Raw genomic sequence first — 144,179 nt, forward strand, 5'->3', positions numbered from 1 at the left:
TAGCACACAGATTTTTGTACTTATCATGTTGCATGTCCAGAAAAACACTGTCACAAATCAAAAACAAAATTTTAAGCAAGGAGAAAAAAATAATTTATTAATTTTGTAAAAACAAGTAGTTATATTGTCGTCAATAATAGGTCAGATACCGTATTTTCCTGCGTACAATCCGCGGATTATCTGCGGATATTATGAGGTGCGGATTATACGCAGCCGCGGATTATCTGTGATTTTTTTTTTCGCTTAACACCAACGCATTGAACCTCAATATGTTTACAGTAGGATTCACCGATGATCGAGATCGTATGCCCGAGATAGTACGCCGACTGAATGTTGTTTATTTTACTAAGCATGCATGTTCTTCATCGCTGCCTGCCTGTATGTTGGTTATTTTACGTTGTTTGAATGTTCCTCTTTGCCATTCAGGTCATGTAAAATAAGCAACATTACAGTGAAATAGGCAGCCATTTGCACAAAATTAGACCGTTTGCTCCTTTGACTTGATTCTTTGTTTTTCACGCAATTAGCGAACTATAATCAAGATTTCAAAAAGAAATCATTATATTTTAGATTATCTTTCAGATTAATTTTGATTATGCCTTCAAAGTAATTACTTTTTCACGTTTTTAGTTTAGTTGCTCAAATGGTATGTTAAATTCAAACTTTATTTTTTTACATTGTATTATCTGCGGATTATACGCCGCCGCGGATTATACGAAGCTTTCTTTTCTTCAGGCCGATTTTAGGACCTGCGGATTATAGGCCGCCCGCGGATAATACGCAGGAAAATACGGTATGAAAATTTCAGCTCACTTGTATTCATTATTTTCCGAAAATGAACGTTCCTTTTTGATTTGTAAATCATAGGGTCCTTTGCAACTCACAATTGTGGAGATTTTTGGACTCATGGAAATTGTTTATTCCTGCTACACAGTGCTGAGATAAGTAAAAAAGAAAAAAAAACTGGTTACAATCGGTCCACCTTTGGACACACCCTGTATCTATGTGTCTTAATATGGTACACTGAAGTTAATTTATGTGCACAAGTAATCTTATAAAATATTTATATATTGTTTTTGTTTCAGATTATGATTTTTATCATTTGACTGCATCAGTGCAATAAAAAAGCTGCAATCATGATTCTGGAGGATTTTATTTACTTGTTTTTGCTGTTATTCAGCACTGTTTGTGGTTTCTTCCTTCGAAACATAGAGGATAGTGCAAAGAGGAAATATGCTTGTACATTGTTAGGTTTTGCAATACTTCTTCCAGTATCTGGATATCATATTTTTCACTTATTATTACTAACTATTGTAAATGCTGGAATAGTTTTAAAGATTAATAAAAGGTAATTTCTTTACTTTATTTCACTTTAAAAAAAATGCAGTAAACTCAAAAAAAAAAAAAAAAAAAGAAGGGTAAGGGAAAAGGGGGCACATGTGAACATTTCATTTCTTAATTTCCCAGAAAATATTTTCAATTTCTCACAGAAAAAGAGTCCCCATGATTGAATAGTCTTTTCTTGTGCCAAAAAATTTTTTCAGATTTAAAAAAGAAATTATTTCGATACAAATACAAAAGTGACGACCAGCAACAGACTCTGGGCCCAGCTATGCTGGTCCTAGTCAATTTACAATCCCCAGTGAAGATCAATGGCCCTCTTAAAACTATCTACTCCCTTGCCCATTACCACCTCTTCCGGTAAGCTGTTCCAAGGTTCCACTATCCTGCTAAAATAATTTTTCCTAATATCCATTTTAGCTTGAGATTTAAATAGTTTAAAACACAATGACCCCTTGTCCTGTTTTCAGTGCTAAACTTTAGCCCCGCAATTTATGGAATTTTTAAAAAATGTCCTCTGGTTCACATGTGCCCCTATAGGGGGCAGATGTGAACAAGCTTGGGGTACATGTGAGCACGATTGAAAAATGCAGGACGATCATTGTATTTCAACAAAAAACTCGTTATAATGAAGCATATATGTATATACTAATTGCATTCAAGAGTTTATAACCTATACTGTGTCAATTTGAATTATACAGTAGCTGTCATCCTGTTTTTTCCAAACTATAGAACTCTGCTCAAAGTCGAATTTTAAAGTTTCATAGCATGTTCTAATCAAGGGCTCTACAAGAAAAAAACTTATAAGACTAAACAATACAAAGAATATTTTATTATGAAAAGTATATTCTTGTTATCTAGTGCGTTTAAGCTTCATACAGAATATGATGATAAATTTAAAATTTTTTCTAAAATTCAGTTTTTAGTTAAAGGAAAATATTTTGTCTTTATTTTCCTTACAAATAATATATACCACTAAATTGTTAGCCAACTATTTAGAATTACTGAATTAAATAATAATAATAGTAATAAAATAATTAGTAATTATGTAATAATAATTAACAATAAATTTAGAAACTTATTCAGCAAAATAATAATTATAAATCTCTTCATCTATTTTAACACTTATCATACGCCTACACTAATATTTATACTTGCGGAAAGGTAGTGGCCCAGCTACACTTTCTGCCGCCCTTTTTGATGGGAAATATAGTTGACACATTAAACAGTCGAAATTATTACAGTAAGATTTTAATATTGAGGTAATAAGCAAGTTAATATAAAGATTGCTTGTAGAAAAGATGTTTGGAACTCCCTTCATTTTTTTCTCCAAAATTAAGCTTGTTTTTTGGTGACGTTATGGGGTCGGGACTTCTCATGGAAGTTTTCCTAAACTTAAGTGTTAAAAAAGCAATTTTAGACTATCTTTGGATAGTGAAGATATTGGGGAAGGTTCGGGGGCGCTGTCTGGAAAGCTTTTCAACAAAATTGAAAAACATGTAAATGTAAGCTGCATCTTGTGGTGTGCAAAGCCTGGATTTTCCTCCCGAAATATTTTCAAACTTGAAATCAATTTTAGTCTATCTTTGAAGACGTTAAAGAGAATAGAGAACGTTCAGGAGCTCTCTGTAAATTTTTCGATGCCAAAGTTTCAAAAACGCAATTTTTCCAAATGTTGGAAGTCAGGTGTTTTTTACGTCTTTCCTTAAAACTTTTTGAAAATGACGTCCTAAAAACGCGACTTCAGCAGTTGTTTCGACGGACAACGTTACGAGAGAGTTCGGAGATTTGTTTCCCACCCGTAATCTTTTTTAAAACTTTTGCTCATTTTAAGCTCTTCTCCACTGAGAAAAAAAGGATTTGTGGTCTTCCCTCAGAAATTTCTAAAAACGAAATTTGGAGCCAACTGTGATGACATTTGTAATTTCGTGCACATCTGGGTTCCCTACCTTAGAATTTTTCTTAAGTTTAAGTTTCAAATACCCAACTTTAAGCTATTTTTGGAGACATTGAATGAGATGGGGATTTTAAAGTTTGAAGTTGATGTCCTAAATATACACTTTAGACTTTCTTTAATCATTATACAGAAAGGATCAGGGATTGACCGCATACAGGAATTTGTTGATATTGAAATTATAAAAACTCAATAATCAGGATTAGGCTAAAAGATGAGATGTGAAGGGATGGGCTGGACGTTATCCCTTGGAAATATATCGAGATCAAATTTGGATGATTCTCTTTTTCACTAATAGAGGTCGAAACGTGAGAGATTTTGCCCAAAAATCATTTTACTAATTAAAAACCTTTCCATAAAATGAATGACTAAATGTAAAACTCATTGTATAAAGGAATTAGTTAATATAATGCAGTAGTAAAAGCAATTATTATTCAAGTTATGTTTTTTTTTTTTTAAGGAACATAAAATTCATTCTGTCTTAGTGAAAATTTTATAGTCAATGATCAATCAAAGCAGTTGTTTAAACAGATAATGCTATCCTGAAAATGAGCAAGAAATTGCCCACCATTTGAGACCTCTCTCCTTTTACTCTTGTTTTCACTTTCCTTTATTTTTTATTTATTTATTTATTTTAATACGGTGGTTTCCTCAGAACTTCCTTAAAATCAAATGGTAGCTTCATAGTTTAACGAAAGGTTATGAAATTTGTTTGCTCCGTAATAGTTAAAATTAACAGCAAAAAAAAAACATGGTTCCTTGACTTTACACTACCACCTCTCTCAGTTTAAAGGTTCAGATGAAGGAAGAGAAAAGACAAATGTTTCGTATTAGAGTAATTGTATTTCCATAGTCGTACTAAAACCTTACAATTCAAAGTCTTTTTTTTTCTTTTTTGCTCCCAGTAGTAGATCAAAAGCATGATTTCCTTATTGGAAAAAAAGCGTAAAATTTTTTCGCATCAAAAGTGTGAAATTGCCGCCCCCCAAAAAGTGCTGCCCGGGGCGGACTGCTCCCTCCACCCCTCCCTAGCTACGCCAGTGCGGAGAGGATATGAGAGCTGTTCACAAGTGCCCTGGCATCTACCTTTCAACTAATTTTCAAAAATAAAGAATTTTTATTTTAATTACAAAATTTAAGTACTTACATAAATGTACGTAAATGTTCATAAAACGATTTGCAATAATTAAATTCAGCTTATCTGTTAGTTTAAAATATGTTTTTACACGAAGAAGATAGTGATAAAAGTACATCAGCCATCTGCTAAAATAAAGAACAGGAACATAAACTGGCTCCTTGCTCTGATAGTTTGGTAAAAAGTAGGGCTGGCACTGTTATTACTTGAGAATTTTTTAAAGATTTTTTTTCTTGATGTTATCCTAGTAAAACATACCATGTTCACATGAGCCCCATGCTCACACTTGCCTACTTTTCCCCTACCTATTGTTTACTTCAGAAAATTATTTAAACTTTTCATGTTCTTAATTTGAGGCAATAAAGTCATTTTGTTGAACTTTTGAATGATATTGTTTTGAAGATAATTGAAATGTCCTTATCAAATTATTTAGGTTGTTTATTTTAAAACTGTATATAAGTAACTTTTAAAATGTTCTAGTAATTTTATAAATTAAATTTAACAAGACATAATAGAAGTATTTCATTATAAAAATATTGATAATGGTATTTGTCTTGTTTTTTGTTTTTACTTTAGAAATATTGCTCTTTCTTTTTTTTTCTTTTCCTTCCTCCTTTAGGTGAAAAAAGTATTTAAATTACTGGTATTATAAATATTTTTTACTGGAGGATTCTTTGGTGCATTAAATTATTGCTGGCTGTGTCAATCAAGTCGCTTGCACACATAATTTTTGTTTGTTTGCAACTGAAATTCTAATTGCCTTTGGCATTGTTGTTAATATTTTTGCACTATAATAATGGTTATGGGATGTTTTCTCCTTCTTTATGCAAAATTGCTTTATGCTAAAATTATGCAAATGTTGCTCCTTTTTTATGCTAATCTAAGAAGGTTCTTCTGCCTTGATATAGGAGTTTAGTAAGACCTCATTTGGAGTATGCTGTTCAGTTTTGGTCTCCTTATCTAAGGAAAGATATTTCTGTATTGCAAAGGATTCAAAGAAGTGTTACTAGACTTGTAAGATTTAGAATATGATAACAGACTTAATAGGCTTAACATACAAACCTGGAGCAAAGGAGAGTCAGAGGGGACATGATTCAGTTGTTTAAATTTATCACAATGAAAGATGTTAACGGGTTAAATTTTTGCATGGAAAGCAGGATGAGCTGTCGTTTTAAGCTATTCAAATCTCTGGCTAACCTGGAAATTAGGAAAAATTACTTCTTTAGTAAGGTCGTGGGCACTTGGAACTGCTTACCCGAAGAGGCGGTAATGAGCAAAGGGGGTGGATAGCTTTAAGAGGGTGATCAATCTTCATTGGGTACTTATAAACTGACTAAGACCAGCCTAGCTGGGCCCAGAACCTGTTGCTGGTCACCATATTTGCATTTGTATTATTTGCATATTTCTTTCACCCTTGTATCACCATCACCCAAAGTGGATGTGTTTAAATTATTTGAATTTAAAAAATAAGAGCTGTTAATTGGGAGTTAAATTTTTCAAAGAAATACCACAAGCTATTGTTTTAAGCAATTAAATCCCAGAATCTTAAAATCACAAAGAGAGCTACTGCTTTAACAATGTTGTAACATTGTAAGCATTTGGAAGTAATCTGTATTCTCGAAATGGTTTGTCTACTTTAAGAGGTCGTTTGGTTTTGTGTCTGAAACTGACAGTTAATAAATTGACTCCCAACATATGTATCATTATGACTAAAGTCTACTGTTCTCTAGTCATTTCTTTAATATTTGTATGAAAAGAAATAACTTGGTTGATAAATATCAAATAAGTTTCATGTACAAATAAAAGGGGGGCAAAGGAAGCACTCTTACAACAGATTTTTTTTTCAGCGTGCGACGCAGAGTAAAAGACCAAAAAAAAAATTGCAAGGTAAAACATTGTTTAATTAATCGTAACATTTAATATAAATTACCACTAAAGAATGCCTGAAAATAAAATGTGAAATCTAAAAGCTAAGAGTAAAAAATTGACCAAAAAGCTGCAAAATAAAATGGTAAACTGAGGCGCAGGTAGTTATTGGAGCACATGCTTTTGACCTCTCTGCCGTCAAAGACTTCTGCATAGATTAAGGCGCCTTTTTTGTGTTCATTTTTTTGTTAGTTTCATACTGAACTATTTTTCAATGTTTTTTTTACTCAGACTAGTACAGAAATAGTCTGCAGACCTCCTCAAAAATATCAGCGTCACAGTGCCACACTGTTTCTGCTACTGAGGGAAACACTACAAGTTATTTACATGTTCAAAATTTATATGCATGCTAGGGAGTCAGCCCCCACATGCCAACACCTGTATTGGCTGTGCTCAAAAACGGAGCCCACAACATGGGTATCAACTCTGCCGATACATTCGGGAAACTCCCAAGTTTTGATACCTTCTCCGGAACCCCCCGATGAAGTAAATATCTCCCGAATTTTCTGCAAAAAACAAAAATCCCTTAAGAAGGGATTTTTCAGGAATTAGAAATTAAAAAAATCTCTACAGTAAAACTATTGTTATCTCAAAAATGAAACCTTTTTGTACCCGAGTATGAAAATCTCATTTTCGATATTCTCATTATTTCATTTATTTTCTTTTTGAATTTACATTTGTTGTACCATGTGGTAAAGCGTAACTGATTTTTTTCCTGTGTTTCCTTTGCAGGGAATGTTCAATATCACCAGTTAGAGGGAACAAACGTGTACTTCTTTTAAAATATTGTTTAAGCTTAATAGCTGTAATTGTTTCAACTTCAAAGAGGCGCCAAATTTCGGGTCCTACACAGGCATAAATTAAGGAGTCCCTTCTAATATTTTAAAAAATCCCTCTTACACTCAAAATTTTTCTGTATTTATATTTTTGTGATTAATTTTGTGATGTTTTCATTTTATTTATTTTTTACTTTGTTTATGTTTTTTTAACCTCCTGGTTTTGAAAGATAGATCCCTGTTTCTTTGCTTAGATTCCTAAAATCAAAATTATAAAATTGTTTCATTACATTTGTATTTAGTATCAGTTACTTTTGAAGCATTCAAAAATGAATACATTTTTTTTGCTCTACGGAGAACAAAACATTTAAACTTGAGCGAAATTTTAAAATGCACTCAAACTTACTTATTTGGAATCTTGACTTAGTTTCTATTTTTGTGCTAAATGATTTATCATTTAAATATTAATGTGTAATTATTATTGTTCCTTTTATTTTAAACATTATATTTTTATTTGTAGGTATTGTCATGTTGTTAGTTTTGTGTTTTGTTTCTCATATATATTGTTTACAAGAACTTCCGAGTATTTTGGCTTACCTTCTCCTCCCGAAATCACGAATACTGCATTAATGATAATGGTTTTAAAAGTAAGTTCTTTTGATTGATTATTAAACTTTATTACAGTGAAACTTCTCTGGAGCGACCACTCTTGGTTCCCAGAAAAAGTGGTCGTTATTGAAGGTTGGTCGCTCTTAGAGGTCATTTTCGAACATGCAAATACAGCACCAATAGCTGTTTTTTCTTCTTTCTGCAGTGTATTAATCAAGAACATTATGATAAGAATGTATTTGAATAAAGAAATCTTTTTTTATTCTTTTTTTTATATGAAACATACTTTTACATTAATTTCCTTTCTGATCTTCCTTTCTTGTGTAAGTCGATAACTTCTACACGTTTCTCGAAAGTGAGATAACTCGCTTTCTCAGAATTTTGACTGCGATGTATGGTGATGAAATGCAGAATGCAACTTCACTTCAATTCTTAAATGCACTTCAAGAACTGATTACTAGCTCAAATCTTGAGCTATTTAAATGTGCTAAAAATAGATTTTGTCCACTGTAATGGACTAGGAATACTCCGTTCTACCCCCCACCCCCCCTCCTGTAAGCAACCAAGAAATTCCAAGAAACAACCTTTTAAAGAAGTTTCTATTTCAAAGAAATCTAAAAAAGTTCTTCTGCCCTTATATTGAAGTTTGGTAAGACCTCATTAAGAGTATACTGTTCAGCTTTGGTCTCCTTATCTTAAGAACAACATTAATGTAGACTATGATTCCAGGCTTTGAATGCTAAAAATGTAGTCTTGAGCAAAGAAGAGACAGAGGGGACATGGTTCAGTTGTTTAAATTTATTAAAATGAAAGATATTATGGGGCTAAACTTTAGAGCTGAAAACAGGACAAGAGGTCATTGTTTTAAACTATTTAAATCTCAGGCTAACATGGATATTAGGAAAAATTATTATTATAGCAGGGTAGTGGAACCTTGGAAATCTTACCGGAAGAGGTGGTAAAGAGCAGGGGAGTAGGTAGTTTTAAGAGGACCCTTGATCTTCACTGGGGATTGTAAATTGACTAGGACCAGCCTAGCTGGGCCCAGAGCCTGTTGCTGGTCGTCACTTTTGTATTTGTATAAGTTCTATTCTTATCAACCGCCCTCAATGACAGGCACCCGCTTGACTTTGCCTCGAGATGTGCATGTGCCACTTTAGTTTTACAAGGGTCCAAAAAACAACGCCCTCCTTTTTGTGAAGTTTTTAAGGTTCCAAACAGAGAGGGCAAGAAAAGAACACGTTTGGACCCACAGGAGAATAAATTTTAATCCCTTATTCTGGTTTCGTTCCACCTTTGTTAACATGAGAAAACTAACCTGTGTACAAACTAAATGTTCTATTGCTTTTCTTTTGTTGCCACTTTCTTTTTGAGTTTTCTCTAACAAAAATTCCTATGTTTGTTAATGCTGAGGTTCACAATTTTCTGGTCGTTATGAGAGGTTTCAATGGACTTTCCCAGGGGTATTTTAGTTTTAGTCATATACGAGGAAAAATCGGTGCCACAGAAAAGTGGTCGTTAATGGAGGTGGTCGCTATATATAGGTGGTCACTCATAGAAGTTTCACTGTATAAGTGTTCACATGGGTAATTTTTCGGTGACTGCTTTTAGTGAATTTGCTGTTATGTGCATTAGCCTGAGCTATGTAAAAATTTCTTTAACTGATTTATCATTTACCTAATATTGCAATATAGTAGTAATGTATTTTTATTGCTATGCAGTAATTAATAAATTGAGCAATGAATCATTCACATTTAGAATACAGAATCTATTTCTTGATTATTATTAAAAAAAACTTTTTGCCCAACTCTTCTATTCAATCAATATCTTTACTATTTAACATACCAAATAATTCAGTGTTATGCCGAAGCAAGCTTTGAAGTATACAGTATGATTTGAAATGTTAATGGATCCTAATTCATGTTAGAAAACAGTTGAAAAAAGTTATGTTTTTTTTTTCATATGGAATAATACCTTTACATAATTTAACTGTTCTTTATTTAAATATTTATTACGAAGTTTTGCGTTGTAAGCCTTCTAAAGAAAACATCAAGTGTGAACATTGATAAAGAAATGTGAAAATAAAATCAAGCAATTTTTTATCATTTGTTTGTTTTTCTTTCTAATGGTTCTGTGTTGGACACCTTAGCCTTTTGCACACATAGTGCAGTCCCGTGTTGGGAAAAATAAGGCTATGATTGAAAAAATGCATGCAAAAAGTTTTTAAAATTTTCATTTTTATAAATATGTATTTTTAAATAATATGTAACATTACTCAACAATTAACAAAACATTTTCTCAAGCTTAGATGGTGGGCTTAGCATATGAAGTGAATCTCCATCATTTGAAGTCAATTTCTTCAGACAAGGCTGATTCTATAAAAGAAATTTACACAAGGATCAAGCCCAATTTTTTGGATATAATTCAGTACTCGTTTTGTTATGCCGGTATTTTAGTAGGTATGCATGTTTTTTAGAAGTTTTTCTTGATAAATGTCTTAAGTAAAAGATTAATTTTCATGTGTCATTTATAAAACAAGATGTTTTGTAAGGAACAAATTAAAAGTCTCTTTAAAAATGCGGCCCTAGCAAGTGTATAGAGTAAACAGTCCCTTTTTGTAGGCTAGTTTTAGATATTGTTTAAAGAAATAAAATAACATTTCAGAACTTTGATAGAAAATTGATTTTTTTTTCTTTCTGTTTTGTGTATTGAAGTTCAAGGTGACTTCAGCTATATCAAATTTTATCATAAAGAAATCCCAATATTTTTATTAATTTATTTTTTCTCTTAACTTTTTGTTTAATCAGATTGAGCCCCCCCCCCCCCTCCTGTATTTTGCTAGAACCACTTTTTGCATGATGGAACAAGTTTGACATTGCATAAAATAAATACAGCTTCTAAAGTAAAGACCAGCCTAATATATCTCAGGTCTGCTAGAAAAGTATCAGACTTTTTTTTTTTGTGTGTGTGAAAATCTAATGGACATGAATCAAGCACACTTGCATGAGCCAACTTTGTGCAAACTCACACATTTTTCTGTCTACAGCATCAGTTGGGTTAAACAACATTTGACTGAGGTAGTATGCAGTACTCTTATCATTTTAATTTCAAAGAAATTTACAGAACAATGGGAGTAGCACTACTTCATCCAGTTTTGCTAGAAACTGGACAACAGCCAAGTGGAAACAGTGGAAGATGCAGCTAGCTTTCAGTGACGATTTTCCAGCACTATTCTCGCACTTAATTCAAATCTTTTTGATGAAAAACCAGACTCCTCTACCTTAATAGTCTTTTATTCTTCTGATATGACCCCATGCGACTTCTTGCTGTTCCACAAGCTTAAGAGGAGATTGAAAGGAACAATGATTGAGATAAGAGGAGATTATGGCTGCAAGAACAGCCCTGCTAAACTCTGTTCCAAAAAAAAACCTTCTTGGAATGTTTCCAACAATTTGAGCACCACTGGGAGAATTGTGTAGGGTGCCAAGGAGACTACTTTGAGTGTGCTTAGGTTTCAAATGTATGTGTGCTCCAGGTTTGACTTTTTTTTCCTTTGACCGCAGGCTGGATATTTTTCTAACAGCCCTTTTATATTAACATTTGATGAGTGAATTTGGAAGTTGATTTGTAACAACATACTTTTCAAAGTTAAATCACAGTTTTTATTTCTAGGTCCATATTATAAATATCGTACATATGATGATTTATTTGAAAAACCATATAGCACCTGTGTTCCACACCAGATGTTTTTAAAGAAAAGACTCATCGTTATACCCTTCTACATATGTTTATACCTTCTTTCTGACTATTTCTTTCCTCTCTCTGTAAGTATTCTATGATGATAGCAAAATCTCAATAAATCCTGCTAGATATTTTTTTGTAATGTAAAACAAATTTCTTTATATTTAGCTCGCTGCATCTGAAGAAATTTGGGAATTTTCTTTCTTGTCTAGAATATTTTACATGTGGCCATGGTTCTTCAGCTTTCGTATGAGAATTTATGTAGCATTTGTTCTGGGAGAATGCATATGTATGAATTTAGGTTTGGGAGCCTATCCAGAAAAAACTTCACCTGCTCCTGGTGCTGGCCCGACAGACTTCCATGAGTTGCAAAATATGTAAGAAAGTTTTCATTATATATGTATATCAGAAATATTATTTTATTGTATGTGTGGTAGCCTGCACATTGTTTAGAGTTTTTTTTTTTTTTTAATTCAGAAATGCAATATGCCTCTATAAAAGTGAAAACGCTTCATTCATTTGAATGATTACATTTTAAGTAAATATTTACTTAAGAAAGGCAGTTTCTACATTCAGCATTCATTTAGCAAGATAAAGTCCCTTAATACAAACTCATATTCAAGGCAAATGATATATTTGGCCAAGATGTGCCCAATGTCATTAATAGGTTGTCACTTTCTGAGCAGCTGTGTGTCCATTTGTAACACAGCGACTTATCTTGCATGACATTTAAAATTTTTGTATTTGAAATGTAAAGAAAGAAAAACCTTTCAACAAACTTTACTTATAGTTGGACCTCTATATCCAAGTAGTAAATTGCCAGGAAAAAATTCAATATGTAGAAATTTCAATATATACAGTATACTATCGATTTCTTGAAAACCTTGACATGAGGAAAAATTATTTTCCCCTTGATTTTGCGTAATGTTATTTTCCCATTTGTTTGTCAAAGTGTTTTTAATAAAAACCTTCTTGTTTTGAATATTTTTCGAAGTCAAATGTAATTTTTCTGGAAAAAACTGCAGTTTTTCCAGTTTTAAAGCAACTCGAGAAATGTTTCCAAAGATTTCTCAGACCCTTCATAATTTAACTCAGGGGTTAGGAAGGATTCAGGGAAGCTTATCTACTGTCACTTACGTTCTAGAGCCGGGGATGTCAGAAAATTTAGGTCCTGAGAAGCTCAAAAAAACCTACCTAAAACTTTTTGCCCCCTTCTCATGCCATTTCCTTGGACCTTTTGACTCTATTTCCACCTCCATAAAAAGAGGAGATGAACGGGAAACCTTTTAGAGACACAGGGAATGGTGCAATCTTTTGTCCAACTTCTTTTGTTCTGAGGCGCTTGAAACTCATTTGAAACCGTTCTGCAACTTTGGTAATCCAAATCTTTGATACGTTTAGTCGTGGTAAATCACTTCATTTTGCTATTTCACTAGAGCATTCTTTTTTCTCTATTATTTTTAGCTCATTTTAAAAGTTAAATTTTTTGTTATTGTATTAAGACTTTTTTTTCAACTTTCATTACATGTTTCTTCTAATTTTTAACTATCCTTACTAACTTTTAGAATATCATTTTATTATGAATATGACCTTTTTATCTCGAAAACTCAATATCTCGAATTTTTTTTACCGTCCCTTGGACTTCGTGATATCGAAAGTATACTGCATATGTTATCTTAGTTTATCATTAATTGCTCCTAAAACATTAAAGTGAAAGCTAATTTTTGTGCATGAAATTTAATTTCTAATTTATGTGAGAATCTGATTAAATGAAAGTTAATAGTTAAGAAATGAATGTGAAACATTTACTGAGCACTACATGGTTTTGAAGAAACCTACTATATTGCAGTTTCATGGTTTTGAGTGGAAGTTTTTTGTAAGTTTCAATACTCTCATTTTATGACTACCGAATTCTTATAATAACACACACTATGCTTGCGAAAGTACTAAATTTACCAGAAATGACATATTTGCACCTAAAGTGAAAGCTAATTTTTGTGCATGAAATTTAATTTTTAATTTATGTGAGAATCTGATTAAATGAAAGTTAATAGTTAAGAAATGAATGTGAAACATTTACTGAGCACTACATGGTTTTGAAGAAACCTACTATATTGCAGTTTCGTGGTTTTGAGTGGAAGTTTTTTGTAAGTTTCAATACTCTCATTTTATGACTACCGAATTCTTATAATAACACACACTCTGCTTGCGAAAGTACTAAATTTACCAGAAATGACATATTTGCACCTTCAAATACCTTCATTCCTTGGCAATTCAACTTTATAGGCAACATTAAGGGATTTTCGTTTTGACAATGTAATTAAGAAAAAAATAATTTATAAAATACCAAGGTTCGCCGATATATTTCAGTCGATATATGTTGTGATATATATCACAATATATATCCGATATTTATTTTGAAAATATCATGATATTTTGATGTTTTTGATATTTATCTTTTCAATTACCATATTTTCAATCTAAATATAAAATTAATAATAGTATCATTGTTTATTTATTATTAAAAATAACCAAAAAGTTATGTACTATATTTTTATGATGTATTAATACATGATTAATGTAGGTAACAAAGTAATATAATATTCCCTTTTTATTTTATGTTCATAAAATTATCAGTGATGAAACAGTTTTAATTCATATAAAAAGTGCTTAATTAAATATTGAACATTGGTCAGAAAAAAAGAAAACGTCTTATGACTCTGCACCGACTACTGCATATTTTTTTATTTCTGAATCATATAACGGGGTAAAAGCAGCTAACAGAAGAAAAATGAGTAAAACAGCTAATGCTAAATTAACACCACTGAAATTGATAAATATTAAATGAAACGCTTGATATAAATAATAAAAGAAACCTTAATTTTAAGTCTACATATTGTAATAACAATATAAGAAAATAAAGAGTGATTTGAGGATGTATTTACTATTTTGAAGACTTTAGTTTGTTTCGGTTGAAAATATCGGATGTATATCAAAATATCCGATATACAACAATATATTGGATATTTTCAATATTTTCGAAAATATCATATTTTCGAACCCTGTAAAACATATTTAATTTGAATAATTTTCACTGAAGCTAAGGAGAATAGAAATGGTATTCAACAGAAAAAAGGGAAACTGATTTTACTGTATTATTGGTTGCAAACCAAGGTTTAATATAAAACTTGAGGGAATTTACGAACTTCAGAACTTAACAACGACTCATCTGCACACCCTTCAATATCAGCTTCTTTGAGTTTCGAAGCAAACTTTATTGAACTTCATTTTCCACCGTATCCTTCATTTTTCATGAGACAAGCTGTCTAAAGTAGAAAAGAAATCTCTGAATGTTTCGAGTTTTTTTTTTTTTTTCGATATATAAATATTTTTTCAATGTATAGAAACAATTTTTCTATGTAATGGACATGGGAATCATAGAACTATGTTCTTTTTTCAGAGATAAAAATGTTTCTGACTACAAATATGTTGCATACAATTTTGAAACTATTCGATGCATGAATGAATTTGCCAGTGAATTTCGTCCAACTATGAGGGAGGGTATAAGGTACTGGAACATGACTGTGCAGTACTGGTTGGCTATTTACATCTATCGCAAAACAGCAGCATCTAAACCTGTGAAGTAAGTTTTAGTACACTTATCAATTAATTAATTGTTTTCAATAATTAATACAGTATGTATGTACTGTACTTTAAATAAATGTCATTGCTTGTTGAATATCTCGGTCTAAGAGTAAATTGTCTGACTAGCTGTGCCGATGGGCTTCGCGGGGGGGGGGGGGGGGGTTCAAGGGGTCCGCCCCCCCCAATATTTGAGGATCGGACCCCCCAATATTTGAAAATCGGACCCCCTCGATAAATTTCAAGATGAAATTCATTATTTTGGGGAAATTATTTTTGCTTTGAAGACTTTAAACAGTTGCATAATACAAAATTTACCATGTTTAATTCATATCAAATAAAACCAAATGAACATCGAAAAAAAAAGAACTAAAAAAAACAAAATAGGTGATGTGTATAGTGAACGGAAAGTCGGAAAGTGAACTCCAATGACAAACCTGCTCTCTGCGCACACTAGCTTCAGTGGAGGATGCTAGAAAGGGGACACCTTCTCCCGAGTGCAATGTCAACCATCCATAGTTGTGTTGCCGGCCTCTGCAGCTTGAAAGTCATTCCAGCATATTTGTTGCTATTTAGGGGGAAACAACAGGACAACTTTGAGATACTGAAACTAGATGGACAATTCCTCCCCCCCCCCACCCTTTTTTTACGACTCTCGTGCTAATAAGTCAACAGAAGTCTTAGACCATAAGACAGAAGTCAGACGGGGATCCGAGTTTCTGCCCCTTTCTTTCTTATCTCGTTTCTTGGCGCTTCCAGGTTTCTGTTTCGAGTTTTGCAGTGTTTGTTTCTCCGATTCAATTCAGTTTATAGCGATCCCTATGTTATCCAAACAAAATGAGACACCAGACTTCTTTGGCGGTTTTTTGCAGCTGGCAACAACACCTTGGCCAAAGGATGCACAAAAATTTAGAAGACTACTTAGCTGGTCAAAAGTTAAGTTTGGGGTAGAAAGGGAAAGGAGACGTGTCATGTGTTTGACATTATTCAACGCCTGGCTTCAAAGTACCTTACCGAAGCTCGGTTTCTCAAATGTGTTTGCGGCATCTCAAATTTGACCAAAAAAGCGTAACATTACAGAAAAAAAAGAGGAGGAGTCTAAAAATTAGTGTGGAATTTCAAAAGTAAATCGTAAGCCAGCATAACAATGGATACTGTGATGTCACTTCCGATAGACCAACGAAAAAGAAGCGCAAGATGACCAGAAAAAAAAGAGACATAAATAAAAGGAGCTTCCCTTTTGGGAAATGTTCCGACAAAAATAAAGATAATTTCATGTGGTCTTTTGGTCTCCTTGAGAGTAGGTGACCTGACAGTGGTGGCGCTAGGAAGTCCCCGACAGGGTGGCAAACTTGCCCGACAGGGGGGCATAGACAAATTTTAGTTTGCAAGATTCCCCCCCCCCCCCCCCCCAGAGCCTGATCATCCTGACACTAGACATGGGGCACATTTCTATTTCAGGAAATTCATTTTGTGCCGCCCCTCCCTCCCCCATTCCAGCTTTTTTTTTATATGTTGAAACAATAAAATATTTCGATACTTGCGTTTTTACACAACCGTACTAAATTTGGTGGTACCTCATATCACTGTAATATATACATTTAAAAAGTAGAAGAGATTTAGTAGTTTACGATAAGTATGTAAATGTGGTTAAACTTTGCCCGTTGCAGTAAACCGTAAATACCAAAATGATCTATCATATAACTTTGAATAGTAAGTACAGACTAAATTTGGAGTGGTTTTCTGATTTGCAAAGAGATCACACTTTTAAGGCGAATTTTTATAAACAAATAGATTTTTTCCTTGTTTTGGCATTTGCAAAACTATCAATGATATCATTGTACTCTAGATTCTGAGTGAAATCATCATTTATTTTTAATTAACATGATAAATTAAGGGGATTTTAGGCCCCCCTGAAATCTAAGAGGAGGGGCCTGTGCCCCACATGCACCAGCGGTAATCAGGCTCTGCCCCCTCTAATTCAAATGACAAAGAATTTAATCATTCTTTGCGTCTAAGAACACGAATTCCCTATAAAAATTAAAAGCAAAAAATAAAAATTTTAAAATAGATAAAATGAAATATGTAGGGAAAAAAATTAAATTTAAAATGAAAAACATGAAACTAGGCTTTTAAGCAGGGTCATCGCGAGATCAATAAACTAAAACTGTCTGAGAATTAGAATTTGACGAAAAATATGAATATGATGTAAAAACATTATAAATGTGTGTTCAACAGAGTTTTATGCACGGAAAGAAACTTAACAACAGGAATTTAGTTGTGCGTGTAGAAATGAGGGGGGTCCGAGGGTTCTCCCCCGGGAAATTTTCGAAATTGTAGCTCTGAAAACGCAATTTTAGATGATCTTCGGTAATTTCATGGAGAGAAGGGTTTGGGTGCTCACCCCCAAAGAATTTTAAGAAATTGAAGTCCAATAAACGAAATTTTCGTCGATCTGTAATGGTATTTTATAGGGAGTGAGAGTCGAGGTGCACCCCCGAAAAAGTTTTAAAATTGATGCATCGAAAACGCAATTGTAGGTCATGTTTGGTAACGTTAGGGTGATGGGGTTAGTGATCGATTAAGATACTGACGGTTCCTCTCCCCCCCCCCCCCCGTCTTCCGTAATCAAACCTTATAAACACACAAATTTTACGGAGGGAAACTCCAGGGCTCAAGGTTATAGCGGTGCTCATCCACTAGCTCAAAATATTTATTGGGGAGCAGAGAAATCACATCTTAAGTAAACAAAAGAAGAGTAACTAATATTAAGTTAAAAAATTCAGAAGAAACTTGAGTCCGATGCCTAGCTTTATATTTAGATGAACCTCGCGAATCAGAACAGGTATAAAATTAAATTTATTTATATTTTCTTTCATTATATTATTTTTCCGGGATAACTTGGGAAAGCATGGAAAAGGGAAAACGATTACAACTACTAAGTTTTGCTAGCGCAAAAGCAGAATCAAGAGAAAAAATTGAAAATCTTTTGAAGAGCCTAGTTTGCTAAAACTCATTACAAGTATTTTATTTGATAACAAATAGAAATTGGAAACGGGTAAAAATTTTGCGCTAAAAAAATTAGAAAAGGTGCAAATTTTTACGATTTTTAATTAATTTGTATGGTAATAAAAGTTCTACATCGATTAGGCCTAGCTGGTGGTGGATGGAGCCGGCGGGCAACCGGGGTAATCAGATGAATAATCATGATAGTTTCATAGGGGACGCAAACATATTTCATTCCTAGATTTTTAAAAATATCATCGTACAAATCACAGCTATTTGGAGGAAAATGTGTGGGCCGCCGAAGCGTGTTTGAAATAGAAAATAAAAGTTAAAATGTAGTGAGCGAGAATTATTGAAATGAATAGTCACACCAGCAGTTCTAAGCAGGACTGCGGAGTCGGAAGAAAAATGACCGACTCCGCAGGGAATTTTAGAGCCTTCGACTCTGATTCCACCCAAACTGGCAGAGTTACAGATTTTAAGGGAAAATGATCGACTCCGACTGTTGAATTTTTAAACCTTTGACTCCTGACTCCGACTTCTTTGCCTCAAAATCAGTCCGACTTCAACTGCTCACCGTTGGTTCTAAGTTTTTGAATGTACTAAACGAAAGTAATGTGTGTGTGTGTGTGTTTTGTGTAATCCAAAAAAAAAAAAAAAACGAAACTTGATAATATGATCTGCACTATGCTAAACTCGGTACAAACGAAGGTGAAAAATCGCGAATCTCGTTTTTCAAATTCAATGGTTTGCCGTAGTATTCAGAAAGGGCTATTACTACTGTACACTCCCCATTATCCGCGGAATTAGGGGCCCAGATACCGCGGATAACGAAAGTCGCGGATAATGCGAAAAAGGTTTAAAACCAGAGGTAAAGAAGACAGAAATTATCTTTTGCTTGAGAATGATTGCATTGTAAATAAAACGTGAAACGTTTAAAAGAGATGCGGCATTAAAAAATATTTGTATTTCAAGCTCTACAGAACTAGAATAAATTAAAATTTAAATCATGAGTAGAAACTTTCCGTCAACCTAAAACATTCAACAGCCCAGAAGTGAAAGCAGTGACCACAACAAAAAAGACCACCCCCATCAGAGAATTCCCAGAAGACCTGCAGGCGTTTTCCTAACCTTTCTCAATCGGAACAGATGATAAGGATAATGTCATACGCTCCTTCGGGGATAAACTACGGGTCTTCAGTAAACACATGTGTTTTACCGAAATCAGCTGAACGCTTTCCCTTGAGGCACGTGTCAAAGAGAAGTTGATGAAAATGCATAACGACTTTCACGTTTTTTGAGAAGGAGCACTTGTCATGGGAAAGGGAAAAAAAAATCTGGGACGAATTGATTTCAGATCCGTGTTTTTGAAGAACAAAAATTTTCTCCACAAGGATTAAGTTAACTATTTTTTTTTCTTTTTCTGAGACTTTCGCGGATAATCCGCTCGTGGATAATCGAGAGTTTACTGTACTTCAAATAATAAGATTTACACTTATTTACTGTTATTTATAAAAATCAAAACATTGAAAATAACTAAAGCGTCTGGTGGACAAAAATATTGTTTCGGCTCTCCTGAAAAGAGCCAATTTTCACATTCGGTAGTTCAGCATAGTGCCGACGATATTACGCCATAAACAAACCTATTAAGTATCAAAGTAATTAACATTAATTGCACAAGTTTCTCTTTTGTAAGGTTTTTCTTTTTTTTAAATTAACTATATACCTAACTTTTTTATTTTTCAAATTTTTTGAAGCATTCATAATTCGAAAATGCATAACTATTAGTTTCAAACTTTTTATTGAACATGCCAGTTGAAATCTGTCATACTTTCAAATTTCAAGTTTTAATTCACTTTCCAGACTAAGGGGGGGGATGCAAATTCAAAGTCTTACCTCAAAACCTATCTACATGGACCATTTTTGCAGATCTACGGAGTCGGAGGGAAAATGGCCGACTCAAACTCAGGGCTGGATTTAACGGGGCCCTAAGCTATTTTAGGTATGGGACCCCTTTTGTAGTTTTAACAACGTTTCTCTCGGTGGTGTAAGAGAGAGAGAGGCTTTTTTTTTAATTTTTTTTTCTCCTTTACTATGTCTGTCTCTTTCATCTGATACATACAGCAATACTTTAATTTTTGTTGATCGTGTTTTAATGTGTTTTTCCTGATGTCCTGTGTTAGATTGACCTTAAGAGGGGAAATGTTATCAAGAAAGTGACACATGACTCCCCTTTAAGTGGAGTACAAAATATTCCCAATTGTAGGGGGCCCGGGGATTTCTTCCCCGGAGGAAATTTTGAAAAATAAATATAAAATTCTGCATTTTGAAGCCTTATAAGATGTAGTTGGAACTACAAAAATATCAGGACAGAAATAGGCAAACAAAACTTTTTTTAAGTTATAAACTCTTTCAAAAATTAAGATAATACACAGTAAAAATTGTTTTTGATTCGAAAAACCAATGACAGCAGTCGACAGAGAGATACAGCGCGGGAAACGAAAAGACAACTCATTGCTTCTTGCTCACATTGGCTTTCGATACAATTAGTTTTTAATCACCCCTTCAACTCACCGACAAACAATTCAACTCCGACTCCTTTACCTTAAAATCAGTTCGACTCCAACTCTCACTCCGACCCCGCTATCACTGGCAGTGTTACAGGCATTGAGGGAAAATGACTCCGACTCTTGGAATTTTTAACCTACAAATGCCGACTCAGACTCTTTGTCTCCAAAATCTGTCAGACTCTGACTGCGCAGCACTGCTTTTTTACACTATTTTAGTACTTGGAAAAAAAAAGCGTAATAAAAAAAATAGAATATAGCTTGAAAAAAAAAAAAAAAACTTAAACAAGATTGAGTCTTTTATCAGTCTGTAAGATGGTTTGATCGATCTCGAAGGAGCAATGTTGACTTTTGAATTGGACTTGGTCCGATCAAATGATTACAGCGGTCTGGGCTAAGCGCAGCTTTTACTTTAAAGTTAGAAACATGAGTTTCGACTACATGATAACATCTGAAGAAAATAAATTTGGAAGCAAAATGTATGTTTTCAATTGCTTTAACACATGATTTATTTATTTCTTTAATTTTGCCTTTTCCAAAAGGTTCGCCCCTCCCCCAGACATTTTTCTCAAAAAGAACCCAAACCCGATGTTACCAACCCGACGCCCGATGCCACCAACCCGACGTTTAATAATCCAATGATTGTTTAGTGTGTTGATTCGCCAAGCCCAATGTTTAGTAAATCATTCTCATTTCTTCTTCATTCCCAACAAAACTATTATGCAGTCTACAAACAAGATCAATATAAGTTTTTGAGAAAAATGTATTTAAAATGTTAAACATCTATTTGCTTTTATTATATTAGTCCAAAGAATTTTTTTCCTGCATTTAGCATTTGCCGACAAGACATCATTTCACTAAAAAATTAAAACATTAAATCTACTTTAGTACACTTCCTTGTATGAGGTAAAAGGATAGTTTACTCATCGATATGTTTTGTTGCAGAATAATCCAACAATAATCAGAAAAGTTGTAAATAACTATAGTAATAACTTACTTGTAAATAACTATAGTAATAACTTACTTGTAACTTCTGAGTGAAAATAAAGTACTTTAAAACGCACCAATGAGTGCGTCTGCGTCTGCACACTTGACATGCTGATGAAGAGCTGTTTAGCGAATGTAATAGAAAAGCAAAAATCTCCGAAGCATGTTTTTTCTCCCATGACACCCCCCCCCCTCTCCTCTCGTCTCGGCTATTGTCATTCGGTACGTATTTATCTCGTAACCCGATGACGACGCCTTAGGTCTGACTGGTAATCACCACTACATTCTGCAGGGACGGGGAGGGTACTCTTTTAGTCTAAGTGGACACCCTGAGGTCAAAACCAGCTCATCGACACTCTGCATCGACAAACAGAAATGTGAAGGATCAAAACACACCATTTCCCCCGAAGCAATAGCTATATTTTGTCACCATCTGGACGACGTTATACGGACTCGGGCTAACCTTGCCTCAAAGGGGATTTATTTTTTGTTTCCTTTATATATATGTATGTATGTATGTATATATATATATATATAAAAGATACTTCTACTTTTTTCTACTAATTTTTTTTTCGAGTTCATATATGAGAAAATTTTTATCATTTACGATAAACGCCAAAGCAAACAGATTCCCCGACGAAATACTAAATTTTCCCCGACGGGGGGGCAAGACGTTTCCGACAGGGGGGCAATTGCCCCCCCTGCCCCTCCCTTGGAGCCACGTCTGTGACCTGAAGAGCGCTTCTATTTTGGTAAAAAGACCTTTTTTTACATATTCGAATGTGTATATATATACAGTCTGAGTAAAAACTTTAAGTCCAGTGCACTTTTTTGAGAAATTGGACACACCTTAATCTTAGGATCAAAAAGTCATATGGGTGATAATTATTAACCCTAAATACATGTAAAAAAACAAAAAAAAATTAATTGTAAGTGTTTCATTATCAGAAAATATTACTGATCAATATTTGAACCTGAGTAAAATCTTTAAGGCCAACATAGAAAAAGGCATATGAGGACAAAAATTCAAATATTTATAAGCTTGTGGTGGGAGTCATTCCTTCAAATTACTTCAAATATTCTTGTTTTCATGAATAAAACTAGTTTTTGACAAAATTCGGGGTGTATTTTTTACCATTCATCTTCGATGGTAGATTTCAGTTCCATTAATGAAGTAAAATGTCTCTCCTTTGCATAAACTCTTCTTGCTAAGTCACCCAATAAGTTCTCTATTATGTTAAGATCTGGAGACTTAGTTGGTCATTTCAAAGTTTCCACATTGTTTACTTGGAGCCTATTTGTGGCACTGTTACTCGTATGGATAGATGCATTGTTTTGCTGATATTTTCAATTTTCCACAGCAAAAAATTCAGCATTTGGTAAAAGATGACTTGGGAAGAAATTTTGATATGTTTATGAGTTCATCTTACATGAAACAAACGCAACTGAGCACACACCATTGTAAGCAAAATACTCTCAAGTTCTGACAGAGCCTCCATCTAATTGGCGCTTGTAAGATATTTCTTTTTCTTTCCGTAAATCATGCCAATAGTACTTCCGTCCGTTTGGTCCATCCAAACTTCACTTCTTTTCCTTAGAAAAATTTATTTGTATTCATTGGTTATCCCAGGTCATGATTTCCTAGCTAAAGTTGAAACGCTCTATATTGTGCATTTTCAAAAAATGAGGTTTTAGCAATTTTGCAGCATTAATAAAATTTCCACACCTTCTAATTGTGTTATATATCGTTTTTGACAAACATTTAAACCTATCGTCTGAATAAGTTTCCTGGTTGAGTACTTTTCAGATAATGTAATAATTTCGAAACTCTTCTTCCATGACAAGAGGACAAAGCTTTAAGTTTTCCCGGGTTTTCTTTTTACCCTAATTGTGTTTAAATCAAACAAAAATGTTGACTTCAGCTTCGATCTTCCTATTTTTTCGCAATAGTACGCATACTTATCCTTGTTGAAGAAAAAGCTTCAATCTGCCCTCTTTCTTGAACAGTTAACTTTTTACCTTACGATATCGTCACAAGTAGGACAAAAACTTTGAAGAAATTAATCACAAAACTGCAAGTTGAAGGGTTTCCACAATCTTGTTAACTGAGGTGACATTTATTACAGTATAAGTACTTGCAGTTTTTTAAAAATGCTAGTGGCCTTAAAGTTTTTACTCAAGCTGAAATGCTAACTTTGAATAAACCATTGCTTTTCTGGTTATTGCATGCTTTACAAATCCTGTCTGTTGCGTTATTTCTTACCAATGGACATTAATAATTAATAATACAATAATATTAAAATCCTTTTAATTTCATTTTTCTTTCTTCAAAGAAAATTATACTGGCCTTAAAGTTTTTACTCAGACTGCATATATATATATATACATGAATTTTTTTAATGCAACTTGAAAATGACAGAGTCAGAATGGTCCCCCCCCCCCCAATAGATTTCAGCTGACGACGCCAATGGCTGTGCGGAGGGAATATTGCATAGACATTACCATTATTTTTGGAAATGCAGTATGTCTCTCTCTTATTATCACTCTTTTTTTTCCGAAAGCGATTCAGATAATCGGCAATTTGAATAGTTGGAGTTCTACTGTACTTGAAAAGTATGTACTCACAATATGAGTTAATGTTTTGTAGCTAAGTTAAGTTTTAGTTTTATCTATAAATAACTGAATTAAAAAAAAAAAAAAAACTAGGGGGGCTCTTCCCCCTGCTCGCTAACGCTCAGCAACCCCGAAGATTACTTCGCAATCTTATTTGATTCGCAAAGATTTAAAACATCAGTTAGAAAGAAACAGATTAAAAACGCATTATGAGCTCCCTTTAGATCAAAAAGCACCCCTTCCCCAGGTTTAAAAATAATTTGTACCAACTTGCAGAGCCGTAAGGGCTAAGGGGCTCCTGAGCATTGCAAAACTGCAGTTTTGTATATTCATGGTCTTAGTAATATATTATGCTCTTTAGTTCGGGGCTTGAATTGAGTTGAGCCCGAGATTTTCCCGTTAAAATCGAAACCTTTAAAGTTTGTGAATAAGGGAAAGAGGAAACATGCAAATCAAAAAGACGTAACTATGGCAATGCCAAATAAAACATCAATAATTTAAATGGAGATGAGGATTATTCAAACTTTAATTTTAACGTCTGGTAACTTTTTTCCTTTGGAGATAGAAGCTCAGTTTTTCGACCTTAGGTCGAGTTAGATCTGGAGTACAAAAAAGCTGCTCTATTCAGTGGTATCAAAAAGAAAACTAGGACAATTCCTTTTCTTTTTACTGATAGATTTAATGAAGAAAGTAGTACCTAAATTTTAGCTAAGCCTGAAAAAGTTTGAGCTAAAAATGCAAATAACTCCCGCCGTATTTAAGTTAGAGCATTTAAGCAAATTGTGTAGAACACGCAAATTGTGTTCTACACAATTCTGCACAATTGTGTAGCAATTGTGTAGAATTGTGTGTAGTAATTCTACCCTTGATATATAATTTTAATTTGTGCAAGTAATTTTTCACCCCTTTAATGGAATCATTGGCAATTTACACGAAATTTGAACTTAAAAAATTAATTACAAAAAAACTAATTCAAATTTTAAAAAATAAAACCCCAGGTGCATACCCCTGGGGCTCGAATTAGCTTTGTACAAAATTTCAAGGCTGTAGTTGCTAGGGGTCTCCTGGACGCACGTCCGCCACAGTCTTCCTTCCAGAATTTCTTTGAAACCTTACTTTTATCTACTGTAAAGAGATACTAAGCATTTTTCATAATGCAAAATAACTTTTCTGGGTCAGAAAGGACAATTTAAGTATTCCTGTAGTTTTCAATTATTCCAAGAAAAAGACTTCACAGATGAAGAAAAGTGCGACTCAAGTCATGTAGAGAATGTTTTATCATTATCTAGCTTTCAATCATAAATTTGAGTGTTGAAACATGCATATTTTTCTTAATGGGAAAGTTTGGTTTGAAATGACTTTAGCGCACTTTTCTTCGTTTGTGGTGTCTTTTTCTTGGAATAATTGAAAACTACAGGAATACACTTAAATTGTCCTTTCTGACCCAGAAAAGTTATTTTGTCATTTTGAGTGCATTATGAACAAGTGCTTAGTATTTTTTAAAAAATTCTGTTATTTCAAAGTTTGTTGTTTTCAAACAAAATTTTTTATGTTCAGAGAAGCCTTGATTTAAGATTTTCATTATGATTGGTATTAACATTACTGTTGCAAGGCAACAAAATTTGTAACAATGGATTTTTTATTTAAACATTTAATGGAGAAATTAAATGAATTTTCTATCCGACCAAAATAATTTTGTTTTAGAATTTCAATTTTGCAGTGTTAAATTGTACCTTATGATTAAGCAAATACTTTAGTGAAATCCCAAAGACTAAGTGGTCTCAGGGGTCTGTCCAGGATTTTTCACAGGGTCCGTTTTTTGTGAAAAATTAAATAATTTTGTGAAAAATGAATAAATTTTGTGAAAAATAATTAATTTCGCAAAAAAAAAAAAAAAAAAGAATTTTTTTTTTGTTAAAACGAAATTTTATAATTTAGAGATGGCACAAACTGCATCAATTAAACTTAAAGTTGAGTGTTTTCCTCTTCTATGTCGAGAATATCATTCTGGAGTGTTTTTCTGATATTTGGCGGGGGGGGGGGGGGGGCATCGCTCTCTCAAGTATCAATATTTATCTACCATTCTACATTTTGTTAAATTATACTACAAGTATTTCTGTCCAGTATTTAAAATAATTGTAACAAAAAAAAAATAATAATAAATAAAATTCAGAATAGGGTTTAGCATTTAACTTTGTGACCCAAGACACTCTTAAAAAGCACAGAATTTCGTTTAAAATGTATAAATTCCGTGATTTTAACAAAAATAAAAAGTTATTTTAATTGTTTACCTCTTAACAAAGCGTAATAAACATCAAAAAGTCGAAAAATCGGATTCCGATAGCGGATGCAAAGAGATCGTAATTCTCAAAGTGAAGGCATCAAAAGTATAAAAACGACTTGTAAAAGAAATATTTTTGATAAAACTATTTTAAAATTGCATTTTAGAGTCCTATAATAAACATTTCATTAACATCTGTGGACACAGTTGAAGCAAAAAAAAAAAAAAAAAATTAAATAAACCAGCTATTCAGCATTTTAATTTTTGACTCATAACAGAAAATGGAATTTTGCTTTAAGAACTTGAAATGAGAGTTCTAACAGAAATAAAGAGACTTTTCATTTATTTGCATCCTAATAAAGCGAAGTTAGCTCGAAAAAAGAACAAAATATGACTCTCATATCAGATTTAAAGGATTGCATTTTTCAAAATGTAGACATCTAAAGAAAAAAAACGGTAATTAAAAGAGTTTATTTAAAGTTAATCATCCTTGTTAGCATCGAAAAATCAAAACCCATATAATTTTCTCCCAAAATAACAATTAAACATCGCACCACACTGTAAAAACGCAAATATTGACAAGCTAGTAAAATGAGAATATTTTCTAATCAAGTCATTATAAAGGTTCAACGCCAGATGCTAAGTGGTGAAGTTGGTAACCCTATCTGAAGCGATCATATTTTTTCCCCACCCTTACTATCCTTTTGCAGTTCTAAGTTCATTTCGCAGATATATATTATTATTGTTTATTAAATCATGAAAGGGGAGAAAAGTGCTTACAAATGCCTTTTCAGAAAAGTTTAAAACAACACCGCTGCTAATTAGCTGTGATAAAACAAACAAACAACCATTATATTTATTTGGCAGTAGCAATTATTTATCACTTGCAGGAGCATCGCAAGAGTGCCGATTTTTTTCTTTCAAAATTAGCCGATTTTGTATAAGCTGATCCCTCTAATTCGACTTCAAAAAACTTTCCAAAAATTATCGGTTTATACACAGAAATATGCATTGTTCAGATTTGCTCTTTCAATTAACAATTTTTGAAAGATCCAATCTTGTTTATCAGAATTTTGTGAAGGGTCCGTTTTGTTTGATCGGGATTTTGTGAAGGGTCCGTTTTGTTTGTTCGGAATTTTGTGATAGGTCCGTTTTGTTTGTTCGGGATTTTGTGAAAGGTCCGTTTTGGTTGATCGGATTTTTGTGAAGGGTCCGTTAACGGACCCAAATATCCTCTGGCCAGACCCTGGGTCTAGTTGCTGAGATATAAGCAAAACCAGGCCTCAGATTTCTTCGTGACAATCAGGCCAAGTATAATAAAAGTGCTTAAATTTTTTTTTAATTTGAACTGGCATTTTTTTTTTTTTTTTTTTGGATACATGTTTTATTACTATCTTTAAAAATATTTGCCATAATCAACTCTTATATTTTTAAATATGATTAAAGAGCATTGGCAAGATTTAAATTTAAGAGTTCAGTTATGTGATATTGATAAATTAATTTGCGTTCATTAGGATTGGTTTTGAGATTGTTTTACTTCAGAAACTATTTGTGGTATATGTTTATTGGAAATTTTTAATGCAACATAGTCTTTTAATTTAGTTTTTTTAGTTATTGGTAATATTCTCAATATTTTCACATTGTGAAATAGAAAGTTGTGTAACAATCGTTTCTCAAAAAGTAATTAGAAAAAGGTAATATACCTTTTTTAAAGTTAAAATTTTTTTCTTGTCTTGTTTCTTAAATGTTAATTTTTAAATCTTTTGTTCTAGAATGGTTGTCACAATGTTTGTTAGTGCAATATGGCACGGAGTACGAGCTGGATACTACTTATCCTTGTTGGGCACACCACTGCTGCTCATTGCTGAAATTGAAGTCGAAAAGGCTTTTAGGAAGAATCTCTCCGGAAATAAGCTGAAAATATATGATACAATATGGTATTTTGTGAAAATGCAATGCATTTCATATATGGGAGTCGCTTTTGTTATTCTTGATTTTAAAGTTATACTTAATTATTGGAATTCAATATACTATTTTGGTCACTTTTTTACTTTATTCATGTTTTCTGTTGCCTTTTTAAAAAATACATTTGTAAAGAAATTTCAAAGAAATGAAAAATTATTGCAAACAGAACTTAAAGTACTAAAATCATCGTGATACTGCTGAACGAAATTTTAGAATATTTTCAGTAAATGTGCATTTTAGAGCATAAATATAACTATGAAGCATTTCATGATAGCATTGAAAATACAAAAATTTACTCTTTTATAGCTTTTGCTTCATCAACTGTCAGTGTTTGCCTTACTTCAAGTACAAACTTTTGGATATTTAAGGGCTAATCTTGGCATTTTTGTATGCATATGGATATTTTAATTTAAATGGTATTTTAATAACATACATTGTTTATTGTCATCGTGAAATCTAAAAAATATTAAAGCATGAAAATGATTAATGACATTAAATTCAATTTTGTGAATTAGTGCTTTGTGCCTGTTATGCAAAGTTGAACTTCATCTTCATTCATCTTATTCTTTAATTTATAAATTCAATTATTGTTTGTTTGTGCAAGATTTCAGAAACTACTTTTCTGTAATTTTTACAGTATTTTTTAAAAGTGTGATACATTATGCCTATATGTAACAGTTATGGTTTTTTGTTTTTTTAATCAGTAAGTTGTGAGAGAACTTTACAGTTCAGCATTTTGCTGTGATTTGATACATTTTCATCGATTACTTTATACAGAAAGAAAAAAATGTTAGTAATATATTTTATACAGTGCTTTTCTAATTCATTACATTTGGTGAATTCAGTTTTTGATGCTGAAGTATAAAATCATTTGATTTGGATATTTTACTAATATATATATAAATCAAATACATACCTGCCAACTTTTACCCATTATGCATAAAAATTATGCATTTTGACAGGTTTTTTAATGCACAAGACAATTTTTAAAGTGATTTTCAGTATTACGTAATCAAGAGCATATTACTGACTGATTTTACATCTTTTATTGATGCTTTCAGAAAAATAACGTAATAAAATCAACACCTTCACAGAAATAATGCAATGAAACAGGCACACCAGAAAAAAATATTGTTCAAAGTTACCATTTTCACAAAAATCCACTTTTTAAAATGAGTGCTTATTGTTCGGCTTAAAACAAAGTGTCCTTATGAAACAGAACTTTGAACTTATAAATACATGCATCTTAAGAACACAACTGTTTCTAAGCATGTTTACTCATTCTTAATAGTGTTTCGTATGCATGTAGAATTAAGCAATTATAGCACAATGCATGTTATTCGGTAGTAATCTTTGAGCATGTGGCTTTCATTTGTCCTGATAATTTCCAAAATTACACATGTTACAAAGTACAAGGGCCTTTTAGCCCCTCACTGGAAAAAAATTGTATGTAAAATAGAAATTACTGTTCTATTGGAAGCTTATTGATGTAGGGTAGTTTAGATGACAGTGTCTTACTGCTAGTGCTACTAATGTAAATGCTATTACTGTAGTACTGTATATTGTACTAAGTACAGTAATAGTACTGTATATTGTACTATTACAATAAATGTTTGGTAGAGTGGTATTTGGTATTTTGTCAGTTGGCATGCTATTCATTTGTGTATAATTTTACACATCTTGTTTTTCTCAGGTTGGCAGGTATGTAGGTTGTAATTACTAAACAGGGATGAAGCTTTTCCCAAATACTCCAAAACTCAGTTTTTTTTCATTCCCAAATTTCAGTAAGAAGAACTTTACATTCATTTGCCCTACTTTGTTAACAATCATCCTAAGTGGCCACTTTTAAAGACAGAATTGAATCCTTATAATAATACAGCATGGTTGTGTTATTTATTGACCATTCTTGTCCAGTAGCTGTTTAGAATGTATCTTTGAAACATTGTGAGAATTATTGCTTTTCTTTTTAGCTTGCAAAATTCTACAAAACACCTCAATTTTAAAAAGAGGAGGAAAACACAGTTTTCTTATACTTTTAACTATGTACCTGTTTTTACCTTATTCTACATGTATGTTGCACTTTTTAGGGTTTTGGGACCTTGACCTGTTTTGCCCTTGTTCAAATGTGTGAAATGTATTTTATTAATACTAAAAAATCAGGTCAAAAACTGCTGTCCAAATAAAAAAAGAACTTATCTATGAAAAACAACTCAATCTGTGGAGAGTTTTTTTTTTTTTTTTTGTCTTCTGTAAAATTTTAAAAAGTGGAATGAACTAGTTTTGATACTAAATGCCTTAGTTTGTGCTATGTATGCATTTCTGTCCTTTTATGACCCTTCCATAACTCCATACTAAATAAAATATAGTTTGACTCTTTTGATTCAGTTTTTTAAAAAAATGATGAAAGGGGGGGGGGGGGTAATTTTCTTATCAATTTGCTTAACCAACCTCATTATTGGTTAAATTACTTGCAATTTAATAAATACTTAAAACTGAAGTAATGTTGAAAAGAGTTGATTGTGCCATAAAAGCAGTATCAATTATATAGTGAATCGGTGCTTCATTGAAATCTGCTCTATCAACTGTGTCACTGCACAGCTTGCACTATTAATATTCTTACCCAACTTTAAAAGAAAAGGTTATCAATTCATATAATTACATCTCAGAGTCCTTAGTGCCTACCACAGCCATGATTTTACCGGTTGAATGGTTCCTGAAGACAGCTCTGTTATTTTGACTAGACAGGAGCTGAGCAAGCCCTGAACCAGTGCCTTCAGATATGTTGATTTGGAATTGGAACTTAGATTTTTGTAACTATGACTGGTGTAATGTGCCTGAACCACCATTAGCATACACTTTGATTCTTTGACTGGCCAGTATCAAACTCACAACTATTCAGCCATAAAACCAGCACATCAGACTGGCACGGCCCTATCAATTCATACTGTGTATAGCTTTTTTTGTTTAGTTCTTCAGTTTGGTGAGTTTTTTAATTGCTAGGGAATGATCCCATGAAGACCTTGTGCCATAACTCCTGTTTATGTCTTTTTAAATATATTTTTACGTTCAGAAGAATACATGGAACATTTTTGAAAAAATGAATGAAAAAAATCAATTTTTTCCCCTCTTTCTCTAATTTTGAGTTTAAATTTTTTTTGATATTTTTTAAAAATTTATAATTTTTTTTTGAAGTGAGGAATCATGACTAACCAAAGCAGATTTTCACTAAAACCTTTCAAACAAATTTTAACCAATTTCATCTTCTAATCACACTGTTTGTAAACCTTTTGTATAATGATACTCTTGTATTTCATGATTCCCCCCCCCCTTTTGATGTTAACTGCCATTTAGCTTGTATGTAACTTTTTATTATTATTATTATTATTCCACACAAGAAATTGTAATTTGTAAATTTTTATTGATATGGGATTGCTTTTAGTCATGATTCCCCCCCCCCCCCTTTTGATGTTAACTGCCATTTAGCTTGTATGTAACTTTTTATTATTATTATTATTATTCCACACAAGAAATTGTAATTTGTAAATTTTTATTGATATGGGATTGCTTTTAGTCATGTGTCCAGTACCTAAGCAATGACAGGGGATAATTATTTATGGAATATAAAAACAGATTTGTGCATTGATGGTTTCTTTTCTTTTTTGTAAAAAAAGAAAAGAAAAAGTGTGACCCCAAAAGAATTGCAGCTAAAAATTTTAAAATGAAGTCCATTTTCTTAACAACTTTTGAAATTTATGTTATTAAACACTCTACTTTAAGTCTATGTAATCAGTAGCACTATATGAGTTTTGTTTATGGAATAATTTTATACTTTTGTTATTCTTTTTTACAGTTTCATGTTATGATATCTTTATTATACAAGAATGTATGCCTGAAAATTTATTTATTTCTCATATTAATTTGTGTGGAGAAATTTCACTGGGTGTATTTTGTTTAGCACCATTCTTGAAGATTTTTTTTCTTTTAGTTTATTTCATTATTTATTATTATTTTATGAAGGCAAGCTATTAAGTTTTAAATTTTTTATAGTTTCTTTGAATTTATATTCCCAACAAAACAATTTTTCTAAACCAAAGTGATTCATGCATCCATGAAAGATTTGGAGATTATTTTCTAAGCAAAGACAAAAGATTATTCAAGTGCATTAAGTCTTTTCGTATTTATCCATAAAATTAAAATTTTGCACAATTTCATTTCAATCAATACTTTATCATGTCAATCACATATTGTCTTTTTATGTTTGCATCTTAAAATGTTTATGATCAAGTAAATGGTTTGATTACAGTAGTATAGCACAGTTTCCAAGTCTCCTGATCCGTTCGGGAGATTCCAGAATTTGGATGCCTTCTCCTGAATTCCCTGAAATATTGAAAGAATTTTCATCAAAACAGCAAAATTCCCCAACAAAGAGATTTTCCAGTAATTTGGATTTGGGGAAAGGATTGCCATCGCAAAAATGAAACCTTTTCATACACACGTGTATGAAAGTTTTGTATATCCAAGTCCATTTTCACATTGCTGTCTTTTTAAAACTTTTATTTCCTATAAAATGCAGAAAATGTTCCCAATTTTTCTCCCAACTTCCTATGTTTTTGCCTAGTGCTGAAAGGAATTTTTATTACCACTTGTAAGCATAAAAAAACCTATGCCTCTTTTAAGATATTTTTTTAAACCTAAAAGTTATAGATTTTTTTTTTTTTTTGTTAAGCTTTAAAAAAGTAAAACTTTGGAACTGTTGGATTTCTGAACGCTGAATTTCGGGTCCTATGAAGTCTCAGTTTAGGAAATTCCTGCTTATGTTTTAAAAATCTCTTTAACACTCTTAACTTTCATTGTTAAATTTATTCATGCTAAGTCTCCCTATTTTTTTCCTCATAAGTCTTCCTAATTTTCATCTTTCAATCTTGGCAGCTGTGGTATGGATTTCAATTGTACACAAAAAGAAAAGAAGAGGAAAGAAAGCTGAGTGCTCATAATTTTTGTTATTATATAATGTTTTAAGATTAATTAAATGTGTTTAATTATATGCTTGTTTTGTTTTTATTCTGTATGTGATTATTTTACGAAGCTTTGGTTTGAAAAATAATAAATTCTGTGTACTAAAGTAAAAATAAAATGAATTATCCATGCAATTGAAACATAAGGCATCAAAAACTTAAAGCAAATTGCTACTTCAATGCTATGTTGGAGTCTTTTTATCAGTGAAAAATTTCTCATTCGTAACAACAAAGTTGTAAAATTGTAGAGAATGATAAAAACAAAAGAACACAGCATTTATACCTGAAGTGTTGGATTCGAGTCAGTCAAAAGGAACATTGAACAGTTTACAAAAACAACCAATGAGAAACTAAAGAATTGAAAAAAAAAAAAAAAAAAAGATTGTGGCATAAGCGCAAAAATTACTTTTAGATATAAAATGGAACACTGGAAAAAATCATTTTCTAGGGAATGAGAAATTTCCAATTATGAAAGTTTTACAAAGATCATGGTCATGGACCACAAAGTGTTTTGTTAATAGTTCTAATAGAAGAAAAGTCAAAACAAATGTTTTGGTGCTCAACAATCCTATGCATTCAAAAGCATGTTAAGTCGGATCTGTTTAAAAAATTAAAAAATTGTCATGATTACAAAAAGAAAAACTGTTAAAGCATTTGTTGTTGTAGCAATCAATGGAATGTTTTAAATTAGTAAAACTTGATCCTGTGTCACGGCCACTCTTTTTGTAATTGACAATTTTTCAAAGAAGTTACTTAGTATCTGGTATTGAAATAATCTGGCATTCAGACATGTGCTTTGACACTTGTGAAATATTTTAACCCAGTGGGAGTAAGGAAGCAGGGCTATACCCCGGGTGGTAACTTAGAGGGGGCAGCAAATTCGTCCAATTTCTGTTCTTTTTTCATTGAAACTGGACATAAAAACTTGAGAGAAGATGGGTAAAGGCGGCAGCTTCCAGATCTGCCTCGGCTCTGAAAAATCCAAAATCTGGCACTGGGAAGTGGAATGTAGAAAAAAAAAATCAAATTCCAACCATATTACTATTTTCTGGCGAGTCGGTATATTCTATCTGTTCGGGTGTTCCAAACTGTGGGGCAGTAAGGGGGAGGGGGGTTAAAACATTCCCAGAGGTATAGGTTTCAGCATAAATGTAAATTCTAATACAGTAGTTTATGCTTATGAAAAGGCTGTTTTGATCAAAAAATCCCCTACAGAAAGTATTTTTGATAAACAAAAAACCCCTTCAGAAAGTTTCTGGCTGCGCTAGTGATTCCAGTAACTAGTTGGTCAAAAGATATTTTCTTCGTTACAGCTTATTCATAAAATGTCGACCATATATGAAGAGGATGCTGGCCCCATTTCTATGTGGTCTGTCGCATTTGTTGTCCCTCAACACTGAAACTGCTCTTTTCTCAGAGTGGCTAAAGCAGGACCGGCTCCAGTAGGTTTGCACCCCAGTCGATGTTGACAAGTGCCACACCTGATCTTAATTTTATATAAAATTTTTTTTCTCAAATCATCGAGCATGCTCACGTATTGTAGCAGTTTGAGCTGCAAAAAGAAAAAAAAAATAAGGAACAAATTTGAGTTTTCTTCCCCTGCCCTGTTTTTTTTGCCTTCTTGCATTTTGCTATGAAATTTGCCACCACCCTAGGAATGGCACAGGTCGTATGATACATGTTAAGTATCTGACCTCAATTCAAATTATAGGAATTTTTGAATCATTCATTACTTGCTGAATGATTATTACTTGCATTACAAAAATTCGATACTTTTCTGTTCCTTGTTACTTTGCTAGTCTTTTATAAATAAAATCTGATCTTCATATTCCATATGTCTTTCCACCTTGCTCGCATATTAAATTATCATCTTTTAAAAAAGTAAAATTCAGTCCATTCTTAACAATAACAATGTGCAAGTTATAAAGGTTATAACAGCACCAAGAATGTTTTGTGCTTGCAATTTTTTTTTAACGGCGCACAAAAGTAGTAAAAAGGTAAGTTAGCCTGTTAACGCACTGTTGCATTTATTCCAATGAAAATTTTTATGAACCTTCTACTTTTTGGCGATTATTGAGATTTTCGGGGACTATTGTACTTATTTTAATGAAAATTTTAAGGATCGGTTCCCTTTGTATCAAAGAGTTCTATAATATTGAACTATTATAGAACTCTTTGCTTTGTATAGTGATAATGTTTTTTGACTGCTATATATGCGTCATTTCGTATTTTTTTTTCAGGCGAAGGGGGAGGGATATACTCGATGCAAATTTAAAAAGGAAAACAAAAGAAAAAATAATAATAATAATTTGAATTTTGACATCTTGAATTCAAATTATGTTTTTCGCAATCACGACAGTGTGTATGTAGGTGTGTGTGTGTGTTTGTGTGTGTGGGCGGGTTTGTGGGTAGGGGGCATGTGTATGTGTGTAGGCATGTGTGTTTGTGTGTATGAATGTGTGTGTAGGCATATGTGTTTGTGTCTGTGTGCAGGCATGAATGTGTGGGTAGTTGTGTGTTTATGTTTTTGTGTATGTGTAGGTATCTGTGTGTGTGTTTTTTGTGTATCTGTAGGTGTCTGTGTGTGTGCGTGTGTAGTTGTGTATGTATGCGCGTGTGTGTAGGACATGGATGCAACCTGGAGACTGCTTAGAAGCAGCATCGTGAAGTCGGTCGACGGTGATGGTGCGGAGGGTGGCGGTGAGAAAATAAAATGATAGGACGTCAAAAACAGTCAAATGAAAGCAATAAGGAATCGTGATTGCTCAAAAATCCATTTTTCAATGTTGAGAGGGGGGGAGATTACGAACTTCATTTGTGCACAATCAAGCGCCAGATTCACCAGAACTGTTTTATTTTTGTTTCTCACGCAAGTTGCGATCAGTAGCTACCGGTTAAAATAATGACCAAATACAGCTGATACCTAACTAGCTATCACGTGACCAATCAACCGGTAGCTACCAGTCGAGCTCGTCGAACGTAAGCTCAATGGGAATGAATGTTTTTTTTAAATAAATAATTAGAGATTGTTACATTTATTCTTATGGATGTTTTGATGTCATATTGAGTTTTATTGCCCCTCGTCTGCCAAATTTTAAAATGAGGGCCCTGAAGCTGCTCCGTTCTCCTAGACTATTTTGTGCGAGAGACCACTGTGCTTGCACGTTATTAATCTACCTTCTTCTGACCAATGATAGCCTATATAGAAGCACAAAATTTTAATTTTAATACGTATGCAATTACATGCTGTCTGAAATTTCAAAATAAACTAGTAAAATTGAAATTAAAATTTGCGTTGCCAGTAAGAGCTGTCACTCCAGGTAAGAAGAGAAAATGAGTATTTTGAAAATTCATTTTGGCAGCATCAAACTCGATTTTCTCTCTTTCGCCTTTGTAAAAAAAACTAAAATAGCCGGTTTGATCAAGTTTAATGTTATGTGGTTTAATAATGACCAAAATTTAGCTAAATAAACATTTTGAATGTTCCTAGTGTTTTTGATTTTCAGCTTAGTCTTGAGACTTCAATTCAAATTTAGAGATATTTCCTCTTGAAACAAAAGTCAAATATGTATTCACATTTAGATGTTTATAGAAATAGAATTACTGTAAATAGATATGGTTAATCAATTGTTTTAAAAAAATTGACAAATTCATTACTGATTTGTGTATATCTTGGGATCAGTGGTAAGAAATGTATCAATATCTTTTTAATGAACATACTTCCTTAGTGCATTTTTGTAATCATGAACATGTAAAGTTATTGATCGTTTTTTATTTTGTTTTTATTTCATAGACAGGAATGTTAGTTTTTAACTTTCTTTTGAATGAATGAGGGGGGAGCGGGATTTTTTTGACAGCTTTGCGTTAGCAGAATTTTATGATTGTTATTTATAAGTGTGATGTGAAACAAATCTTTTTAAGAACATTTAAAGTAACCTTTATTTCTAAATCTGAAATATAATTGACTGATTTTGACGATTTTCTTCAAAAAAAAAGAAAATCAAGTCGTAATATCTTGGGGATATTTCGATAATTTGGAATCGGGTAATCTTTCTTTGTTGTCGTCAATTTTTGGCTCCAGCCCCTGCGCAAGAGGTATTTTTCTTTGCAAATCAAAACAAAGCGATCAGAAACATCTAATCACATAGGGTAACTATAAATCAGCAGGGTTACCAAAATAAAATTATTTATGCCAAAAATGAGACGACCGAGCCAGATTCCCGATTAGCGAAATATCCCCAGTATTTTTGCTGTAAGAATTTATTTAGTTTGTTGTTTTGGTTTGCTTTTTAAAAGAAGTAGTGAATTTACTCGAACTCAATTGCAAGTAGCCCAGAAGGCATAAGGGCTCTGAAGGGGATAAAAATTGCGTTTTTTTTTTGTAAATAGTTTTGTTCATTTGTAAGCAGGCCCATCATTCTGAATTTTTCCAGAAAGGGGGAGGGGGCACTGTATACTTCATACGAATTTCTAAAGACGTACTGAGTAGCACTTTAGTTTGGCGAGTAGTACTTTAGTTAGTTTCCTTGTAACAAGGGCATATATACGAAAGGTGCTGAGGGTGCCCGGGCCCCCTCTAAAATGTGGAAAAAAGTATTGCTCACTAATCCAGTTAGTTGCTCACAAATAATTTTCAAAATTTTAGCTTAAAAAAAAACAGAACAAATAAATATGATAATGATAATAATAATTGTAAAACGTTAGCTCAGAGATTTCCGAACTGGGTGCCGCAGAAAGAAGTGAGAGGTACCGCAAAGTGACCATGGTAACAACGATATATATATATATATATATATATATATATATATATATATATATATATATATATAGACTAGGATTCTGTGAGAAATTCTAACTCTTCAAAGGGTGATGCAAATCATCGAAGTTTGGGAACCCTGCGTTAAATGGTACTAGGCAATGGTGTTCAGAAGGCGTCAGGGGATCCGTAGCCTTTAATAAAAAAAAGAACATGTCTTGGGAAAGTGAAGTTATTACAACAAAAAGAAAAGCAAATAATGTCAGGGAAAGAAATCTCATTTCTTTCAAAGAGAAATCTTTAAATTTTTTTTTTTTTAAACAAATGCAGCTTATTTCTTAGCAAATTAAGTTCCCCTCTCTTTCTTTCACCCCCCCCTTTTTTTCCCCCTTCCTAGTCTGTCTGAACAGAAGGGTCTTCAAAATGTTCTTCTCCTTAACTTTCGTCAGCTGCAAGAATTTTAAAGTAAGTTTTAGGTGTTCGGTTGGAGTAATGACGGAAATTGATGTCCTAAAATGCATTTATTTAGGCATTTTCCAGACATCAATTTCAAAACATTTCTGGAGGAAGGTCCCCGAACCAACACTCCTTCACTAAGGTTACTACCAAAAATAGTCTGAAATTGTGCCTTTAAGATTTCAATTTTGAGAAGTTTTGGAAGAAGATCCCTAAAACCTCTCCTCACCTCTAAACTCTCCAAAGGTGCCTGAAAATGTGTTTTACCTTTCAGAGGAGGATTCTCGAACTTTTCCTTTCCAAAGATTGCCTAATGTTGGGAAAAAATCTGAATTGCTTTCAGTGGCGTAGCTACAGTGTTTGCCGCCCGGGGCAGTCCCTCAATTTGCCGCCCTTTCGTTGTGAAATAGCTTATACACAAAACTCTCAAACGTGTTTAAATTAAAAATAAGACCTTATTATTCTCTATATACTTTCAAAAGAAAAAGGGGGGGAGGGTATAAGGACCCACACTTGGAGCAAATTGCTAAATTTAAGTCAAAACCCGCAATTTTAGCAAAGTTATTAGAAAGGGAGCGTTGTGTGTGTGGGTTTGCTCCAGATTTTTTTTCAAAATTAGTCTCTTTTAGTGCTTTTTTGTTAACGTTAGGGGATCGGTAGACAACGAAAGGAAATTTCACAAAATTTTAAAATGCAGCTTAGCCTACTTAAGAGAAGTCAAAGAAATCGTGAACAGTCGAATACTCAATGCGAAAATTTTAAGCTCTTAAATATGCAATTTTAGGCTATCTTTGGCAACGCAATTGCATGCGTATTCTAACGCAGTTGTAGGAGTTAGGGGAAAGAGGGGCGCTGAGGTTTCTTACTGAAATGTTTTTGAAATTGAAATTAATTTTAAGGGTGTCTTTGGTGGTTTGGTTGAAAGGGGAAAGTTTGGGTTCTTTCTTTGGAAATTTTTCGGCACCGAAGTCTTAAAAAAGGAATTCACGGCTGTCTTTAGTGACGTTGACAGGTTTCCAAATGGCTTAAAAATGTTGTGAAGCCCCAAGCGGTTCTCTCCTGAAAATTTTTCGTAATTAGAGTCCGACTTTGGGCTTTGTTTAATAATGGTAGGAGGAAGTAGGGACAGAAGGAGGTTTCCCTCTAAAAATCATTCTTAAAGCTGAATTTCATTTTAGACTATCATTTAGAAGGAAGGGTTTGCGTACTCTCCTACTCACGCAAATTTCTAAGAGAGAAAATTTTGGGCTATCTTTGGGGACGTAAGGAAAAGGGACGAAGAGAAATTTTTCAAAATTGAAGTTTTAAAAACGCAGTTTTAATCTTAGAAGATATAAGTTGAGAGGGGGAGCGACTAAAATATATGCCTCGGAAAATTTCCAATATTGAGGTCCTAAAAACGTATTTTAGGCTACATTTGATCACTTTAAGAGATCAAGGACAATCAGGATTCAAATGCTGTTTTCACAAATTGATATTCGAAAAAATAATTGTATCGAAACATTAAAAACATAATTTTAAGTTAGATGTTGAGACTTTAGAAGAGAGGGTGGGAGTTTTCTCCAGGAAAGTTTTCAGAATTGAAGGTTTAAATATATGCTTTTTGACTGTATTTGCTACGTTAGAGACTACGTGTTAAGTCTGAAAACCTATTTCTAAACGTATTTGATGATATCAGGAAAAGGGATAAGATATTAAAACGCTCTCCCACCTAAAAACATTTTCGCACTGTTCGACTACAGATTGGGGGTGGGAGAGGTTCCCAACCGGAATTATTTGAAACTGAATATTTTAAAACTCATTTTAGACTATGTTTGGTCTTTGTTGAGCGTCCAACCCAAATGTTGAAAAATGAAATTCGCTTACCTTCCATAAGGAATAGATTAACATGTGATCTAAAATTGTCGAATAGATTATCTACTCACAAAAGCGAGAAAACGGAAATCTCTTATACTTCGTTTGAAGAAGAGGACTCTTGTAAAGAGTGGGAAATCAAAGCAAACTCTGAAACATATAAAGTGTAACGAGCCAATAAATTGTTTTGTGTAACATTTAACACCTCCTCCTCCCCCCCTTTTTCTCACTCTTGTCACCATTTTCCTTAAGTAAAAAAAAGGGAAGTTTTTGTTTCACGAGCAGGCTTTCAAGAAACTCTAAGCTTAAAATCCTGTATTAGCTTTTTCTTATAACAAAAATTTGGAAAGTTCATTGTTTTCGTCTTCCTGAAGTTAACCTCTACAGTCTAAATAACAGATTTTTTTAAAAAATACTATGCATTTTTCATAATGCACTCAAAAAGAAAGTAACTTTTCTGGGTCAGAATGGAATGTTTAAGTGTTATTCCTTTAGTTTTAAATTATTCCAATGAAATGACACTGCAAACAAAGAAAAGAGCGGCTCAAGTCAGGTAGAGAATTTCTTATTATTATCGAGCTTTCAATCATAAATTTGAGTGTTGAAACAGGCATATTTTTCTGGGAAAGTTTGGTTTAAAATGACTTGAGCCGTACTTTTCTTCGTTTGTGGTGTCACTTTCTTGGAATACTTGAAAACTACAGGAATACTTAATTGTCCATTACGTCCCAGAAAAGTTATTTTGTCCTTTTGAGTGCTTTAAGAAGACATTTTCTTGCTTGCAGTAATAGATTAAAACCATAATTTCCTTATTTAAAAAATATATTTAATTCTTTCACATCAAAAGGGCCAATTTGCCGCCCCTAGAAAAGTGCCGCTCGGGTCGGACCGCCCCTTCCGCCCCCTCCCTAGCTACGCCAATGATTGCTTTTGAAAATAATCTTAAATAAAAAAAAAATCAAAAGTTACTGACTATTGATCAGGTTATTTCATCCATCACCTCCTATTTCTTTCACCCCCCCCTACCCCATTTTTTAAAAAAATTATTTTTCCTAGTCAGTCTAAAAATAAGAAAGTCTTTAAAATCATACACTTTGCAAACCTCCTCCACCCACTTAAACCATTAAAGAGCTTCTCAAACCTCGTTTTCCGGGCTTCAGTGTCGAAAATTTTTCAAGTGAAAGCATCGAAAACTGTTTAAGATTGCTTTAATGGAGCTTCAGTTTTGAAAATGGCCGAACCCTTCAAGTATGGCTCACAGTCGAGCTTTGAAGACTTCAATTACGAAAAATTTTCGCCGAGGGTTCGACTGCTCCCGTATGAAATCTGAAAATGAAAAAACTAGTTTCGAAAAAAAATTAAGGTGGAGAATGTTTAAATCCCTCCATCTAGTATCACTGATGAATATCTCTTTAAAACTTCGTTTTTTAGGACTTTAATTTCCAAACAGTTTTTGGGGAGAGTCCCAGAACCGCCCTGCCCATAACATCAATGAAGTTAGTCTGAAACTGCGTTTTAAGAACTTCAATTTCGAAAAGTTGGGCGGAGGGGTGGTGGATTTCACCCTATTTCTTGAAAAAAAAAATCAATTGTTAGTAACTTTAAAAGGTCCCACTCCTTTTATTACACTAACGTCAAGAAAGACAGACTAACTACAGGTGTTTTTAAGATTTCAATTTCTAAAAATTTCCGCAGAAGCCCCCCGAATTTTTCCTCCCCATAGTATTACCAAAGACCGTCTAAAACTGCGTTCTTAGCACTACAATTCAAAAAATTTCCGGGGGAGAACCCCCGGACCCCCATCTACCCCCTATGCAACGGAAGTGGGAAATTTTTAAGAGTGCCCTCCTAACACTATTTTCTGGTTGCGTCACTGTATGAGAGTATGAAGTCCTTGCCCCACCTCGAAAATAAGATCAGGGCACTGTTGCTCCCCCCTCAAAAAATTGAAATTACAAAAAGGGGATGCTGGGGCTAATCTTGGTTATATGGGTCCCCTCCAAAATAAAAACATATATACGCCACTGCCTTGTAATGCCAAAACATGTGTCTGCAGTGTTTTTGCATGTGTGCAGCTTTTATTTTTTAAGGAAAGATATTTTTATATTTCTTATAAATAATTTTTGTTTGTAGTGAAAATCCATTTAATAATAAAAAAATTTCATACTTTCTATGCTTACTTTTTTTGCCCCATTTTTAATAAATAACTTTTATTAACTTTTTGGACATTAAAATCAAGATTTACTCCATTGAAGCATAACAAACTTCATTATTCTCAAAATTTAAGTTTGACTTGTAAATTTGAATTGTAAATGATTACAGTATATTATATGCTTGCCATTTTTTATTAATTGTAAAATCTGTCTTGAACAATATTTAATTTTTTACAACTACTCGGTATTGTCCAAGTACCTGATCAAAATTTGGTCTAGTACCTAGTAGTTACTGAGTACTCGGTACGTCTCTGCAAATTTTATCAGAGAAACAGCAAAAATCACACACTTATATTTGTAAAAACATAATCAGGCCTGTTTGTAAGCAGAAATGTTATTGTTAAGTGTATTGGTCTGTGAGCAATTTCGTGCAAATGCAGGTGTGGGGGACCTCAAGATGTCAAATGTGTATAGATTTTGCAAGCTCTTTTTTTAAATTTAAGTATGCTCTGGGGCTGATTGCTATTAGACTGACTAGGGCTGCAGTTAAGGGAGAAAACTTTTGAAACCTAAATATGTATTAAAAGTGACTTAATAGCAGTTGCACATGTAGTGAATGCATTCGTTTAATAATGTTACTAAATATAATACTTCACAGCTATCATTTTTAATATTATTTCTGGTTTAATCTTAAAATGATTAGTTTGATGAATAATTTTACTAATTTAAAATTATTCATCAAACTTATAATAATTTATGATGAATAATTGATAATAATTCAATTATTTATCATAAATTGTTAACTTTCACTTTCTTTGGGGAAATTCACACACCAGGGTCTCCCCTACTGTCTGTTCTCGAAAGCGAAGTCTAGCACTCGGGATAGATTCCATTCTAAAAAAGGGCAACAGGTTGAAGATGAGCCCTTTCTGCTTGCACTTGTTATCTCTGTCTGTTTCAACACCACTTTGGAAGAAGTGCTGAACATGTTATTTTGCATATTAAAAATGTTTTTTATTTACACGTTTGAAGTTTTAGTAAATAGTGACTATTTTCTATATGGCCATTTTCTTCAGGTTCTCAAAGTATTTTTAGTTTTTGTAAGCATTATTTGAGAGTAATTTATTATTTTTTAGATAATTAAGAGAAGTCGGCAGTTTCGAAGATTTATTCATCATGCTATTAGATGACATCATTTACATTGCACTACTCTGTGCATCAGTGGGCTTTGGCTTTGTAATAAAAAACGTACAAAATATTTACCACCGCCGAATTATGTCAACTGGTGCTGGCTTCTTCATAGTTCTTGCTGTCTCCGGATATCACATTTTTCATCCAATATTTGTCATACTAGTTAATGCCTGTATCATACGTTTTTGTAAAGAAAGGTAATATTTTTTTTTCTTTTGCCTCATTGCATTATCATTTAGAACTGTGCAACGCATGTTTTAAACTTATTTAATCCATTCTTGGATGTTTTGAAAACTTTGTTTTTTGTAAGAAATTTTCTGTAATCAGTTACAAGGGTAATATTGAAATTTTTATGCGGAGGAGGGATTCCAACTCAATGAAAATGAAAGTAATTGATCATAGTTTATTTGGTAAGTGAAAAAAATAGCAATGTAGTTAACAACCTGTAAGTTACCCTTACTCCTTACTTAACCTGCTTAAGTCAGGGCTAAGGCAGAACTACAAGCATTTACAGACAGCATGGTTAGGACTTCTTGAGAATGTAATTTTGTTCTTGTTATGGACTCATTAATCTAAAATAGCCAACTCCCATGTGTCAGTATATCCTTGTAGTTCTGCCTTAGCCCAGGCTTTAGGGGAAGTAACTTACAGCTTATTACTAAATCTTTTACTTTCATTTTACGAGTTGAACTGCACCATTTCTTGCCGACTCTAGTTGGTGTGATAAATTAATTTTTGCTACCAGTTTGAAAGTAACCTCAGCTTCAATGAGAGGACATCTACTTCCAACTTGGTTATTGGCTATTCCAGACTTGATGAGTTACAAGTACAAAACTGCAGTCTCTGGATGAAAAATCTGTCAACACAGTCAAAGAATAATCGGCATCATTATTCTTTGACTTTGTCAACCTTTTGCATTTTCCCACATTGTAAAAATTAATTTTCAGTCTCTTGTCACTTATTCTAGTTCTAATGTCCCCTGGATTTTATTTCACTGAAAGTTCACAAATATTCCAAAAATTGATCAATGTTTTAAATGCTTATACAATATAAATTTAGTTGTTAGAAGAGTATAGTATTAAAGGAGAAGGTTAGTCTTAATATTTGTAATGTTTTAGGAATTTATTTCTTTGCTAGTAATAAGGTAAAGCTGTGAATGGCAAAGTGGTTACGAAACAATCCTATGTAATTTTGCTACAAAGAATTTATTATTTTTTTTTGCTGAATAAAAAGAGGATTTATTTAAGAACTTGTTCTGCTTATTACTTAGATTAGCCATATTTTCGTTTATGCGGATTACTTTTGGTTCCAGTTAGTCCCAGATAAACTAGGTTGTACTGTAATATTAGGGTTTCCAATCCAGAATCCCGCAAGATATTTAGCGGGATTTTGCTCTCAATCCCGCGGGATTCCCAATCCCGCAATTTTTTTCCTATTCAAGTGTTTTCCAGCTTTTGCCGCTCATAAAACGATTGTTTTCACCAGTATCATCTGAAGTTTGAATCTTCTTCCTCGTATATCTGCAACAAGAGCAAGTAAAACTGTGTCTCAAATGACCAACAATAAAGTTACCACTTCAGAACAAAATAAAAATAGAGTATATTTTTCTGAGAATGAATTGGTATTCTCATTCAGAGGTTTCAAGTTTCATACGTTCAGCAATTGAGAAAATGCATAAAACTTATAAGCATTTTCAAAAACCATCACTAAAATTTAAAATCCAGTAAATTATGATTTAAAAAAATAGAGAAAGTGTATTACATATTCTAAAACCCACCGAGTAGCCTGCATGCAATGTTGGAACTCTTCTGTAAGCTTTAGTAATGCATTCAAAATCTAAAAGTTACAAAAAGTGCACTCCAAAGAAGAAAGCAATGAAAAATGTGACATTATTTATGTATTCCGCATCACTTTAAAAGGGGTGACCGAAACTTGTATGAAACACGGAATGACTCTCATGACAGTGCAGTAAGTTAAGCTGCTCATGTTTTTGAATTCCTCTTTACAGTGAGAGGTAAAATCAGCGAAGTTATCCAAACACTTTTACTGAGACTGAGACTTGGTGAAATAGTGAAATTGAGCAGTATTCACCCCTTGCTGTAATGAATCAAATTTACTGATACAGTGCAGGCCCGTGTCCAGGATTTCATAAAGGGAGGGGTTGAAGCCTTTTCCCTTTGTAACTTCCGATGTCAAAGGAAAACTAACTACGCGTGTTGAATAGTTCATTTTAGTTCAATAACTAGGCTTTTTTTTATATACGTTTCGCGTTTTTTTTTTTTTTTTTTTTTTTTTTTTTTAAATGAAATCTTATTTGTACAGTTGAACATTATGTAAAAGCACACATATTTCTTTTATGCCACCTCATTTTCCTTTTTTTTCTTTTGTTTTTCCATCAAATAACATTGAACAGGAATTGAATGAAAATAAAAATTTTATTTAAAAAAACAATTGCTGTTTCGCATAGAAACATTTTTCTACTGTGTGAAACGACTAATTCATCCAACACTAAAGGCGTACCATAAAAAAACAAAAAGCAAAGTAACCATTTTCCCTGTCCCTAAGTTTTTTTTTTGGGGGGGGGGGGGCTACGTCATTGTCTAATATTCTTTTTAAAAAATTTCCCCTGCATGCTTACAGCATTGCCGGACTCTACAACCATTCCATTTTTTCAAGCACTTAGAAGCGAAGGTGCTTGGGAATCCTACAATTGAGGAAAGTGTTAATTGTTAAAAGTTGGGGAAACATTAAAGAGGGTGAATACTGTATCAGAGTTTAACTCTAAAATTAATTAAAACTTAAAATACGTTTTGGAAAATCATTTAATGATTCATTGATTTTTTTTTTTTTTTTCAATGGGAGGGGTTTCACCCCTAAAACTCTCCCCTTGGACACGGCTCTGAACAGTGAACCATGTTTGTGAAGCGACAAAGGTATTATCAGTGCAAGTTAAATTGGATACAGCAAAACGCATATCAAACAGACATTGTTTTTGTCTGAAATTTGCAGTTCTTGAGCAAAAACCCAGCATAAGAAAAGAGAAATCTTTTTCAGAAGGTGATGAAGTTAGTGCGGATCTTTTTCTAACTGTCTACAATTATTTAATTTTAGTAAAACCAACTGCAGTGGAGCCACAGCATGTGTTTTCGTCAAGCGCATTATCTTTAGAGGAAAAATCCTTTCCCATCCTATTCGAGAGGCACACTTTTGCTTACCACACGATAATTGCTAATTAGGATCTGACTTTGTAGTGTTTTACAACTGCTGTACGGAATTCAAGAAGACTACTAATTTAAGTAATAAAAAGCCGTCCATCCTAAAAAGCACAACTTTTTCTTTTTCTCATAAAAATTTAATTTTTTTAAGAATAAAGTCAATCCCGTGGGATTGTCACTTTACAATCCTAAAATCCCGCGAGACTGAATTCGGTGCGGGATTTGAAACTCTATGTAATATATTAGGATTGGAGCATGGCATTAGGCTAAGGATTCAAAGGAGGGTCTAACCCTATTCTCTAATTGCACCCAAGTTCATGCCAATTGCATGCACATGGCAATGCACATCTGGCTCAAGGTTTTCACCATCGGCAGGACCCTCAAGAGGACATATCAGCCTAGTCAGAAACTAGGGGCCCGGCTCTAAATCAGAGTAGTTTTAATTTGGCAAGTTTTAGGAGCCCAGTGACCAAACTGACAAGCCTCGGCTCTTGGTGGCCTTCAGATTCAGAATGTTTAGGGGAGGACATTTCACCTAAAACCATTTCTCTTACTCAGGGTGCAAAGTGGGTGCCTAGGGGGGGGGGGGCACGGTTGCTGTGAAATGCCCACGTTATCAATATATATGTAATTTAACAGGGGTAGGCTAGAGTGTTGTGAGAAAAGACTATTTCTTCATAGGGTGCCACAAATCGAAAAGTTTGAGAACCCCTGCTCTAGTTCATTCATAATTTATGTGTGAACAACTACTGTTTTTTTTTTTGCCCATCTCTTCCTTCAGAATTTTTAGTCCCCCTTACTTTGGGAACATTTAGCTCCCTGCAGATTTTTAGCTCTTGTAACTCTCTCTTAGATATGCAAAATAGTTTAAAGTTCTTTTTTTTTTTTTTACTCCTGTTTGTTTTTATATTACAGTGAAACCTGTGTTAGTTGACCACTTGCGGTGTGCTACTTTAGTGCCCCAAAGCAGAATACTACTAAATTTGCGACGTATGTCGCAGAACAGATGCCTGAGCTGCAGAACGATTCTGTTCAAATGTGAGAGGAAAACTGACATTTTTTCTGCAGAAAATCTGCAGAAACCGGTGTGCAAAAAATCTGCATAAACCACGGTGCAGAAAATCTGCAAAAACTGCGGTGCAGAAATTCTGTAGAAACTGCAGATTTGTTACAAATATCTTCCAACTCAAGATTCTGCACATTTCTTAAAATTAGAAGAAAATCTAAAATTCTCGCAAATTACGATAATTTGGCTGAAAGCTCCCGATGTTGAATTCGATGTGTCCTTTGTAGGACTTTCCCAATCGATCTTCATCCACTGCAATTTCCGCCATATACGTATGTTTTGAAAACATGCAAACATTGAAACACGGCCATCGCCGGAAATTGCGTGTCGTTTGAGATTTCAATCCCTTTGCATCCAGAAAATATTTCAATTATTTAGAAAGTTTTGAAGTATTTTATTATATACAACCCAAATTTGACTCATTTTATTTATTATTTCAGTAATTTCTTTATTTAGTAACATTATTTTAATTGCTCCTTCATGCCATGTAAAATTAACCAAAAAAATGTGAATTAAGGAAAAAAATGTGCGCTACAAGTAGCGACGCTACTGTAGTAGCTACATTTTTTAGTAGTTTATAGTGTAGCGCACTACTTTTTTTAAAAAAGTAGTGTAGTGAGTAGTTAACTACAAAAAAATAGTAGTTTGTAGCGATTTCTGGAAACTACTTTTAAATAAACTGGAAAAAAAAATCAAGATTCAAACGAATTTGACTGGCGCAAATTTTACACAAGTACATCAGCGGATTCAATGAGAAATAAGACTCATAAAAATACGAACTGACCTCAGGCATTTCATTTTGACGCCGTAGGTTCTATCTGTTTGACGCCATTAGTTTGTTTGCCGTCGTAATTTTCATATTTCACCAATATTTATATTGAAAAAAGCACTTATTTTCGCGAAAATGAAGATATCGGTGATTTCGCGAGTTGAAAATTTTGTGAATTTGATATGAACAGACCGAAGATTGAAAAAGAAAAATATTTTAGCGAGGTTTAAATTTTCGACAGTATTCACCAAATAAAAAGAAGCTACTGAAAATGTTATAGAAAAGGATTGAACTGTGTTCTCGAGGACTTACAATAAATGCGAGCGTTACAGTGTATGAGAGCATGATAACGTGATAACGGACATTTTTCTTAGTGTCTTCTAGTTTGTCAATCTTTTTTTGTTCAATCCTCTTACGGTGTGTGTGTGTATTGGTGTGTCCCCCCCCCCCCCAAAAAAAAAATCGAAAGTGATTTTTCAAGTCGCACACTCTTATATTTTATTCTTTTACGTCAAAAAAAAAAAAAAAAATCATATAATTTGAACAACGGCAACAAGTGCGGATTATGTCTGAAAGTGTGAATCAGCACTTGTATAATGCCAGGCCAAATTAAAATAAAATGTTTTTTTAGAAACTCAAAATTTCTGTTGATAAAACGTTGCTCCTATATCCCACATACGCACCACAAAAATATTTATTCAAATTAAAAACCATTTAGATATCTCAAACGTGGCCTAACATTTATAACTTTCTTCAAAAAATTAAGATTTTGATACTTATTTTCAGAAATGTAAGATTTTACGAAATTGTCAAGCTGAAAAATATAAGCAGTAAAGTAGAAAAGTAGGTAATTTGCTTAAAATAGAAAAAAAATTTCCTGCAATTTTTAAGTCTCCCACATAGTACTCAAAGATATGGATTTTTCCAAGGTTGAGTTAAATTTTTCATTTAAAATATATTATTTTTTTTTATATTCGTTTGTAATTGTTGATCTGTAAATGTGTTCGCCAGTAATTTTTGAACTTGATATTCTATTTAAATTTATATGTAATTTTTAAAAAGATAACTGAAAAAAAAAATTTTTTTAAATAAAATTTTAAATTTTAGGTCAAGTGTGGCATATCTAAATGTTTTTAATTTGATTAAATGTTCCTGTGGTACATGTGGGATGTTGGGTACAGGGGCAATGTTTTATCAACAAAAATTTCGAGTTTCTAAAAAACTTTTTTTTTTTTCGATTTGGCTTAGCATACAAGTAGTTTTACATTTTCAGGTGCAAGTCGGCACGGGTTGCCGTTGTGCAAATTATATGAAACTTTTTTTTTTCACTATTGTTTTGACACAAGAGGAGAAATACAAGAGTGTATGCGACTTGAAAAATTGACTTTTATTTTTTGAGGGACAACCTATTGTGTATGCTTTTTATTTACTTATTTTTTGCAAAGTAGCGAAGTAGCGACTGCATTTCAAAAGTAGTTTGTAGTTGCTACATTTTGATAAAAATAGTTGTAGTTGTAGTTAACTACATTTGTAACAAAGTAGTTGTAGTTGTAGTTCGCTACAAAAAAAATGTAGTTTTTCCAACCACTGGTCCAGTTTAAAAAAAAAAACTCCTATATGAAACACTTTTGATTTTTGGCACCCTTTTTGTGGAAAATTTCACGTTTTTTGCGTAGAATGCTTGAAGTACTTGCAGAACAATTTTGGTCAAATGATTTACGTTGCAGAACATCGTAAAGTATTCTGCTTTGGGGCTTTAGTGGTCATCTTACAAAGATTGATTTATATGATTATGTCTGATTCCAAGCCTGAAAAAATCGGTCAACTTAGGCAGGTGGTCAACTTTGCATATTTTACTGTAACAATAAAGAGCAATACTCATGTTTTCCTTTGTCATATCAAAAATTTCTTCATCGAGTGAAGAAGTTTGACAAATTTACTATAAGCAGACTAGGAATCCTTTAAATTTATTTGTATCCGAATTGAATATTAAAGGAGTTGAACAGTGACGAATTTGGTACTAACGCCAAAGTTTCAATTTCAAAGTTTATGTATATTAAAAGCTGACCTACCTGCAATCTCTTCAACTTTTGAAAATTGGAATCAAAATCAAAAATAAAATTCTTTCTGTTCTATTCCTGAGAACTTTTTTTATTAATTTTTTCTACATTAATTCTGTTCTTTCTTTATACAATATATCCAATACTTTACTATCTTTCCATGTAGGGTATGTCATGTTACAAGTGCTGTCTTTTGCTTCACTTACCTGGCATTTTTTCGAAGCACTCATTACTTTGGATTACCTATTCCTCCAGCTCACACAAATGCCATTCAGATGATTCTCACTTTAAAGGTAAATTTGGATTTTAAAATTTCATGATGATTTAAAGTTGAAATTTTCATTGCACTTTGTTGTGCACTTAATTTTCAGCTATTAACCTTTGTATACATTATGTACAGGGTGTCCCAGAATGTCGTATACAAACTTGAAGGGAAGGTAGAAAATGTGGTGGCAAGCAAGAATTATATTGGAACGTACGATTCGAAACGCAGTGCTAACGAGCAAAATGCACATGAAGCCGGAAAAAGATGGATTTGAAACTGGCTCCAAATTTATTGCACAAAGATGATTTCTCATATCATTTTAGATTTAAAGGAAGGTTTAAAGCCATTGTTCAAATTTAGTGACCTGTAGCTATAATACTTGTGTCACAACGCCAATACAGCAATCGATGAAATCGCTGATAGATCGACTTTGCGACGGCTGCATTGAGAAGCATGTAATATAGCTGCCTGCACCAAATTTTAACAACAACTTTAAGCCTTGCTTTACAATTGAAATGTTGTCTGAAATCGTCTTAGTGCAATAAAGTTGTAATCTGTTTCGCATCCGTCTCTGGCTTCGCACACATGTAGCTTGTCAGTCCTGTGTTTACAGTCGTATGTTTCTTGCTTGTCACATTGTTATCTACCTCCTCTCCATGTTTGTATACAGTATTCTGAGACACTCTGTATACTTATTATCACTGGTAGATATGTTTGTTAGTTTACAGATATATTTCTCCACTTTTTGCCTCTTCTTTAAAAGCCAATATAAATTTAGCAATTCAGAGTTTTCAGCAAAATTTTCTCAACTTTCATTTGACCAAATGTGAGAAATATGTTTTAAATTCTATTTGAAAATCCAAAATATGAATTCTATTGTCAGACATAGTAGTCCTTACTTTTTCTCTACAGCACTGGTTCTACTGTGACATGCAAACTTCTCCTTTTAAACTATGTTAACTGTATACTGCCATGCTAAGCACAAAAGTTGTATCTTTACTTTTTATCAAAATTGACTTACCATCACCAGGTGGTTCTTTGTAACATATCTTACCTATATGTTTTGTGATCATTTGTGAATGAGAAGTCTTTTTTAAAAAAATCTTAAAAAGTATATTTTGAATCAAATATGTGGCGGCATAAAACTTTGAATAGCAGTTTCTTATTTTGAGCTCAGATGCAGACTTTTGTGCTTAGCATAGCATTATAGGTACGGTAATCAAAAATGATTTTTTAACTTTTTTAGTAACCATCTTCCTGGTCTACATTTATGTTTATAATATAATGAAATCCTTTAATGAATTACCACATATTAGTATAAATAAATGCATACAAAGCATTCTTTTGTGAAGGGCGTGCCATAAGAAAAAGGTTAAATCATAACCAAAATAGATTTAATTGTATCTTTGGCCCATTATGTTTATCTGAAAGACCTGTTAAAAGCAATGAGAGTACTTGCATGCCTGATATAAACTTATTCATGCAGGTACAGCTTTCAAATAAATAGCATTTTACCATGTTTTTATTATTTTGGTTTTGTTGATATCTGTTCGGGTGGAATCTTGCAACTCAATTTTCCCCCGCTTCTTGTGATCGGATTCTTTTGAAATTTTGTATGTAACTTCAGACATCACAATGCAATGTTCTATATTATCAAATTAATTAATTTAAAATCAATTATTAGTTTATTTCAATTTGTATATGCATTTAGCCTAAAGCTTCTAATATGAGGACGAAAAAATGTTCGCACAAATTGAAATTAACTATCCACAGAAACCGCTGATTTTTCTGCATCAGATAAAATTTTTTCCAACAATCCAAGGTAATTAGAAGGTGAATTATAATTGTTTTTATCTAATTTCATTCTAAAAAAAAAGGGAGTCTTCAATTGAAAATTCATTGTTGTTGAGGTTCACTGTTGAACAATGTCACAAGAACTATTTACAAACAATTATTAAAATTTGCCTAAAATGTTCAAAGCAATATACATAATCATAGCAATCTGCATACGTATGTAAGGGATATTTCAAAATAGTGTCGAACTTTCAATGTACAATAGGACCTCGATTAACCGAGCATTCTTTTGTAGATAGGTAAGCCCTGAGAAAGATAAGACGTTTCATTTCTCTGTTGTTCAAGTGTTTTATGCTTTTATTTAAAAACAAGAATGTACATTTAATAAAATGATGAATTTTTAATTTGAAAATAAAAATCTTTTTTGGAAATTTCTGTTTTATTCTGTATTAAACTTGATATTGTAAAAATATTTAATTGACTTTTTAAGACTCACTATAGTTTTTAACTGTCAAACATTCCTTTTTATACTTTCATTTTCATCTTTTAAGAATACAGTCAAATCCCGCTACAATGCGATCCGATTTACGCGAAATGGCTGTAACACGAGTTTTTCATGAGTAATGATTATTTATTTTATTTTATTTTTTTTATTGTTGACGCAAATGGCTCGCCTGCAATATGATTTTATTTGGAAAGGAGTCGTGGAGCTTTAGAATGAGTTTCCTTGAAACTAAATATTGGTTTCGTTAATGGACTTTCATTCCTTTAGCGACACTGAAAACGAAAGTTAACACACTGCACAAGTCTAAACAACGTTTTGCTTTAAATTACTGTACTCATACACATAATCACTCCAATTCTTTATTTTTTTTTTCATTCTACATATATGAACGTTGATAAGATAGAATGGCTCCCAAGCGTTATTAAGGCATTTAAAGTCTCTTACACAAAGGAGTGTCTCCAAAACCTTGTGCAAGCAATAAATAGTGGAAAATTTCAACCTGACAGAATATTGAAAGCAGTACGCAATCGTCTTTGCACTGCAAAATATCGACGCATCATTAGAAGCCATAAAAACCATAAGGATTGTGAAGGGTTTGCTCCTGAAGAGTATTCACTGTGAAGCAGTTCAAAAGACAGTGGCATTGGAGAAGCACCTCAGTGAAGAAGGCATCTCCGATATGAAGGAAGTGGACATAAGCGAGCTCATCGAATCCCAGGGCCAAACTCCCTCAGATACTAACCTAGTAGAATCTTTTAAATCTGTAAGTGAGGAAGATGAGGAGCTTGAAAGGGAGCAGCCAGAACTGGATTTTTAAATCCTTAACAAAATGAGCATGTACGCAAGAGAAATGCAAAGAATGTAGGATACGCAAGATTATTAACCTTCGCTAATCACCTTGCGTCTGCTATAGCTTCTTACAGCAGTTTACTTGTTTTAGATAAGAAAAAACTAAGGCAACCGAAGATAACATCCTTTCTGATAAAAGTGACTGATCCACCGAAAAAAACCCCGGGATGATACTAAAAATGCCAAAGATGAACCATCACTCTTTCTTCTTCTGACGAGTTTCTTGACGTGCATGTGCTGTCTGAATACTGATAACAGTCCGATCACATTGCATGAACTATCACCTTCTTCATTTAAAAAAATTATAATTAAGTTTACTATATCTAAATTTCAGTGCTATTATAATACTGTAATGTACATAATGTAAGTACCGTACTGTTTTATTTCATGTCTCTCTCTGCTATTGATCATTGACTTCGTGCTTCATAATTATAATTTATGTTAAGTAGGGTCTGGTGGGGTAAAGTGGTCATAAAATCGCAGGTTTTCAACTTAGGTGGATAATAAATACAACAAATTCTTTAAACACTTCAATTTTTTTTTATTGTTATTTTACATTGCATTATTAAAGAACACGGTACATTGAATTTTAGGAAGAAAAACATTGATTTTAGTAGTTTTATAGCACTTTCTTTTCCCTATGTTTTTATGACCACTTTACCCCATGGGGTGGGGGAAAGTGGTCATAGCATGGGGTAAAGTGGTTATATTTAAAAATAGAAGCAAAATCATTATAAATAACCCTAAAACTTGTATATTTCTGTTGCTTTTATAGTTACAAGTATATTCACGAGTACATGCGTGTACAAATATATTCGTGTCGTGTTATAAACGAGTAAACACGTTCCTATATGAGCAGATACATGTATACATCAGATATATGCATGCACGTGCCTACTCAAGTATATATGTGTATATACAAGTATAAGTATATATACGAGTACATAAGCATGTATACGTGATTACCTACAGAAGTGTATACGTGTCTACATGAGTACTTACGTGTCACGTGTATACACGTGTCATGTGTATACGAGTATATACGCGTATAAACGAACATCATATGCTCGTATGCACTTGTATCTCAAGAAAATACGTGCATACTTGAGTATATATGTGTAAAGTAGACGTATATACGCATATATAAGTGTACATACATACATATACGGGTATACACGAGTTAATTCGTGGATACATCCAGTGCGTCTTTGGAGTATGTATCTACTCACGTATATATATGGAAGCACGAGTATATATACATGTATTTGCGTAAACATGACCATATACCTGTATAGACGTATATACGTACATTTACGTGCATACACCAGTACATGTGTGTATCACGAGAATATACGCTTATATACATGCCGACCTACAGAGTGAATTTAAGCTCTTGGGCAAAAATCAAAGGGGTGTGAGAGGGAAGGATAGGAAGTTAAGAATCATAAGGAAGTTATAATCACTGACGCACTACATGTACAAAAAGTCAGAAACTGATGGATGCAAAGCAGGGCACAAATTTGTTGCACTAAGATGATTTTACCTAATATTTTAGTTTTTAGGAAATATTTAGAGCAGTTGTTAAAAGTTACGGCCTGTAGTAGCATCGCAACAAAGGCGCAGCGGCTGATGAAAGTTTTTCAAAAGTCTCGTTATTGCAACAGAGAGTGCTTTGTGATTGCGAAACACATTTATTACAGCTGCAGGCCGCAAATTTCATCAATCGCTTTAAAACTTTCTTGAGACCTAAAATGTTGTGTAAAATTGTCTTTGTGTAATAAATTTGTGACTTTTTTTGCATCCATCAGTTTCTGGCTTTGCGTGCATGTAGCGCGTCAGCATTGTGTTTGTGACTATATGTTCCTTATGATTATTGCTTCTTATCCTCCCTTCTAACACCTTTTAATAATTTGCTCAAGAGTTTAAACTCACCCTGTATACTTGTATTTCTTATGCTTGTATGCAAATGTCTACTCGAGTACGACCGTGTATATTACGTGTCTACCTGAGTATATAAGTTTTTATGTATATATGAGTATAAGCGAGCATATACATGTATAGTAGAATGTATAGCTGTATGGATGAAAAATACTTGGACATACCCATACACGTATTTATTGGCGCATTTATGTGAATACGCCTATGTACGTGCCTACACGAGTATTTATGCGTATATATAAGCATTTACTCGTATTTTTAACCCCGTTTACTGTAAAAACAATACATATTAAGTAAAACTAATATTTAATCTGTATCGGCCTTATACTTAAAGATTAAGTGACATTAGAAGAACAATATTCGTTAAGCCTAATATTATGACCACTTTACCCCATCTTACTTAAATTGTTCTAAAAAATTACCTAAAATAGATTCAGCTAACTACTAATGAATAAGAGTTCTTGAGACATGTAGGAAGCTTCCTGTACAGTCAATCTGTTCCTAATTCTAACAAACAAAATTTCTCAAGGAAGTTAAAATAGGTGTTTAGATTTTAGAATTTTTCATATTCACGCAAAATATTTTTTTTTACCCAATAAAATTTTGCCAGTTGCAAAATTTTGTATTCAAAATGTAGTTTCTAACTGCCCTACTCTAAAATAAAATTTTCACATTCATTCGAACATTTATTTCCAAGCTATAGCCTATTTGACGTATGACCACTTTACCCCATTGACCACTTTCCCCCACCAGACCCTAATAACTCTTTTTCTAAAATATAGTAAAAAAACCAGTTCTTTATAAGAGATACGGTAATGTATAGTTCAGAAATAGTTTAAAATAAAACAGGGGGTGTTTACAAATGTCTAACATAAGTGGGTATGCATATAAAAAATTTCTGAACATACGTTGTTCCACAGTGTGAAATTTCGACTCATGCGAAGGGTCTTGAAACGCAACCCCGCGTAAGTTGGGATTCGACTGTATTCTATTGAGTTTTTTATTGATACTTTTCAAAATTTGCTATCCTGACAAGTTTTTGTACTAAGTTTCTATTATCCGAAATTTCCAACAACCGAGACATTAGTGGTCCCAAGTACCTCGGATAATCGAGATCAAAATGTTTGGTTGAACTGCAACTTTTTAGTAGATATGTGTTTTTATTTCTGCTTAACTCATCTCTGGTATATTTTTGTAATCATCTATGTGTTTCCAGTTCATTCACAGAGAAATAATGTATGATATATTTTAATATTTCCTCACAATAAATATTCTACTTGTTATATTTTCCTTTTTTTCAATCCATTGTTGTTTGGTTCCATTTTCAAAAGATTGTTGCATGAATTTGCCTATATTACTATATATATACACATACATTAATATTCATTAATATTTATGCTACTGCTCAAGGAAAAAAGAAGTTACTGCTACTCTTGAGCAAAAAGAGTTTCGGCAATACTCAATGCCAGCGTTTCTTGAATTGTGTTCCGTGGAACATCAGGGTTCCATGGAGATCACTCAAGGGTTCCTTGAAACTTGCATTCCTTTTTTAAATTCAATTAAGTCACTTAAAAACCAATAAAAGTAAAATTTGAGTGAAACTTTTGAGTAGTGCAAAACTGAATGAACAACTGAGTAAAAACCCTATAAACGACAATGTATCACCATCGACTAAGTCAGTGTATGAATGTGAAACTTTATTGAATTGCTATTTCATTCATCTTTATAGCATAAATTTAAGTAAACCTCCTCATTGCAATTCTGGTGCATTTTAAAAGATGAATATACCCCAAATGTCACAAAAGGCGGTGGGTAGAGGCACTTCTTCAATTTGCCAGGACATAGAGTACGCGTAGAACAGAGCCATCTGTCAACAAGGAATAAATACTGCAGTAACTTTGTTTACTCCTACTCAAAATTATTTAGTTTTATAGCTTGTTTGACCTGATTCATCAAATGTCATTATAACATTTGTTGTTCGTAAAATTGTTTTGCTTATTCCTAAGAGTGTTATCTCATTATTTTTTAAGTTTTTATTTTTATTTTTACTTAATTCTTGTTGTGCTACAATTTCAGATGGTTGGTCTTGCATTTGAAGTCTGTGAATCAAAACGCATGGAGAAATCTGAAGATAAAACTGTAGTTGCTAAAAATTACAAACAGATAAATCCATCCTTTTGTGATATTTTCCACTATGCATTTTGTATGGCTGGTGTTTTGATAGGTAAACTTAGAAAATTGCCTTTTACTTCATACTTTTAATATATATTTTTTAAAAGTCATCTGAAATTGTCTTTTCTGTTTAGGGCCTTATTACAAGTTCAGAACCTACTGGGATACTTTCTATTTGCCATACAGTACATTTGTTGACTCAAAACAATTTCTTTTTCAAAGAATTAAAGTTGTTCCAATGTATGTTGCATTCTACTTAATTGGAAATTATTTGTATCCTATTGAAGTAAGTTATACCTAAAATAATCTATGAAGAATAATTTTGATACTTTTACTAGCAAGTAAAAATGCATGCTCAGTGCCTATAGTAGAATTTTTACTTTGGTCCCCAAATCTATAATATTCTTAATGCACAACAGTCAAAAAAAAAAAAAAAAAAATCACCAACATTGCTTCATTTTTTTATATGATAATCTTTGATATGTTACCTCTCCCCCCTTCAACAACTGCTAACTTGATTGTTGAGCTGTATATGAATCAAAAAACATAAATCCAAGTTTAATCTATACTCCTCAGCATTATTCTGGCACTGATTGACATTTTTTAACATTGGTATCATTCTTGTTTAGGCATATATCATAGCCTAGCACAAGTGTTTGGATGCGCTTGTCAAAGCTTCATGATGGCTTAATGATCCAATGGCCTGTGATTGCAACCATTGGATTTGACTTTGTTACTATGTCCAGAAAAGCTAATGAGAACCTGTAGGAAAAAATTTCACATAAAAAAAAAAAAGTATTGTCCTGGAGTTGCTTAAAAGAATGAACTTGAGGTGTTTGAAATGATGAAAATCACTTATTGTGCAGGCTATAAGAGATGATGGGTCAAAAACTTCCCTTCTGAGCTTAATACATTCTGTCTATAGAATTACTCATCACCAAGGCCGGATTTAGACTTAACAGGACCCCTAAATATTTCATAGAGGCCTCTTTTGTAATTTGAACAGCTATACATTGGTTGCAAAGCAGGCCATCTTTTAAGTTATTTTTTTCTTCACCATATCGTCACCACAGAGCAAAAGTAAGACATCTAATTCCAGGAATAACACTAAGATATCCTACTGTTTCTCTAAGGCGACAATATGTGTCTTTTTCATTTAAGACGTAAAATACATTTGTGTTTTTTTTTGGTTAACCTTGGAAGGGGATAAGAAACAAAAAGGGGGTGATAGAAGATTCCAATGAGAGAATAGAACCAGCTCTAGACCTTGTCCAATTGCTAGCTATTTTCATTTTATGGTAGGATTAAGTAAAATAAGCCAAAAAAACATGCACATATATTTGTTCTATATGAAATATTTTTCAAAACCATTCAAGGTTGCAAGCTTATACTGACAGTCTGGCTATTACACCAAAGACTGCAGTTTTGTCCTTGTTATATACTCATCAGTCTGAAACAGTCAATAAGCTGGATCTTTTATTCTTGACTCCGAACAATTGAATTGATTATTTCAGAAAGGGCATAAGTCCTACATGAATCCATTGGACTTACGCCCTTTCTGAAATAATCGATTCAGTTTACATACCTTGGTGTAACTTTTGACCCAAAACTTACTTTTAAGTTACTCATGGAGAATATTGTCAGCAGAGTCACAAGACACTTTATTACTTTGAAACGCCTGGCAGGCTCCAGGTGGGGCTGCTCTAGATCAACATTAAATACAACTAAAAAGGCATTTATTTTAGCAGTGGTTTCCTATTGCTGTGAACTCTTGGTGGCCTCTACACAAGGCATTGGTGACCTACTTGAAAAAGTACAATATCAGGCACTTCGCCTTATTACAGGTAGAGTTAAAGCAACTCCGATCGATGTCATGTTGCTCTGTACAAGAAATAGGCCTATTAGATCAATAATTGATTGATTGAATAATTGAAGAGTGCCATTATCATTAAGGAAAAAATCATAAGAATCTCTGGTTGCCATTCCCTATGGAGCAGTAACTCAATATCTCGTGAACGAAACCTAAAAACACAATTTGGCTTCTTGCAAAGAATCTTAAAGCTTAAGGAACTTTTTGACATTAATTTTAGTCCTGAGCATCTTTTGCAGTCTCTTAGCCCAAGTGTGGAAAATAAATTTCATATTGTTACCGAACTTACTCAACCTATCACTAAAAGTAACACAAATAACTTAGTCTTGAGATCTTTTGAGTATGAGACTATTAATGGCCTTTACCCTGAAGATGATCGACTTCATATGTATATGGCTGGCTTCTAGATGGAGGATTGCATTACCTCTGAAGCAGGTGTCTACTGCTAACTCTTTGCTTTCTTTTGTTTAAGGTTTCCAATAAAAGTTTGCTGTATCATTTTTATGTGCTTGAAATAGAACTACTAATGAATCCTCAAAGAGTGATAATACAGTTTAAATGTTACATTATGTTGTAAGAATGCTGTAAATATCAGTCTTTTCTACTACCTTTTACTTTAAATAATTTTCTGTCATTATTTTCAGTATGCTTCCTCTCCAGAAATTTTAGAGAAGTCTTTCTGGTATAGAGTGTTCTATATGACACCATCATTTTTCAATTTTCGCATGAGAATATATTCTGGATTCATTCTTGGTGAATGTGTTTGCATAGCGATGGGATTAGGTGCTTATCCAAGAGCTAGTAACCCACAACCTGGAGCTGGTCCTACTAATTGTGCTGCTCTTGAAGAAATGTAAGATTTTTTTTAGCGTACATACAACACGCATCTATATATGTTTGTATTTGCAATATAAGTGGTAAATACCAATTTCCATGGATGGACTATCTCATTTCAGGAACTATGTGAAGTGCACCTGAGAATGTATGGTAGAGTGTTCTGGCAATTACAAATAGTTTCTTAAATGAAATGTAATTCAACATTACTCATTATAAAGATTAATCATTAAATATGCATTAAGTTATGTAGTTTGAACAGTGATCAAATAGATAATTTCATTAGTTGAAAAATCAAGTTTTCTTGCAATGTATTTCACTTTACTTATATGAGCTGCTGCATATAGGCAATCCCACAGGTAACTGTCTGACATTTTGAAGCAAAACTACATATTTTGCAATATTAAACACAAAATATACATTGTAAAAAAAAAACAGCCTTTTCCCGTGCAATACTGTATATTTTAGGCTGAATTAAATGGTATAAATTCCCAAAATAAATTTTGGACTATTTAAAAAAAAAATTGTTAAAAGCATGGTAACTGGCTGAGATACTTGTTTTTAATCTATCAGTCAATTACCATGTTTTTTAAGAAATATTTAAAATGCATCCAAAATGTATTTAGGAAATTCAATAATACCATGAAATTCAGCTTAAAAAATGCAATATTCTTTGCCAAAAGATTGTTTGCATGACATATATTTTGCATTGAATGTTATAAAATATGTACTGTTTTGCTTCAAAAATGTCACTTAGTTACCCATGGAATTGCCTGTAATATACTTACCATGAAATGTTTTTAAGCTGAACAATCCCTTTAGCATAGGGCTTGTCATTCATTCCTCAAAATTCTTCAGACATTTAAATTTCCTCAATAAGAAGGAAATTGCTTATTTTATAATGGATGGTACACTGAGGTTTTCCTGAAATTATCAGGAAGAAAATTTCATTCTGAAACTTCATAATTATACAATTCCTATTTGTGTTAATTATTTTATTTTTAGTATTTCTTTCCTAAGTCCCACTTACTTATTTCTGAAATCATATTTATACTAACCAGAAAATTAAGGCTGAAAGAAATATTGTCTATGTTTTTATTTGCAAAATTACAATTGTAAAAAGAATGTTGTGATTTTTTTAGTTTTATGTCACAATAACAATATAATAATTAATTTCTTGTTATTATTACTATTATTTATTTATTATTTCAAACTTTGCTTACTTTGTTTTTTGATTTATCTTCATTATAGAAAAAATTCATACTTATTAATATTTACTTAAAAATTAATAAATGGTCTCAGCATACCATGATATATATCAAGATATATATCCGATATTTATTTTGAAAATATGATATTTTCGACATTTATTTTTTCAACTACGGTATTTTCAATATAAAAATTATACCAATCATAGTAATATTGTTCATTTATTATTAAAAATAACCAAAAAGTTATGTATATATTTTTACTATGCATTAGTACATCATTAATATAAAAAGTGATGTAATGTTTCTTTTTTATTTTGTATTCATAAAATTATTAGTAATGTAACAATTTTAATTCATATTAAAAGTGCCAAATTAAATATTAAACATTGGTCAGAAAAAAAAATGTCTTATGAATGTGCAACGACTAATGCATATTTTTTATTTCTGAATCATATAACTGTGCAAAAGTAGGTAACAGAAGAAAAATGAGTAAAACAGTTTATGCTAAACTAACTTCATTAAAATTTATTTAAAATGTAAGATGAAATATTAGATATAAATAATGAAATAAACATATTGTAATAATAATGTAAAAAATTAAAGAGTGATTTGAAGATGCATTTATTATTACTAGACTTTAGTTCGTGCTGATTGAACATATTGGATAGCTATCAAAATACCCGATATATATCAAAATATCAGATATTTTCGAAAATATGATATTTTCAAACCCTGAATGGTCTTAAGAAGATCGTCTTAAATAGTGTGTGTTGTTAGTACAGCGCATCACAAAAGTTTAAGCATACAATAGATGGTTCTGAAATTCTTATTATATATATCAAAACAACCATATTACTAGTTTTTATGTCAAATTCACAGGCAATTTATTAACAAAAAATTAATAAATTATTGCAAACGGCCGGAACTTTTGTCTTACCTGCGATACTTCTGAGCTAGAGTGTGTAAAGTTCAATATAAAAAAATTCTAAAAATGAATATGTATATTGTACAATCTCCTTTATTTATATAATTTTATCAAATACAAAAATAGATACTTTTATCGCCGTTTTCTTGAAAATAATAAGATTGTTAAAGGCTTAATTATTTATTGAAGTACAGTAGAACACCAATTATCAGGATCAGTCGGGACCAAATGAGGGGAGGGGATAAGAATAAGAGCTTTTAATTAATCACATGAAAAGGTAACACTTTTGCTGTACATTAGTGCAGTACATACATATGTACTGCATTTTAAATGAAAAATCTCTCAGTATCTTGGTCAAAGAAAACTGTTTGACTAGCTTTGCAGAGGAAATAGCTCGTAGACAGAATCATTATTTTTCAAATTGCTGTATGTTTCAAACTTAATCAACCCCCCCCCATCCCCCATGAAATTTAAAAAGCGATTTGGATAGTTAGAGTTCTACTGTTCTTATTTCATTTTGTCAGAAAAATAAGTAAAAAATTACTTATCTATAAGATTGAAGGGACAGTTCTGTTTAATCATTTTATTGTCTAGAGCCCAGGATTGCTCTCATATTTTTACCTCATTAAATATAAGTCAGATTTTATTGTTTACTCTTGTAAAAAAATGGTTTCTTATGAGTTATTACTAGCTTATCAAGTCCTTAGATGTCCCTATATCCAAGAGCCAGAAATGAAGTTTTGACTTCTGTTTTTTGCCTGAAGTAGTATAATAGTAGAATAATTGTTGCACCACTTTAGACTGTAGAAGTTGAATCTGAATTAGATTATTGTTTCTGCTGGTAAAATCTTTCATCAATTTAACTTTATTTTTAACATTTTCCTTTGGTACTGTGGTACACTATTAATGTTAATTATGAAGAGTTATTTAATTTGAGCTGATGTTTTTTTCCCCCCCATTTTGTAGTGAAACAGAGAAAAATTGGTCTGAAGTAGAGTACTCTTTTGAAACTATCAAAAATATATATGAGTATGGAAGTGAATTTTGGCCAACAATAAGAGAAGGTATAAGAGCTTGGAATAGAACCGTGCAGTATTGGCTAGCCTCTTTTGTCTACAAACGTCTGATGGCCCCTAAGCCTGCAAAGTATGTAAAGCTCCAATTTAATAAATTATCTGAATGCCTGCAAAAATTCTTAAATGTGTATTTACCTGCCACTTGTTTCATATGATTTATAATGAAAGTTTCAAAAAACAGGTAAAACTGTATATTCAGCTACATATAAGCTTCTATGTATGTTTCAACTCACTTTTGAATCTCATTTTTTTGGTAACTATGTTTCCCTTAATGCATCCAGTTAGAAATATTCTAGCTGAAAAGCATGATAAAACTTTCTTTCAGGGGGGGGGGAGCATAAAATCTTATTTCTTATGCCTTTTGAGCCCCACTAACTTGTCCCATACTGTGGCAGAAGACAATTTTGAGGATTTATCAGATAGATATTGGAGAAATAATAGGTGATGAAGAACTGAATGAGAATTATTTAGTTAAAATGATTCATGAAACAAATAATCATAATGTAAACCATGATTTGGAGGAACAGCAATTTGAACCAGTTGTATTCACAACAATAGTCTGTAGCTTGAATGGAGAAGAAAGTGGTATGGACAGTTTTTATAATAACACACGAACATTGAAAGAGCTCTCCTTTTCCAGAATATTCTTAGCAAATGCTTTAATCAGTTTGAAAGTACTAATAAAGATTTAGCAAATGTGTCTACAATTTTTAAAACAGATTTTATTGAAATGTTTTGTTGAGCTGAGATCTTCCCTTATTCATCTATTATTGATCTAGAATCCCATTAGGAACATTCAGGTTATGAAAGTGACGTCATATCAATTAGCAAACATAGTTCATGGAAATGGTATTGGTAATGAAATATATTAGTTTTTATGCAGATTGTACTTTTTTGTTCTTAGTGTAAAAGGAATTGACTGAATATGTACTTATATTGCCTGTATATATTTGTTGTTATACGAAGTATAACTTTGTTTTACATAAATAAATGAGTGAAAAATACATATATTACTGTGTTTTACACTTCCACATAGCAAAATTTTGATTTAGATATGTGCAGAATTTATCTTTAGTGTAAGTCGAGGCATGGCTATCAGTATGTATATAAATTACTGTAAAAAGACCGAAATTGGAGAGTGTCAACTTTTTCTGGGTTTATTAAGTTTGTGTCCGATGTCTTTGGAATTGAAATGTTGATATTCACTGGCAAATGTTGACATTTGCCAGATTTCAGACTTTCACATTTACATATTTGTATACATGGTAATCTGATGTAAGTGATAACACTAGCAAGCCAACAAAGTTTGAGTTATGTCATGTTATTTAATTTTTGGTTACTGAATCCTGTGCAGTTTTAAACACTGATTTCAAAAGTAACTTTTATTTATTGTTTTTTTACTGATATTGGCCTTTAGTCAATGAATATATATATATATATATATATATATATATATAAATATATATATAATTAAGCAAACAGAATTACAAATATTAAACAAATTATAAATAACAAATGATGATAAAAAGGAAAAATACAAACAGCTATTAAGTAGGAATAGAAAAAGAGTGAATCCAGAGCTCATCAGCCGTGGAGGATTCATTAATTATGGTCAAAAGACCAAAATTTTAACTATAAACTAGAAGAGAATGCTTAAGCTCCAGTACATGTAATATAGAGTAACAATGGGCAAACGCACCACTTGCTAAGCTAAAAACAATAAACTAGAGCTCAAACCTAAAACTAAAAGCAGGGGGTTTCGCCTCGACTATTTAGGAAAACAAGTTCCGATAATTAGCCTTCCACGGGACAGTACCTGCCAATAACAAAATTGTCTTACCTTGAAATCCAAGTAAACATGTCCTGTCCGTTGTTCAGCATGATAAAAAAGCCTATCCATTCGTCAACAAAACATTAAAAATATAAAAACCATGTCCGAAAAACAATCCAAAGACGTACCAGGTCGCCTGTTTCGCACGTGTAAAAATTTTATCCACTACGGTGATTCATAAAAAAATGGTTTGTCACGGTTGTATCATACATTTACACAGTTAAACAGTTTCAAAAGAAGCGAAATGTTCATCGAAGGCTATACTTAAGCAGATGTTTTCAACTAGATTTTTAGGGAAGTTATTATGAAAAAGTAAGTTTTTGAGTACTGAAATTTCTTGCTTAAATGCAGAAATGGTGTTGCAAATTCTTTTAATTCTGATAGCTTGCGAAACAATAATGCCAATAAAAACCTTTTTACTAAGGCAGGAGGAGAAATCTTGTAAACTGTTAACTGCGAAATTGAATTCACGTCTTTTATCATAGATTGTAGTGGAACAATTTGAGTCAATTTGTATGTTGATATCCAAGAAATTAAAGCTATTATGATTAGAATTGGTCTTTTTGAGCGTTAATGAACTATGATAAATAGTTTTGCTGAGTTCAGAAAAATTAGGAAAATTTATACACAAAAGGTCATCAATGTATCTACAACAAAGAGGTGTAGAGGAAGGATTGTCAATTAAATATTTTCGTTCATAATATAAAAGAAAAAGGTTGGCTAATGTAGAGCTAAAATTAGCTCCCATTGCTATACCATTAATTTGAAGAAAACATGAATTACCATTTTTGAAAAAATTATTGAAAATACAAAATTTAAAAAGACCAAGAAAAAACAATTCATTAAAATCAAGGGAATCCTTGACTGCATTAAAAAGTTCTGAAACAGAGGAAAAAAGTTCAACGAGTGGGATATTGGTGAAGAGGTTTTCAAAATCAAAAGTTTCTAAGTGGTTTATATCAAGCATATTAAGTAAATTGATGACTTCATAAGCATTCTCTTCTAGTTTATAGTTAAAATTTTGGTCTTTTGACCATAATTAATGAATCCTCCACGGCTGATGAGCTCTGGATTCACTCTTTTTCTATTCCTACTTAATAGCTGTTTGTATTTTTCCTTTTTATCATCATTTGTTATTTATAATTTGTTTAATATTTGTAATTCTGTTTGCTTAATTTTATATTTACTTGGCTTTTTAGTTTTGCTGCGATGCGCATCTATGGGCTCTTGGTGTGGTCTTTTCAATATTTTTCACTTTTATTATTATTTTATATATATATATATATATATATATATATATATATATATATATATATATATATATATATATATATATATATATATATATATATCAATAAAAAAGCATTTCTCTCCTTACTTTTGTAAAATTTAAATCTAAAACTTTTAAAATTAAATACTAAATGTTATAGTTAATATTTTGGGATGTATATCAAGTCAAGACCAAACGATATTCAAAGAGGGTGTTTAGAGATTAATTTGGAAGCCCCCTACTTTCAAAAAAGAGCTTCAAACATAAAAAAAACTTTTCTTTTATGTTTAAGATTTAAATAGTAGTTTCTCTCTCCCCCCCCCCCCCCCACTTGTTTAGTGTCATAATTTAAAAATTTTATGCTTCATGCATGTTGAGCTATGATAATGGAAAGAGTGGGAAATCATGAAGCAAAATACATTTAATTCATAGTAACTCAAAGTCAGGTAATTGGAATGCTACTACAACTTGAATCTTTTATTAGATCCCTATCCCTTTGTCTTTAATTTCATGTTAATTATCCTTCATATCTAAAAGTTTACTTCTTTTAGCCCTAAGGTTTTTTTTAAAAAAAAAAGATGACTTGCAATAATTTGATAGCTACAAGAACAGAAAAAACATGCTAGTAAAAATGTGATAATTCTTTCACATTCTCTTGCAATTTCTGCAGTGCACAGTAGAATCCAAAAGCCAAAGGAACAACAGTTAAAGCAGGTCGATAAAGAAGCAACTCTTGTGGTTTCTCATATTGTATTCTTTGCTCTTAATGGTGTGTATAAAGAGTCATTAAGGAATTATTTCTGAAAATCTGTTTTCTTCTATGAGACAAGTGAGAGTGATTATTGAAGTTGAAGAATTGACAGTTAAAGAAGTTGATAAAAGAGAATGCAATAATAAAATTTGACTAAAGCACAGAGTTTTCCACGAAAAGTTTGTACATAACATGGGGGAAAACTAAAGTGCTTGCAGAAGAAGAAACATTTGGGAAATAGTTTTAGGATTATTTCACTAATCACTAAATTGTTTATTGTAACTTAAAATGACAGATTAATTTATAAAATAAATACAAATAAAAATTATGATTTGTTTTTTGTTCTTAATGTTTTAAATTAATTGAACATTTTCTTTGTAAAATAACTTATACATTCTTTAATTTTATCAGTTATCTACATATTAGAGTATCCTAGGTTTGTTACTAAAACGTTGGAAATCAAAACTTGTGGTAAGTGCAACTTCTTCAGTTTTGCTAAATTCGAGCTATCGCGAATTGATTGTAGTCCATACAGTCCTTAGGGAAAAAAGACTTATTTGTAACTACTTGGCCATCATGGGCATAGAAAAAAATAAGTAAGTTGTCAGTCAGTATCAATTAAAAACTAAGTTGAGGGTTAGTGGCTATTTTGTTCATAAAATTGAAATTTGTTTACATACATCATAGTTAGCATGTTAATGTATCATTTATTATTATTTTTAACTTGTAAGACATACTTGTTTTTCCCTCTTAGAATTTTTTTTTTTAAATTGTGTAATTAACTTCATTTTAATTCTATATATTTTGTTGCTGAATTTCATAACTTGCTTGACTTATCTGTATAAATATTTTCAGAATTCTGATAACCATGTTAGTCAGCTCATTTTGGCATGGTGTTCATCCTGGATATTACTTGTGCTTGTGCAGTGCTCCATTATTCTTGTTTGTTGAAATGGAAGTTGAAAAAGCTGTAAGGCATCATGCATCCTATCCACAGCAAGTATTGTTTGATTGGATTTGGTGGGTTATCAAAATGCAGTCCTTCTCTTACATGGGAATGGCATTTCTACTGTTGGATGTAAAAAGTTGTCTATACTTTTGGAAGTCAATATACTTTTGTGGCCATATTTTTATTATTTTGTGTTTTTTCCCTGCCTTCTGGGTAAATAAGATGAAAGTTAAGAAAACATAGTTGTGTGCCAAAATTTTTGTTTTTCAAATCAGAGCTTTTATTTTGTCTTATGTATTTGATGTACTTAATTTTTGTTTTACTTTATTTTAATTATTGTACTGTATTTTATAAATTATATAGTTAAGACAAAATTATGTTGTTAAAGTGTGTGAATGAATATACGTGTCTATATCAGTGGTCTTAAAACTTTTTCAGCCTGCTCAATTTCGTTATCCACACAAACTCACATTCTGGTAAAAATAAGTCATTGAGAAATGTAATCTCTGCATGAAAAATATGTAAAATTGAGTAAAAAAACTCATAGAATATATGTAGAAAAATTAGAATGCAAAGAATTTCAAATACTTTTAATTGGGAATGCACGGTCAACTCAGCATTTCATCCATTCAGTGGGTCATAAAAGGAGTACCAAGTGTGCTTCGGAACTAAATCATAGAGGGTTCTGTGTTCGGCTTAACCACTTAACCAGAATATCTGCTTTGCACCTCAGAGCTCTTGGTCAAGAAAACTGAAAGGGCCACAGTAAGCCTTAGCTGCGATGGGTTGTTGCACCACAAGTTTAATTGGGAATGCATGTGACTGTTGACCAAACAAAGTTCTCCAAACAAATTCCATGAAAATATTCAACCCATATTAGAATGGTAATAGTGTGTACGGCTCTGGAGGGGAAGAATCTCTTATACAACACAGTCTGTAAACATTGCTTTTGTGATTGTAGCAACTAAAGAGTTTTTTTTTATGATATTTTTTAAAAACTTTTGTTTAATTCATTAAGTACAAAGTTAAGCTTAAACTATTTATTTGAAGTTATATTTTGATTTTTAGGTTTTCTTTTTCAGTCATTCTTTCCTAGCCCTTTTTAGCCTATTTCGCCAGTAAAAGTCAGAGAAAGAAGAAAAAGGCATGAAAAAATGGCTTAATGCATCTTAAAAATATTGCAAAAAACAGAAAAAAAATGTCAAAAATAATTAAATAAATATCGAAAAATTGGAAAGTAGGGTACTGAGATGGGGGGAAAAATGACTGTTGGTCTGTCTGCCCCCCCCCCCCGTGATAACTTTTGAGAGAATAGTCAGATTCAAAATTTTTTTTTTAAAGATCTCGGCAAGGACACACCTTATTCCCATATTTCATTTCTTGATTTGAACAATTTTTTGTTCAATTTTGTACAATTAAAAAAAACTTAACATTAGTGCCTATGAGGGAATTTAAAGGTAAATATAAATCCTGTGAACTTAGAGGTGAATTTGCTTCAAACAAAGTTTGTTGGAAATAGCTTTTGATGACCAACTCCCGACTCCAAGAATTTTTGGGCACTTGACTCCGACTCGTGGAAATTTGACTTGGAATTCCATTCCTTTATCCCAAAACAAGTCCAACTCCATTCATATTGGCAGAGTTGCGGACTTTAAGGGAAAATGACCAACTCCGAGTCTTTGAATTAAAACCATCGGCTCCCTAATCTGACTTTTTTACTCCCAAAATGAGATTGACTCTGACTCCATTGCCATGGTTTTTACTGAGAAATAATTATTGTTAATAAAATTTGTTTTTATTTTCACTCTAAAGTTTTAAGTTATGTATTCAGTTTTTTGGCAGATATTCAGAATCCTTGATGTTTCTACATAAGTATATACACAGACAATTTTTTTTTCGAAAATGAAAATTAATTTTTTAAGTGCAAATTTTATTGTTTTTATTTATTTTTGAAAGTACATTAATTCATTTTTAAAATTATGTTTTGGCAACAGGAAAAAAACAAACGTTTTTTTACATGATGTATTTATTTTAATGACTTATTAGTTTTAATTCTTTTTGATATCTGTTAAAGATTTTTTCAATGGAAAAAAATGCATTAGCTGCTTTGTTTAAAATGTGCTGCTACTTTACTTTTTTGTTTATTATTTTTTACGCATCTAATTCTTTATATGAGCAAAACTTATTTTATTTGTAGAAATCAGCTTAAAATATTTAAAAAAATTATGTTTGCAATTTTAGCTAATTTTGAGAATATTGATCAGATATTAGAAAGTCGATATTGGCATACAGGTAAGTAGGCTCGTTTAGTTCTGGACAGAACTTCTTGTTCTTCTCTACCTTGAATGCTTTATTGTGAAAGAAAAACTATGAAAGTATTTTAGTAAGAAAGAAATAAATAGTTTTCTTTTTTTTTTCGCATGGAAATGTGACAATTTAAAACAAAAAGGAGGATTTCTATATCAAAAAGAAAAAGTGCTTACAGAGAATTCTGATAAATGTTCTTTGTATTTTGTAGATTTTTACTTAGTTTCATGAAAATACAATGGATTCTTCTAAATGAACTTTTTTTGTTCTTGTTGAAAAGATTACATTAATAATAGGCTAATTAACAAAAACTCTTAGTAAGAAATTAAACATGTAAAAAGTATTATAAAGAAATTGAGGCATTTTGAGAGATAGTTTGCACATTCGGTTTTCAAAAGTGTAACGTAAGACCCTGATAGGTATTCAGTTATGGTGCTGATCCATCGATATTTGTAGAAATGGATAGTTTTCTTCAAAACTATGAATTAATCGATAGGGCAGTACTGTTGAAGTTTAAATCAGTGTGTAGTTAATTTTATCTTATGTGTTCCATTAACTATTTATGTTCTTATCAAAACAAAAGTTTTATCGAAAAATTCAATATTTTTGAAAAAAGACAATTTTTAAGTCATAAATGTGAGTGTTAAAGGTGAAAGAGGGGGTAAATGTTGATTTTTTTTATTTTACTCAAATTTAAATCTATATTTTGCATTGCCCTATTTTCTGATCCTACAATTATGAGCTTTTGATAAGATAAAAATTGAATGAATGAAGTGTCCATCCTACTCATTCACATAGAGTTTAATCTCTTTTTACATGTCTTGTTTTTGTTAAGTTAGAAAGTAAAAGACAAATAATTATAAAAAATTAAGACATTAGAGCATGATATACATAACTTATAGAAAATTCAAAACTAAATATGATTGTGATAAATCATGGCTGTCAGTAATTGAAGTTTAAAAGTAACATCAATAACTAAAAAAACAAATATGAAAATTGATTGCCGAAAACTATGGATAATTCAGTATTTTCTAGATTATTTGACACCACTAATGTTCACTCACACACATGCATTTATTTGAAACTCATAAGGTGCTTTTATACCTTTTCCTCTAAATGCTCTACTTATTTCCAGATTTTGCTTTCTTTATTTTTATTTACTTATTTTTATATAAATAATGTATTTACTATTTTTTTACTAACAAACTATTACTTGAGAACTTTAGTTTGCAATTTTCTCACATTGCATTTAACAAATATTATTTATGTTGATCATAGGTTGATCTTTTTGTGATTCATTGTAAGTATAATTTTAGAAAAATTAACATTTGGTTACGGAAAACATGTTGACAATCAATTTTGTTTAATTATTATAAAGTTTGGAGTTGTTGCGTTTACTTGGGCAATGTCTTATAAATGCAGAATTGGAAAGTCTGTATAAATTTGATTTGTGATCTATGGTGGCCACTTCTTGCTGTTTAAACACTACTGATTTTCTCAATACATAAAATATTTCTTTTTATTAAAATTAAAAAGGATAAAAATTAAAGATCTTATTGAAAGATGATCTATAACTGCTTTATAAATATGAAATATTGCATGAATTTTAAACGTATCTCTAGTTGATTGTTTTGTCAAATTGGCATGATACGTAAAAAAAAAAAATACTCATTTTATTAAATGGAAAACAACATTTCAAATATGTAGCAATAAGACAAAATACATATTTGAAACCTTAAATTGAACTTTTAACTTAATTTACTAGTTATTGTAAATTTGAAACCTTTTAATCTAGTTCTTCAAAAATGCTTATATTGCATAATAACATAACAAATTAGGATAGACAAAAAAGTATTGTTCGTGTATGATGAAAAGTATAAGCATTTTAATAATGTAAAAGACATTCAATATTTTATCATATTGACCTCCTAGCATCCAATGACTCTAATGTGTCAAGGAGCACAATAGCATATGAAATAATGATGTCTCAGAGATGTCTACTATGGTACAGTAAACTCCCGCTTATCCGCGGAATAGGGTGGCTCGTAGTGACTGCGGATAAGCGAATTCTGCGGATAATCTGTAAAATAGGCGAGAAACGGTGCTAGTGTATGCAAAAGCTTTAAAACCTCTATTAACACATGCATACATTTTAGCTAATTTTAAACCAAAAACTGTAACAATTTAAGTAATAAATGTATAAAAACTAAACAAGGGTTGCTAATTACTGTAGCCAGTTTACACAATACACAAGTAAATTATGCAAACAGAACAACTAAAATACATCAAGTTGGGCTATATCAAAAAGTGAAAAGAATTTTGTTTGAACAACCTGGTCTGGTTACTCGTTTTGAGCATACGTAGTGTAGGTTTGAAAATTGATTTGTGCTTGTTTGCACAAACCAGGATTTGCATCAAAGAAAGGAAGAATGATCTGGATGGGCAAAATAGTTTTCTGTAAACTATGTACAGCAAGTCAAACGGATTAAAAAGTCTATTAAGAATAAGAGGGTGTTGGAATGCTCACTCTTATCTCGTGGTAGCTCAGAAAGATCGTCTTCATTCGCCATTTGATGTTTTTAACTTTTTGATAGTGAAAATTTACTGAAATTTCAATTATGTTTAACTATTGGTAGGTGTGATAGTGTATTCGTGAACTACATCGAAACCATCAGAAAATAATTTCAAAAAGAACGAATGCTAATTTACTTGTGTATTGAACTTATGACTATTTTTAATGACCTCCGTTGTATCACGCTTTCGGATATATCGCTCTTTTTCTTTGTCCCCCAAAAAGCGCAATATAACGTGAGTTTACTGTAGTGATGTTTAGAAATACATTTTTCACTTGTAAAGTTAAAATGGATGCATTTATCTACATTGAGTTAATCGTTCCCTAAAAGAAATGCTTTTTTTTTTGGGAAGTATGAAACACTGCGGATAATCGAGATCTTACTGTATGTATGTTTCTGAGAACCAATCCACCTTGGCAGACTGAACCTCAGATGTCACTATACCTCTAGGAGTTCAAGTTATCATTATAGTTATTGTAACTGTAAGCGATTTTATCAGCATGCCAAATGGTAAAATTTCTGCTGATAATAGTAAGTATCCTTCTTTAGAAATATATCTCTATATATGACTTGCCTTATTGTTAGTGGTTTGGTTGGATGACAACTTAGTATTGAAAAAAAGAAAAGTAGATTCTGCTATGGAACTTAACACAAATAAGGCTATAGTAAAATCCAAGAAAAAAGCAATAAAAAATTAGCATTATTCAAAATACTTTAGAGAAATTATTCATATCTCTTGTTGATATTGTATATTTCATCTTTTCTAGCCAAAAAAATAACTTCAGTCACCCTATTACTTACTAAAATCAGAACTTTTTTTAACATTAAGCTCTTTTCAACAACACTTGAATTGAAAATTTCCAACTCTTAAAAGGGGATTGGGCTGGGACCTTGCCAGATGAATAACTTTAGTTTTTAATTTATAATCTTACATTTAACATTTATCAAGGTGCTAAAAATAAAAGGATTACCTGTGTAAGTTAAACTCACTAAAAACACAAAAATGAACAAATAGTAATATAGATTTGCAAACATGTGTTTCAGGGTTTGTTTTTTGTAGATGTCTTTTTATTCATAAGCTCGTGTTTTGCAATGAAAAAGTAGTTTCTTGCAACTCCAAGACACTTTTTTTTTTTTTTTGCAGTTTAATATTTTTAAAAATGAATTAAATCATAACATGCTCAATATTTTTTCACAACTGTTTTAAAATGCTCTAGATTATGCCACTTTTACAAAAAAAAAAAAAACTGTGCATTACCCCACATTTTATCAAGGAAATTTGAAAGAAAGTTTACTTCACTCAAAAAATGATAATTAACAAGATATTTTCTAAAATTAAAAAAGTAGCTCAACAAATAATGTGACTGCAACCTGGGCTTAATTTGCATAGGAGCTCATGGGAGATGAGCTCCTGCACTTTATTTTCCAATTCTATTCTATGCAAATTTTAAAGTAAGCTGTGGGGAATATAGGGCTCTTGCATTTCTTATGTTGAAATTTAGCCCTGATGGCAACTGCAATCACAGGCAGAGAGGATAATGAGCTAAAGACTTTTGACCAGCAATTGTGTTTCAAATGCTACAAGTCTCTCAAAGTAATAAATACAACCTTATTCATAATCTAGGGTAAAATATTTTGCAATTGTTAGAAATTTTAAAATGCTTTGTGTTTAACTGCAATCTGGATCTTTGTTTATTCTATCTCATGCAGAGTGATATATATATATGCCCAACTTTTTTTAAATCTGCTGGCTCATGTTAAAATGAATACCAGAAGATATTTAAAATTTCAAGTTTTTTTCTGTATAATATCGAAAACAGTAGAAAATAGGTACAAATAAGTGAAGCTATCATTACTTGATGGTTATTTTATTAATGAAAAGCGTTTATCTTTTTTTTTCTTTTTTGAAACCAAAGTCTGAGTTTTTATCTGCAAATTTGTAACATTTTGTCAATATCTGTATCTAAGGAACCAAAATATAGGAAAGAAAACGAAGTTCTGTGGCAGATGAATGGAGAAGTGATTTGATCGACTGTGACTCGGTGGTGGTTGTTGCAAAATTGCCTTAAGATAGTTTTGCAGTTGCTATCGAAGTTCAACCTTTTCAAATGGTATGGGGTCCATGGGTCTGACTCGCTGGCCACATTCTGTCTACAGTCCTTTAGGTTGGGCACCACCGATATAGACTATGTGCAGGCGTACCTATAGTGGGTGAAGTGGGGTTAAGCTGGCCTTAGTCCTTTTTAGGGTGTTCTGTAACATTTGGGGGGAGAAGGGTGTCAGGGCATAGGCACCCCTGTGGCATGCCTTGAAAAATTAAATTGAATTTCATAATCTTAAGATATTGCTAGAATTTAAAAAATAATGTATAACTTTTAAATTATATCCATGCTAGCATATAGCATGTAGTTACATGGTGTATTATTCATAGTATTAATGTATTGTAGTTCTTTATCCAAGTACAATAATTAATTTGTTTTATTTATTAAAATTATACATTGAAGCTTCATGTAAAATATGGTGTCCTTTGCTCGAACATAAAATTATTTGAATGTATCCTTATTATATGCATTCAAAAATTCTGGCAATTTAATTTATTAAGTTCTTTGGATGTAAATATGTACATACTTAGTTATGCAATACAGAGAGTTGACCACATTGTACCCATATTTCAAATTCATATATCAATATTAGTCTAGAATGCTTCTCTATTATCATTCTTATATATTTCCTTCAGAAAGAAATGTCTATCTGCTCAATAGTGTTCCTTTTAAAAATAGCACACTGTATAGTTAATATTTTAACCAATGTACTTTGTATGTAATGTGAAAATTTTTAATATGAGTAAAGAAATTATTAGGTATATTTTTCTATTTAAATGTTTTTCAAAAGATGTTTGTAGGCTGTAACATTAGAATTTAATGTACTCATTTACTTCATTACAATAAACTTCCGATTATCTGCAAGCGACCCAGGTGCTTTACCTATTCAGGAAAAGATTCCAAAAACATTTCAAGTTGCAAAGGGCATTGCAACACATCAACAGATTGCTGCAGTATTTAGAGGAGCACAGACTGTTGGCTGAAAAACTAATGCTAAGAAAAGTACAGTCAAAAATCAGGAAAGAGTTTTCACAGCAGAAATGAGAAAAGACTTTTTATTTCTTAACCCCCTCCCTCCCCCCTTTTTTTCGTACTTTGTTCCTTGTAAGTACTTTTTCTTTATTGCTTTTATTTTCTTGGTATCTGTATTAACAGTCAAGTTTTTAAGTAAGAGCAATATTTTCCTCCTTTGTCCCTCATATTGAAACTATCTGCGGCACACATGCCTCCCAATTTCATGGATAATTAGAAACTTACTGCACTTTGATTACTACTTGAGTTAATTTCCACAGTATTTGTCTGCTTGAAACATTTGCAGATCTCCTGTCACCAGAAGAAAAAAAATTGTAGCATCCAGATATTTTAGTTTTTTGTAGAAAAAGGTGGTGTAAAATTTCTTCATTTCCAAAAGAACACTTTCTTAATCTTTTGTCAATTTATGATAAAAAGTATAACATTTATAAAACTGTTCTTCAAATTTTGCTTTGAATTGTATGTTTTGTTTGTAAAAATTCCTTTTTTAGTTAAAAAGTGGTTGTTCTTTCCAAAGTAAGAACAAAATTGCAAATTATGTGTTTTTCTAATCAAATATTTAAATCTCTATTATTGTAATGTATTTTAGTTTTTTAAATACATTTCTAATCTTGCAGAATTTAAGTTACGTAATACAGTACTGTTTTTAGTTCAAAAATCGTACATCTTAAATCTCTTATTTTGTCATTTGTTTTACATTTTAGCCTCATACATTTAGCTTTTTTCCTTTATGGTCTGAGCATAATATATGTATTATAAATAATTTTTAAGGAACTGTGATATTTTAATTTTGTTTCCCTTAGAGAGGAATTGTAATCTTTTAATAAACATTGTATTTACAACGCTTCTAACAAATATGAAGTATGCACCCATCTGAAGCATTCAGAATGTGCATTCTGAAGCACATTCATTTTACGTTATTGTACCAAAAATATTCATTAAAATTTAGAAAACTCACTTTTGTAGAGAAACATTACAGATACAAAATAAATAATATTCTCTTGAAAATCAATGCTGATATTCATTATTGAAGTTTTTCATTGCATGTTTTGAATTTACTTGAAGGGGAATAAAATAACAATAGTCTCATTTTGACTTGAAAACTACTTGTTTATTACTATTATTAAAAATTACTTATTATTCTGTGGAGCAAAAAATTGAAGCAATATTTTAGTCGGAGAAGAGGATTTACATAGTGACGATTATAGACTTGCTTACCTTATGAAATGAAAAAACAAAAGATTTGGTGAAACGAAGAAAAAAATTTCAAGGAAAGAAAAAAAATTGCGATTTTAAGAGAGTTGATTTGATGGGAAAATATGGTTTTATCAAGTATTTCCAGTTCAAAATAAACTTGTTTAATACCATCTCACAGTTCTAAAAAAAACTCCTTGTAAAATAGCATGTAAATGACACATTCTTTATCGATATTTTGTTCATTATAAAAATCATCAATACAATTTATATTAGCATCATTAGTACAAAAATTCTTGTCATCTGAACTGTAATTTTAACCATGTTTATAAGTTGAAAAAATATGTAACATTAGTTGTAAAATAATTGCCAAACACATAGGAATATAAAGTAAATACATGAAATACACCGCCAGCTTAGTCAATTCCAGCCGAGTACTGCAGTTTCATGCTTATTACTACAAAGTAAATACTCAACAAAAACAAGTCATCAAAGAATTTTCTACAGCAATACATTTTAAGAAGAACAATAAGCTCCTAAGTAAGCTAAGTTTACTTGTAGACTATTAAAAATATGTGAAAAAAAAATTGTTCTCCTGTGGGAGTTTTTTTAAATAAAAAATAATGAAATGACTAAAAAAATTTTTTTGATATCCAAGAAAGGTCAAAAAAAAAAAAAAAAAAATGTAACAGTCATACATAAATCAATTTACATTTGATAAAAAATTAACGAAAATCGGTCCTAAAATTCATGTCAAAAATGTTGTATATGATAGAATATTATTGCAATGTTTTTTTTGTTTTTAAGGCAATCAATGAATTCACTTATTTACCTCATCTGACCAAAGTTGATGATCCTATGATTTTTGGACACGGGTCATCTGCGAGCACCATCATCAACCAGGCCCTGCTCTTCTGATGCTAGACCTCCACCAGCAGCCCTGCCACCACTTCTCCTGGGCGATGGCATCCACACACACACCTACACTTGCCACCGCCCAGGAGTAGGGATATGCTTGAGGTCCCTAGATCAGAGGACATGGATGCCACTGCCCAGATGGAGGGACATGCTCGTGAAAACTTGCTGGGTGCTGTTTTTGTCTAAAGAGGATCGTAGAATTGCAGCACGGGTTTTTTAGAACATAGACTTAATGTTAAAAACGCTCCCAGCAACGGCCATCTAGTAGGTGCCCATCCCATTTTTCAGGAAAATCTATTCACTTCTTGTTTCTAATCTACACTGTTAACAGATTCCTTTTAGGAGTAAAAATGTCACTCACGTTTATTTTATTAGTTGGTCAGTGTGTGGTGTGATTGATCTGGTCGCAAACAACACTATTGAAGATCATTTTTATGAATCTCGAACAACGTATTGAAGCTCTGAGCAGTATGAGCGTGTAAAATTGGTGAGAGTATGAGGTACAATTTCGAATTATTTCCAGCACAAAACATCAATGGAGTGCCTTGATAATTACAGTGCCAATTGAGAGAAACATCTTCAAGTTAATGAGTCTGAAAATGACCGTTTTTCAAACAAATCTAATATTAATTTGAGTTTGATTCAAATTAACCAATGAGTTTGCTGTGTGCATTACTAACGTCTTAGAAAATATAAATATTTGCCTTTCAGGCACTAGTTCAGCCTTTGACGATTAATCTACTAATATGTTTTACAACCTCTAGCAGGCTTAACTTTCAACTGAAGTAGTTTTGGGGATAATAGATTAAATCATCGGTAATTGTTATGCACTGACAAATAAATTGATAAGAGATTCACATTTTTAGCTGAAAAAAACGAATTTGGAAACAATTGCTGGAGAAGACTAAAAACTTCCGAGTCAAATTATATCATTTCTTCTAAAAATGTGAACAATTAACTAAAATATTATTTTCCTATTTAGAAAAGTCTCAAAATTCATTTATGTGTTACACTTGCTTATATTATGTATTATAGAAATTATTGCAACTGTAATGAAAACCCTTTAAAGCAGCCACCTCCTCTGAACGGCTGAAATTTTAGGAACAGAGGAACACTAAGAGAGGTTTCACTGTATAAGTAAAATCATTTTCAGGGGACAGGAGGGGTTTGTAGAAACTAAACCTAAAGAGTATGGTCCTATTGCAACTTGCGATTGCAAAAAAAATAATAATAATTTGAATTCAAATTTTTTTTTTTTTTTTTTTTTTTTTTTTTGAGCATGGAATTATTTTTTCATGTGGCCAATCAAAGATATCTGAGGAGCAGTCAATTTTTTCCGCTGATCAGTGTTGGTCTGCCAGACCACTGGTTGAGAATTGCTGTCTTAAGGTGTTTGTTGAGTGCTACTGCTTTTTTTTTTTTTTTTTAATGTACAGATGAGGTCAGGAAATTGATTTTTCAACACAAAGAGTAAAAAGGCAAGACATGTTTTGTCACATTGTACAAAATTCCCTCTCAAAAAAAAATCTATCAAAAATAACTTCTTGACTACTCCATATTTTTCTTTCTTTTTTTTTTTTCCCCACATTTAATAAAATAGCAAAAGTAACTTTTAATATCTTTCATAATTAATGATATAATATTGTTGAAAAAATTAATTATTCTATTTCTTTAAAAATTAGTTACAATAACTCAAAAAATATAGTATCACAAAAAAGCTCATAAAAATACAATAAAAAATCAAATGTATTTTCATTTGCTTTGAAGAATCCTTATTCTATAAAAACACTGCTTTTAAGTATCATTATAAAGAAGCATACACTGAGGGTTTTGCTTGTACTTTCCTTTATTTTCAAGCACAGCATTAGGTGAGCAAACCCATGGATCATTGGTTTGTACTTGCCATTGTTTTAACCTATTTTTAAGCTTTTGGTATACTGAATCATATTTGGGATTCCCAAATTCATTTCTTAGCTCTTGAGGATCTTTTTCCAAATCAAACAACTCCCACTGTGGCCTGTAGTAATATTCAGTTAAATTTTTATACCAGTTGGTGTCTATCTTCATCTTTGTCCTGTTCAACAAATCTTGGAAAGTAGGTGAAATGAAAAAATCTTGGTCAATTCCGAATGGCATTTTAAAGTTTAAATTTTGTATCAGTTTAAAATTTTTTGATCGTATCACACGCATAGGATAATACATTGTAGCTTCATGAAGATTGTGACTCATAAAAACCACAGCATTTTCTTCTAATTCGTCCTCAAAGTCATGTAGTAGTGACTTACCTGTTAAATGAATCAGATTTCCGTTCACTTTGTATTTCGGGTATGTAATGTCGAACCACTCAAGAATAGTTGGCAAGATATCAAGATGGCTAATTAGTTTTTTTGATCTCTGCAAGGAAAAAAAAGCATAATTGCAAAATTTTATATTTCCTTATAATTTACAAAAAAAAAAAAATCATTTATTAATTGTGTAGTCTAATAAACAAATGCGAGGAAACACCCTTAGAGTTCGCCAAAACACAGCTTACCCCCCCCCCCCCCCGATAGTATTCTGTACAAGAAAAGATTATGAAAACAACTTCTCTGCTGTAGTGAAATCCATTGAAGCCACCCTGCCCCTTTGAAGTTTTGACAAAATTTCCTCGCAAAAGCAAACTTTTTTTCGGGCGATAAATATTCTCTCAATCCTGGCCTAGAAATAAAACTTCCTTGTTTCACTTATCCACTAAAATCTGATTTGAGCATAATTTTTGAAACTAAGCATTAAAAAACTTTTTATTATTTAAAAAATAAGCATTATTGAGAAATACTTGGGTTTCGTATGCATACCAAACCCTATATACCAAAAAGTAAAAAACACCTTTTTTATTGCAAAACTTCCATCAAAAATGCCCTTTTGTCTGAAAGTGATCTACCCCCTTTTTTTTCTGGGAGGAACACTTAGAATTTTTCAAACAAACTAAAAGATGTTTGGAAGGTATCAATGTACTTACACATTATAAATATCCATTAGAAAAATACATACAATTCACAAAGCATGAACAGTGAAATTTATTATCATTTACAAATTAACACACCACACATTATCAAAAATAATTTTACTATTAACCTTTAGCATAACTTTTTGCATTTTTTCTTACTTTTGATTTGCTTACTACATCCACAAAGGCAATGTGGTACTATTTTTCTATTATCAGTAGGGTACCAAAGGGTTGGTAGGAGTGGCTCTCGTCAGGGGCGCAACAGCAAGAGGGGCGGCAATTTGCTCAGATTATTTCAAAAAATTATGATTTTCAAGTAAAATACTTTCATGATTTTTTTGTAGAAAAATTAGTTAGAGCTAGAAGAGACATAGAAACAACCCTGAATGCTTGAAAATAGAGTTTTGTCTGTATAGTGCATTTCCTGGGTTTGCTTAAAGCTTCTACAAAGCCGGGTGGGGTGACAGTCTGTTTTCCACCCCGGATGATCCTTCTTTTTCGGGAAGGGGGTGACATTTTAGCTCTCGATGGGAAAAGAAATATTTTGAAACATTTTTCAAGTTAGGTACAGTCATAGAAAAAAAAAACGAAACACTCGATCGTATTCAAAGACTATTAACACTAGAGACACGTGTAAGGTGTTGTTGTTTCAGAAATAAAAAGTTCTACATAATTATGTTAAAAAATTGTTGTTAAGGGGTCTTCTTCATATTAAAACGAACATCAACTTCAAATTTTTCAATGAGAACCCCCTTTTATTATCACATGTTTGTGATCAGCATCCTTTTTTAACTTTGTATACAAAATTTTGTTGAATTCTATACAGCCGTTACTTCAGAATCGAGTTTTGAAAAATTCCTCTCGTAATGTTAAAACGTAATTTGATATTTTTGCTCATAACACAAAAACTAGATTGGGCACGGCAAAGATTGTTTTTTCATATCAAAATATGAATCGACCCAATAATGAAAACATCCTTTTCAACAACAAAAATGAAAATTTAATTTTTTTATGAATTATTATAATATTTTTGGAAAAAAATATGATCTGAAACCATATTAAATTTTAACAGAGAAACAATCTAGAAGAGCTCTTATGAGGGAATCCAAAATTTGAGCTCAAACTATTCAGTAGTTTTCGCGCCATGCTTAAAAACTCATTTTTTCCCACTTTAGGGGACCGTATACATTTTTAAAACAGAAATTATGAAAGTTAGTTTCTTCGTAAAAAAAGAAAAAAATTGTTCAACAAAATAAGCAAACCAATTATAACGTGGTTTTTCTGCATTAGAGTTACGTCTATGATTTTTTTAAATGTATAAATGTATTCGCTGTCTCTGCAGAAGAACAACATAATATTGCAGCCTTCATTTTTTTGTGGCTATCGTTCAAACGTCAATGTGTAAATAATGCGAAACACTACTTCATTGTCCAATAAAAGAATATTTTATAGAACTTTTAAAATTAAAATTTACACTTAAATTTTGTCTTTTTTTTCTTTCTGCGTTTAGCCATTGCCTTTTGTAAAACAATAACTCAGAAAACAAAAATTAACATGCACCAACTTTTTCATAGAAACACAATAAAACCTCATTTTCTTGCTAGTCATGTTGCAATAGGCAGTGTAGAATTAATGGCTCTTACCGGTGATAATTTGCTAAAAGGAAAAACTATTACCTCGTCTAAATCGTTAAAAAGCACTCGAAAAATAGCCGACCGTGTGAAATTTCCTCTTTAATAGTATCCAGATGGGTCAATAGGTAATATTTTCTTTCAGATAAGTTTGCTGGTTTTTAGGGTTTGTTTTTTTTTTTTTGTAAAGTGTTTGAATAATTTGCAATGTGTTAAGATCTAGGAGAGGATATGTCAGTTGCAGTAGTGGGCCGCGTGCATTGAGCCCGTATTCTGCCCGAAAGTAGTAGTTATGGCTAATTGTGAACTTTTTTTTTTTAATTCGTCAAATATTTAACAAAACATTAATATGGGTGTCAGATTAAGTTGAGTTTTTTTCTTTTCTTAATTATAATTTAAATATTTTTTTTCTACTTACTTTCTCTGTCATTGTCCGTGCATTTCACATTAAAATCATTCTCGCAAGACAAAGATAAAATTTCAAATTATTTTCTTCTTTTTTGAATAACATGGAAAAAGGAAGAAAGTTATAATAAATTATTGTTATCAACTACTAAATGCCTATCTTATTAAATGCATGTTTGCTCATTAACGGGTAGTTATTTTCTCCTGTTTCTGTTTTATTTTTTAGTTTGTTACTTCGTTCATTTTATGTATTTCGAGAAAATTTTCATGGAATAAATGGACCTTGCTTCGCTCGTGTCTCCAATCTATTTAATGCTGCGTCTTCCCACGTTGTGCGGTATATTTTTTTACATTTTTTTGTGCGATGGCCCAAATTTCTGCCGATGTTCTCGAAACTAAAAACGCGCAATTCCATTTTACATCAAAGACTTTCTATTTATTCCAAAATAAACCAGTAACATAGGTGCAATACATTTATCAAACATATTCACATCATGACTCTAGGTATAAGGTTGGATATTTACATTTCTATGAGGTTTGAATGATTATATAAGCAATCTAATAGGTTCATATTAGGAAAAGTCAAAAAGTTCCATTACTTTTAAATTGTCATTACTCGATTTATTAAACAACGATCTATACGATGGACCAGCCAATCCCCATCCGTCTTTCTTAGGTTAATCCAGATAGACAAAAATCTATAAATATTTTAACTTTTTTTATTCTTCAAAAAAAAAAAAAGTTTTCGACCGTAAATTGCTTTTTGGAGCTACATTATCGGTCAAAAAGTATCGAATTACGGAAAAAAAGAGAACTCAAAAAAAAAATCATGCATTGAGCTGGACAATCTCGAACTTTTTTTTGTTTACACTCCGTCACTTGATAAGCCGTGACCTTGAAAGAAGCGTTTTCAATGTGGTGACGGTCCCTAAAACGTTTTTCGTTAATAACTCCTGTTCTACTGCACAGAATTCAATGAAATTCCGTACATTGGCTGCATTTTGCTGTCTAAACATAATTATGTAGCAAAAAATAGGGGTTCCTATTTGAAAATCAAAAGTTGGTGCTAATTTTGCTTTGTATATGGTCCCTTATCAAAATTTTACCTAAGTAGTTTTAAAGAAGACTTTAAACCAAGACGGATGACACCTTTCTTTCCTTTCTAGCATGTATAATGGCCGAATAATTAAAAGTGTTTCGTTTTTTTTTTTCTATGACTGTACAATATATTATCTACTATATTTAAAAGGGAGAAAACTCCTCCCTCAAATATTACTAAACAATGTCTTAAAATTGCGGTTTATTTAGCAACAACTTCAAAATTTTCTGAGGGACAGTCTTTTTCTCAGTTGCCAACAACATTAAAGATCGTCGTAAATTTTGGCTTCAATTTCAAAAATTTTCCAAGGGAGAGCCCCCGAAAACTCCTCATAACATCATCGAAGGTCGGCAAAAATTACGTTATTTAATTATTGCAGAAGTTAAAGACTATTGTGTGCATCAATGAATGTTCAGAAAATTTTATTTTTACTTATTAACAATTATAAGAGTATAGCTAAATGAGATATATATATATCCTTATGCAAGAGTGCTTACTTTATTATGCCAGGATCGTACATATTTGTTCTCCCACTTGGGAATGGTATTCCATTATCAGATGTGTAAAGAACCAGGGTGTCATTTTCTACTTGAAAATTTCTCAATTCCTTCAATATCAATCCAATTCCTTTTAAGTAATTAAAAGTATTTTTAAAAGACATAATTATTGTCATTATTGATACAGTTATAAAATCTGCATTTGTCTTTACCTTGGTCTAATCTGCTAATGGTAGTATATTGTGCTGCAAGATCACTTCTTGCTTTTGGAGTATCAGGAATGAAATAGGGGACCAAAACATCTTCTGGTTTATAATAGATGGGTTTCCAATCTGGAATGAACCCTTTTCCTTTTTCTCCATTTCCAAATTTTTCACAAAATTCACCAAACTCAGGATTTGTATGTCCACAGCGATGAGGATCATGGAAGGCAACATATAAAAAAAAAGGACTACAACAATTGGTTACACAAAAAAAATTTACTTACATTTTGAGCTATCAATTGAAATTATTAAATTATAGTTTTTTTTCCTTTAATTTTAAAGCTACTTATATAGAGCATTTTAAAAAATTTAAATGCCTATACAAGTAAATTAGAAATAAAATGTACAAAATATTTTTTAATTTTAAAGACTTTCTATAAGCTTGGATCACACTAAAAAGTAGGAAATAAACTAAGTATATGATTTCGTGATTGCAACCCCCAAAAATTGAAGTTAATCTTAATATATGTATGTTCATATAAATTCTAAAGCAGCCAATAAAATTAAAGCTTTTGAATTAACATAAACATACATATATTAAGATCAACTTCAATTTTTGTGTGTTGCAATCAAGAAATCATATACTTAGTTTATTTCGTACTTTTTAGTGCGATCCAAACTTATAGAAATAATCTGTAAAATAAAATATAAAAAATGTTTTTTAATTATAAAGTTTTTTGGTTTTAAACTTTATTTATTAAGGAAAAAATTTTTGAAAGTTCAAAAATATTTTCTTGTAACCTATCCTTATTTAAAAAAGAAGAGAAGAAAAAACGGTATGGATTTTTATAATCTAAATGTATTTGTGCATAATGAGATAAGTTTTTTTTTTTTCATTAATCTTTTTCTCAGTATTGCTGGTTTGTATGCTCGAATTTAAAAACAATTTTGTTCAGGTATAGTGTAATAAAGAAAGTTTTTGAAAGCACCCACAAATATATGCTTGCTTAAGTTCAGCCTTGAAACTGATTTTTTAAATTGCTTGACAATTCATTTATTCATTGTTCATGGCAACAATTAAAAAGCAGAAGCATTTAAAATTTTTATTACTATTATTTTTCATTGTTTCTGGCAACAATTAAAAACCAGAAGCAAAACACAGGATTATGACAGATAATGTAAGATAAGACTTTAAAAATGAAATGAACCATCAATAACGTCAACAATGCATTTACCTTGATGCATTTTGGGCAAGAAACTTCTGAACCAATTGCTTAATCTTTGTGATATTACGTCCTACTTGATTGATAGAATACTTTTCTTCTGTGTAAGCAAAATCAAAGGGATAAACTGCTTCTGGTCCAACATGTTTTTTGCCAATAATGCCTACAAGATAAACTTAGTTATTAATTTTTAGTACACTTTATATTTTAGATTTTATTGGAAGTAGGTAATAATTTTTAGTAGGGGCAAAATGAAGGGAGTGGGGGAGTCAAACCGAGTGGTGACTTTTTATATTACACTGACAATATGTACAATTTGTTTCTTTTTTTGAACAAAAAAAAAAAATGTTTTAGAAGATTGATACTTATATTAAAATTCATAATGATTATGTACATTTAAAGATGTAAAAGTAAAATTAAAACTTTGAAATTCCCGAATTAAACTGCAAATATGTACGTACAAGTTTCACACTTGCAACAATGGATTGAGCAGCTTAGAACAAAGATAGGCTTTTATTGTTCTATAGATTTACCAGGGGTCAGTCGAGGTTTTCCTTCTTATGACCACATTTTGTGAAAAAAAATGGAATTTTTTATTTTTGTCATAAAAAGAACTTAAAAAAAAAATCTATTGTGAAAAAAATCCTGTCAAACCGTATCGGAGCATGTTTAGCAATAAAAAATTTAATCTGAAATCCTTTTGGCTTAAAGGACTTCACTGGGAATGATTTAGAAGCTGGAAATTTTTTCTTTACTGACGTTTTGATTTCAGATGAATCGGAAAAGCTTAAAAGTGATGAAAGAACTGTTTTTACAAATTAAATTTTGTGAAGAGGCTGCTTTTACAATTAAGAATTTTGTGAAGGGGTAAAAAATCGGACCCAATTTGTGCCTGAATCAACCCCCGACTACTCAGTTTATTCAAAGAAACTCTTACAACTGTCCTGTGCTATGTTCTAATCAATCTTTGATGTTCATTTTGAATCTAATTTTGAGCAGGGTTGTCTAAATTTTGACACATGACACCTTCTGACAGTTTTAACTATGGTTTAAATGGATGTATCAAAAACTTCTCATTTTGTCACACTGTAATAGTGAAACCAATATTATTGACATCTGAAAGTGCATTAATGAGATGTTTAACACAAGAATATGATCAAGTATTAATGTTACCTTTTTTAAAATAACATTGACACCATCCTAAATTATCCATATATGGGGACTTTAGTAATTGTTTCCATTACTATCAAAACTTGGCTGTAAAATCTCAACTCATTGCTATATTTTGATTCAATTCTTCATCACAGTATTTATTACATCTATTAATTAGCCTTTTATTTTTGTTTGAAGAAGAAAAGTGTATCTACAGTAATTAAAATAAAAACAAAGTAGAGAAAGGTATTTAAATGCATTAATTCTAAAAAATGTAATGCTTTAATTTTTGAGAATAACTGCTAACTACCATTACTGAAATAGTTTGTATTAATGAACTACAAACATTACTTTTTAATGCATTGATATAATATGAATTTAAGATAGGTTAAAAATTTATTTTACATAAAAAAAAATAGCCTTTTATTATTTTCTTAGCATCAACTTAGGTTTTTGGCAGTTTAAGCCAATTTCTGACACGTGTCACATCAGAAACTAGTTTTTGATATCAAAAAAGTCAACCCTGATTTTAAACAGTGGAACTTGGATTGATTGTATCTGAGTCTTAATCTGGTTATTCAAATAAAAAGAGGCCACTATAGACGGCAAGATCAAAGCAGCCACCAAAAGAAGCTAATCTACTGTCCTTCTGGCTGGTGGAGAATTAAATATTATACATCTGATAAATAGGCATTACTTTGATCAGAACACATCTATCATGAATCATCTATCATCCATCAGGACACATCTCTATCATGACAGATGACTAGATTCATACTGTATTTATTTTTATATTAACAAACTTTATTTTTCTTTGTTTTACATCTTCGGTGTCTAATTATTTAATCACACACCATATTTTCCCATAGTTAACAAAATAGTTGATTCTTCACAAGAATTGTTTAAATACAAATACAAAAGTGACGACCAGCAACAGGCTCTGGTCCTAGTCAATTTACAATCCCCAGTGAAGATATACGGCCCTCTTAAAACCATCTACTCCCTTGCTCATTACCATCTCTTCTGGTAAGCTGTTCCAGTTTCCACTATCCTGCTAAAATTGTGTTTGTTTGTGTATCTAAGTTAATACTTTTTCCCGAACATTAAACCTAAGTTCATGTCTTTTAAGTTTTGTGTTTTCTTTTGTTATAAATAATAGACTACATTTTAAAGATAAAAAATGTAAGAATAGTTTCACCTTTAGAAAAAATCAGTAAGATCATATGTATCTTTTAATTAATCATTCTAAATCAGTTATTTTTAATGTTTATTGAATAGTAACAAAAAAAATCTTATCATTTACCTGTTCTTATTTTTCTTTCTTTGAGTAATGAGCTAAGACTTTTGATTTGATCAAAGGAATTGAAATGATGTTCACCTTGGTGTAGTCCATACATTCCATTTTCATGTTGAGGCAACCCAGTAAGAATTGCAGAACGACTAGGTGAACAACTACTAACTGATGTAAAAGCATTCTCATAAATAATGCTTTTTGATGCAAGTTGGTTTATGTGAGGTGTTTTGCAAACTGGGTTATTGTAAACTTGACTTTCAAAGCCGCCATCGTCCGCTAGAATATAAAAAATTTTTAAGCAACATGTTGGTAGAAAATTTTTAGTTTGAAAAGGAAAAAGTCAGTAAATGTAACTTTATGTTTAAAAACAGTTATTTTCCCCATTAATCCATTACATATTTTATGTAAGATTTAATTTTTAAAAAAATCTGCGCAATGTTACAACTTAGAGGAATAGGTACAAAAATCAGTTGGGGTCCAAAGAAGGGGGTGCCTTGTTGGAAGTAAGAGAAGGAGATTGTGCATAGTTGTGAAAGTGACTCTAAGAAGAGTGTAGTTAAAGGGGGTTGTACTGAAGGAGCTTAAGCCCTTCCCGATATAAATGCAAAACTACTCATTGTGAGTAAGGATTTTAACATTTTCAAAGTTAAATTTGGAATGTTCTTATAAAATTAGGCATTAGCCCCTTCGAAAATAAATTTCTGCTTCTAGGTACTAAATAATATACGAAAAGAGAAACATTAGACTGTGACTCATATGCTTTGGTAAATTGTTTTATCAGAAAGTACTTTTGTGAAATTCAAAACTACAAGCTATGTAAAATTTACTTTCACTTTTTTTCTTCCACCTCATCTCACACTGGATCACTTGAGCTTAATACAGGGCATTTGTTATAATCAATTAGCTCACTTTAGAATGGCAGGCAAAACTAGTAGCTTGAAGTACTGGGCTGTTAAAAGTGATTGGTTGAGATTGGACACGTTGGACCGTTCTCAATTATTTTAATACTATTAATTATTTTTATTTATGACAAACAAATAACACTTATGGTCCTACAATTTTTATAATGAAATCACATGGTACAGTTATATTGAACAAATTTTATTCCAGAAAATGTTATTTCAGTAGTGCTGAATAATTTTCAGAAAACTGCAACTTGATTTTTTTTTTTATTATTACTGGATTTCATCAAGATTGCATAACAAAAAATTGAACTTCTTCTTAAACCAATTTTGTTTGTTCACAATTATTTGCAGTTTTTTAATTTTTTGTTACAAAGAAAAAAATTATCACATCATTTTTTAGACATAAAACGTGGGGTATGTTGGTTCACCCCTTTGCAGAGATCGTTGTTCCGCAGTGATCTACCCCAAGTAATTTTTTTTTTTAAATTTTCTTCTAAATCGCAATAAATGTAACAATATTTTAAATTTTTGTATTATACATTCGTTTCATATTGCACATGTTTCGAAATAATACTAAAACACTTTTTAGCTATTTATATTTTTAAATATTCTTCTAAATTTCTGTAGTGATCTTTAAAATTTGTTTTTTATTCAATAAGTTAGTTACAGTCAGGTTCAGATCTATAAATTTCAGGAACCAGGGCCTGATTACTGAATAGACCAACTAAGGCCATGACCTAGGGCCCAAATTTTAAGGGCTTCCAAATGGCTAGAGTACTCTTTTAGCTAATGACTAAAATTGTAAGGTTTGACTACAGAGCGACCCAGAAAATGCTTTTGGTTTATTGGCTTAGGGCCCCCTTAAGCTAATTTATGTCCCAAATTATTAGAAAACAGCTTATCTAATGTATTAATGCACATTTTGAATTCCATAGCAAATATTACTCGGCTTACTCAAAATTATAAACAGAAAATAGTTCAGCAATTAACAGTAATAATAATTGAAAAATGTTTCCAAATCTTTTAACATTTCATGCAATTCTTCAACTACTTTGCAACAAAACGAGTATCAACTATTAAAGTATTATTAAAGTTTTAAAAGTACCATGTTAAGACATTTGGAAATGAATTTACTTTGATAAAGAGAAAAGCTTATTCGATGAACATTCATTGCTTTTGGCAATGTACTTACCTACAATTAGAAGTACATTTCTCCCCAATGCACTTTTACTTAAAGAAATAAACCACAATGACAAGAGCAGAAAGTATCCACACATTTCATTAGTAGGAAATAAAATGCGCTGTCACATTAAGATTTTTTTTCCTAAAAGGTACGTTTCCAAAGATTAATCAAACGCTGCGAGTTTCAACGGGAGATAAACAAACGCAAGAAATGAGAAACCACGACCCACGACTGATGACATTCCTGTTTTGAAGCAGACGATATTTCGATTTTTTTTTTTTTTTTTTTAAGGATGCTCTTTTTTTTTTTTGATAAATGAACGAAAGGTTTTAACATTAAAAAAAAGAGAGAGAGAGAGAACAAACATAAGCATTTCGAGAAAAAAGGAAAGGAAGAGAAATCTTGCTCATTGAAACTTTTAAAAAATATTGAAATGGTAAAAATTCATAAACAGCAGATTAATCTTAAAAAATCACATTATTTTCGTCAAGTATTTATTATTCTTGGAACAAAAAAGAAAAATATGCGTTTTGTTGCCTTCCTTCATTAATGAAAGAACTTAGTATTTCAAAAAATTGTTTGGCAACACTGCTTCATTAAAGGTTCGGGCCCGTAGCGCTAAGAAAGTAAGTATATAAATCCTAATTAATCACAATGTATTAAGTAGTTTTATTGATTAGAAATATAGTAAATTGATATTGTATATTTCATAGTTTTAAATACAAATGTATTTTCAAAAATAGTTAGATTTCTTACCACGCAATAGTTTTAAGGATCTGGTAAACACACGTCGTGTAGTTCCAGTTTTTAACTTCAATGTAAATAAAGAAAATAATTTGATTCGATTTATTTTAACTAAGTATGTTTGTGGTTTTTATTTGTCTCAACTATTATCTTCCCTTGTCCGCTTTACGTAATACTGACTTTTGACGTATATGCGAATTTATGTTGTTAATTCTTGTTATCCTTCCTTTTTAGTTTAAAATGGCGCGGTATTCTATGGAACCAGATAATGCATCAAAATGTGAGTAATATTTGTATGTATTTTTATAAATCACGTTTCAGCATGCTGACTTATGCTTAATTTCGAGTTAGGTCCTGCGAAACTGTATGAGTGCTCTTAACAGACCTTCGCTGCAATTTTGTTACAAGAATGATTTAATATTGTTTTCAATTGCAAAACTTGTTATCGGACCAGTTTTGGTAAACAAATTTTTCAGGCTTAGTAATGTTTGATGTTCTGTAGTGCTTTATTTTCTTGACAAAGCTTTTCAAGTTGACAGTTTTCTCAGGATTTGTATTTCTGCTAACTTTTTAATCACCAGTTGGATTTTAATCATGTCATTTATTATATAATACTATTGTATCCACTAATTTAATGGGGGGGGGGGAACCTGTCTAACTTGATACACATTTGCAGTCCTTGGTCATTAAACTCTTTTAGAGAATTCCATCCTTTATCCAGTGGAGTCAGCCACCACACTGCAATTATTAGTGCAATTGTAAAAGGATAGGATGAATGTACCGATAGAGGGGGGGGGGCACGGCCCCCCTCCAATAACTATTTGTCATACTTGTCCCTCCACATATTACTTGAGCATAAAAGTAAGAGGGAGGCAGAATAATTTTTTCATTTTAAAAAAGGGTCAAGCACAGATATAAGTTTGAAAATACATATTTAGGTTTATAAAAGACCTTTTAGATAACATGAGGAGCAATAAGTGTACCTGTCGATTACGTTAACTACATATTGAATATTATTACTTTTATATTAAATATTTACTTTTATTAATCATGAAAACAAAATGCTTAAACATTGCTTATTATTTAGTAGTTTATAGCAAATAGACATCAATTTATTTAAAGAACATACTTTTAGCATGAATTAAGTACTTAATCTAAGAATTGATGCAAAAATCTTTTTAAATCTTTTAGAAACTTGATTTCAAGTTCTCCAATTTACAAAACGCCTTCTTAAAAAAGGAGGCTTAGTCATCGAATTCACATCCCCTAATCAGTCTGGGGTTTAAAAAAACTGTTCCATAGTTCAAAATCTGCTGAGGGAAATTACTAAATGCAATATTTGTATTATTTGCAGGAGTCATTACAAACCTGTTTGCTAATAGTGTTGCTTTTTGTTTTCCAGCTTGTAAAGCCAGAGGCTCAAACCTTCGAGTGCATTTCAAGGTGAGTTTTGCCAAACATTACTTTTAACCTATTTGCACACCTGTATTTTATCATTCGTCAATTTAAGTTTTCGCAGTGGTTGTGGTACCGACTATCGGAGCTGGATTCGGCATCCGACCTAGAAAGTAGTGCATGCGCTAATCTGACACTTTCAACGGATTGACACGCCTCCTTTGCTTGGCGTGGCGGTTCCAACTAGCGACGTCACTAGTTCCAACCACTTCCGACCATCGTGCGTGCGTGCTTGGTTCGTATAAAAATGGCTACCGTCATGGAACGCGGTGCGAGTTTCAAATCGTACAATGAATTCGAAAACTGTTTAAAAAGAGTTCCAAAATGAAAAGTTATTTGGATTTTTTCATCACTGATTGCAGAACTTTGGAAGCAGCTAGAAAGCGCTATCCAAATCCTGCCGTATTATACGACCGGCGGTGACACACGTCGGTTAGTCGCCGTAAATCTACCTTAATTCTTATTTACTTATCGCTAAAAATAGTATTTCACTAGAAATTCATATTAAGTCTCATATTATACATCCGACCTCCCTAGAATTTCATAAGGTCGATTTAAATCATGTCCGACCGAAAGCAGCGGCACTCGAGGGCTTGGGTCGGAGATGGTAGATGTATCGCAGCTAGAGGTGTAGACTGGTATTTTTCTTTGGTAGCCAGTGGCTACCAACACCAAAAACTTTGGTAGCCACTTCAAATTTTTGGTAGCCAAACATACACCCACACATTATATATATATATATATATATATATATATATTATATACAGAAAAGCACCGTTTATACATTTCTCTTTGGTACGTTTTTTGAATTGGTCCCTGCAGAATCCAATACATTTTAATCAGGGTTGGCTTTCTGCCGGCAGAAACTAGTTTTTGCCATGCCAGTGGCAGAAACTGGTTATAACCGGTTAAAACCGGCAGAAATTGGCAAAAACTTAAAATCGTCTTAAAAAACTAAAGTAATTACTAAATGATATTTGTTTAAACTAAAAAGTTAAACTTCATTTCATTATTGTAAAGAATAAAATGTTATGCTAGTGCCCTTGATTTAGTTCAGAAAGGGAATTTTGCAATTGCTGATGCTCAAAATATTTGCATTAATCTAATGGGTTCTTAGGATAGAGGAGTGACATACAGAATTAAACTGGCATTACTGTTTGCAATGTACTCGCAAATAAGCTTCATCTAAGTTGCTTGTGATTGAAATTATCATGTGCTTCAAGAAGAAAGTGTCAAATTTTACTTGTCAATATTAACTAAATTTTGTACCTAATATCACAGCTTTGCATAACAAATTGGCCCCACTTCTCGAAACTCATTTTTCCAGTCGAATTTTTACCAATACCCTAGTTACTACATAATGGACCAGTTTTAAAAAATATACAATTTGAAAGTTTCATGAATATTGCTTGTTCCTTGATGCATTGCTAGCTAGCTCTTCTGATGCAAGAATATTCTAAAGTTTCTCATTCATGCATATTAAAATGAGAAACTATTTAGATTTTTGGAACCATCTTTTCCAAGAAGCAACTGCAGGGTCGAAACAATGTAACATTTGATTCTGAATTGTGATAATATTGTAAAGTAAGCTGTGCTTTGGTTAACGATTAATTATTTTTTTCATGCAATTTCTACTGTCTGTCAAAAGTTTTTTTTTTTTCATTTTGAGTTTTTGCCAGTTTCTGCCGAAAATGTGGCAGAAAGTGGTTTTTGCCATGCCGGTTTTAACCGGTTTCTACCAGTGGTTTTAACCGCCCCGGCAGAAACTTGCCAGCCCTGATTTTAATGCATACCTATTGTACGTTTTTCCCCTTATTACACTTTTTTCATACAGTCCCTTCAAAAACGTATAAACTCTGCTTCACTGTACATATATTTTATATGTCTATGTATTAAAAATCTTAGCACAATAAAAATCAGTACCAGTAAAGATTGGTAAGTATTTTCCTTCTCTCATTGAAGAAATCTGAGAAAGATTTTGATTGAAATAGGATGGAGGAACACATTAAGTTAAAAATCTAATATTTGTTTGACCTACTGGTTTCACTTTTCATAGAATCCCCCTTGCCAACATATTTGCAAATTTAAATTTGTAGGACCAAATTTTAAAATTCAAAACCACATAATAAAAACAAACTAGAAAAATATTTGTAGTTTGCGAACAAATGGTTATTTTAAAGGCTGAATTAGAATTGAACTAATAATAAAGTAGCTATCCACTACTCTAGAAATCTGCCTCTCAACATACGACATTTAGTATCGTTTATAGAAATAATACATTTCAAATTCAACAGCAAAAAAAAAAATATGTTTTGATTTAATATTTTAGGATAAATTAAATTGATTAAAATAAAGCCTGTAAAAATAAATATATGAACAGGATTTATTACTTTTTAGTTATTAAAATATAACTTTCAATTATCAAAACTTCTGAAGTATTCAAAAATGCAAAAAGAGTAGCAAAACTGGTGTGCAATGTCGGCACGTTTCCCGAAAATAATTGCATTTATTATTTATTAAAATAAAACTTAAAATAAGCTGACAACTTCCGACTGCCAAAAAAATTAAAATATGTTGGTACAAGATGCAAAAGGAAATCTAAAGCACAAGATGCAATTATCCTCAAAGTGCGATTCCAAAGTTAGCATGGCTCCAAAAATAAATTCTTTTATTAAAATGGAACATGAAACAAGCTAATCTAAGGTAGCACACATCAAAATAACTTTTGCTTATCAAAAATATGAAGACAATTGTACAAGATGCAAAAAGATTGAAAATTCAACCACGAGGTGCAGCTCCCCGGGAAGTGCGGTTACAAAGGAAGCATGGCTTCAAAAATAAATTCTTTTATAAAAATATAACATAAAACAACTAATATAAGGTTGCATTTGTCTAAATAACTTTCGTCTGTCAAAAATATTAAGATATGAATAGGATGCAAAAGGATTTAAAACTCAACCACGTGGTTATAGTTATACGCGAAGTACGATTACAAAGAAAGCACGATTCCAAAAATAAATCAAGTCTTTAAAATAAACATAAAAATAAGCTAATTTAAGGCAGCCTGTGCCAAAATAACTTCCGATTATCAAAAATATTAAAATCTGTACAAGATCCAAAGGGATTGAAAACTCAACCACGAAGAGCAATTCCCCGCAAAGTACGATTACAAAGGAAGCGTGGCTTCAAAAATTAATTCTTTTATTAAAATGGAACATAGACCAAGCTAATCTAAGGTAGTATACGTCAAAATAACTTTCATTTGTCAAAAATATTAAGAAATGAACAAGATGCAAAGCTATTGAAAACTCAACCACGAGGTGCAGTTCCCCGCGAAGTACGATTACAAAGGAAGCATGGATCCAAAAATAAATCCATTCATTAAAATCAAACACGAAATAAGCTAATTAAATTTAGCCTGCGCAAAATAACTTCCGATTTTTAAAAATATTTTTAATATTTACAAGATGTAAAAGGTTTGAAATCTAAATCACGAAGTGCAATTTTTCGCACGAAGTACGATTTCAAATTTAATATGGCTTCCTAAATAAAAAGTCATGAAAATTAAACATTAAATAAGCTAATTTAACGCTGCATCTGTCAAAATATTTTCAGATTGAAAAAAAATTATATTATATTAAAATATTCGCAAAAGATGTAAAAGGAACAAGGGAAGCAGATTTTCGCGAAGCAAGTCGTGAAAAGTTTCATGACACCCGGTGTAAGTCGGCCACTTTAAAGTAATTTGGTACTTCTAAAAATTGATTTTTAAATCGATAGCGTATTATACAGCAGAAAAATAATGTATTTGGTGCCATGTTTAGTTTGTTACACACGTTACAGTAATCTTTCCAAAAAAAAAAATTCTATAATAATGAAAAATGAACTGACTTGATGCTGGTTGTCTTCGTTTTGAAGAACTGAAATAAAGTCTTGGAAGATGTATCCAATTTTATTCTCTTTGAGCTACCTCTACTCGTCATTTTCAACCTTTTAAAAAGTTATCAGAACTAGCTACGCCGCCGTATTTACGTTTCCCCTCCTCAGGCACTGCAGATGCTGTGGTATTGACCTTGATTGGGTTCAGGGATCATGTCTGCTGGACCGCGGGGAGGTTTCAGTTTTCACCCCCCCCCCCCCTCCCCGAACAATGCTCTAAGCCCCGAACGCAGTGTAGGTGTAGCAAACGGGAAGTGGTCAACGAATCAGCGAGGAGAGGGGCAACATTTCAACTTTTCTTGAAGGTCAGTAAGTGACCTCGCGTCTAGACGAGTGACCACCACAGCATGAAAAACTGGATCCGAAAGCACAGTGCAATCGATAACTTCAACTTGGGGGGATTTTTTTTCCCCTTTGGTCACCCGGTGGCGATCGGCGCTGAAATCTTTGGTAGCCATTGAAAATTTTTGGTCGCCAATTGGCGAGTGGCGACCGCTAATCTGCACCTCTAATCGCAGCGAATAATTGAATTATGATTAAAGAATAATTACAGATCGTGTATGCCGTTAATATCTATATTAATTCCAGAGCTATCATTTTGCTCGGCGTATATACAGTCGGACCTCCATATATCGAAGGAGCAAATTGCCGGAAAAAAAATTCGATATATAGAAATGTCGATATATAGAAACAATCTGTTTTTATCATAAAAATCTCCTCAAACATTAAAATTAAAGCTCATTTTCGTGTATGAAATCCAATTTCTAATTTATTCGAGCATCAGATTAAAAGTTAAGAATTGGAAAATTAACAGAAATTACACTTTTGTGTCGTCACACATCTTCATTTTTCGTCAATTCAACTTGATCCGCAATATTAGGGTATTTTCGTTTTGACAATGTGATCGAGAGAAAAAGAAAAAAACCTACTTAACCTGAATGATTTTTACTGAAGTTAAAAGACTAAAAATGATAATCAACAGACAAAAGGGATAACTTGAAACTGATTTTACAGTGTTACTGGTAATAAGATTTGAAATGAACTTGACGGAATTTTAGAACTCCAGAACGGAACAACGACATATCTACACACCTCTCAGCCCCCGATTCCACATGAGTTTCATAGCAACCTTTAGTGAACATAATATTCTCCCCTAACCTTCATTTTTCATGAGACAAACAGTTTAAAGTGGGAAAAAAATCTACGAATGTCTCGAGAAAAATTTCGATATATAGAGATTTTTTCGATATATAGAAACAATTTTTCTATGTAATGAACATGGAAACGTGCTGGAATTTCGATATATAGAAAATTTCGATATGTGGAAGTTCGATATATGGAGGTCCGACTGTATCTTAATTTGCCTAGTCTGCCATTACTCGTCCAACCGCTTAGAATGTCATTGGGAAAGAATCTTAATTTGTGTGGTCGGCCATACATATTTCGTTCGACCGCTTAGCATGGTCATTGGGAAAGTATCTTAATTTGTGTGGTCAGCCATACATAATTCGTCCCACCGCTTAGCATGGTCATTGGGAAAGTATCTTAATGTGTGTGGTCGGCCATACATAATTCGTCCGACCGCATAGAATATCATTGGTCGGCTGTGGAAATTAGATCCTGGCCATCGTAACCCCCCCTTGGTCGGGTTCATAAAACAATCCCGACCCCAAGGCAGTAATTTCTACTCTGCGCTTGCGCAGAAGGAGGTCGGTCTTTGCCGGCGGTCGGTGCCGCAACCACTGCCTTAAGTTTTTGCCCTCCAAAAAAAGTTTGCGGCACATCCGTGCTATTACAGTAAAATCCCGAGAGTACTCCCTGCCCTATTTTCAAAACAAAACATGTTAATTTCAGAAGGGGGGGGGGGTATAATCGAGATTTTATTGAGAAAAATTGGTCAATAATTGTGTTTAATAGTTTTAGGTACAGAAAAGAAATAGTCGAACCTTGATATCTCGAACCTCCTTATCTCGAAACAAAAATTTTCGCCAGCATTTTCTATAAAAACCCCTATGTATTTTCCATAGTTATCTCGAAATTTATTTTTCAAAACCCTTGATATGTCGAAATTTTTTGCATAGAAGCAAGTTTCAATTGTCGTTTTTCTTCGGCAATTTTTGTAGTAAAACCAGTTCCAGGGACAATTGCTTAACGTTTTTCATCCCTTTTCTTGGAATTTTTGTGAATAGGGGATTGGGGCAAGATAATAGGGGAGTGTTGGCATGAAGGGGGTGCAGTGTTTTCCCCAGAATTTAGAATTTTCGTGCATTTCTCTCGAACATGTTGTCCACTTTGAGGAAAGGGGTTCGATTTTTCGTCTGTCAGTTTTCAAGCGAAAACGGAAAATTCGTTCCACGTTTTCTTCATTCAGCTGTTTTAACTCCTACAAAATGGCTGCTGAGAACTTTTTTGAATGCGACGTTACTGGTTGAAGATAAAATTAAACTTTTAGGTGAAAAAAACCAAGTTGAAATTTTTGTACATTTCAGAATCTCATCCTGTGCACTTTCGACAATTAGAAAATTTCAAATCTAGTGAAATAATGAAGACTACTTTGTTGATCGTAATTCGATGTGGTCCAGTAGTACATATATAAATGCATATAGCGTACGTGTGTGTAAATGTGAGAGTAAGTAGTTTTTAAAAACCTTGTTAACTCGAAAACTCGATATCTCAAAATTTTTTGCGTCCCGAGAGATTCGAGATATCAAGGTTGTACTGTAATAAGAAAATTGAAGTAAATGAAGAGCAAGAAATTAAAAAAAAAACTGTCTTAATTTTCTAGTAGTAATCAATTGCATGTGGGCGGCAACTTTTTTTCAAAAAGGGGTTTTGCACCTTAAACTGGCAAAAGTCTTATAACTTATCACTTGAAAATCCATCATGTACTGAATGTAGTAAGGTTACAGGAAAAAAAGAATAATCTTAATTTTCTTGTTTCAGAATGGAAGCAATAATCGCAATCACGACCACAAAAGTTTCGTGCTACTTTCCAAAATAGTAAATAGTCTTTTGTAAGACACATGAACAAAAAAAAAATCTCGCTTGCATCCAAAGGTGTCTAGAAATTTTGGAAGGAATAAACCGTGTAGACTTTTTTGTGTTTAAATCATTGTTTTCTTTTTTTTTTTAAGAAAAGAGAAACTGCACATGGAAGAGAGGAAACTAAACCTCTAAATGCTTGAATGTAAATGCTGAGTCGCAAATAAAGATAGAAAAATTTTCAGGGAGGGGGGTATATTTGGGATTTATAAAATGACTTCACTTTCCACAAAACAAGAGAAAGCTATAGGGGCATTCCACGGTATTTTTGACATTATGTAGAGTCCGTAACGTGACCTTTTTTTGCTGTAACTTTTTAATTTACCGCATGATTTGCAAATTATTTTAATTTGAGCTGGTGTGTTGGTAGGAAAAGATCAAAATAAAATAATATGCTAATCAAACAGTAAATTAAAAAGTTATGGCAAAAAAGGTCACGTTATGGACTCTACATAAATGTCAAAAATACCTTGGAATGCCCCTATAATCTATAGGAGGGTTACTTTCGGGATTTTACGGTAACCGTGTTAAATATTTCTATGCACAATTCAAAAATCGTAGAACGTTAAATCTACATGCATTCTCATGAAAAATTGATTACCGGTCTCAGAAATTCAGATTGAGATGAAGTTCAGCAATACCTCTTGAGGATATCCACACAGTGAAGTGATAAAGCGCACTAACCAGATTATTTGGAGAAAACAGCCTCTTAAAGTTTACAAAAGTATACAAAAAAAAAGAAAAATATTCATGAAGACTGTATAAAAATACAATCGATTGTCCATCATTACCTACCATCTCATTTTTAACGAAATGATTTGGTATGCTTCAAAACTTATTTTGAATTATTTCTTGATCAGTTAAAGTAAAAAGCAAAATATGTTTGTTTAAAATCTTTGAAATACATTTTATTTAAATTTTGACTAAAATTAAAATACAATGGTTATTGAAGTTCCAACTTCATTTTTATGTTCATTGTCTGTAGTGAAGTACAAATAAATTTTAAATTGTCAAAGTATTTAAATTAAGTTTAGTAAAAACTAGAGACGTACCGAGTAGCACTTTGGCCGAGTACCGAGTACTTGGCCTTTCACTACTCGGCCGAGTACCGAGTTACCGAGTACTCGGCCGAGTTACCAAGTACCAATTATGTTTTAAGAAGAACCACCAACACACATGTAGTGAATTTTGAACTTATTGGAATAGTAGTATAGACCTCCTTGTCCATATAATAGTTTTTAAAACTAAATTCCTGCTGAAATTCAATTACGCGGTACATAAACAATTTTGTTTGTGTCAAAAATTTTACAAAAAAATTACTTTTAAAATTAAAAATAAAAAAATAAAAGGTATGATTAATCAAGTTGGAATTAAAACAAATTACAGTAAAATCTCTCTAATGCAGAGGCTAACAGGACAATTTTTTTGTCCGCAATAGTGAGGTGTTCGTAGGATAGGGGTTTAATAATGTTATTTGCATTGGAACTGGGGAATTAAAAATTGTCAGCAAAAGAGGGGTGTCCGTCAGGAGGGGTTTCACTGTATACCAATCAATTATAGTTTTAGTCCGCCAAACAAAAATAATTTTTTACATACAACAAATGTGCAGGAACACTGCAGACACATGTTTCTGACCCCCTCCCCCCCCCCCCCCCACCCCGTTACAAGGAAAGTCTTTTTCAGTGCATAACATGAGCTACAGAATGTAAAGTCATTCGAAAAAATCCGACTTTTGTCGGATGCCTTTAAATCTACGAGCTCCCATTTTGTGCATTGAAAAAGGAACTCTTTGTAACGCCAAAACACGTGTCTGCAGTGTTCCTGCACTGTACTTTTAACGTTGTTTTATTTCCTTTTATTTTTTAAGCAAAGGTATTTTTATAACTAATTTTTGTTTGTAGCAACAATCTATTTTTAATATAAAAATTCCATATTTTCTATACTTGCATAATTTTTAATAAATAAGTTTTATTAACTTTGGGACATTAAAATAAAGATTTATTCCATTGAAGCATTACAAACTTCATTATTCTCAAAATTTAAATTTGACTTATAAATTTTAATTGTAAATGATTGCAGAATATAATGCTTGCTCTTTTTTTTTATAAATTTTAGTACTGCGTTGGACAATATTCAATTTTTTGCAACTACTCTGTATTGGCCGAGTATCTGATCAGAATTTGGCAGAGTACCGAGTACTCGGTACATCTCTATTAAAAACTAAGAACATTTAAAAGAACCCAAAAGTATGGGTTTTTTCACAAAAAAACCATTGGGACAAATCCGTCCAACCCTGAAAAATACACGAATTGCGCATTGCGAAAGCGAGGTGTATTCATTTGTCAAAACCCAAAGGCAGAATACAGTCGAACTTCCACATATCGAAATTTTCTATATATCGAAATCCCAGCAAATTTCTATGTTCATTACATAGAAAAATTGTTTCTATATATCGAAAAAATCTCTATGCATCAGAATTTTTTTTTCAAGAAATTCGTAGATTTTTTTCCTCTTTAGACTGTTTGTCTCATGAAAAATAAAGGTTAGGAGAAAAAATTATGTTCACTAAAGGTTGCTACGAAACTCATAAGGAATCTGGGGTTCAGGGGTGTGTAGATAGGTCGTTTTTTTGTTTTAGGAGATCTTTAGGATAAAATAAGATTATCTTTTTATATATCGAAATTTCTATGTATCGAAGTTTTTCCGGCAATTAGCTACTTCGATATATGGAGGTCCGACTGTGCTACTAAATTAGCAAACGTCACAGAACAGGTGCCTGAGCTGCAGAACAATTGTGTTCAAAAATGCGAGAGGAAAGCTCGGATAAATTTTCTAGATTTCTGTAAAATTTAAATCTGTAGAAACTATATTTTCTGTATAAAGATCACAAAGAATGTTGAATTCGATAAGTCATCTGCAGCAACTTTAAAATTTATTTTTAACTGAAACAAATTTACAGAAATAAGCCAACATTAAAACCTGCCCATTGCCAAAAATTACATGTCTTGTTTCAGATTTCAATCCTTTTGCATCCTGAAAATATTTCAATTATTATTCAGAAAGTTTTGAATTTTATTATATGCTACCCTAACTCGACACATTCTATATATTATCTTAATATATAAAAATCTTCTGTGCGGACGTTTGTCACCATAAGGCTTTTTAAAGGCTGGACCCTGGAACGATTTTGATCAAATTTTTTGTGTGCAATTAAGTTGTGGCAAGCATGGTTTCGAAGCGCAATGGATCGAATCGTAAACGTTTTCGTTAATTAATTTAAACATTAGATGGTTATCTCTCCCAAATGATTAATATTTATTTTAACCCATTGTTGAGCGAGAATTGAAATAAATATTTAACCGTTGCCAATGGACAATAAGAAAGCCAGCTCTGCTTTTTGTGATGAAAATTTCCTATTGTGATACATCAATTGAGAGGAATTTTTCGTTGCAAATCTAAACAAAGAGAACCGAAACATCTATTCATATAGGGTTACTATAAATCGGCAAGGTTACCAAAATAAAATTGTTTACGCCAAAAATGAGACGACCGCGCCAGATTCCTAATTATCAAAATATCCCCACAAATGCTCGGCTAGAAATCGAGATTATCATTAAAATTTTTCGTTGAAACGATCGGACCACTAATCGATCGGAGCTTGCTTCGCTCATTAATTGGCATGATTACAGTAGCGTGGTGGTTTGGCAACTACGGCGAAAAACAATAGAGTTGCGGGATTATTTTACATTTTAAAGATACTGTTAATGCAATTAAATGTATTTTTGTTTATTTGGCGAAATAATTTAAATTGCATAGAATTGTTTTTGGTTTTTAAAGAATGTAGTCATTTTAGTTGAAGAATACATTTATTTTACATCGGTGGGGGGGGGGAGTAATTTCCTTTATCATTTTTCAAAAGATTACTTTGCGATAGTTAAATTCTTTTTCATATGGGGGACGTTGCAGCGGGACTTCCGGTTTGTTGTAGATAGATGTACAACGTTAGTTAGTTTTTTACACTAAATATCAGAGGAAAATTTTTATCACTTGAGTGTGGCTGAAGAAACAAAGCATGCAATATAAAAAGATTTTTCCCGTACGCAAAGAAAAGTAGTTAATGAAACAGCTCAGTGGGCATTACATAAATCAAATTGTAATAAATGTACATATTGTGGCACCAAGTATCTTAGAAACATTTTCTTTTTACATATTTCTTTCAACAAAACGGTTCAAACACTTGATATTTTTTCGAAATGTTTTAACTTTTCAATTTACAAAGTTTGAACATTACAAAGTCTGTCGGGTCCTCTAGTTTTAGTAATATATTGACGTCATTTTAATTGCTCCTTCATACCATGTAAAATTAACGACATGGGGGGGAAAACCCGATTCAACACCTAGGTTCGGATTTTTATTAAAAAAATTTTTGGGAAATCTCAGTCGAATTAGGTTTTGCAGAAATACATAACAGTGAAGTTTTATAAACTGGGGGGGGGGGGGACCTATATGAATCTGTGTTGATTTAGCGCTCCCGATTTGTGGGAAAGGTCACGTTGTTTGCTTTTGTATACAATGCTTGAAGTGCTTGCAGAATAATTTTGGTGAAATGATTTTACATTGCAGAACATCTTCAAGTATTCTGCTTTGGGGGTCAAAACCTACCTAAGTTATACTGTGCAGATTCTGAACCTAATATTCAACTCTAGCTATCAAAAGCTTTTTCCTTATTCTATTCAACTATTTTCGTAAATGGTATTTTCTTGGTTATTTTCAGAAATCCTAACTGCCTATGCGGATTCTCGACATTCTGATGTGTTTTAAAAGTCAGCAAGAAAGCAAAATATAAATTCAGATAAAAATCCCTTTTAAAAAAATTGCATCCAAAATGTTTTCTCACTTGAAAATTACAGGTTTCAGATCGTTTTTAGCTCAAGAGTCAGCTGTATTTCATTTTCCATTTTTGCTAAAAATGCAATATTGAAATTAATTTACCTAAAATCCTTTATTAGCAGTTTTTAAATCTTTGATCCTTCCCTTTTCAAAAATGCAATCTCTTTGTGTCAGCTATGAAAATCAAATCTTTCTTTTTTGTGCTTATTACGCTTTCTTATGAGACAAATTAATGAAACTTAAAAAAAAAATAGTAGAGAAAAATTCTGATTTTTAAAGGTTGAAAATTTAAATAATGAATCTTTTTTTTTTGGTCAGTTATAGTTTATTATTAATCATGTGTTATAGTAGATTTTTTTAATGCAATCATTTTGTGTTCTGCGAAGCTCTATCTTTTAATGTAAAAATTAAGAAATTAGTTAATTCAAGAGCTTATTTATAAGAGTTTAAGTATAATATCAATGGAGTACCTAAATTTCAGCAATAAAAAATTTTTTTTTTTCTAGAACACCAGAGAAACAGCTCAAGCAATAAAAAAGATGTCTCTACGCAGAGCTCAGCGATACCTGAAGAATGTTATCCATAAGCAAGAAATAGTTCCATTTCGCAGGTTTAATGGTGGAGTTGGTCGTAAGGCACAGGTAACTTTTCCGAAAGAGGGTTTTCAATGTTTACTAAGTTTTCATCGATTAACCTTTTCATTACAGGAGATGCCAGGCAGGTTACAATGCTCTTAAAGGGTTAAGAACTTCTTAAGTGTGGCCTGTAAGGCCCAGTAATTTTGCTCATAGTCACTGGCGCAGCCAGAAATACCTGCGTTTTTGATCCATAAGGGGGCCTTCTGAGGGGAGTTTTTTGGTCAAAACTTCTTTCATATGCATAAATTACTGAATTAGAATTTGCATTTATGTTAATACCAATGTCTCTGGTGGGTTGTCCCCCCCCCCCCCCTCACTGCATCACTACTCACAGTAGAAAGTTTTTTTTTTGCACCTAGAATAGGGTCATGGAAAGTCGTGATTTTAAGCAAAAAGTGCTCAAAACTCGTGAAAACTGTAGACTGGTTATGGATTTTAAATTCAAGAACTTGCATATTTATCAAATTGTGCAAAATTAATGCATCTTAGCGTTTCTTACGATTTTACCCTTCCGTCACAATTTTTCAAGCATATCAAAATCCGATTGCATGTGTTTCTTTAATACTTGCTCCTTTTTCTTAACTATGTGATTCTACTGTTTGGACATTTATAATTCTCGGGAAAATTTCAAAAATGTTGCAAAAATAAAGTTTGGAATTTTTTTAAATATTTGTAGCCTGTCCTAAAACTTTGATAGGCATATACCTGGTAATGTTTGCTTAGTTAATTATTAAATACTTTGATTTAATATTTTTTCATTTCTGACTATTTCATTGATTGCAAACTATTTTTAGTAAATATAAAATTATTATTTGTTGCTGATTTTTTTTTTTTTTGAAAGTTACTAGCTTTAAAAGAAACTTGGGTTCTTCATTTGTTTGTAGAAAAAAAATATTTAGTTTTAAAAAGTCAATAAATGAATAAAAATCAAGTTTTAAAGTGCGTTGTTCACGAGGGATTTTACATCATTATTGCTGCATATTTGAAACTTCTTTTCAGTATTGGGATTTTTTGAGAAAAAATAAATGTTTTGCATTCAAATTCTTACTTAAAAAATATTGTATTATTATTTAGAATCCAAAAACCTTTTCAAAAATTTTAGGCATGCAGTAAAACTTGTAAAGTTGACCACCCTTGTAAGTTGATTACCTGTCTATGTTGACCACTAATATGCACCAAATTTGGCTGAGAACTATATAACAAACCCTTTGTAAGTTGACCACCTGTCTAAGTTGACCACTAAAGTAATGCACTGCAAGTGGTCAACTTACACAGGTTTGACTGTAACAAAATAATTAAAACTCCAATTATTTCAGTTATTCAGTTATTGTTGATCACTAGTCATTGTTGCATAAATTGTGTTTTTAGTTATAATAGTAGCTAAACTCATTACATTTTCAAGTATGGAAATAGTAAACAACTGAGGGAAAAAATCAACCCAGTTATCAAGAGTTCACAACTCGTATAATGTGCTCCCAAAATAACCTTAAAACATTGCACCATAAAGGGAAATATATTGCTAAGCTCATAAAGTATTTTGAAATTTCCAATCAAATCTAATCAAAGGTTTTAACATCAGATGCTAAATGGCATTAGATTTAAAATATCTGCAAGCATACGCATTGTTTCACTCAATAGAATTACTGGTATTGAATATTTTATGTTTTGGAAAATGCCTTTTTAGGTTGATGCCTGATCACTATAAGTCAATTTCTATTGTCTTTGAGCCAAATTTCGTTGTTCATAAAGTTATATTATGTACTCAACATATGAATTACTTTAAAATAAATGTTGGGTTTCCTGTGGTCAGATAGCTAATTTTGCAGCACTTTTGTGTGTACTGTATGCAAATTATATGGCAAATACAAACCATGTCCACTTATGCATAATTACATTAATTTCTTAAAACCAAGAATGATGGGTGATGCATTTGCCTCCTTGACGCCCGAAATGACGGGCCTGCATATGACCCTCGACTAAGCACCAGTAATGTGTAAGTGGCCCTTCACTAAAAAGGGTTGTACGCCCCTATTTCACTACCCTGTTTCATCTCTAATTTCTTTGCAATTAGGTGTAGCTATTGTTATTTTTTGCATAAAGCCACTGCTTGCCTTATTTACTATCTTAATTTATGTTATAATTTTTGGTAGGCTAAACAGTGGAATGCAACTCAAGGAAGATGGCCAAAGAAGAGTGCCGAATTCTTGTTGCAGTTGCTAAGGAATGCAGAAAGTAATGCCGATCATAAAGGTTTGGATGTAGATCGGTTAGTGATAGAGCACATACAAGTTAATAGAGCACCCAAAATGAGGAGGAGAACATATAGAGCTCATGGTCGAATTAATCGTAAGTTTAAAACTTAAATTAGCCTAGCTTAAAAGATGCTGTATGTAATAATCAATTTTTATTTTCCTTGTTAAAAGTAATTTCCAGGGATGTCAATTGGGTGCTATTAGTGAAGGTCAAAACAAATTTATAAATGGCCTTTAGTCTCAAAAGCGGCCACCCGTGTCGCAGAATTTTAAAATACGGGACCTTTTATTTGAGATCTAAAAAACCCAAAATGATTCCCCCTATTTTATTTCTGAAAACTCAATAACTGCTTATGTTTTTTGCTACAATTTTCTATTAAATGGACATTAATAAAAGCCCTTTAGATCACAATTGGCATTTCAAAAAGTTAAGAGAAATGCTGAATTCCCAGATTTGTAAATTTTCTGGGTAGTTGGTACGTCGCAAGAACTTTACTGATGTTAATTCAAAGCAAAAGCAAATTGTCAACTGTTGTGATTGTCAAATTAAAAACTTGACAAAATACCATGTTCATGGAAACGCTTTTCATACACTAGAATTAAAACGTTTCGCATTTATATTCATAGACATGTTTTACCCTTCATTTTCTTCCTTTTCAAAATGTTATTAAATTAATGTTTTTGGAAATGTAGTACTAATTTTTAGAAATTTTAATGGTTCTATAGCTGCCAACTTGTACGATTTTCATACGTTTTGTACGGTGTTATGGCCGATTTGTATGATTTTTGGGTTCTTGGTTTCAATTTTACGATAAATTGCAGATGTTTGAAGTTTCCTTTTACTTCCAGCACTTTTGAGAAATCCCTAAAGGTGTGATGTAAACAATGTTGAAAAGTGCAAAAATTCTCTTCTGTTATTCTCTGCTACTCGTCTCCTAAAGACTTGTTTGAACATTTAGCACACTATCTCGGTTGGCAAAGCAGTTCAGAGCAGAACAATGTTTTGCAGCCAAGCAGCAAAAAAAAAGTACCAGCATGATTAGTGGGGTTTTCCAGCAACATTCAACTGAAGGGCATGGTCTAAGCATGACGCGTTACACATCGCGTATTAGGCATTGTCTGACTGTTATCCCGCTATTATCGTGATGTGCTTAAAATGGGGAGAATGGATGAAAAATGGGCGGCAGAGTGAAAAAATCGTGCAATGCCAGTAGTTCACTTAAGTACGAAAAGCTTTCTTTTTTAATGCTATTTATTCTAACAATATCTCATAGCAAAGCAGAGCGAAAGAATTTAGTAAAATGAGAAAGATTAGATCAGAACTGCGCACTTTATATCTGTAAGAACTTCTAAATAGCTATTGTTTTGAACAAGTTATTAATTGACAATTTTTGAAAGCTGCAAAGTCAGCAATTTTTAAAAATTTAAGCTCGGAGAAATAATAGTTTGTTTATTTATTTTTAAATTTACTTATTTTATTGTTAGTAAAGGTAAGGATTTAAAAATATTATAATAAATGAAATTTTAATGCTTTATAATGGTCAAAATAGCGTGGAAATATGAACACCACAAACACTGCATACCTGCCAACTCATCTGAATTTCTTGGAAGTTTTACGGATTTTCATGTCCTTTTCCGGTTATGAGCAAAATCTTCCGGATTTTTCGTGTTTTGTTGGGGGAAAATTGTATCTCGATACTTTTATGGAACATGGTAAGATGAGTTAACGTTATGATGTAAACGTTATTTGCTAACTTTTAATGAAAGCAATGCAAGTAATAACCTAAACAATAGTTCAATTGATATAAAATTCATAACTAAGTTCATAATGTAAAGAGTGTAGGTGTCCTGTTCGATTTTATTTTGCATTAAAATCTTTTGGATAACAAAAAAGATCTTCTGGATTTTTTTTTCCGGAGGTTGGCTGATTGGCAGATATGATGGTTCTGTCATTCGATATTTTAAGATGCATTATTATTTATTGTAGTAGTACAATACACCTCTGGTCACAGTGCTAGGGATGAAATATATGAACCATCACATGCGAGACAAGTTTGACTTTTTCGTGGAATGGCCCGGGGACGTATGTCTGTTTTCATCTTGCAAATGACCTAATATGGCGACTGTTTCACACACAGCCGAAATTTTAGTTTATCCTCTCCTCCAGTGTTTGTCCTCAGGCATACTTACACAGGGTGGCAACAGATCAGGGAAATATCAGGGAATTTTGAAAAAATAACAAAAATCATGAAGATTTTTTTTTTTTTTGCTTTACAGAATTAAATACTCTAATTCCCTATGCGTTTTCCACCAATTATCTGTTAAAATAAAAGGAAAATTAATCGGGTGCGATTATATACACTGCCGTATATTTGTGCATCTTTTTTCCTCAACAGCAAAGTATTGAATCTTACTTATTAACCACAGGATGAACTTCCTATGATTGTGTCTGTTAGGTTGTTTATTTTACCTAGCTTGAAATTTCCTTTTATACTTTCAATGCTACGTAAAATAAACAACTATACAGGCAAAAAGGAAGCCTTCATTAATGCCTTAAATCCTTTGCCTTTATTCCATTGTCTCGAAATAATTAGCGTACTCTAATCACGATTTCAAGAAGAAATCTTTGGTTTTTGAATTAATACTATAAAAGCTTAAAAGTTATTACTTCTTTATGTTTTTAATTTAATTGCTAAAATTGAACTTTCAATAAAAAAACGCCTTTATACTATTAGTTGTCATTGCAGATTAAAAAGGTTTTCTTTTCTTCAGACTTAAGTGATTCTTTAATTTTATAACAAAGTTGTATTCTTCTTTTATATATTTTGAAATTAACTAATTGTTTTTTTTTTTCCTTGTATTTCAGTTGTTTGTTACAAAAAGCAATCTAAGATTTTTTTTATTATTCAAATGCTGTATCCATTCATTAAAACCTATGTTCTTGATTAGAGAAAAGCTCCCTATGAATGGATGTCAAATGGTTTCATCTGTTTTGCAGAAATATGTCAATTAGTTATAAATACAAATACAAAAGTGACGACCAGCAACAGGCTCTGGGCCCAGCTAGACTGGTCCTAGTCAATTTACAATCCCCAGTGAAGATCAATGGCCCTCTTAAAACTATCTACTCCCGTGCTCATTACAACCTCTCCTGGTAAGCTGTTCCAAGGTTCCACTACCCTGCTATAATAATAATTTTTCCTATTATCCGTGTTAGCCTGAGATTTAAATAGCTCGAAACAATGACCCCTTGTCCTGTTTTCAGTGCTAAACTTCAGCCCCGTAACATCTTTCATTTTAATAAATTTAAACAACTAAATCATGTCCCCTCGGTCTCTTCTTTGCTCAAGACTGTACATTTTTAGCCTACTAAGCCTGGAATCGTAGTCTAAATGAGAAAGTCCATTTATTAGCCTTGTAGCCCGCCTTTGAATCCTTTCCAATGCATTAATGTCTTTCTTAAGATAAGGAGACCAAAACTGAACAGCATACTCCAAGTGGGGCTTACCAAACTTCTATATAAGGGCAGAAGAACATCTTTATATTTGTTTGAAATAGATCTATTGATAAACCCAAGCATCTTATTGGCTTTGTTGCTAGCTATGTTACACTGTTGGCTGAACTTTAGATCCTGACTTATTAAGACTCCCAGATCAGTACCCTTTTCTGCCTGACTAATGACTGAACCTTGCAAATAATAACTTGTACACTTATTTCCATGTCCTAAATGTAGCACTTGACATTTCCCAACATTAACAGCCATACCCCATTTATCAGCCCACTCTGTAATATGATCTAGATCCTCTTGCAGCTGATTTGCTTGTTCCTCATTTTCTACACTCCCCATAACTTTGACATCATCGGCAAAACAATTCATGTTCCCAGAAATATTTTTATAAATATGGTTCATGAAAATAATGAACAAAACAGGCCCTAACACTGATCCTTGAGGAACCCCGCTTAAAACCTCACTACAATTGGAATAATACCCCCTTACAACTACCCATTGTTTCCTTCCAGTCAGCCAGTTTTTTACCCAAATGAAAGTTTTCCCTCCTATTCCTATATCAGCTAATTTGCTAAGTAGAGCAACATGCGGTACCATATCAAAAGTTTCTTGAAAATCAATGTAAACAACATCAACAGGCTTCTTATTGTCCAAAGCCGTGGTAACTTTGTCATAGAAATGTAATAAATTAGTTGCAGAAGATTTACCTTTCCTGAAACCGTACCGAAAACTAGTCAATAGATTATTAGTCTATAAAAAATTTACTATCTTAATTTTTATCAATGTTTCAAAAATTTTGCAAACCACCGAAGTTAGACTCGCAGGTCTGTAATTTCCTGCACTCCCTTTAGACCCTTTCTTGAAGAGCGGTGTAATGTTGGCCAGCTTCCAGTCTTCTGGCACTGTCCACTATTACTTGTTATTCTTGCAACAATTATTACTGTTTGAAAACTTATTTCAAAATGATTTCAATTACTTTTTAGTTCTATCATAAATACACATATGTTTTTAAGAGTAATTTTAATAGTTTCTTAAAATTCTTATGCTAAGTGGTTTTGTGGAAGTAAATTATTTTTTTTTTAAATTTTCTATAATCTTTCCATTACATAAAAATTTAATATACTGTTTTGTAGGTTTCTCCCCCCCCCCCCCCCCAATTGTCTTTTTTTTAAACCATTTTATAAAAAAATAGCATCTTTTTAAAATATATCTTTAGTTCAACAACTTTACACAACCTAAAATTTTATACAAACATACAATGGATTTCAAGTGGAGCAAAGAAGGTAAACCTTTATCATTGGTAACGTAAATCAGGGAAATTTGGTGAAATTAGTCAGGGAACTTTTTTTCGCAGTTCCTGTCGCCACCCTGTTACAAAGCGATAAATTATCTTTCACCCTGATTCTGCCCAAGATTATATATATTTTTTATAGGATTAAGAAATGATAAAAGAAGCTTAGATTGAAAAAGTTATTTATCTAATTTATTATTATTTAAAGACTTGTTATTTTTGCATTAAGTGAATTATTAGTAGGTGTAAACTAATTTCTAATTTATGCATTCATCAATTTTTTTCTGCTTCACTACCATTGTTATACTTGCCAACTCTTCTGGATTTTCCGAGAGACTCCCGCATTTTTAACATTTCTCCCAGTCTCCCAATTTTTATTGAAAATCTCTCGGTTTTTATAAATTTCTAAAAAGAATCCCTTCATGTAGGGATTGTTTTGAAGATGAAAAAAATCCCTTTAAATTTAATTTTTATAAAGTATCCCTTGTTTTAGCACTTTTACTCCAATGTTTGAAAGTTTCCTACTTAATATCAAACTTTAGCGCATTGGAATCTGGCAACATCAGTTCTTGGTTACGTTTGCGATCTCGCTTCGTGCGTGGTACCGCAAAAAGATCAAAAATGCATCTGAGCCTAATAAAATGGAAAGTTTTTGGAAAATAAGTTATTCGCGCAGAATGCTTACTTCATGGCCCCACATAAATACTACTAAATAGCGTATTCAGTGGGACCATACTTAATTGCAATATTTCTTGTTGTACACAAAATGACCACTATTATCAGGCTTTTTTCGGCAGAAAGTAGATAGAATCTATTTGAAGATCTGAAAAATTTGTCTATGATCTTTATTTTTACAGCTAACTGAAAGTCTTTTCTTCCCTAAATAACTTTTCATTGAAAAAGTATTATTTTAACTTTTATTTTTCCATTTCATTTTTCCATTAACAAATCTCGCTGTGACTCAGGGAACATGCATATGATCGCATTTTAAGATTTTTTATGTGATTTTTTTAACAAAAAATCCCTATTTTTTCCTCAATGGCATGAAAAAAGCGATATTGCGCCACACTGAGATTGGATTTTTTTCTTGGAATATTGGCAGGTATGCATTGTTTATACCTATTTTGATGCATACTTGTCAGCTTTCATGCATTTATGTGTAAAAATTGATATTATTTGACAAATTTTTCATGTATACAAGGCTATTTTACTTATTTTTAGTGCTAAGCAAGCCAAGACTTAAAAAAGGTTAAATTCACAACCATTCATTAATACTTAAGCCTCATGCCATCAAAATCTATAATTCCACAAAGTGAAATTGAAAAAAAAAATCATTTGAATTTTGGCTTCTTAAATGCAAATTATATTTTTCGCAATCACGAGTGTGTGTATGTGCCCAGGCATGAGTGTGTGTGTATAGGAATTTGTATGTATGCATTTGTGTCTGTATGCAGGCTTAAGTGTAGGTGTGTGTTGTGTCTGTGTGCAGACATGAGTGTGTGTGTTTAGGCATGAGTGTGTATGTATGCGTGTAAATGTAGGATACGGGCGCAACCTGGAGACGGTTCTCGCTAAAGGAGCAGCATCGTGAGGCGGCCGGTCGACGGTGGTGCTGGCAGAGGGTGCTGGTGGGAAAATAAAATGATAGGACGCCAAAACAGTCAAATGAAAGCAATAAGCAATTGTGATTGCTCAAAAAGTCAGTACTGTCGTTAAACTAATTTTATCAAAAGTTGTTGCTGCACCAATGTGTGGTTCACGTTTTCTACAGATTTATTGTAGGACATGATCTTCTACCTATTTTCGTTTTTTTTAATATATTTTTTTAAAAAAAATTCATTAATCGTGTTGTTCTGAATAATGGGTAGTGTATTGTTGAAGTATTAGAAACATAATCAATTACATCATAACTCTCTAAATAGTGCCAAATTGAAATTAATGGTGGCCAAACTTCACAACCAAAAGCTTGGGGATATATTGCCAAGTGGTGGAAACTATTCTTAATGATAATTACAACCCTGTGATGATTTGTGGTGATGTTGAAGATAAAGGTCTTGTGTGTGTGATAAATATATTTATATAATTTGAATACTTTTTTTTTCTTCCCTAGCGTACATGAGCAGTCCATCTCACATTGAAGTAATTTTGAGTGAGAAAGAGCAAGTCGTGGCTAAGCCAGCTGCCGAAGAAGAAGCTCCCAAGAAGAAATTGTCTAAGAAGAAAATGGCCAGGCAGAAACTCATGCAACGAGATTAAATTATGAACTGCTGTGAAAAAAATTAAAAAAATCCTATTAATACTTGTTTTTTAATTTCCATTGTGTGATTGTCTCCTTTGAGTTTTTTTTTTTAGTTTTTTTTTTAGAGCAGTCTTGCTGCAAACTGAGGAATGGGTCCAGTACTGAATTTAAACAGTTTTCTCAAGTCAAGTGTCATTGAAAGATTTGCCAGATTGCTTTTTAAAATTTTTTTCTTTCTTAGGTGTCCTCTCCCATTTCATTGCATTTGGATTAAGTATAGTAAAACCTGTGTAAGTTCACCACTTGCGGTGCAGTACTTTGATGGTCGACTTAGAAACCCAATATACAATACAATAAATAGAACTGGTATTACAATAATTAAAAATGGTATTTTAAATATTTCTTAAGATTATTTAATAGCATTCAATGTATTTTACAAGTTTAAAATTTTCGTAGCCTTAGCCCTGGCTATAGGGCGGTAACTTACTGAAAAGTATGAAAAACTGCTTACTTGATATTAACAATCGTTTTATTTTTTCTTGTACATCTCAATGTTTTTCGATGGAAACATAAATATCCTCAAGGTTTTTCTAAAATGTCTGGTTGCTTATTTGAGGCATGACTGATTAAGCTTTTAATGCAATCTCCAGCCAAGTGGTCAACTTACAAAAGGTTTTTTATAGCACTCCAAACCAAAACTGATGCATATTAGTGGTCAAGATGAAGATTCGGTCCCCTTACAAATGTTTTTCTTCATTATATAAGACTACAAAATAGCCTGTCAAGATATGACGGGTGAAAATTGCCTCTACTTTTGAAAGAAGAAATTGCCTGTTAATTTATAACCCTAACTCCAGTATATGAGCACTGAACTCCAGTAGATGGCATTCATTGTGGACCACTTTTTTTTGTTTCTTCATTCCCCTGAAATGAGTCTTACCAGTAAAACGGTTAAGTTGCCGGATCCAGTTCAGCCTTGTCACAATAAAGCCGTTCCCTGCATGTTAAACATTACCAAAACATAATTATCATGGCATGGAGCGAGTTTCATTGTTGATGACTTCAGGTGCGTTACGAAATATGAACTTCCTAAGATGCTTCTGTGTCTGTAAAGTTTACTTTACGTAACTTAAATTTCCTTCCACGTGTTCCATGCTACGTAAAATAACCCTACAGGCAAAGAGGAAGCCGTCATAAATGCCTTAGCTCCCTTCCCTTTACTCATTGTCTGAGAGTAATTAGTGTACTGCAATCACGGTTTCAAGAAAAAAGCATTGTTTTTTTAAATTAATACTGATAAAAGCTCAAAAGTTATTCAGGGTTCCCATGGACCCTATAAAGGCCCTGTTTTCAGGTAAGTCCATATTGGCAAATTTAGTCGTCAAAAGCCCAAGAAGTTGAACAAAGGTCCTATTTTTAGGGATTTGACAAACCCTTCGGCCTTAAATCAACAAGCAAAGACATTTCCTAAAAAGATACAACCTAATAAACTGATAATTTGGAACATAGATCTGACAAAGAATTTTTCTACTTACATACATGCTCTTGGTTAAAAAAAAAAAAAAACATTGAATTGGTTGTAAGAACACGTCAACTTTTCTGTTAGGATGGAAAACAGCAAATTTCATTTAATTTCCCAATGAAATGTTTAAATATAAAACTCATTGTTACAAATTTTGTTGCCTTGCAACAGTAATGTTAATAGTAATCATAATGGAAATTTTGAATCAATGCTTCTCTGAAGCAAACATGAATCATTGCTCTTGTAGGATTTTTATCCTCATCATGCCAATAATCGATAATGGGGCTAAGTAAAGAGACATTAGGATTAAGAGTAACTTGTATATTGTGAAACATAAATTAGTTTGGGAAGCTTTTAATACATAAATGGTTATAATTAAATTAGTAAACAAATTCTAGATAGGAACAAGGATTAACTTTTTAGTTCCAATTGCTTAAAGTTTTAGACACGTATAATAGGTTTTCTTTTAGTATGGAGCATTTATATGAAAAAAAATATGGTGAACTTTCGTGAAGGTAACTTTATTCTATTTCTGAAATACATTTACACTGAAAAGAATAAGGTAACGAAATTAAAAAAAAGAAAATACTAAGAACTTTTTATAATGCACTCACTCAAAAGGATAAAATAACTTTTCTGAATCAGAAAGGACAATTTAAATATTACTGTAGTATAGTTTTTCCAATTTCTTTAAGAAAATGACACCACAAACGTAGAAAAGTGCGGCTCAAGTCATGTAGAGAATTTCTTATCTAGCTTTTTATCATAAATTTTGAGTGTTGAACTATGCATATTTTTCTGCGAAAGTTTGGTTTTAAATGACTTGCCAATAAAAAGTCACTTATTTCTATTCATTCTTGCAAATTCAACAGTTTTTTTTAATTTTTGTTATCAACTTCCACCGTTATATCCACTTAAATCATTTTTTTTTTTTCATATATGTTTCAAAAATACATAATCACCAGCGTTAACAGTTTTTCTAGCTGAACTATCGATCTAAGTCATAAAGGTTGTCTTGTATTTCACCAATACAAATATTTAATCAGTTTTTGATTTTGAAGTCCCCATTATTATAGGGGACCCATTTACCCCCTATAGCAAAAATAAACATGGTAAGTAGAACCCCCCTCCTCTTAACCACTTATGAATAATATCTTATACAAAAAATCTTGTTGCTGTATGAACTTGATTTTGCTGTTAAACTTTTCGTGAAAAATTATCATAAAATAAAGTGTTAAAAACTAAGCTGGAAACACTTTGAAAAATGTCGCTTGAACTCGCAAATTTTTTTTTTTGACTAACTGCTCTGACCTACAATTTTACGAATCGGAAATATGTGCAAAACCAATCATTGTGATGAAATTTAACATGATCAGCGCAAAAAAGTTTGAAAACTTTTATTATTTCCGTTTTAGGGGCGTGACCCACTTACCCCAACCAACCCTATACAAATATGTCGATTATACGTAAGAAAATATACATTACTTCTATACTTTCATTATTACTAGTTATTCTTGCAGCAATAATTATACTGCTTGAAAATTTAGTTTAAAATTATTTCATTATAAATTTTTTAGTTTTATTATGATTAGATTTGTCTTTTAAGAGTGGTTTTAATATAGAAGTCAAGTATTTGTTTCAGATTTCCTGTAATATTCCCCTGTTTAATATACTATTTTTACTAAAAACAGGAGCTTCTTTTCAAAATACACTGCTCCACATTGAAAATGCAACACCAAAGAAGGAGTGGTCATAAAGTGATGAAATTTGAAAAAAAGAGCAAGAAATAATGATCTAAATTTCAAAATGATAGGCAGAATACAGAGCGAGAACGGCGTTGACTCATAGCCCAGTCAATAAAGGTTTCGTGTCGCAACTACTTTAGGGAAAGTTGAATTTTTGCAGGATATTAGCACATAAAGTATACACTAAAAAAACAAAGTCCCGACTCCCACTCCTCTTGCTTTTCTCACCACCCCCTCCGAAACTTTGCAAGCGCAGTACTATGATTATACACATTTAGTGTAGCAACTAATTAAGAGAAAGCGGATTTTTTGCAGGATGTTAGAACTTAAATTGCACAATAAGAAACACAAAATCCCCCAACCTTTCTGAAACATTGCAAGAGCAGTACTATGATTATACGCGTACATCTCAAAAATTAATGATGTTACCGAGGTGTTCCTTTTTTTTTATTTCACTCGTAACAATATGAGACACCAGTGGTGCCCAATCTGCGGCCCGTGGCCCGCTGTTTTGTGAAATGTTACAACTCGAAGAGTACGATTGATGACAATGTTTCAAATTTGGAGCCAAATATTTAGAAATTGATTTATGAAAAACAGGTTGCATTTAAGAAAAGAGGCATCAAATAATGAGAAGAAAAATTTGTTTGCAATTTTCCTTCCTTTTTCGTATTTTCCCATGTCATTTAGAAAAAAGTAAAATGTTTTGAAATTTTATGTATGCTTCAGCCCGCAAGAACGATTTTAGTATGATCTGCGGCCTTTCTGGGAAGAAAAAGATTGGGGACCAGTGTTATAAACAAATTACGTTACATACACTTTTTTATGTAGATAACTCAGTTTCACTGTCTTACTTAATCACATACAGAAAACTCACTACAAAAAAAAAAAAAAATTCAACTAACAACAGCTTTTTATCTTTACGTCTTGGGAAGAAATGTTTGAACAAAACTTATAGATAATAATACATTAGAATAGATACATTAGATTAATAATACAGTACAGCAATAGAGTCATTTAGTTGAAATGGAGCATCAATGTAATTACGTTCACTTTAAGATTTTACAACGAAAATGCACTATTTTGTTACAAAAATCTATAGTTCGTTTGTGTCGCTGAGTCTACACAATATTTGGTCCAAAAATATTGTTACAGTGCATTCCACTACAGTGTCCACAAATAGACGTGCAGTCGAACCCAGCTTTACGACAATTACAGCTTTGTAACACACAATGTTTTACAACTGCAAGATTATTAATAGGAGAAGTTCATTTGGAGCAGGGGTAATTGTTATGGGCTTAGGTGTTAGTCAGTTGTTTGAAGTATATTGCCAACCCCATTCTTCGGTGCTGGAAGTTTAAAATCTAACCAAGTTTGAATAAAAGTTTGCGTATAAGCAAGTAATAGCAAAAATTTCTCTGAAGTCAAATTTTGATTTAGCACAACTTCAGACGCCGCTCGTCAACATCTTTTTAGAGTTTACCACTGGATTCAAACTTGGTTAGGTTTTCAACTTCCCCCAGAAGAGTCGGGTTCTCAATTTACTTCAAGCAACAGGCTGATTAATAACCTCATGGCAATTACCTCTGCTCTAAGTGAATTTCTCTAATATCTTGCAATTGTAAAACATTATGAGTTACAAACTGTATCTGTCGTAAAGCTTGGTTCGATTGCACGTCAATGTGTTGACATTGTAACAATATTTTCGAACCATTTCAACGAAATATTAGAAGATGATTCCTTATAAAAGACTAAAAAATAATAACCAAAAGTAATACTAAACATTAATAATATCCGCTGCGAGGAAATAATCAGTTGAAATATACTATAGTGAAACTTATGAAAGTTGACCACTTGCGGTGCACTATTTTAGTGGTCAACTTGAACAGGTGGTCAACTTATAGAGGTTAATTTATATGATATAAGACTAATTCTGTACCTGGAAAAAGCAGTCAACTTAGACAGGTGGTTTTGGTTAACTTACAAGGGTGGTGAACTTGACAGGTGTTACTGTATTCTTGATTTATTTAATGCAAGATTCAAATAGTTAGCCAAATATTGACCATCATTTTGTAGACTACTACAGGGTTCGTACGCTCCTTCAAAACTCCTCCAATACTCCTTCATTTGGGAAATTTTTTTGAAGGGCCCTTCAAACTCCTTCATTTTGGTTTTAACTCCTTCAAGACTCCTTCTTTTTTAGTTCAAGACTACATAGTATTCCTCTATGACAGTAACTTAAAATAACTTTGATCGACAACTTAACTTTGTCACAAGGACAAAGGTATAAAGGTGATGAAGGGGTGAAAATATTATTAGATGACTAAGACATTTCAAAATTGAAGTAAACCATGCTTAAATGGGGGGTTTGACTATTTTTCAAGTTTTATGATTATTGCATTTCCTTCCCCCACACTCTCAGCTGTAAAAGTCGGTTTCTCTAATTATTACTTAAAGATACATAAATAGATGTACTAATATTAAGTGATTGTGTTAAAAACATAATTGTTTAGCAAATAGCAGTTATAATATTGTAAAATGGGTCAATCAGAAATGATGTCATGCCTTGAGGGGGAGACTGGTTTACGAAATTGTGACAAGAGGAAGAGAGAGGGTGACGAGAAGTGACTGAAATTTACTGTCATTTTTATAAACATATTGTTACAATAACTGTGTGAAAAAAATATCACACAGTTATTGTAACAATATGTTTATAAAAATGACAGGTGACAAGAGGAGGAGTAAGATGAAGTTTGTGACAAAGGGGGTAGGGCAAAGATGTTGAAAAAAAATGCGACATTTAAGGACAGATTATTAGTATACTCCTTCAAATCCTCATTTTACTCCTTCAAAACTCCTCCAAAACTCCTTCATTTAATTTCTGAAATTGAGTACGAACCCTGTACTATCGGCGACACAAACGAACGATAAACATTTGTGACAAAAAATTGTTTAATGGTAGTAAAACTTAAAGTGAACGTCATTATATTGTTGTTTCATTTCAACTAAATGACTGTCATTACATTAACTATAAATTTTGTCCGAACATTTCTTCCCAAGACGTATAGATAAAAAGCTATAATTTGTTGAAGTTACTTTTTGTAGTGAGTTTTCTTTATATGATTAAGTTATTGAAATGGTGAAACTGAGCTATCTACATAAAAAGTGTATGTAATATAATTTGATTATAAGAGTGGTTTCCAACATTTTCTTCCCGAGGGCCGCAGATCATACTAAAATCGTTCTCGCGGGCTAAAGCACATAAAACATTTCAAACTATTTTACTCTTCTCTAAATGAAATGGGAAAATACGGAAAAGAAAAAAAAGTGCAAATCAATTATTGTTTTTATCATTACTTGATGTTTATTTCGATAAATGCAACCTGTTTATCAGAAACTTATTTCTAAATATTTGGCTCCTAATTTGTAACATTCTCGTTAATCGCACTCTTCGAGTTGTAGCATTTTAAAACAACGGGCCACGCGGATCAGCTGCGCGGGCCGAATGTGGCCTGCGGGCCGTAGATTGGGCACCACTGGTTTCTCATATTGTTAGGAGTGAAATAAAAGAAGGAACTCCTCAGTAACATCATTAATTTTTGAGATGGTAAGCGTATAATCATAGTACTGCTTCTGCAATGTTTCGGAAAGGATGGGGGGTGGGAGTTACAAGAGGGGGGTCGGGACTTTGTGTTTCTTAGTGTGTAATTTAAGTACTAACATCCTGCAAAAAATCAGCTTTCTCTCAATTAGTTGCTACACTAAAAGTGCATTTATAGTACTGCGCTTGCAAAGTTTCGGAGGGGGTGGGGAGAAAGGCAAGAGGGGTGGGGGTCGGGACTTTGTGTTTTTTTAGTGTATACTTTATGTGTTAACATCCTGCAAAAATTCAGCTTTCTCTTAATTAGTTGCGACCCGAAAATGTTAAATCACAGCACTGCTCTTGTAATGTTTCGGAGGGGGATGGGGAGGAAAGCAAGAGGGGTGGGGGTCGGGACTTTGTGGATTTTTCGTGTATACTTGGTCTGCTAACATCCTGCAAAAATTCAGCTTTCCCTAAATTAGTTGCGACAAAGCCTATTTTTTTACCTTCATTAACTGGGCTATCAGTAGGATGTAGGACCACCGCGGACAGCGATACACAAAGAAACACGTCTAGGCATAGAGTCAATAAGGGTGCGGATGGTGTCCAGAGGGATGGCTCTCCATTCCCTTTCAATCATTTGCCACAGTTCGTCTTCTGAACGAGGCAGGGACAGGGTCTGCAAACGGCGCACAGTGGTTCAAAACGACAAAAATGTGGAAAAAATTCAATAACTTTGAATATTCTAAAAAAATGCTTTGGAAAATTGTTAAAATTGTTGCATGGTAATATTTATTGTCATGCTTGCTGATCGTATTCACTCCGAAACCCCGATTTTACGTCCCTCGAATCTACGTTTTCCCCACATTTTACGTTTTTTATCATCAGGTCCCAGTTTTTCCGTACATTAATAATATTAATTTAACCCGGATGGAAAGTTGTTATTTATGAAATTCCCGCATTTTACGTTTTCCCTTGGCAGTTAAAAAAAGAGAAAAAATGTTTTAAAATTAAGAAAAAGTGTTTCCTTCTGTGCATTTTTAAACATAATCCACTCTGTTGAAAGTTAATCCATGAAAACAGAAACGCTTCTTCTCCATCTGTAGCTGACCATATGGACTTTTCAGCCGCCAATGAAGATGAACAAGAAGAGGAGGAAACACAACTTGTCTCTTCTTTCAATACATTTAAGAGTTTAATAATAGTGAAAAACTATTTTCTTTATCATAAAGACCAGAAAAAAACTTTGCAATGTGTTCCAATCCTGGAAGATGCTGTACTTACTTTGGATTCAATGACTCATTATTACTGACTATTTTCAACCTAAACGCCCGAATTCGTTACTTAATGTGTTAGAATGATCTTAACTGGTGTGTACAATAATGTTCTTTTCGTAAAGTATCGCATTTTTACATTTTATAAGCGTCATCGTAGCAGCTTTTATTACCATATTTGTTTCCTTATCTGATTTTTGCTTTTTATACGTTTCCCATATTTTATGTTTTTGGATTTGCATTGACGTTTTCTCATATTTTATGTTTGATTCAGGCCTCTGAGAAAGGTGAAATTGGGGTTTCTCTGTAGTTCAAATTCATTTCTGTTTTTAGTGAAAAATATAAATTAAATCTGTCGTATGCCACACGCAATGTTTATTTATTGCAATTGATACCTTCGAACAATGTTGACAAACTGAGAACAGCTTTATACTAGAATGATTTCGAAAAGGAAATCAGAAATTTCAAACTTTTAATTGTTTTCTAATTTCATTGTTTTATGAACAGAATGGTTATTTAACTTTTTATGTAGAATTCTGTATGAGTTTTAAAAATTTCTTTCTCATATGTATCTTCTTTAAAGCCAAACGGGTCCGAAAATTGTTATTTTCAGGTTACTACTGCATTGCATGTAGAATAGTAAATCTGTTTAAAAGAAATCCTCTATATTCATTGATGAATGTTTCAAAAGCCCCAACTTTCGGAAACAGTAAACAAACGTTTTTAGGCTCTCCTGCAAAGTAGTAAAACTGTGACATACGTTAGTCTGGAGCATGTCAAATTTGATGACCAATTTCTTTGATAAAAAAAAAGCAATTTACCCCCGTCATACCGTTACGAGTTATTTTCTAACTTACTATATTGGTATTCGTAAATAGCAAAGATCAAACAAAAACATTTGCTATGACTGCAGTCGCAGGTGGTCGCAACTAAAATGTTGTTTATTTACAGGAAGGATTAAACTATTGATATATGTAAATTTTAGCCCACCGGAAGCCGCCGATAAAAGTATATTCCACAATAATTTTATTACATTTTTAAGAAAATAATGTTTTTTTTTAAATTTCAGGTAGTTTTCAATTTTGATGAATTTTTAATTTTTAACTACAATGTAAATATGCATCCTATAAGTGTGAAAAACAAATCACAAATGACTTTTATTAAATTTTAGTCTTCCTTATTGAACGAATGAATTAAAACTGAAGTATAAGGCGTACGTCCGAAAAAAGTAAAAACATAGATGTTCAACAATCTCGGCTTATTTTTGTAAAAAACGATTTTTTTTTTTTAAAAACTCTTTTGGAGTAAGTTACTACAACTCAAGGGCTAAGTAATTACGGCATGAAATATTTTTTATCTTAAAACTTAAAATTTTTTTCCGCCCTTGAACCACTGTGCGGCGTCCAATCACATCCCACACATGTTCGATTGGTGACAGGTCAGGAGAGTATGGTGGCCAGGGAAGCATCTGTGTGCCTTGGAAAGCACGTTGGCAGATGGAAGCACTGTGTGGTCGGGCGTTATCCAGCTGAAAAATTGCATTAGGTAGCCCTTGAAGGTAAGGGATTGCCTCCGGCCGCAGCACATTATTCAGGTATCGTTGGGCCACCATAGTGCCCTGAATACGAACTAGAGGCGATATGGAATTGCACACAATTGCGCCCCAAACCATTATGCCACGCTGCGTGCGGTGGGACGTTCCACCATGGAGCTATGAGTAATAAGGAGACGACATGAGCGAGATACGCTGAAGCCGTTTCGGAAGCTTAGTTAACTGTTCTTTTGACTGGCAGCCATCTTGTGGTGTTCAAAACATTGAAAGGGTTCACTTTTTGCAATTGCGATTTTTATAAATGGTTCGATTTCGCTGTTACGATTTTTTTACTTGATGCTTTTATTTTGATTTTATATCGACAAAATTTTATGCTGTAGCCATATTATATATTATTTTTTAAAAAAATGAGCAATAATTCGCGACTATTGGGAAAATTCGCGAAAACAGCGATCCCCGCACTTTTTGCGTAGTTACGGTAATTATTTATTCTTTATTCCCAGTCAGACCATGTAAAATCATAGCAGAATGTTTAAGTATTCACTTCTTTAGCATCTGCTTAAAAGGGATGGACCAAAATCGGGAAAATGATCACGTTTTTGAGTGTTTTTTTTCAAAGAAAAAAATCGGTAAAATTTTTCGGAAATTCTGACCCGCGTATAAGTCGACCTCCAACTTTAAACATCATTTTTTGTAATAAATTTCTCGACTTATTCGCGAGTATATACGGTAGTGGATTACTTGCTCAAGGTCTTTTGGGAGCTCTTTTATTACCATTTTTTTAACCTTCTCGTCTGTAATGTTTATATTCTTTTGCGTTATTTAATTTATAATTAACCGACATTTATTCAATTATTATTTTTTTTTTTTTTTGTAATGGCAGCAACAGTGACAGTAGAAATTAGAATGATAAAAATGTTTTGATGGAATGAATGTTTTTCTCACCCGTTGTAGGCGCAATCTATCATTTTTTATTTTATGTCAATGTAATTGCCCTTAATTTATTTTTTGTATATTTAAAATTTTTCTCAGCAAAAATACTTCTGAAAGCTGATCAATATTATTCTATTATCCGAGGGCTTCTTAACGTTATCTATGGGTAAAAATTTGGTTCTAGGATTTTTTGTTCGTATAAGCGGAGCATTCGTTTATCCTTTACCTAATTAAGCAGGCTGACAGTATTTTCTTTAATCCTAAAGTACAAGTGCTGTCCAAGAAGTATCTGACCTTACTGTTTTTGTGTGAAAAGTGTAAATAAAACTATTTTTGTTTATAATATATTTAAACTCATTTCACAGCAATTGTTCAGTTTTTGTTATTGTTCTGAATCCTTTTATTTATACTTCTGTGGTACAATGCTTTTACGCAAGTCCTTTTTATGTCGAAGTGGAATATTATAAGGGTTTTATTTCCTGTACGTTTTCAAAAAGTAATGTTGTCCTTGATTCAAACATTGTAAAATATTGTACTCCCTTTATTTTTTGGAATAAATATTCAAAAACACATTTTGTTGCTCTGGAATGTGCTTTTCAAAACTGAAAAATATATTTTATATTGATACAAGTAATATCCAGAGTAAAAATTCCTGTTTTTTTTTTTTTTTTTTTTTGGAAAATAATAAAAAAAATTCGGATTTATTTGATTTAAATCCGATTTTTTTGATTCTATAGAAAAAAAATTAGAACATTTGTAAAATATAATTAAATTTAATATTGATATTTTTCTAAATTTACCACTATTATATTTTGAGTATTTCAGTAAAAAGCTTTCATGACATGATGAAAAATCTGTTTAATACAAAGCATATGATTCTTGTCAAATTTAATTTAAATGACATATTAGTGCACTTTAAATTGGTAAAAAAAGAGGAAAATAAACAAATTGGCCTTATAGCATATGCCTTTTTCTAATCTTCACTAGCTTTGTTATTTTTTTTTTTTTGTATAAAAATTATATTTTACAATAGGAAAGAGCTGGCAATTTTATTTGCCCACTTTCTGGTAAAGTATTTCGAAAACTGGTCCCGAGACCATCTACAATTATAGTTAACAAAAAATGTATAAACTTCAATCTCTTCGATTGATGATTTCTCGAAAATAAATTTATGAGCATACTCTAAATTTTTTAACAACAATTTATGCTTGGAGCAGTATTAATAAGTTTATCTTTTCCAATGTGTACAAAAATGCACACAATATAGCAACAAAGTATGGAATTTTTCTGCACACCCATTTTATATCTATGTGCAACAAAATCCCTCATTGTTTTCATAAAAAAAGTTCCTTAATCCAGTGACTACTTATTGAAAAAAATATTGTGCAGACACAAAAAAAAAGAAAAAAATGTGGTAAAAGAGAGATAATTTAAATAAAAATGGTCAAGTGAGGAAAAACACCTAGGACAAAATCAATATAATGAAAGAGGGTTAGACTAAAAAAATTCAGAACTAATAAAATTAAAAAAATTCAGGGAGATTTCCAGGGTTTAAGTTAAAAAATGATTTAAATAATTGACACCCAGGTAATATTTTTGTTATGTAATCCTAAAGTATTCAGTAAATAAATATTTGTAATATTCATTTTGATTTGCATCTTCCCTTTTCAAAAAATAAATTGGGAATAAGTAATTCAAATCAAGTGGAAAAGGCTCTATTCATTTTCTTATTCCCATCTTTCAATTATGTTTAAAGCTCTTTTTGAGAACATTTACTTAATGCAAATTATTTCGTTGGTTTTAGTTAATTTTACTTTACATAATACTTGATGAATAAAGTATTCAAATATCCAGTGGTTTAAATTTATTTCAAACACGATACGTAAAGGATTTGTTCGAAAAAAAGTCACCGTTCTTTATATAAGAGCCTTGAAATTATTACTAGACGGTTGGAAATAAATTTTATACCCTGCTTTTAGCATTATTTTTGATAAAACCTCCTTCGCTCTGAAAAAAAAAAAAAAAAAAAAACACACACACACACACACACACCCTATACCAAAACAGAATATATGCACAGTAACAGCATTTTAATTCTTGAATTAATTGAAGAGCTCTTATTCTTAGAGCAACGATTTTCCACCATTTCTTTTCATTAAACTGACGGGAAAAAACCCTGGATTATTACTCTTCAGAAAACCATAAATTATCTATTATTGTTCAAAAGCAAAGGCATTGAGTCAACCAGCGCATCGAGTCGAAAGCTCCATGGTCGAAAGCGTACGATGAAAGCCACAAGATGGCCGCGAATCTTCGCGGTTGCTTCACTTCCACTGCGGAATTTCAGTGGTGATGTCTTCTCCTTATTACTCATAGCTCCATGCGTTCCACAGTTACTGCCGGATTAGACTGTCGTCTACGCCACACACGTATGCGGGGGCTATCACTGGATAAACAGAAGCGAGATTTCGCCATTCTATCATCCACGTCGCTCTAGTCCGGCACCATACTAAACGTTGCTGTCTATGTTGTGGGGTCAATGGCAGTCTTCTTAGCGGACGCCGTGATTGCAGACCACATGCGACCAAACGACGGGAAATAGTTCTGGTTGACACGGGAACATTCATTGTATCTTGCATCTGATGCAGAATTATTTGGGAGCCACTGTAAATAATATCATTTTGATAACACTGAAACTATTGGGAAATGGGAAAAGCTCGAAATTAAATTATTTGAGAAATCATTTTTTATGTATGGATATACATTTAAAATTACTATTATTGTTTGTGACCATTATAAGGAATAAATGAATTAATTTGATTAATTAATTAATAAAACTTTTGCAAGAAAACTCAAAGATTTCAGTTTAAAAGAAAAACAAATAAATTTCTTGTCCTTGTCCAATTTTCCTCTTGCCTTCATTTTTCATTTAAGAATTCCTTATTTTTTTCGAAGTAAAATTACAAGTTTTTTGTTCCGCAGTATAAGAAAACAGGAGGGTTTTTCGTGATGATATTTTTTCCTCCACATTCTTAGATCAGGATCTAATTTCTGAAAATTCGTTTCAGAAATTCTCGCTGTCCAAAGTGTTATATTTTTTAAGTATATATAGTAAACGAACATTTTAAGCATTTCTATTCATTTTCATATCATTGTTGTCTTAAAGTTTCGAAATCTTTTTGAGTGTAAAATTTTGTTTTTGAAAACTGACGCGATTTAGAAAGAGCCGTCATAAACTGAACCAATTATATTTTAAAGAGAGGGAGAATGAAAAAAATAGTTCATGGACAGGCTTGATCTTAATATTCTTTTACTTTTTAAAATAATAGTTTTCAATTGATAACACAAGACATTTAAATTTTATCTTTCAACTTATCCAAGTACGTTGTTTTCTTAACTATATGTATTGTCGAATATTTTGCAATATCATTTATTTGTCGTTTCGCAGCTTATAGATCATGTTACAGTTAATTATGGATCATAGATCGTAATTCTATAATTTAAGATTATACATGAAGGAAAATATTTTCGCAATAAAAAGAAAATGAAAACGAGTAACCTACTGTTGGAAATATCCTTGACTTAATGTATCCAATTTTGCTGCCGCTTCAAAATTACTTGTTCACTAATGCTAAAATCTGATCCAAATGACTCTTCGATTCATGCAAGTACTAGCAATCAGACCTCTGTCTCTGTCATCTAACTGGATAAAATTTATGATTGTTGTCCTCCTTTATCCAGTAGAAATCTATTATTGCTACGAATCCCCAAGCATCGCAGATCCTTGTCCGTAAAAAGCGTCTTAAAAGGCGTCATTTAAAACCATAAAACAAGTGTGTGGTCTACATGTATGCTCCCTTTTTTCTGCTTACCATAAGATAACTAGTCAAAAGCTCTTGTACTGCACAAGAATGCTTCGAAAGACCCTCATAAAATGCTTTAATGGTTAGAATCTTTAGCTTTTATTCTGTGAAAAAAAGTGCTCTTTATTTTTTTAGGCTTTATACTATCCTGATATGTGAAAAACTAACTGCAGATAGAAAACGAATAAGGTTACTTCGATATTTCTCACATTACATTTCTAATACAGTCTTTCTTGACTCTTATTAATATTTGTAATACCAGTGGCATACATAACATGGGTGACACTCGGAGCGGTAATTAGTGATGTGTCACCCCCCCCCCTTCTCCCTCTAAACGAAAAAAAAAAAAGTTTTCCAATTCTATGTAAACATGAAAATTTTACAATTTTCAGAAACAACTGTATTTGTGAAAAACAAAATTTTATGTGGGATAATATACAAAAGGCAAATAAAAACTACGAATGCTTTTTATGTAACTTGCCCTAAACGCATGTGTGCGTCGAGAGATCAAAAAGGTAAGGGGGTCTTTGAAATTGTTGGCCCCGTAATTACTTTAAACATATCTCACACAGGGAAAGATAATGGGTTTTCAGTTTTTTGTTATAAGAGGTCACTACTAGGTCTAAGTATTGACAATATGAACCTAATTCTGAGTATAGTAGTATGTATTGATTCCATGGTGTGGGGTGGGAAATATTGGGGTCCGGGCGGTCCCACCCCCTGTAAAATTTTGAAATTAGAAGTTTTAAAAATGCATTTTAGCTTCATTTTTTCAAAAACTTGCAATTCCACTTTGGGTATCACCCCTCAGACAGTCAAACCCTAAGCGGCCACCCCCCCCCCTTCGCGGCGTCACTAGTAATAGCTTTGCGTTTTACTTATTAACAACATTGTTATACATTCCTTCTTCAAACTCAAACTTCGTTTCGCTCATAATGAATTGTATTGTTTTATTGATACAAAGTTAATTAATAATAATCTTCACAAATCAGCAGGATAGCGAGGGGGGGGGGGCGGTATCGAGCTTCATCTGAGGGAACACACACATTAAAAAACTTCCGGAAATGATATAAAAGCAGCATAAAATGTAATACTATAATGATAAAATATTATATCATTATATTATTACATTTTATGCTGCTCCTGCATTGTATTATATCAATGTAATAATATAATGCAGGAATTCAAATAATAATATTTTTAAGGGGGGTTTATTGGGGAAACACCATAGGTCCGCTTTTGTCCTCAGAACTGAAACTTGGAGCAAAAGATAAGCCCCAAACGATGCCCTGGGAGCAGACCGTTTACGAAAGGAGAGGGGATTAATTGCCTTTATGAGGGTAATAAAAGGGAACGTTTATATAAATAAGAAGAACATTGCTTTTGCATGTGAAAATATTCTCACGCAAAATCACTTCTTGGTTCCACATAATTTATTTCCATTTTGCTAAAACATTGTTTTGAAAAATAAGAAAAGAACAGAAGGGCGCCTTTCGAGAGGGCGCACCGGGAAAAGTCCCGGTCAAGTCTATGGCCAGTCCGGGCCTGCACACAACTATGCACACGTAACCGCCCGCGAGGAGAGGCAGACTTGGGGGGGGGGGGGCAGGAGCCGTTTCTAGAAACAATAACTCCAATGAGTAGGGTCCTGTCTCAGTTCGTAATTGCAAAAACATAATTTGAATTCAAAATTTCAGAATTCAAATTATTTTTCTTTTTTTTTTTTTTTTAAATCTGATTTCAATTTGGCCACTGTTGGTGATATTTAGAGAGTAAACTATTGAATCACATTAAAATTGCCAGTAACGGGGAAATGACATTAAATTGGAGTAAAAGGAAGTCATGTGATGCTTACATCAGCTCATTATGCATAAAATGGAAACCAAACTCTCGTAAAAACTTTGACTTCGAAGGAGTACATTCGAGATATAGAGACAATTTTATTGAAAACACTAAATTATTTTGGGACCGAATGAAAACTTCGAGATGAAAGAATATTCGAGTTATCGACAGTCGACTCAAAAAACGAATGCGCGTTGTATCACACACACAAAAAAAAAAGAAAAATCAATCCTTTTACTGATGACGTGATCACACGGAAAGTAAACGATGGTGAAACTAATTACCTTGACGTCAAGGAAGTGTAACGCCTTCTCTCCCAATCTCGTCTCAATGAAAGCAGCTGTACAAAAGTTTGACAGCACACATCTCTCTCTACAAGATTTTCTTTCAACCCGTTGAAAACATTTTGTCCGAATGGATAACCGAACTATACCACATGATTATATGAGAGCGCTTATTGATAAAAGCTTCAAATTAGACGAATTTTACGGTTCAAGGTGAAGCACGGGATTCGGCATAGGCGGCTCGTGGAAGGGGGGGGGGGGGGCAACTACCATCTCACTTTTGAGAGTTGAAAATGAATAATAGATTGAGAAATGACTTTTTATAGGGTGGACTGATTTATTTCTCGAAAGTAAAAACTAAAATTTTCAAATAAATGAACTTTTCTAATCTTATTTCGTAAGAATGGCACTTAAAACCAGCTTCAGTAGCCACACTCCCTTACCTCTGCACTTCTTTTGACCATTCACCCCCCACTTTTTTGGTGCACCTGCCGTCTATGGGATTTGTTGTCGCTATGTCCTTAAATTTATATTTTCAATCTGTTGTATATGTACGATTTTTCCCCCTTCCTACCTCGTTGCCTGCTTCCCCCCCCCCATTCTGAAAATTTTCAGGGAAAAGGAAGAAGAAACTCCAGAAAATGTCTCCGGAACTAGTTTTATTACAAACATTGTCCCGGAAAAACTGCAATTGAAACCATAGATATAGTACAACTATGCACAACTGCGTAGCGGAAGGCACTGACCGCCATTGAACGCGCGATTCTTGAATTTCGACATATCAAGGGATGAAGAAAGATAAAATTCGAAATAACTATTGTAAATACATAGGATTTTTAATAAATGCCAGATTCCCCCCCCCCCTTACCGAGATATCAGGATGTGTTTGACTATATTTTATGTTTTTTTTTTTCTTCTTTTACCATAGTAAAGTTGATAACACAGAATTTTGAAAGCAATAACTAAGCTGTACAGTGGAAAGATAAATTACATTTGCCGCAGCATTACGCGCGTCTTTTCCAACAGGCACAGAGCAGAAAAAGCTGGGGTGAATAATTTTCCAACACAACTTCTGAAACTACTGTCTTTATTGAAAGAATATAAATTACTAGCAAAAATACCCGGCGTTGCCTGGGTCAGTAATAATTATGAGAAAAAATCGTTACTTGCTTTTTTTTTTCTGGTTTAAGTGAAAGAATTTAAAACACATCTTTTTGACATGATTAAAAGTAGAGTTTCTTCCTTACCCATAAAAGTAAAATAGCAATAAGTATAAAGAACAAAATAATATTGATTTAGAAACGAAAGTACTATATTTAAGCATATACAAATTTCCAAAACATGAAATTATTCTTCTCATATTTAAAAAGATTAATCTGTTGATACTTTTTTTTTTAACATGGAGTCTAAAACCATCTCTGTATTGCTATTGACGTTGCTCGTAATCCCCTTATACTTGCTTTAGTTATTTTGGGAAATTTCAATCATTGTGGGCTCTTGGTGCGATTTTACCGAATTTGCGGGAATCGTTTTGGGATACCTTCGATGATGCTCCCTCCTTCTTTCCTTACTTTGTAAAACGATATATTAATTTTCGTTACAAAGATATTATCGCCAGGTGCTGAGATACTTTTGGACACCATAAAATGGCGCTAAAGAGTTTCATCCGAAATGTTTCCAAAATAAGTGGTAAAATTTGGCGATTGTTTGAAATTATGCAAAAAGGAAAAATTAATGGAAGTTTTTGTGCTGTTTATGGATTTGCCTAATTTATTTGCTGGATTATTTAACACAGTAAAAAAGAACTTTAATTACATTAAAGTTCCGTTTAAATGGAAAATGATCAGCCAAATCATGTATTATTTGCCAATTTTGTGCAAAAATCTTACTTCAAGATTTGACTTGAAAAAAGCCTTGAACAGTCACGAAAAGCAAAGATAGCAACAATACAACAATAGTCGCTATCGACAGGGAGTTGAGATGATACACTAAATACTGTATTGAGTTTAGGAAAGCCTTCGAACATGGAACTAAAAAGCTCATAACTCGTTTTTTATTCTACTTAGAAATTTCGAATAAGTGCCATCTTCAGCAGAAAAATCAGAGCTTTCGATGGACATATAATGTAAATATGTGCAAGTATTTTTTCATCCCCATATTAGAGAATTTATACGAAAATTGTATTTTATTGCTCCCCTAAGGGGGGTTTTGCCCCCCATAACGGGACGAAAACTACCCTATGTGTTATTCTGATGCATAAGCCATATTATTGTAAAGTTTCATCAAAATCCGTTCAGTAGTTTTTGCGTGAAAGAGTAACAAACATCCATACATCCATACATCCAAATATCCATACATCCATACATCCATACAGACAAACTTTCGCATATATAATAGTAGTAAGATGTAGTTCGACAGTGAACAAATGACCCTTGTCAATTATTTGAAAAGTAAGTCTATACCTTAAAATAGGTAGAGAAGGAAGAAAAGGACGTGTGCCATATTTTGGAGTTTAGCAACATTTTGGCGATATGAAAAAAAAAATGTACTTCTTGCATATTTTCGTTATGCGAGATGTTCTTTAGATCTGTAAGATTTAAGTTGTAGCAATAACTGCATTGAGTTGGTGAAAAAGTAAAAATCACAAGCTTTGCATTCTTCATTGCAAACCTACTCTCGCCAATTTTCAACTGAAATTAGTTATAGGAGGCGTTGTTATCTCTGACCAATGGCTGCTGAAAGAAGTAAAACAAAGGCCCACCCACTTACGTAGGATGACACCTGTCTTGACCGCACAAATCATTCATTTGCTATTTTTTTTTAATTGCAAGGTGACGTATTCAAGCTCTGGAACCAATGACGCACTTACAAAGTCCGTTCTTCAACTTTCCTCTCTATATCGTCCTTTTAAGAAAATGGACACTTCTGAAACAGGGCAGGGCCAAGGGCCAACTCTTCGCGGACAGACTTTACCTGCATTTCAAGCAACGACGAACCTTCAACCGATCTTCGTACAATTTTGGAACTTAAAAATGTGCGCCTCAAAGGGATTTTTCTGAAATTTGACACATCTTTTTTACATCTTCCACTTAAATTTGGTAATGTGGAGTGGAGTCGAAGAGATTATTGCACTGGGTAAATTTGCAACTGACATCAAATAGGAAGGTTATCAATTCGTGAATAGACTTTTTTCTTCTTCTTTGTCTATATCTTATCACTGGATTAACCGATTTAGCAAACTCTTCTTTAGGTATTCTACGTTTGTTTAACTGTATTGATAAGAGGGGAAGGAAATTAAAAGGTTTTTTCCCTTAAACAAGGAATTTTCATGAGAATTTGTGAAGCTTACCTAGATATTTTACTTGATATATTTTTTGCTAATAGATCAAATATGAAACTAAATTTAGAGGGTGAAATTCGATTTGAGATAAATGACGAAATGGTAGTCACTGAAAGATAATATCTAAAAGTGCCTCGTATATCACTCGTCTTTACATTTATGCCCCCAATGTATATTTTCGTACTAAATCTAGGTTGCTCCCCAAATTTGTAAATTACTTTTTTTTCCTATCTCGTTCCGTTTTCGAGATAGAAGCACCAGGTGATGCTATCGCTGGTTTTATTCAATAGCCCATTTCTTTTTTACTATACCTAGACACCGCTTTTAAGAATATAGCAGCAGCCATTCCAAAGTTAAGAGGGTGGTAAAAGAGACTTTAGGAGCTACACTGTATATTTAATCGCATTCTAATTAACATTTCCACATCTACATCACATCTGATAAAAGGTGAAAATAACACCAAAAGATGTAAAAATTTACATCCTTTCAAAACTAGCATTTTGCAAGCATTCTAAAAAAGCAAAGAAAAATATAGGTGCCGCTTTGTGTTCACACAATTAAGAATCTGCTTAATTAGGGGCTCTACAGATTCTTACATAGAATTTAAAAGCATAGAATTAGCTTGCAGCATTTTATATTACAATACGATCCCCTTTTCAAAAATCCATGGTAGCCGGCTTGGGGATGATTTTAAGATTAACGGCACGTGCATAACATGTGATAAATACTCCGAGAGTGATTTGAACTCTTTTTATAGATGATCTTACGGAGTGATCTCGCGTGATCTTCGAAGTTAACTCGTTTGAACTCGATGTGTTGCTGATAACAGAAGCCGTTCTGAAACATCTGTCAAATTTTCCTTTCTTTTTCTTCCTATAAAAAAATGGGCTGTCCTAATATTTTCAAAGAATAGGGTGATTCGCCAGTGGTTGACCACCAGCCAGTAGTTGACTACTGGAGCACTAATATGTACAAAACAAGAATAAATAAGATATTTTCAATTTGATTGCTGGTACTATTTTCTAGCATCTCTTGAAATACTCAGTTTTATTTCTAGTTATAACTTAAGTTTTGATTGGAGGTTAATACGCAGACTCGGATCTGCCAACAAAGACATCTGGAAAATTTCAAGAGAGTTACTTTTCTTACAAATGAGTACCAGATCTTTATCAAGAAGCAAAGGATCTTAAGATACATCGGTGCAACTTTCTCCTCAGAGCCATCCGGGAGCGCTGTGCAACAGGGCCGCAGAGACCCAAGGCGGGCCCCTTGTCAGTTACGTCGCCGGGCCCCTCCCGTCCCCCACCCCCAAAAAAAGAAAAAGTTGAAGAAAAAAAGAAAATAATAGGGGGAAAGAAAAAAAAGGAAGAAGAAAGAAAAGAAAATGGGAAAAAAAAGAAGAAGAGGGGGAGAGAAAAAAGGGGATACAAAGAAAAGAGAATCAAAACTGCTTATTAGAAAACAATTAACACCATTTTAAGTGCCACAACAATAAATACCAAAAGAGTAAATTTGACTTAATCTTTACGTTTTCTCTTATGCGGAGTTTTCCCCTCTTTTTCTTTCTTCCTTTCTTTTGCGTCAGTGTCGCCCCCCCCCCACCCCCAAAGGCTCGGATCCCTAGTTTCCGACTAGGCTGACATAGCCTTTCGTCGGGCCGGCTAAGCAATCTTTACTTGAAATTTTAGAAAATGATTAAAATGCTTCTCCTTCTTCGTCAGTATTTATTTAAAAAACTAGGGAACTTTGCCCTCTGCCGCTCGGGCTCACCAACCCCCGAAGATTGCTTCGCAATCCTATTTGGTTCGCGAAGATTTAAAGTGCCTATTAAGAAGAATCAGACTAAAATATACGTTACGATTAGATTAGAACAAAATAAAAATCGCGCTCCCCTTCCCGTAGAAAATAAGAATTTCAGTAAAGAGTTCATTAAATTTAGAAAATTTTTGAAATCCCACCCCAATCCGAAGACAAAAAGAACTTGATAAAAATACGTTTAGCGGTTTAGCAAAATCATTTTTAAAGAAACGATTCTAAGAGCATCTCGTCCCCCAAAGTCCAAACTAACTTGTACCAAATTTCACAGCTAAAGGGCCTCTTGAACCTAGCAAAACTGCCGTATTGTACGTTTGGAAAGTCGCTTTCGAATGTGTAGTCTCTGGAAATATTTTACTCTGTGGGCTTGAATTTAGTTGAGCCTAGGACTTTCACTAAACTATTTTTTTTTTAGTAAAAACCCTTATATCTGCCGTTCAGAAAATAGGAACAAGCTCAATCTGGTGCAGAAAAAAAGCTCTTTCGAATGGCATATAGTGTTCAGGAATGTAGGAAATTTTTCATCCCTTCAATAGGTAATAAATGGAAATTTTAACTTAATCAATTACGAAAAAAAATTAATTCGAAATCTTTATCTTTTCTTTACTAATAATAAAGCTCAAAGTTTGTCTGGATATCTGTCGGGATATTAGTCCGGATCTCTGTTTGGATCTCTGTGACATGCATAGCGCCTACACCGTTGGACCGATTTTCATGAAATTTGGTACAAAATTAGTTTGTAGCATGAGGGTGTGCACCTCGAAGCGATTTTTCGAAAATTCGAATTTGTTCTTTTTCTATTCCAATTTTTAAGAACATTTTACCGAGCAAATTATCATCCGATGGATGAGAAAATTATCATAACGTGGACGAGCAAATTATCATAACGTGGACGAGCAAATTACCATAACGTGGATGAGCAAATTACCATAACAAGTGCGAGCAAATTAACATAACAAGGGCGAGCAAATTAACATAACAAGGGCGAGCAAATTAACATAACAAGGGCGAGCAAATTAACATAACAAGGGCGAGAAATTTATCATCCATTATTTGTAAATATACAGGCGAAGGCGAACCAAATGACTTTTCAATTTTCTACTACGGGCAAAGCCGTGCGGGTACTGCTCGTTTAAAATAAACCACTCAGATGCAAATCCTCGGGGCTCGAAGTAATTCTGTACAAAATTTCAAGGCTGTAGGTACAATGGGGTCCCCTAGGTGCTATGGGGGCCCTCCACAGAGAGAATCTCTAAATTTGTTTAACATTTCTTTTCTTTTTTTACTTTCTTCTATATCTAATACATAGAAGAAAGTATTGGATTCGTGCAAATTTTCGAATTTCGAATTTTGACGGATTCGAACGTTTTGAGGTGTGCTGAGTCCATTTCGACTATTTTTGGAAAATGTCTGTCTGTCTGTGTGTGTGTATGTGTGTGTGTATGTATGTGTGTGTGTATGTATGTGTGTGTGTATGTGTGTGTGTCACGTCTGTGTGTGACCAGTTTTTTGTGGCCGCTCTACAGCAAAAACTACCGCATGAAATCGAACGAAATTTGGTACACATATGTGCCCCTATGTGAACTTGTGCCCATTGGTTTTTGGCGCGAATTCCTCCAAGGGGGGTGGAGCAATGGGACGTTTTTTGAGTTACGCGTGCTTGCTATTCCTCAGGAAGTAACTGGCGGAATCAGACAAAATTTGGTCCATATGTTGTCATTAACAGGAACAGGTGCTGATTCAATTTTGGTGTCAATAACTCAAACGGGGGTTGAGCTATAGAACGTTTTTTGTCGTCGATTGTGACTGCTGTATCTCAAGAAATAATGAACAGAATGAAAGAAAAATTTATCGGCAAGTAGTCCTTAGTGGGTATAAGAGCTGATTTTATTTTGGTGTCAACAGCTAAAAAGGGGGTAGCGCAATCGCCCGTTCTTTTTTTCCATTGTGAGTGCCCTATCTCAAGAAGTAATGCTGCGTTCTGGTTGAAATTTGGAATATATGTGAATCCATACGTAAACAGGCATTGGTTCAATTTTGACGCCAATCGCTCCAAGAGGTGTTGATTTTTTTTTTTTTTTGAATAAAAATAGCTTTATTAATGCAACAATAAGAAAGATAAATCGTAATAGATTGTCGTCTGCGTATTTCTCGTGATTTTAATTGAATGGAAATGATCGGAAATATTATCTCAATGATTTAAAATTTTTAACTGTTGCCATCTTATGTTTGTTAACAAATAAAATATTTGTAATTAATTCAAGCAAGGCTTTTAAAATAACTTTCAATTTTCGCTCTTTGCTTTGCTTTTAAAATAATTCAGACATTGGGATGGTCGTCAAGTTTTTGCATGTGTAATTTTGTTTTTGTTGGGAATATTGCTTCCTCGTCAAGCATGGGGAGGGATCAGAAAAAAAAAAGAAAAATATAGAAGAAAGTTTCGTGATGGCCACAACATACTAGTTTTATTATATAGAGATAGAGATTTTATAAAACACTTGTGTAATGGGTTCAAAGTTTTTATTTTATTATTATTATTTTATTCGTGAACTTTACGAGACGGCGGCGTTGTTATTTTTCTTAACCATACTTCTTGATTGTCCCAGCAGTTTTTCTTTTTTTTTTTTTTTCCTTCTTATAAATTTAGAATTAATCAACTAAAATCATGTTAATCTCAAGTACCACTTCCAAATTTTATTAAGTAATACTTTTAGCATTTCCGCAGAATTGGCAGTTGTTTTCGATTAAGGGTATCTTATCGCAATGCGTTTGAGAGCCGAAAACATCTCCCGTGATAATATCACGTCTCTGCTGACTCGGAAAGCATCTCTTGCTTGGCTTCCAGTTCTGGTACATTTTGTAAATATGATGATTAGGATTCCACACCTTTTTCTTTTTTGGAGGGAGTTCTTTGTAAGAAAAGTTATCCTTGTGAGTGGTAGAAATTTCCATAGGAATAGTTGGAGCAGTATAACGGTTTACTTTCACTCGGTTTTCTGGGTTGCTCCTAAAATGATTTAAAAGTGTAAGATCATTGATAAGCTCTTTGAATACAATAACGGAATATTGCATGCATGCTAAAAATTGCTACTGCATAAACATATTTCACCTAAAAATACAATTGCAGAGCGACCAGTATTTCCATAAAATATAATTGCACATACACTTTCACATTTAGCAAGTGAAATTTTTACTCTTACCTTGAAACACACGAACAGAGCCTGATTACCGCAGGGGCATTCGGGGCACAGGCCCCTCTTCTTTGATTTCAGGGGGCCCAAATTCTCCTTAATTTATCATGCTAATTAAAAATAATGATTTCAAGCAGAATCTAGAGTACAATGATATAATCGATATTTATGCACGTGCCAAGACAAGGAAAAAATCTCTTATTTGTTGATAAAAATTCAATTTAAAAATTTGATCTCTTTGCAAATCCCAATACCACTCCAAGTTTAGTCTCGAAAGTTAGAATCGAAATATTTTATACCTTCATGACATAGAATAAGTGGGAATAGAGGGAGGGAGAGAGCACAAAATGAATTTCATGCCCAGTGTCTTCAAAAATCTTAGTCGGACCCTAGGGGGGTCCTGAATTAGAAATGTGCTCTGTGCCCCATGTGCAATCTCAGAATGATCGGGCGCTGCACATGAATTATGTAAAAATGTTTAAAAAAATTAAATAGGTAGCAATCTAAAGAGTATAGTGAAACATTTTTTTTCGTTCGATGCATCAATTATCTACAGGCCTGGATTTACGTACAAACTATGCAAGCTATAGCTTAGAGCCCCCGTTTTGTTAGGCAGCTTATTTTAAGCCGCACCAATTTTTGAACCATCGAATTAGTTAAAAACTTATGTATATTTGAAAAAGCATAAACACTCTTTTTACGTTCCGTTCCAACGAAAAGCTTGCAGTCCTGGGCCTGGGACCAAATCTTCCTAAGGGGCTCTCAATTTCTTAAAGAGTTATGCATAATAACAATGAAAAAAATAATGACTTATTAATCGCAAAAAACTTCCTAAAAGGAGAATTTTTATTCTTTCTGCCATTAGCGAATTTACCATGTCACAACTATGAGGGGCTCTGAAACGAATCATAAATGCACATGGTTAATGATTTACGTAATTGTGAGATAGACAAAGAGGGACCAAACAATTTATATTTCGTGTAGTTTTCAATGCTGTTTTATTTTGTTGGTGGATTGTTATTCAATTTTATGGAGCTTTTAGTCTTTTTTCAATAAACTTTTCTGTTTAAAATTTGAGCATTTACTTAAAATTTTAGAAACATTGTGTTTTTAGCATTATTTGACAGACAGACTAGGTCTTTTTTTTTGAAAGTTGCCGAAAAATTTTGAAAACGTACCAAGTATTCCACGTCATAAATAATTCCCCGACTGCGTGCATTATAATATAGTGCAAAATTTTTACCTTTTCAGATATTTGCTATAGTCGTTCATGTATTGAGAGATGCTTTTGAAAGGCACAGATGTTTGAGTAAAATGAGATTTTGGTTGTATTATCTTCGCTTTTGAGGTTACTTTTGGCATTTTAAAAGACGATGAATATGTCGTTGAAGACGAGAAGTCATTCGAAGAGGAGAAAAAGTTTTCTTGCCCATTGAGTAGCCAACTGATTTGTTTGGGTCGTTTTGCGAATCGATAAACGAAATTGTCTTTCGTTTCGCTTTTACCTTCGAATTTACTTCCACTTAATGCTAAATGCACTTTAGGAACAATGGTTATGCCTTTATGTGCCAGTCGTTCTGTATCTTTGAAAGTATGGTATTCTTCTCTGTAAGAAGTAGAACTAGCAAATGGTTTGTCTGAAAATAAAATGGCTGAATACGGTGGAGTTATTTTCTGAGTATTCTGTGCTGTCTTTTTCCGACAATAATCACCTTTATAGGTCGTGTTAGCTTTAGATGAACGCACTTTTTTACTCTTTATGCAAACTTCAGAAACCTCGTGCTCCAAGATGTTATAATTTTCGTTTCGTCCTTCACTCGATTTTTCTGCTTTCAACTCACATTTTCCATTGCAATCATTCGTATAATCCGACAACTTGCTCGGAAATTCGTTAGTCTTTGTCATCATGAATCAAAACAAATTTATTGCAGATTGAGTTAAAGTGAAGATAAAAAATTTAAATTCTTATCAGGGAGGTTCTGCGTTTCACAAAATTTTGATTTTAATGAAAATTTCAAAATATGAATGTATGGTTTGCATGGGCTTGTGAAACGTTGCCTTCACAAAAATAGTTAAAATTTTTATTATTTTTCTGTGTCTAGGCGGTGCTAAAGTACCATCTATAGAAATTGACAAATATTACGAGAACCTTTTTTTTCTCTCTCTTGAGAAAGCTTATTTATGGTATAAATTAAATATTGAGTATAACTTTATGTCAGTTTACAAATTTTAGCAAATAATCTTTATTGACAATGGGATTGTTTCCTTCAATCAAAAGTAGTACATTTTGTCACTGAAATTGATAGAATAAGCAGGAAAAAAAACATGGACCCAGAAATCACTTTCATTTTCCCAACAGTTATTTTTTAATTAATTTTTTAAAATGTCCGATTTTTGAAACAAGGCATGGTCTTGATGACGTCACAAATGATGCATTTTGCCGCATCTTTCTACCGCGATTCTGCGTTATGATAGTCAAGAAGCGAATTAAAATTGCGCTCTACGCTTGCTACCAATCATATCGTTGCCAATCGTGAGTAAATGCGAATTAAATATTTTGCTCTGTGAATGGCCCCACGGAATGGCATTTCATCATTTGTGATGTCATCGGACAGAAGCATAAACATTGAAAGCGAGCCGATTTAAGTAATTTTTTTAAATATTAAACTTAAACAAATTATTTAGAAAATGGTCAGATCCTATGTTTTTAAGCATGCTCTTTCAGAAAAAAATGCTTTTAAAATTTTAGAAACGACCCCATTGATTGTGTTCTTCTATGAACCAAATGCATAAACGAAATGCTGAAACAATAAATCATATATATCTTGTCGTTGATTTCGTAAACAGTGATTGATGCTATGAGGCAGTGAGACGGTTACAACGATGAGGCGTGTAGTGGTGCATCCTCAAATAAACATTATTGCTTTATTTTAAGCACACTTAATTTCATTTTTGATCCTGATCAATGAATGTAACTTGAATCTTGAATAAATATAAATTATACGGGAAGTCTCTTCACTGCCTTTGCGACTCGTATGCAACATTCAATGATTCCAATATATTTTTTTTCCTGATACAATTTTTTTATATTTTTTTCGACCATTGGGCTCATAGGAGTGAGTTTTACAGCGTAAAATAATTGAAAAAGTTGTAAAACAAACCCCTTTGAAAAAAAAAAATTGGTTTTGATGATTTTGAAAAAAATTTAGCAGAAA

General features: G+C 32.5%; 4 protein-coding genes across 4 annotated transcripts; 3 read left to right on the forward strand and 1 right to left on the reverse strand.

Moving 5' to 3' along the window:
- Positions 1-1,136: 1,136 nt before the first annotated feature.
- Positions 1,137-28,672, forward strand: LOC129221321 (lysophospholipid acyltransferase 7-like; the record flags this gene model as incomplete). The annotated part of the gene is made up of 7 exons (XM_054855787.1): positions 1,137-1,348; positions 7,653-7,779; positions 10,050-10,200; positions 11,414-11,565; positions 11,651-11,859; positions 14,943-15,125; positions 28,351-28,672. Coding segments are annotated over exons 1-7 (1,356 nt in total), but the record flags the coding sequence as incomplete, so codon positions are not given.
- A 15,281-nt stretch (positions 28,673-43,953) lies between these two features.
- On the forward strand, positions 43,954-69,561 carry LOC129220958 (lysophospholipid acyltransferase 7-like). The gene is made up of 7 exons (XM_054855393.1): positions 43,954-44,165; positions 51,245-51,371; positions 58,506-58,653; positions 58,736-58,887; positions 61,116-61,324; positions 64,408-64,587; positions 69,225-69,561. The coding sequence occupies exons 1-7, from the start codon at positions 43,954-43,956 to the stop codon at positions 69,559-69,561; spliced, it is 1,365 nt and encodes a 454-aa protein (XP_054711368.1).
- An 11,583-nt stretch (positions 69,562-81,144) lies between these two features.
- LOC129220542 (N-sulphoglucosamine sulphohydrolase-like) lies at positions 81,145-92,260 on the reverse strand. Its single transcript, XM_054854972.1, is given in 6 exon segments — positions 81,145-81,838; positions 86,023-86,192; positions 86,275-86,513; positions 87,501-87,651; positions 89,944-90,210; positions 92,032-92,260. Coding segments are annotated over 6 exon segments (1,512 nt in total). The 5' UTR covers positions 92,117-92,260; the 3' UTR covers positions 81,145-81,238.
- A 321-nt stretch (positions 92,261-92,581) lies between these two features.
- LOC129220236 (60S ribosomal protein L17) lies at positions 92,582-116,096 on the forward strand. The gene is made up of 6 exons (XM_054854600.1): positions 92,582-92,648; positions 93,001-93,046; positions 94,169-94,209; positions 106,599-106,733; positions 108,881-109,076; positions 115,892-116,096. The coding sequence occupies exons 2-6, from the start codon at positions 93,007-93,009 to the stop codon at positions 116,035-116,037; spliced, it is 558 nt and encodes a 185-aa protein (XP_054710575.1). The 5' UTR covers positions 92,582-92,648; positions 93,001-93,006; the 3' UTR covers positions 116,038-116,096.
- The last annotated feature ends 28,083 nt before the right edge of the window (positions 116,097-144,179 follow it).

This window comes from Uloborus diversus, chromosome 4 (genome assembly GCF_026930045.1).
Source record: "Uloborus diversus isolate 005 chromosome 4, Udiv.v.3.1, whole genome shotgun sequence".
NCBI classification, from domain to species: domain Eukaryota; kingdom Metazoa; phylum Arthropoda; class Arachnida; order Araneae; family Uloboridae; genus Uloborus; species Uloborus diversus.

Bases quoted from the DNA above. Each gene is read 5' to 3' on its own strand.
- LOC129220958 (XM_054855393.1), top strand. From the start codon at position 43,954: ATGCTATTAGATGACATCATTTACATTGCACTACTCTGTGCATCAGTG. The intron at 58,654-58,735 runs GTAAACTTAGAA...TTTTCTGTTTAG, and splicing joins TATGGCTGGTGTTTTGATAG to GGCCTTATTACAAGTTCAGA. The intron at 61,325-64,407 runs GTAAGATTTTTT...CCCATTTTGTAG, and splicing joins TGTGCTGCTCTTGAAGAAAT to TGAAACAGAGAAAAATTGGT.
- LOC129220236 (XM_054854600.1), top strand. From the start codon at position 93,007: ATGGCGCGGTATTCTATGGAACCAGATAATGCATCAAAAT. The intron at 93,047-94,168 runs GTGAGTAATATT...TTTGTTTTCCAG, and splicing joins ACCAGATAATGCATCAAAAT to CTTGTAAAGCCAGAGGCTCA. The intron at 94,210-106,598 runs GTGAGTTTTGCC...TTTTTTTTCTAG, and splicing joins ACCTTCGAGTGCATTTCAAG to AACACCAGAGAAACAGCTCA.